The sequence below is a fragment of the Schistocerca serialis genome, chromosome 3 (genome assembly GCF_023864345.2).
Source record: "Schistocerca serialis cubense isolate TAMUIC-IGC-003099 chromosome 3, iqSchSeri2.2, whole genome shotgun sequence".
NCBI lineage: Eukaryota > Metazoa > Arthropoda > Insecta > Orthoptera > Acrididae > Schistocerca > Schistocerca serialis.
In genome coordinates this window covers 379,599,220-379,743,398 of record NC_064640.1, presented here as the reverse complement: position 1 = coordinate 379,743,398, position 144,179 = coordinate 379,599,220, and the positions used below count along the sequence as shown (strand labels likewise).

At 40.9% G+C, this 144,179-nt stretch overlaps 1 protein-coding gene and 1 pseudogene across 1 annotated transcript; one reads left to right on the top strand and one right to left on the bottom strand.

Annotated features, from left to right (window-relative positions):
- The first annotated feature begins 27,609 nt into the window (after positions 1 to 27,609).
- Positions 27,610 to 111,121, top strand: LOC126470214 (uncharacterized). The gene is made up of 4 exons (XM_050097893.1): positions 27,610 to 27,802; positions 43,923 to 44,035; positions 83,561 to 83,702; positions 110,375 to 111,121. Exons 1-4 carry the CDS (start codon positions 27,672 to 27,674, stop codon positions 110,829 to 110,831), a joined length of 843 nt encoding a protein of 280 aa, XP_049953850.1. The 5' UTR covers positions 27,610 to 27,671; the 3' UTR covers positions 110,832 to 111,121.
- Positions 51,137 to 51,254, bottom strand: LOC126472015 (5S ribosomal RNA; annotated as a pseudogene).
- Positions 111,122 to 144,179: the final 33,058 nt, after the last annotated feature.

Genomic DNA, 144,179 nt, shown 5'->3' with positions numbered 1-144,179 from the left:
TCTACGAGACATTTTCTTCTGCCACAATATCACTTTGTTACGGAGCAAACAACACTGAATAGAGACTGTAGCAACAATGCACGAAAGCAATAATGGAACTGTACACAAATAATGCTGTGGAATGAAAAACTGACAGGAGTACAAACCTAAAATTAATAGTGGCATAGCAAATGACACACCAGGTACCTCTACTCTGGGGCCGTGTGAGTAACTCATACAAAAAATTTTTTTAAAAGGTACTAAAATGCCATATTTTCACTTTATTTACACTTAACAAGTTTACTTGGAGCAAACTAAAGCAGGGTATTGACAAAAAAGTAAACGGCTCCAAGGGGTCGGTAACCCAACTATACCACGGCAGTCAATGTGTTAAAAGGTAACTATCGTCAAACAAGGAAACTAAAAAATTCCAACATAATTTTGTGATTTTACAAAGCATAATATAACTAATAATTTTCTCAAATTATTGGGGGGCTCCGCCCCCCCGCCCCCCAAACGAATATTTGAGGGGCTTCGGCCCCTCAGGCCCCATGGAGGAGTGGAAGTACTGACCATAACCGTGGAGTTGTTATGAAATGGTAATAAAACATAACGGTATCGATAAACGTTAATGAATAGACTGAGATATGAGATTTGGTTCAGTTTATGTATGAGCAAGAAACCGTAAATCGCAGAAATAAGAAGATAATGGACACACTCACCAAAGAGAGAGAGAGGGTAGTAGATTTTCAACAAGCAATAGCGGGAGACAGAGTGTAATAACTCAGAGCAAAGCAGAACGTAACAGAGAAGAACAAAGAGTCTCAAATTGACTTAAAGATTACGCCGCATCAGAGGAGAGCTGTCACGCCCTGATCCGCCAATAATTACCACCGTGACTGCCTATGCAATAACTTGCGACTTGGAGGAAAAGAGATAGGAAGTAGTTCGTGTCAGTAAAGAAATTTCACGGTTTGCGGATACCGCAAACTGTCTGTACCACTGAAGTTCATCTTCTGCTCTTCCCAGGTCTCTGGACCTCAAATCATGTGACTTTTATCTGTGGGTTTACGTAAAAGACCTTTGCCTGACACTCTTGAAAGTCCACGATATCGAATTTTTGAAGATGTGAATTCGATAACGAGAGACTATCTGCTTCGTGTGTGGCAGGAAACGAGCCACCGTTTTGAGATTTGTCGTGTAACACATGGTGCTCACATTGAATGCATAAAAATTTCAACTTCTCTCTTTCCAGGAAAGTTGGAGTTGTGTTTCTATCTTTTGTAGCTTGGAAGCAATAAATGTTTGAAATCTGTTCCTCCTTTTTGAATAGTCCTGTATATGCGTGTAGCAACTAACAGCCTAATCCAAAACGTCACCTGACGTTAAGAGGTTCTTAAGAGTGTAGTTTTACTGCTCAGTAACAAACAAAAATACTTGCAAAGGGAGTAATATTTAAAGACGCGCTTCATCTTAAATGACGTTGGTGAATTCGGCCGTGAATAAGTCAGCCTCTTAGCTCAGCAGCAGAGGGGCAAGTAGCGTGGCCACTGCGGCGTTAGAGGATGTGACAGGGATGTCTTATTGTTTTGTCTTCCAGTACTGACAACTCGTGGATGTGCCCAGCTCCTATCGATCAACTGCTATAGTATAAATTTTGACACGGAAGTAACTTGCATTCAAGAATGCGTATTGTAGAGACGGTCATCTTCAAATTCGGTACGTATTTGTAGCAACGTATAAGAAATTAAATTAAGGCCGTAGTAATACAATGCTATAAGTAGAAGAAAAATGACTTTCAAGACATTTAGCAAACGTCTGTGATCGTGTCTCATATTGTGTAATGCATTTAAATGTAAGTAATGCTACTGTTATTAACGAATAAACCGCCTGGTCACGCAGACAGCACAGCAACACTTCATCAGGCAAGTAGAATGTCACAACTTTGGAGTCGGTGAAGGTGGAAGCAAACTGAAAGAGAGAACAGTCGACACGAAGTGTTCTCAATGGTGCCGACGTATAGCGATCAGTACTCTGGGACCGGTGGCCAACTTGTCGCGCCCTTAATGCAACAAGTTCATTGATCACTCTTAGAACATTAATTTGTGTCGGTTCCCAATCAGTCACTAATAAGACCGTAACATATGCAGCCCGAAGTGCAGCCCCACAATGTCAGTATTGGCTCCTGAGCAAAAACGATTGACAACCGGGGTCTAAACGCTACGTTATGGATCGAAGAATTCCGTGAGACGTTACAAAAATTTTAGCCAGCTGTTTTGAAAATTAGATTTGTATGTGCCCACTTCAGGGAGGCGGCAGCGAAGAAAATGCGAGAAATCTTAGGCAGTGCAGGACATACGACGAAGTTATGCGTGCATTTTTGGAAGAATACTCGTGTAACGGAAAGCAAGAACAAATAAAACTAGGAATTACGATGACATAGAACTATACGATAACGAGGTAGCAGGATCTCGTGCAAATTTTTCAAAGACATGGTAGAGAGGAACCGATTTATAGACGTGCTGTATGAACCATCGGAAATAATAAAACTTTGCCTGCGAAGTTCCCACGTCAGATTCAAAGATATATAAGGATCGCAGCCAGAAATACTCAGGACGTTAAAGGACTGCAGCAGCTACTGTGTGAATTAGGATACGACAGGAGTGGAGAAGAGAGAGCACCAGTAAATTCTGTACAGACAAATTTTCCACCACTAAATAACCAGAACTGGGGAATACGCCACCCATCAAGAGGAAACAGAAATGAATGGGGTCTGCGTGGGGGAATTGCAGGACTCTCGTTGATGGGTCAGTGGTGTGCTGCACAACGGAAGCAACTACTCGAGTAGCAGAGTACGTGTGGGTTGCTCATGGAGGGTATTTTAGGCCAGGCGGCAGTTTGAGGTACTCTAATGAATACTCGGCAGACGATACGCAGGTAGCAAAATTAGACCGTCTTCAGAATAAAGACACTTAAGCTGTCAAAAGTTTATCACTAAACTGTCGAAAAACTCTTAACAAAGTTTCCGAATTCACTGTCCTCCAGGAAAGTTCTTGCGCTTAAATTATTCTTGTGACCAAGAGCTGCCAGAGAAAGTTGTGAGATATTTTGCGATTCGTGGAATTTATATCGGAAAGACGGACTGGACGTCATAGGAGGAGGAATGTTCATTACAATTGACAAAAATATGGTCTCTATTGAGACTGAAATTGAGTGTGACAGTGAAGTTATGTGGTCGACTATAACAGGCCTAGCTGAAATCAGATTAATTGTTGGATGTTTTTACCAGCCATCTGCTTCCACTGTGACAGTTTTAGAGTCATTCGAAGAAAGTTTACAGTTAGTGACGCGTTAATACTCCGATCACGCAATACTAGTAGGAGGCGACTTTAACCTACCGAATATAGACTAGGACGTCTATAAATTAATTGCAGGGGTTACAGAGAGTCCTGCGAAGTACCTCTGAACACGTTTTCCGAAAACTGTCCTGAGTAGCTAATTCGGGATCCCACACGCAATGGAAGTGTTTTAAACTTTGAATTCACAACCAGGCCTGACCTAATCGACAGCATCAGTACAGAGATGGGATTCAGTGGTCATGATGTCATCATAGCGACTATGGTTACGAAAGTTAATAAATCAGTCAAGAAGTCTAGGAGAGGGATTCTGCTAGCAAAAGCAGATAAAGTGTTGTTAATATCTCATTTAGGCAATGAATTGAAGTCATTTAAAATGTGAAATCAAAACACCCTCAGCTGTCAAAATTTAGACAGCTGAAAAGGTATTGATTTGACGTTTTATACTGAACAGCTAATGTCCCGCAACTATGCAGTATAAAGACGTACTTACAGAGATGTGACATCATTTAGTTCGACTATGATGGACGTAGAGGAATTATGAGCAAAGTTTGCACAGATTGTAAATCGTGCTGCGGGAGAAATATGTGCCCTGTAAGTGGATTAGGCACGGAAAAGAACCACCATAGTTTAACAACGAAATTCGGAAAATGCTGAGGAAGCAAAGGCTGTCTCAAAAGAGAACGTACAAACGACAGGCGAACGTTAGTAGGCATATGCACGAAGCATACGACTATAGCCTTTTCAGGATACGTTGGCCGATGTGCAGTGACCATTTTTCGTCCAAAGTGCGGGGAAAGTTCATTCATTTGTTCTGAAGGGGAGGTCGACAGTGTGTAAAACCTTTCGGCTGGTCGGCGATGACAGAATCGAGGAGCACGCCCTCCAATCTTTCTTCAACGATTTCACAGAAATTACATTACTGGCCATTAAACTTGCTACACCACGAAGATGACGTGCTACAGACGCGAAATTTAACCGACAGGAAGAAGATGCTGTGATATGCAAATGATTGGCTTTTCAGAGCATTCACACAAGGTTTGCGCTGGTGGCGACACCTACAACGTGCTGACATGAGGAAAGTTTCCAACCGATTTCTCATACACAAACAGCAGTTGACCGGCGTTGCCTGGTGAAACGTTGTTGTGATACCTCGTGTAAGGAGAAGAAATGCGTACCATTACGTTTCCGACTTTGATAAAGGTCGGATTGTAGCCTATCGTGATTGCGGTTTATCGTATCGCGACATTGCTGCTCGCGTTGGTCGAGATCCAATGACTGTTAGCAGAATATGGAATCGGTGGGTTCAGGAGGGTAATACGGAACGCCGTGCTGGATCCCAACGGCCTCGTATCACTAGCAGTTGAGATGACAGGCATCTTATCTACATGGCTGTAAGGGTTCGTGCAGCCTCGTCTCGATCCCCGAGTCAATAGATGGGGACGTTTGCAAGACAACAACCATCTGCACGAAGAGTTCGACGACGTTTGCAGCAGCATGGACTATCAGCTCGGAGACCATGGCTGCAGTTACCCTTGATGCTGCATCACAGACAGGAGCGCCTGCGATGGTGTACTCAACGACGAACCTGGGTGCAGGCAAAACGTCATTTTTTCGGATGAATCCAGGTTCTGTTTACAGCATCATGATGGTCGCATCCGTGTTTGGCGACATCTCGGTGAACGAACATTGGAAGCGTGTATTCGTCATCGCCATACTGGCGTATCACCCTGCGTGATGGTATGGGGTGCCATTGGTTACACGTCTCGGTCACCTCTTGTTCGCATTGACAGCACTTTGAACAGTGGACGTTACATTTCAGATGTGTTACGACCTGTGGCTCTACCCTTCATTCGATCCCTGCGAAACCCTACATTTCAGCAGGATAATGCACGACCGCATGTTGCATGTCCTGTATGGGCCTTTCTGGATACAGAAAATGTTCGACTGCAGCCCTGGCCAGCACATTCTTCAGATCTCTCACCAATTGAAAACGTTTGGTCAATGGTGGCCGAGCAACTGGCTCGTCACAATACGCCAGTCACTACTCTTGATGAACGGTGGTATCATGTTGAAGCTGCATGGGCAGCAGTACCTGTACACGCCATCCAAGCTCTGTTTGACTCAATACCCAGGCGTATCAAGGCCGTTATTACGGCCAGAGGTGGTTGTTATGGGTACTGATTTCTCAGGATCTATGCACCCAAATTGGGTGAAAATGTAATCACATGTCAGTTCTAGTATAATATATTTGTCCAATGAATATCCGTTTATCATCTGCATTTCTTCTTGGTGTAGCAATTTTAATGGCCAGTAGTGTATTTGGAAAAAAAAAAAAAATCATTTTTGCTCGACTTATAGATTTATATGTCAGGGTCATGATGACATGTTTATCATTTCGTTAATGGTCATAGTTATTGAGATATTTACACAGAAGTAAGATACTGCGCAAAATTCGAAAAAGTTTGCAATGAAAAGTTGAGTTCGCTGTGATTTTGTGTTTGGTGCATATTACATAATATGTTGCAGCATATGAAATTTAGCTAACATATTGAATTTTCCTCTAGAGTTGGGTGGAGGTCTCTATTTGTCACCAATCTCGAGAAAATTGATCTGATGTAACACATTCATTTGCGATCGCGACGCGCCAGCGATAAAGCCAGAGTGAAAAATCCACAACATCCTTCATATTTCATAAACGGTTTGACATATCGAAATGAGATTTTGGTAAATGATAGCACGCAAAGAGGAAATTATATTGCGATATGGTTATTATGCAAAACTTCAATATCTACCGTGTTATTTCACAAACTACAGACTTTTTCGATGATAGAATACAATTTTTAAGGGCCATCGATAGCTTGTGAAACGAAAAATGCTATGGGTTTTAGAGCAACATAAGTGAGGACATTGCACGTTTATTTTGCACCGAGAATGTGCTTCTTCACAAGCTATTGTCCTTACTTTTCCTCAGTTTCTCACTTAATAAAGTTATTAAACCACTTTTTAAGAATTCTTTTGCAACTGCAACTGCACAACATGTTAGTGAGACGAGACTGTGTAAAATCCGCTGTGTTTTGGGAAAAGAAGCAAATTTTAACATGGCAACCACGGAACTGTGTAGGTTTTACTCAAAATTCGCCACTCATAACGCTTCTCTGAAAGTTTATTTGTTAACAAACCAGGCGAAAATAAATCACTGCAATTTTGGCGAAATTCTTTTTAGATACTAACCAAATCAGAGGTGACAGTAGGCCTTTTTGAATGGCCACCATGAAAGTGTGGATGTGGATGGCTCCCATTTAATACTTACAGAAAATGTGAGCATAAGCTTCATTTTGGAACGGCACTTCCCAGCACTCACTATTCCCCCTACAACGCCTGCCCGTAACCCCCACCACTACGCTCTCCCTATGCGGGACCTGCCGTCAGCGCATCTACCGGCCACGGTATTCATTGCACATTATACCACCGTCATACCTTAGCAAAAGATCTTGCTGAGAATCCGAGAAAATTCTGACCCTATGTAAAATCGCTAAGCGGGTCTAACAAGGGGAAGGTCTCAGACACGGACAACCGATTCGGCTCAGATTTGGCAGGTCGCTTGTGTACAATCTAAAACGAAGGACTCTAAGATATTTTGGCTCAACACCCTCCTGTTTTTGAGAAAATTACCGCTAAAGGTTATGACGAGCAATCGACACAAAATTGGCGGGATCGATAGATAATTGTAAATAGATCATTTTTCATCATCAGATATGGGGTCAACAAATGCAAACTTTTCCAGAAATCGAGGAAAGCAACTTTTGCAGATGCCGCTTATGTACCCACATGGCAAACGCTTTTCGCCAAGATCACCGATAGTGTTGCCGGCACGGTAGCTCAGCGTGTTCAGTCAGAGAGAACAAGTATCATGGGACGTCCGCCCCGAACAAGTAGAACGATCTCTAAATAACAAAATGAGATTTACAAATAAATAGCGCAACGCCCATGATAACTGCCTGGGAAGGGCGGAACCCGGGTTCGAATCTCGAGGAAACCTAGCGGATGTTATTCTTCACGTTTGTATTTTTCCGTATCTCAATTGATAATAATAGTCCGCAGCTCGTGGTCGTGCGGTAGTGTTCTCGCTTCCCACGCCCGGGTTCCCGGGTTCGATTCCCGGCGGGGTCAGGGATTTTCTCTGCCTCGTGATGACTGGGTGTTGTGTGTTGTCCCTAGGTTACTTAGGTTTAAGTAGTCCTAAGTTCTAGGGGACTGAAGACCATAGATGTTAAGTCCCATAGTGCTCAGAGCCATTTGATAATAATAAAGAATGATAAAAAGATAGGCAAATAAATTTCTCAAACCTCTTGGGATAGTAAACAACTAAAATATTCAAAATGGTTCAAATGGCTCTGAGCACTATGGGACTCAACATCTTAGGTCATAAGTCCCCTAGAACTTAGAACTACTTAAACCTAACTAACCTAAGGACATCACACACACCCATGCCCGAGGCAGGATTCGAACCTGCGACCGCAGCAATCCCGCGGTTCCGGACTGCAGCGCCAGAACCGCTAGACCACCGCGGCCGGCAACTAAAATATTACTCCTGGTTACTTTACAATGGCTCTTCCAGTCACTGTCATGTGTCCACACATTTCTTCGAACAACTAGATGGATGGTACATATAAACATTCGAAACAAATATCGGCGGCACCAAGAACGTCTAATGAATGCAGTCTTTCGACAGCCACACTGTTCCTTCCGAAGAGTCGGCGGAAAACGAACTTGGTTTACATTTAAAAATGTCTTTTTCGGAAATTAATTTTGATGCTTACCACATATACGATATCATTTCCCGAAAAACCGGCGCTGAAAGTTGGTTATGAATTATGATGTGAATAGTTATTGCATCCGTGCAGTTGTGCAATTCTCGCTGGGTTTCCAGAAGCACACTGCAATTCTGAAGCCTCGAAATAAAGATTTTAACCTGTGATAGAAATAAACATAACACAGCTGGCACACGGGTGTGCAGTTTGGCGGTATTACTTTTAAAGTGGATGTCGGCTGACCCTCGTCATCTATAAACATGGTGTCACATTAGAGTATTAGTTTGTCCGCCCCAGAAATCCAATATTAGACAAATACTTCTTATCAGCAACGCGTGGTTTTAAAACATTCTGAAGAAATGTTCTGTAAATCGCATTCATAATTTCCCGGATTTGGAGCAAGTAATGCAAACATTTTCCGACGAGTCGGTTAAGCCATTGACCTCTTCTATAACCCGAGGACCAAATGTAACATTCGTTTCTTGCTAACAAAGGAAAACCTTAGGCAACACTTTTCCAGAGCCTGTGATGGCATATTGTGCCGCCTACGAATGTGTTAGGTTTTTTTTTTTTTTTTTTTTTTTTTTTTACGATAACGTGTGTCGAATGTTCAGCCGATACTCGCATCCTGTTTCGTCAGTGTTAATCACGAGTAAAACCGGCCAGAAGTGACGGCGTTTGCGTGCTGAAAAGGGCCACCACTTTCTGCGTATCTTCTATATTTTCTACTTCCTTTTGGGAGACGTATTTAGTGACGTGCCGTTCACGAATTTTACATTCCAATTTAAAATTGCTTACCCAACATAACGATGCAGCAAACGTAAAATCCTTGTTGGTCGTATATTGAAGCGCTGCACGTGCAACCCACTCCTGGAGTATTCTCGTTGTTACATTCTCGTTACGACGGCGAGATTCGACAAATCGGTCATGTCCACTTATTTTTCGCCTGGTATTTGTCGTATCTCGTCCCTCCTTTAACGATATCATTTTCCCACAATTTTCGGTCCTTCTTGCTTTTCAGGGCTGTTGTTGCCCCATTCTTTTGCAGTGTTTGTAGGTTCCAATTCAGATGATTCTTGGCTAGCGCTACCGCCTTTACTTTTACTTCAAGGGGTATAGCGTCGTAGTTCAGTCGTTTAGTAACCAGTTCATAACACTCATCGGAAACAGGTGAAGCACAGATTGCCTGCGGCGTGGACATTTCCAAACTGTTATGACCATTTTGCGATTCACTAGTTGTGATATCTTCCACTGAATCACCTTCTGCTTCGCCTTCATGATATAGATCTTCAGTATCAACAAAAGTCATTTCGTTCGTCAGCTCCAAAAATTGCTCGACGATAGCCACTCCTATCAATCTGGAACCCGAGAAACAGAACTGCCTGGTTCCAGTAGTGCATTGATAATACATGTCTTGCAACACTTTTACAAACCAAAACACAGCGTCGGTAACTTCCTGCTTGCCGTCGTCTATGACAGGCTCCCAACTACATACATGAAAAAAAGTTTTGCATCACGCCGGTTCCTAGAATTCCTGAAGATAGACGTTGACTGTGGATATTGTGTAACACAGACACAGTCCCTTTGACTGTTCAGAGATGTCACTAAACCCACCCAAAGATGTAAACAACCATGCATGAGCAGCGCCTATTAGATGGAGGTGGTCCGACAGCCGATCAGTTCCAGTCATTCCACCAGGAAGGAGGTACATGGCTCGTGTTGTCTGTAGTTCAACCATGACTGGACGGTCAATACCGCGGTTCGATCGCGTCCGCATTGTTACTTTGTGCCAGGAAGGGCTCTCAACAAGGGAAGGGTCCAGCCATGTCGGAGTGAACCAAAGCGATGTTGTCCGCACATGGAGGAGATACAGAGAGACAGGAATTGTCGATGACATGCCTCGCTCAGGCCGCCAAAGGGCTACTACCGCAGTGGATGAACGCTACCTAGGGATTATGGCTCGGAGGAACCCTGACAGCAACGCCACCATGTTGAATAACGATTTTCGTGCATCCACTGGACATCGTGTTACGACTCAAACTGTGTGCAATAGGCTGAATGATGCGCAGCTTCACTCCCGACGTCCATGGCGAGGTTCATCTTTGCAACCACGATATCATGCAGCGCGGTACAGATGGGTGCAACAACATGCCGAATGGACCGCTCAGGATTGGCATTACGCTGTTTTCATCGATGAGTGTCGCATATGCCTTCAACCAGACATTCGTCGGTGACGTGTTTGGAGGCAACCCGGTCAGGCTGAATGCTTTAGACGCACTGTCCAGCGAGTGCAACAAGGTGGAGCTTCCCTGCTGTTTGGGGGTGGCATTATGTGGGGCCGACGTACGCCGCTGGTGGTCATGGAAGGCGTCGTAGCGGCTGTATGATACGTGACTGCCATCCTCCGACCGATAATGCAACCATATCGGCAACATATTTGCGAGGCATTCGTCTTCATGGACGACAATTCGCGCCCCCATCGTGCACATCTTGTGAATGACTTCCTTCAAGATAACGACATCGCTCCACTGAAGTGGCCAGCATGTTCTCTAGACATGAACCCTATCGAACATGCCTGGGATAGATTGAAAAGGGCTGTTTACGGACGACGTGACTCACCAACCACTCTGAGGGATCTACTCCAAATCGCCATTGAGGAGTGGGACAATCTGAACCAACACTGCCTTGATGAACTAGTGGAGAGGTACCGGTGTGTACAGCAATCTGGACCACCGACTCTGACGGTCTCGCTGTATGATGGTACAACATGCAATGTGTGGTTTTCATGAGCAATAAGAAGTGCGGAAATGATGTTTATGTTGATCTCTATCCCAATTTTCTGTAGAGGTTCCGGAACTCTCGGAACCGAGATGATGCAAACCTTTCTTTGATGTGTGTATATATTTCAGCGCTGGTGGAAGGGTGCACATCTTCCATTATTCAGATTGTGCAACTGAAAGATATGACCCAACAAACAATAACTAGTTACTATGCCATAAACAGAAAAGCTAATTACTACAAACTACATACAGTACAAGTCATATGTTACTTACGGAATATCTCTGTATTCTTTTACAAAACATTTTATTCGGGGGTTTTACGATGATGAATCATTACATGTATCCTCGAGTTCCGCGGCAGCCTAATGACGGGAAACAACTCTTTCCGATAGACTTCAACAAGGTTCGTGCTGGACACCCTCACTCTTCGAGGTTCACAACTATGATATGACGAAGAGGCAGCCGGGACAACATAACTCTCCCCGCGTGCATTCTGTCCCGTGCCTCGCTATAAACAAGCGGCGCGCGGTTGACTATCTGTGGTCCCTCGTAAGGAATTCGCTGCACTCTTATTCGGAGTTGTTTTCGTGTGACAAGGCTTAAAAGTTTAAGTCTTTACTAATTCATGTCGTTTGGGAAATTAGTTTTCCTACCTTATTGCTATTATTATTATTCCGTGTTGAGTTGCGTACTTTATTAACCCTCCTATCCCTACGAATTATGATACGAAAAACTACAATTTAAGAAAATGAAAACCATACAGTTCCCTCGAGATTCCAACGTGGGTTCTCCGCTTTCCAGCCAGTTACTTTGACCGTTGCGCTCTTTTTTTTTTCATTTTGTTCGTTGTTGTTCCCGGACGCCACATGACATCCGCTGAAGTTCGTTATTGATCCCTTCGCTCAGTTTTTTATTACAGAGACCAGTCAGCTCTTTGACCGAACACGCTGAGATTACCACGAAAACCAAAGTTTTAAATTTCGCGTTCACGAAATCGTTCACACAGAAGAATCGTACAAACATACCGTCATTTGACCATTGGACAGACTCCTGTATGGACGACATAGTAATAAGCATACCCGACATAGAGAAACAACCGAAAGAGTTGAAAACAAATAAGTCGCCAGGTTCGGATGGAATCTCTGTTCGGTTTTATGAAGAGTACTCTACGGTACTGGCTGCTTACTTAGTTTGCATTTATCGCGAATCTCTTGTCCAGCGCAAAATCTCAAGCGACTGGGAAAAAGGTGCAGATGACTACTGTATATAAGAAGGGTAAAATAACGAACCTGCAAAATTAACGACCAATGTCCTTTACATCTGCTTGCGACAGAATTCTTGAACACACTTTGAGTTCGAATATATAAATTTCCATGAGACCAAAACGCTTGTGTCCATGGAGCAGCAAGGTTTTAGAAAGCATCGCTCGTGTGAAACTCAGCTTGCCTTCTCTCACATTATATACAGCGAACTATGAATGAAATGCAACAAGCAGATTCCATATTCCTAGATTTCCAAAAAGCGTTTGACACAGAGCCCCACTGCAGAGAATATGGAGTAGGTTCACAGATACGTGAGTGGCTCGAAAACTTCTTATATAATGGGACCCAGTACGTTGTCCTCGACGACGAGTGTTCATCAGTGACAAGGGCATCGTCAGGAATGCCCCAGGGAAGTGTGACGGGACCGCAATTATTTTCTATACACATAAATGATCTGACAGACAGGGTAAGCAGAAGTCTGCTGTTGTTTGCTGATGATGCTGTGGGGTACGGGAAAGTGTCGAAGTTAAGTAACTGTAGGAAGATACAAGATGACTTAAACAAAATTTCTAGTTGGTGAATGAATGGCAGCTGGCTCTAAATGTAGAAAAACGAAACTTAATGCGGATGAGTAGAAAGAACAAACCTGTAATATTGGAACACATCATTAGTAGTGTCACGCTTGCCACAGTCACATAGTTTAAATACACTGACGGAAAAAGTCACAGCACCAACAAATAATTAATGCAGAGTAATGAAATTTCGGGAATACATTTGTCTAGATAACGTATTTAAGCGATTAATATTGCAAGATAACAGATTAATGTAAGCGCAAGATAAGCCACTGCAAATGTTAGATGCTGGTACATTAATAACCGGTGTAACTGCCAGAATGTTGCATGCAAGCATGCAAACGTGTACAGGTGCCGGATGTCAGTTTGTGGGATTGAGTTTCATGCCAACTGACAGTAGTCATGTACAGCGGCTACATTCCTGCGAAGTCTTTCAACAATATCACACAAGGAACATCCAGTTTCTCGTAAGCCAATTACACGATCTCCTTCAAACTCAGTGAGGTATTGATAATGGCGTCTTTGTTGCCTTAATGTCATTCTTGTCCAACATCAACTCACCATGTCTAATCTCAAAGGTAATTAACATTTACAACCGTTACAGCGTGCATTTGAAGCAAACCTAATTTGGATCCTCATAGTGGCGTTAATAGCGCCATTCTTATGCGACTGACACGAAATTTGAATATACAGCATATTTCAGATGTAGAAACAAACCTACTGCATTTCGTTAATGTCGCACAACTCCTTCTTAGTGTTGCGATTTTTTCCCGTCAGCCTCTGTGGGTGCAAAGGAATATGAAATGAAACAAGCATGTGGTAGGGAAGGCGAATGGACGACTTCGGTTTTTTGGGAGAATTTTAGGAAAGTGTGGTTGGTCTGTAAAGGAGACCACGTACAGGACACCAATACGACTTATTCTTGAGTACAACTCCAGTGTTTGGAATCCACACCAGGTCGAACTGAAGGGGGACGTCGCAACAATTCTGAGGCGGCTGCCAGATTCTTTACTGGTAGGTTCGAACAACACAGAAGTAATACGGAGATCCTTTGGAAACTGTAATGGTAATTCCTGGACGGAAAGCAACGTTCTTTTCGAGGGATGCTGAATAGAAAATTTAGAGAACAGGCATTTCAAGGTGACTGCAGAACGATTCTATTGCCGCCACTGAGGGAACACCAAGGTAAGATAAGAGAAATTAGGGCATACAGACAGTCGTTTTTCCATCCGCCATTTGCGAGAGGGACAGGAAAGGAAAAGTCTGTCAGTGGTACAGGGTGCCCTCCACCTCGCACCTTACGGTAGCTTGCGGAGTATGTATGTATATGTAGTAGATATAGGAGAGTTCATTCTCCAATTTAGAGTGAACCAAGTATTACCAGCGAAATTCAACAGAACAGACAAGTTTTGAAGTTTTCTGTCTCGCATTAAGTCATATAAAAATATTATACGAGGTGCATTCAAGTTCTAAGGCCTCCGATTTTTTTTCTAATTAACTACTCACCCGAAATCGATGAAACTGGCGTTACTTCTCGGCGTAATCGCCCTGCAGACGTACACATTTTTCACAACGCTGACGCCATGATTCCATGGCAGCGGCGAAGGCTTCTTTAGGAGTCTGTTTTGATCAGTGGAAAATCGCTGAGGCAATAGCAGCACGGCTGGTGAATGTGCGGCCACGGAGAGTGTCTTTCATTGTTGGAAAAAGCCAAAAGTCACTAGGAGCCAGGTCAGGTGAGTAGGGAGCATGAGGAATCACTTCAAAGTTGTTGTCACGAAGAAACTGTTGCGTAACGTTACCTCGATGTGCAGGTGCGTTGTCTTGGTGAAACAGCACACGCGCAGCCCTTCCCGGACGTTTTTGTTGCAGTTCAGGAAGGAATTTGTTCTTCAAAACATTTTCGTAGGATGCACCTGTTACCGTAGTGCCCTTTGGAACGCAGTGGGTAAGGATTACGCCCTCACTGTCCCAGAACATGGACACCATCATTTTTTCAGCACTGGCGGTTACCCGAAATTTTTTTGGTGGCGGTGAATCTGTGTGCTTCCATTGAGCTGACTGGCGCTTTGTTTCTGGATTGAAAAATGGCATCCACGTCTCAACCATTGTCACAACCGACGAAAAGAAAGTCCCATTCATGCTGTCATTGCGCGTCAACATTGCTTGGCAACATGCCACACGGGCAGTCATGTGGTCGTCCGTCAGCATTCGTGGCACCCACCTGGATGACACTTTTCGCATTTTCAGGTCGTCATGCAGGATTGTGTGCACAGAACCCACAGAAATGCCAACTCTGGAGGCGATCTGTTCAACAGTCATTCAGCGATCCCCCAAAACAATTCTCTCCACTTTCTCGATCATGTCGTCAGACCAGCTTGTGCGAGCCCGAGGTTGTTTCGGTTTGTTGTCACACGGTGTTCTGCCTTCATTAAACTGTCGCACCCACGAATGCACTTTCGACAAATCCATAACTCCATCACCACATGTCTCTTTCAACTGTCGATGAATTTCAATTGGTTTGACACCACGCAAATTCAGAAAACGAATGATTGCACGCTGTTCAAGTAAGGAAAACGTCGCCATTTTAAGTATTTAAAACAGTTCTCATTCTCGCCGATGGTCGTAAAATTCCATCTGCCGTACGGTGCTGCCATCTCTGGGACGTATTGACAATGAACGTGGCCTCATTTTAAAACATTGCGCATGTTTATATCTCTTTCCAGTCCGGAGAAAAAAATCGAAGGCCTTAGAACTTGAATGCACCTCGTATTATCACTTATTATTATTTTCAAGTTCTAAAAATAAGTAATGTAGGCTCCAGCATCAGTTGAATTATCTGATAAATATGTTTCTCGTTTCAGGGAAGATAAATGGATTAGCCCACCTGTCCATTCATCATTCAGTACCTACTACACCACTGGAGGTGATAACCAACTTCGCCAAGAGACAGAAGAAATGGGACATGCCATTATAGGGAAGATGGTTATTATTTGCTGGTACCTTGGTTTTACTCTTGATTATTTTAATCCATAGTTTATTGACTTATTCATCTGCAGAACAACATACTTCATACAGATGTCGTCAATGAGTCGCACAATGCTTCTTACATTTAGTACTAAAACACTTTTAAGAAACACTAATCCTCACACTGACAAATGATTTGCCCCTTTATTCAGATGCATGGATGTCTTGTAAAGTGCTTTCTTTCCAGGTCAACTATGCTGAGAAGGGAAACATTTCAAGTGGACTGTCGCATAACATGCAGTTTATAGGCGCTAAATACTCGTGATTAATATCGACATCAATATGCTTCAGAATTTTTCTACTACAGTTCTTTCATCTCCACTAATTTTTATTGTGACAGTTCTATACTGTCACGTCGCCTAGATGCTTAGAACAGCAGCTGAACGGCCCCAGTGGGCCGCATGAGAAGTACACACGCTCGCTGGAACTGCTGAGAGGGGCACTCCAAGACCTGTTTCGATGGCGTGGCTTTCCGAGCAATCAGCAAGGAAATACCATCCGTCATCACACTGGCCGCCTGTGGGTTGTGGGCGCCAAGTGGGCTGCTCCATTTTAACTTGAACAACAGCAAACCTTGCAGTTTTGTGGGGGTTCAATTTTCTGTCATCTAAAGTAGATGTGAAGTAAATATCTTTTGAAAAATCGCAGCTGTGATAATCAACTGCCTCAGGGTTTTGATAAAGGTCAAAGTTACCATAATTTAATAAATTCACACGATTCTAAGCCTCATATCTCAGGGACTATTCAACATAACATTCTCAAATAGAATTCAAAAGGAAGGTAATATTCTATAATTTGAGGTGATGTTCATACGGTATCTCTAGAACTTAAATTTGATGTAATTTTCATCATGGTTCACACATTTTCTGACAAAAAATTTTAATTGTGTAGGGGTAATTTCACTACATAAAGGAAAACACTTGTGTGGAATTTATACTGTGAACGACCACCTTTATTGTACCGCACAAACACACTTGATACATACGTTAACGCGGGAAAACGAACACTCCTCGTCTCTTCCAAAGAACCCCGCTCGTAAAGAGAATCTCTCAGTGTCTTGTCGACTATCGACTTGTCACTCCCACACAGCCCCCCCCCCCTGAAGTGCGGAGCACCCGGTATGGTGGGGTACTTAAACTTCACCTCTCGGCCTGCCCGAGTGCGGATAGTGCGGGTGTGGGTGCTGCTTGCTGATTCTGTTGCTGCATTAGGCCCCCTGGTGTGGGGCTCATGTGGGACACAGCTGTCTGGTTCTGCGGAAGGTGTGGGTTCGTTGCAAGTTGTGTCTGAAGTCGTCTGTGAGACTGTCGTCGGTGCTGGCATTGTCCAAGCGGGTTTTACTCGCTCAATGGAAACTTTGGTCGACTTTCCCTGGAGGAGGATATCCATTGTGTGTGTGTCCCGTCCTAGCACTTGGTATGGTCCAGTGTACGGTGGCTGTAACGAATGACGTACCAGGTCTGTGCAGAGCATGATGTGGGAACAAGTATCGAGGGACTTGTGTATGAACACTGGATGCGTGCCGTGCTGAGACGTCGGGGCTGCACGTAGTGTCTCTGCCTGCTTCCTCATTTGTTGCAAGAGGTGGGGTAGTTGTGTGTCATCTGGGAGAGGAACTGATGCAAGGAATTCTGCTGGAACTCGGAGTGGTTCCCCGTATACCAACTCTGCCGAGGAACAATTGATGTCTGTTTTTAATGCGGTCCGCAACCCCAACAAAACCAATGGCAACGCTTGAGTCCATGAGTCCTCGTGGCACATCAGGGCAACCTTTAAGGTCCGGTGCCACCTTTCCACCAAACCGTTGCTGGCCGGGTGGTAGCTAGTAGTACAGTTTCATTGGAAACCGCAGAGTTTTGACAGTTGTTGGAACAGTGTTGACTCGAACTGGCGTCCTTGGTCGGTGGTAACGAAAAATGGGCACCCAAAACGAGCCATCCAAGTTTCCAAGAATGCGCGTGCAGTAGTCTCTGCAGAAATGTCCCTGATTGGTGTAGCCTCTGCCCACCGTGTGCAACGATACACTGCCGTAAACAAGTACCTGTAACCTTCTAAAGGGGGGAGGGGTCCAACCAAGTCAATGTGTACATGCCCAAAACGTGCTGTTGGGTTTGGGAATTGTCCTACTGGAGCGTGAACATGGCGTCCCACTTTGCTACATTGACACTGATAGCAGCTGCGGGCCCACTCCCATGTATCTTTCTTGATTGAAGGCCACACAAAACGGTCCGTCACTAATTTCACTGAGGCATTGGTTCCCGGATGTGCCAGGTTGTGAATGCTGTCGAATACCTTTCGTCGGAACTGGGGGGGGGTGATGTATGGGCGTGGTCTAACCGTGGAGGTGTCACACCATACCTTACATGGGCTGCAGGGGACGTCCACAAGTTGTAAATGTAGGCCAGTGGACGGGTCCGCCAACAAGGATTGCAGCTGCGCATCTGAAGCCTGAGCCCTTGCCAATTCGGAATAATCTAACATTGGATTTATCCCATTAATACGTGAGAAATAGTCTGCCACAATGTTTTCGGCACCATGGATGTGACGCACGACTGTCGAAAACTGGCATATAAACTCTATATGGCGGGCCTGGCGGGGGGAACATGAATCACTGACTTTGTAGAAAGCTGCCACGAGAGGTTTGTGGTCGGTGTATATGGTGAATTGCCTGCCCTCAACTAAGGGGCGGAAGTGCCTGACGCTTTCATACATTGCGAGGAGTTCCCTGTCATATGCACTCCAACGAGTTTGACTCATCTGTAGTTTTTGTGAGAAGAAACTTAGTGGCTGCCAATGACCCTTCAGTATCTGGTGCAGTGCTGCCCCGATTGCGAGTTGGCTTGCGTCCACTACTATGGCTAGCTGAGCTCTTGGTGCAGGGTGTGCAAGCCCCACTGCGTTGTGAAGGCTGTTTTGCAGTGCCTTGAAAGCCGAGTCCATCTCCGGTGTCCATGGGAGTGGGCGCTTGCCAATTTTGTTGCGTCCGGCCAAGGCATTGTTCAGTGGCGTCTGGATTGCTGCTGCTCTGGGGAGGTGGCGACGATAGAAATTTATCATCCCTAGGAACCGTTGGAGATCGTGGTAGGTTTGAGGCCGTGGTAGTGTACGCAACAATCCAGCTTCTCTGGAAGTGGGAAAATGCCCTGAGCTGACACTTTATAACCCAGGAAGGTTACAACGGGTTCCCCAAACACGCACTTGTCCTTGTTAAGTGTAGTTCCATGAGCACTAAGCCTGCTTTGCACCTCGCTTACGTGTTTCTGATGGTCAGAAACATTCTCCGAAAACACCAGAATATCGTCTAAATAGGCGAAACAATATGGTAGTCCTCTTAGTACGCTGTCTAGGAACCGTTGCCATGTCTGGGCCGCATTTTTCAGCCCAAATGGCATCACCAAAAATTCAAACAGCCCGAATGGGGTTGTCACTGCAGTCTTTGATATGTCCTGCTCTGCCATTGGGATCTGATTATAAGCCTTACAGCAATCCAAAACACTGAATATGGATGCCCCGGCCAGTGAATGGGTGAAATCCTGTATATGTGGCACAGGGTATCTGTCTGGAACTGTTCGGGCGTTCAAAGCTCGATAATCACCTCACGGGCGCCATGACCCATTCTTTTTACGGGCGAGATGCAGAGGAGAGGACCACGGACTGTTGGATGGCTGTATAGTTCCTTCCTGTAGCATCTCGTTGAAAATGGCCTTGGTTTCGCGCAAGCGATCAGGTGCAAGCCTGCGAACACGTGAGGAGACTGGTGGGCCTGGAGTTGTACGGATGTGGTGCACCGTCTCATGCTTCGCCCTGCTCTTTCTTGTCCCCTGTTGTGGTTTGGGTGTCGCCTTTGTGGTTGAAACAGCGGGAGCCTGTTGTTGTGTCGTTAACTGTTTTGATGTCGTTTGAGCCATGTGCTGGTCAGCTTCCTTTGTTGCTATGGTGTCCTCCCAGGTGGGTGCACTGAGGTTATCTACCCTTTGGCATGCATGAGAAGTCAGACGTCCTTGTATTCCCGGAATAACAAATCCATTGACAGAATGGACGAGTTGTGACTTGTGTAAATCCACGGACAATGCATGTTTTGCCAGGAAATCAGCACCTAGTATAGGTTGGTCGATATCGGCCATAACGAAGGTCCAGTTGCATTCTTCTGGTAGCCCAATGTCCACTGGCAGTGTTTTCTGTCCATATGTGTGGATGACTGAGTCGTTGACTGCTTTCAAAGTGGTCTCTTCAGTGCGTTTGTCTGAAGGGAAGAAATTTACAGGCAGAGTGCTGACATCTGAGCCGGTGTCGACCAAGAACATCCATCCTGTAGAGCGATCAGGAACGAAAAGTCTTTGTGAAGCAGCGTACCTTACAGCTGTGGGAGAAGTCGATCCACATAACGTAGGCTCGTGCTGAAATGGGGGGGTGTTCCCCTTCCATGCGTCTGTGAGTTTAGGCGCAGTTGCTTGTTGTCACGGTCGGCTGCGCCTAAAGCAGGTCGTGGGATGCGTTTGGGTGTGAGCACGGCGTCTTACACTTCGTAGCTTGCGCGCCGAAGCGCTGGTGGAACCAGCAATATCCAGTGCCGTTGTTTGCGTGACGCGGCGGTCGCGTCGGCTGGCGACGACGCGTGTGTGTGTCAGCCGCCGCAACGTCGCGTGGCTCTAGCCGCTGCAGCTGGGCGGTCAGCTGATCGATGGCAGCGCGGAGAGATCGGAAATCTTCGGTCGCGTCCGGCGCTCGTCGTGCGGTCGTGGCAGCACAAGCTGGAGGCGCCGCGTCGACCGGCTCCGGCCGTGCTCGGCTGGTGTCGTTGGCCGAGGTGGTTGCGGCGGCGGCCACTGTGGCGCGCGAGTCGAACAGGGAGTGCGCTCTATCGGCTACTTGCAGCAACTCGCTTAATGGCCGGCCTCGTAAGCAATTAAGGTTAAGCCCACCTGCAGAGGTAACTGCTGTTGCCATATGTGCAAAAGTAATGTGTCTGAGAGCACGGAAGGGTCCACCATAGCACGTAAATGCCGGTAAAAGTCTGAAGGTGACCTGTCACGGCGTTTCTCGTGGTACAGGAGCTGTGATATCCGCTGATCCACAGGTTTTGTACAACGCGAAATTAAAGCCGTCTTGAGAGTGGCGTAGGCTTGTTGTAGTGGGGGTTGCATAATTATATCCGATACCACTGACGACGCACGTTGGTCCAGGTTGCATATCACTAACGTGAACTGTTCAAAATCATCGACTATTTGTTGCTGCACGAAAATGTTCTCCATAATAGCGAACCAAATTTCCGGACGCTCGGGAACGAAAGGTGGGGGTCGAATTTGTAACCGCGACGCGGGTGGCCCACGATCACTGGCGAACGGAAAGTGCGAAACTCGTGGGAGCGGTACCGACGCGGGTGATGAAAACGGGAGCACTTTGGGTCTGATATCGGCGTGTCCTGCGCGCTGGTTGTGCGAGGCAATGTCCTGTGGCGGCGGCGCGGGACCCGCCGGCACACGCGGCGCGGTTGGAAACGTAACGTCGTGGGCGAAGTCGGTTTGAGATGTAGGCGTCCGTGGCACTGTGAACTGAGGGTTTTGCTGCATCGTGTCGAGCTCCTTTTTGATGTTTTGGATGACGCCGTCGATGTCGCGGAAGAGGTTCTGTGCAGACATGTCGATACGAGACGTCGCGGAAAATATCTGAAGAAACTTGCCTACTGTCACACTGCTTAGTTACGGGGTCACCACTTATGTAGGGGTAATTTCACTACATAAAGGAAAACACTTGTGTGGAATTTATACTGTGAACGACCACCTTTATTGTACCGCACAAACACACTTGATACATACGTTAACGCGGGAAAAACGAACACTCCTCGTCTCTTCCAAAGAACCCCGCTCGTAAAGAGAATCTCTCAGTGTCTTGTCGACTATCGACTTGTCACTCCCACAATTGAATAAAAAATATGCCATATCAATAAGCATTTTACTTAAAAATAGTATTGGTCAACATTTTTATTTCAGCTTCAATGGAAAATTGTAGAAAAAATAAAAAATGAATAGAAATACCTGAAAAACCTGGTGGCTGCATGAGTCACATTATGCAACACAACCTGTGAGGTCTCTTACACTGTTAAGTGGCACATGGGAGCCTATTGCAACCCAACTACAGCACAAGTGTAATCATATACTGTTTAATTTTTTTCCACATTTCATACAAGAGGCTCCATAAAACTTAAAACTGAAGTCGTGTTCAATAAAAAGAGATTGACGCCTGTAAAGATTGATCTTTATGAAAACTGTGTTTATGCTTAATATATGATATGAAGGTTTTCAAAAACAGTATCAATTATGATGATGTTATTGATAATTATTTCCATCAACAGCGGACATTCAACTTTAAAATGAATCATGTTCTTGTTGTTGTTGTGGCAGTCTTTGGTCTGAATACTAGTTTGATGCAGTTCTCCAGGCAACTCTATCCTGTGCAAGCCTCTTCGTCTCGGAATAACTACTGCAACCTACGTCTTTCTGAATTTGCTTACTATATTCATCTCTTGGTCTCACTCCACCAATTTCACCCCCCCCCCTCCCCCCACTTCCCTCAAATACTAAGTTGTTGATCCCTTGATGTCTCAGAATGTCTCCTATCAGCCGATCCCTGCTTTTGGTTAAGTTGTATCACAAATTTCTTGGCTCTCCAGTTATATTCTGTACTTTCTCATTACTTGCATGATCGACGCATCTAATCTTCTGCATTCTTCTGTAGCAACACATTTCGAAAGCTTCTATTCTCTTTTTATCTAAACTATAGGTCATCCATATTTCACTTCCAAACATGGCTACACTACAGACAAGTATTTTCAGAAAAGACTTCCTAACATTTAAATCTATATTCTATGTTAACTGATTTCTCTTCTTCAGAAATGCTTTTCTTGCCATTGCCAGTCAACAGTTTATATCCTCTCTACTTCAGCCATCATCAGTTATTTTGCTGTCTAAATACCAAAACTCATCTACTACTTTAAGTGTCTCAATTCCTAATCTAATTCCCTTAGCATCACCTGATTTAATTCGAATACATTCCATTATCCTTGTTTTGTTTTGATGTTCATCTTATATCCTCCTTTCAAAACACCGTCCATTCCGTTCAGCTGCTCTTCCAAGTCATTTGCTGTCTCTGACTGAACTACATTGTCATCGGCATTCTCCCTGAATTTTAATTCCTACTCCAAATTTTTCTGTGGTTTCCTTTAGTGCTTGTTCAATGTACAGACTGAATAATATTGGTGATAAGCTACAAACCTGCCTCACTCCGTTCTCGATCACTGCTGCCCTTTCATGTCCCTCAACTCTTATTCCTGCCATCTAGTTTCTGTACAAGTCGCTCTCTGTATTTTACTCCTGTTGTCTTCATAATTTCAAATAGAGTGCTCCAGTCAACATGTCAAAAGCTTTCTCTAAGTCTGCAAATGCTAGAATCCAAAATGACTTTCATTGAGGTATCCTTCTACTAGTTTTTCCATTCTTCTGTAAGAAATTCGTGTTAGTAACTTGCAACTGTGATTTATCGAAGTGATAATTTCACACCTGTTAGCAAATCATTTATTTGAAATTGGAATTACCACATTCTTCATCAACTCTCAGGGTATTTTGCCTGTCTCATACATCTTGCACACTAGAAGGAAGAGTTCTGTCATGGCATGCTCTGCCAAGACTATCAATAGTTGTGATGGAATGTCTTCTACTGTGGGGCCTTGTTTTGACTTAGGTGTTTCAGAGCTTTGTCAAATTCTTCTCACGGTATCATATCTCCCATTTCATCTTCATCTACATCCACTTCCCTTTTCTATAATATTGCTTTCAAGTTCATCTCCTTTGCATAGGCTAGCTGAGCACTTAATATTCATACAGCTGCTTCTCTTTCCACTAATGGCCTCTAATTTTCCTATGGATGGTACTTTTCTTCCCCATTGTGAAATATGTTTCTAAATCCTTAAATTTGTCCTATAGCCATTCCTGTTTAGCCATTTTGCACTTCTTGTCAATCTCATTTTTAGACATTTGTATTCCCTTTCACCTGCTTCTTTATTTTCAGTTTTCTCCTTTCATCAGTTAAATTCAATACCCATTCGTCCTCTACTGTATTCCTTTCCCCTGTTATAGTCAACCATTTGCTGATGCTCCCTCTGAAGCTCTCAGCAACCTCTGGTTCTTTCAACTTATCCAGGTCCAATCTCCTAGATTTCTTACCTTTTTCTAATTTATTCAGTTTTAATCTATAGTTCATAACCAATAAATTGTAGTCAGAGTCCACATCTACCCCTGGAAATGTCTTAAAATTTAAAATCTTGTTCCTAAATCACTGTCTACCCATTATAATAAAATCAATCTGAAACTTTTCGGGGTCTCCAGGTCTCTTGCAGGTATATAACCTTCTTTCATGATTCTTTAACCAAATGTCAGCGGTGATTAAATTGTACTCTGTGCAAAATTCTATCAGGCAGCTTCCTTTTTCATTCCCTTCCCCCAGTCCATATTCACATTTTTTTTTCCTTTGCTTCCTTTTCATACTATCGAATTCCAGTCCCCAATCAGAATTATATTTCCGTCTCCTTTAACTACCTGAACAATTTAATTTACCACAGCATACATTTCTTCCATCATTTCATCATCTGCAGAACCAGTTGGCATGTAACTAGTACTGCTGTGGTAGCCGTGGGCTTCGTGTCTATCTTGCCTATGATAATGTGTTCACTACTATGTTCATAATAGCTTAGCTGCATTCCTATTTTTTTTATACATTATTAAACCCATTCCAGCATTACCCCTATTTGACTTTGCATTTATAACCCTGTAGTCACCTGATCAGAAGTCCTATTCCTCCTGCCACTATATGTAACTTCAACCTACCTATCCCCCTTCTTAAAATTTCTAACCTACCTGCCTGATGAAGAGATCCAACATTCCATGCTCCAATCCATAGAATGCCAGTTTTGTTTCCTGAGTAGCCTCCACCTGGGGATCTGAATGGGAGACTATTTTATTTCTGGAATATTTTACCCAAGAGGATGCCATCATCCAGTAGAGCTGCATGTCCTTGGGAAAAATTACAGCTGTAGTTTCCCCCTACATTCAACTGTTTGCAGTACCAGTACAGCAAGACAGTTTTGGTTGATGTTACAAGGCCAGATAAGTCAGTCATCCATACTGTTGCCCCTGCAACTATTGAAAAATCAGCTCCTCCTCCTCAGGAACCATGTGCTTGTCTGGCCTCTCACCAGATACCCCTCCATTGTGGTTGTACCTATGGTGCGGCTATGAGTATCACTGAGACACACAAGCCACCCCACAGACAGCAAGGTCCATAGTTCATGATTGGAGAGGGGGGGGGTAATGAATGATAGTTCACTAAAATTTAATGTAAGGTTTTTGAGTTACATGGCACACAAACTGTCTCATTCGAAAATAATGCAAACCTTACCAATTTTCATCTGAAAACTAGTGAACATGTGAGTGCTATCTTTATGAAAGTTTTTTTACAGTACTTGAAGTGTGTAGAAGTTATTACTAATGATTTTAAAAAATATGAGATCAATTTCCTCATTTTTCAGTCGATCTGGAATGGAATAGCTCATGTGCCTTGACCTGCCATCTAGTTCCACTTACCAATGTGATTTACCACTGGCATATTACCTTGGGTTGGTGTTGGCATAGTTTGGTATGTATGAAATGGAGCTCAAGTGCATTTTATTTTTGGCTTGCTAGAAACTAATTGGGTGTCAGGAGCACTCAGTTATGGGCGTCTGATAAACTTTGCACGTGACTGGTATAAAAGTGATTGTATTGTTTATTTCTACAGACGTTGTCTCTTCGTCACTGACACAATGGCAGTTCCACATTAACTTTTGTTACCATTTGAATGGCAAAAGTTGTGGTTTTTCCTCATCTGTGATAATTTTTAGCCATCTTCATTCCTAATGTTCTGAGTATTGAGTTTTTTTGGTGGACATACTTTGATTATACTGTGTTTCTTTAAGTTTCTGGTGATCACTACTTCTTTTAAGCATTTAACTGGATTTCAAATAATAATGTGCGTTGTTTAATGGTAAATAGCGCCATATAATTGAGATTTTTTGATATTTATATGTGGAATCGACAACTGGCTACTGTGAGAATTCAATTTGATAGATTTCTATGTAAATAATTCTCTTCTATATATTTTTTCAAATGTTGAGGCCCCTATAAGTTCTGTACTGTATTGTATGGTAAACTGGGAGGTCTCTTGATTTAGATTTGTTAGTTAAGGTTTTATGAGATTAATAAAGATATTTCCCTGATTGTTGTTGTACCTCTCAACACAGGGCCACCAAACCTAACTACCACCATAGTAACAGAATTTTCAGTAGAGACAACCTGTGTTCCAGTTCCAAAAGTTCAAACAGTTTAAGACATGTCAGCTCCTCATACTTTGCAGCCCTTATGTGAATGAGCATCCTGTACTTGAACAGAACTGAAACCCCCAGAAGAAAAAAATATCTGTTCCCTTGCAATTAGTGGTAGATAATCTCAAATTTTAAAAGTTTATTTTGCTCAGTGGGTATTTCCACATGTACATGTTCGTGTATAGAGCAATCCAACAAATGCACTGCTAATCGTTTGCACGAAGTACATAGAGTCAGGCACCTAGGTCAGATATGATGTATACCACAATGTTTTGACAGTTGGGAGGAAATTATGGGAGCCATGTTCTTCTGACAGATATAGTGATGTTTCTCACCCTGATAAAATATCAACAAATCTACGTGTTTCTCATCCTCACTAGCGAAATTAGAAAAATGAAGGGATCCAATAATTTTATGTGTATTAAAAACATCATCTAACTTGCTTTCCTTGCGGCTGTAATCGTGGACTGACATCTAGGGACTCTGCTTCTCAAATTTAGGTACGTATCAAAATTTAGTGGGGAGACAGTACCATAAAAGCCATAAAATTCAAAAATATTATCACCCACATGGTATCTACTTGAACATTGTGCATCTTCCTTGTAATTTCTTTCACAAGCCAGGACTGAGCACACGTAGCGTAAATCGTCTTTAAGAATTTGGACATTAATAGTGGTCTTTTTAATGGCTATATTCTTTGGAAGAGGGATCCTGGATGACCCACATTCAGTGGGTCAAAAACATGTGAGTGGATGTGGAGGTGGCTTACACAGCAGAATGCCTTAACAGAACCTTTTTCCTCCGTTTTGGATAACTGGCCCTGTATGACACTCTAGGTGAAATCTCGGAATCATCCAGCAATTGAGGTGCCACGTGATATCACACTATTTCTCTCAGAAATATAAGCAATGGTTTTACCTTCACCATCGCCATCTTATTTTGGTGGATAAGCAGGTTTGCAGCATAAAACTGCGATGTACTTAATTTGTGATGGTTAAAAAGTATGTATGCTGGAAGCCAATAAATTAAAAAATATAAAATAAGGGCGACCTGGTTGCCACTCGTGTGGGATCGCGAAAGGTGACTGTGGAAACAGCCAGTCTTGTGGCTCCGCTCGAGTGACGCCACTTTTAGCTGTGCCACAGAAGGTACGGACAACGAGAGCCGCAACGTATATCGGTGCATCTTCAGGTTGGAAGAAATGAAAGAATTTGCTTGGAAATATGTAACTTCAGTTTCAATAATTTAAATTTTTCTGATCTTCAAGGGTACTCGGCTGCATTAAAACTAGTTTTCGCCACAGAATCTTAAACTCAAGGAGAAGAAGCGAGGGAACATCTTTCAATAGAGATCCTAACGTCCTTGGTTGATGCAGATGTACTATATTGAAGTTCTTTGCTGTGTTTATCTTTGATATGTCATTGTCGGCTTGAGATGTTGGAATTGTTATGACAGTGCAGTAGATGAAAAATGGTTCGTAAAGATTCTGCAGTTCTAGAACCTGAGCAGGCTCTCATATTTGCAAAAAAACTTTTGTGCAATAAAGTGTTTTTGGGACATTATCAAGAGAGAAGATATGTGGATTCATTAAAGTCGTACAGGTGAGAATGTATTCGAGCCGACGACTCTGTGGTATGACATTTTGCATCGCTCATACTACCGATTCAGAAACAGTTTTTTTAATTGACAATTGTCTTTAACCAACAATACACATGGGAACTACTGATACTGAAATTGTGTTGATATCAAACACAGGAGTATATGACAGTTTTCTTATCTTCCCGGAAACTGATTGTGTGTTAAGTCTCCATCGTTGTTGACTGTGATGGTCATTGTAGGTGGTATGGCAGCCAGTGGAAATATTTTAGACCTACTACAAGCAGGTCTGCTCTTATTGACGGAGAATGGTGATCATGATGTCATTATAGCGACGATATTCACAGGATATATAAAGCCGTCAAGAAGTATAGGAGAGTTTTCACGCTGGAAAGAGTAGATAAGCTGTTGTTAGCATCCTACATAGACAAGGAATGGAAATCATTTAAGTCTCGTTTTATGGTCGTAGAGGAATTGTCATACTTCAGACTAATTGTAAATGACGCTAACAATTAAATGGCTTAAAGACAGAAAAGATGCACCGCAATGTAAACCAAAATTTGCAAAATACTGAGGAAACAGAATTGTTGCACACTCGGTTCAAAAAAAGACTGCAGAAATGCTGTAAGCCAAAAATTAGTAGAAATTCTTGGGTCTATGTAAAGATTAATGCGCGAAGTCTACAACAATTTCCATCGTTATGCTTCAGCGAAAGATCTCCACGAGAAGATGCTGATCCTACGCAAAATCACCAGGCGGTTCGTAGCTCCTGTTGTCACTCACAGAACAATCTGGTGTGACAATACAAGATAGCGAAAGGAAAGTTCAAGTATTTTTTAAATGAATCATTCATGGACGATGATCGTGCAGATACACCTTTGTTTAGCTCTTTGCGTGAAGGACGTAGAAATAGGCACCGAGAAGCAACTGAAGGAGTTGAAAACAACTAAGTCACGATGTCTGGATGGAATCCTAATTTGGTTTTACAGAGAGTTCTCTTTGGCATTGGCCCCTTACTTAGCTTTCTTTTATCACAAAACTATACTAGTGCAAAGTGCCAACCAACAGGGGGGGGGGGGGGGGGGGGGAAGGCAGGTGACTCCTGTACATAAGAAGGGAAAAAAATAAATAAAAAATGGACCTGCAAAATTACAGACCTTAACATCATTTTCCTGCTGAATTTTTGAGCATATTTGAAGTTTGAACATAATAATTTTCCTTGATAGAAAAGCTTCCGTCCACAAATTAGCAAGAATTTAGAAAGCATTGCTTGTGTGAAACTCAGCATACCCTTTTGTCACACAGTATACTGTGAGCTGTGAATGAAGGACAACAGGCAGGTTCCCTGTTCCTAGATTTCTGGAAAGCGTTTGGCGTGATACCCCACTGCAGACCATTAACGAAGGTATGAGCATACAGAACAGCTTGTCAAATATGTGAATGGCTCAAAGACTTTTTTTATAAACATAGAAAAATGTAAGCTAATGAGGATGAGTAGGAAAAACTGCCCTGTAACATTCAAATACAGCATTAGTAGGATGCAGCTTAACATTGTCAATCAATTAAATTTCTAGGCATAATGTTGCAGACTGATATGAAATGGAACGAGCACGTCAGGTTGGTAGTGGGGAAGGTGAATGCTTGACTCCACTTTATTGGAAGTATTTTGGAAAAGAGTAGCTCATCCATAAAGGAGACATTGTATAGAATGTTGGTGCAACCCATTCTTGAGTACTGTCAAAATCTCAACAACTCGAAACCCAAATGCCCCATATTCACTATGTCAGTTTAAACACAACTGACCTACCACAAATATACAACACACAGAACATCACAATTGTTACTACAGAATAAAATCAGAACAAAATTACTTACCAAGAAAAGCCTCCAAATACCACCTAGGCTGGTGCCCCCCCCCCCCCCCACACACACACACACACACTTTCATAGACATATGTCTGGTCTTAGCTGCTAGAACTCTGGTCAACCTCATGCTATTGCCACAAACATGACACCTAACATATTCAGCAATGAGACCAAACATCTGCAAAAACTGTATGACAGACATCATATCATCACCCACCACAGAATGTAATGATAAATTCGTGAATTTCACTGTCATATCCATACCTAACAAATAAGAAATAAAAAAAAAAAATTTAGACTTCTTTCCACACAACAAACACCAAACTAATCAGACCTAACAAAAACGCCACCCACATAAGTAAAAAGTGAGAAACATTAATAACTCACGGAAAACAATTCCACAACCCACGTTACTGCGCCAACTTCGTAAACTCAAAACCACATTAGTACGATGACAACCAAAACTCAACTGAAGCCAATATCGCATGTTAAACTGTGCACATCCACCACAAGATCGCACCATCAAATATAAGAACATGACATCTACAAGGACAACCAACTCAAAAATTCCGCATCGTAGTAGTGTCACACACAACACCACAATTATGTCGCAGGTCAAAGCAGAAGGGTCGAACCGGATGCTTCAGTTGACTCAACATATGCAACCCACCAATGCTGTTATACATACAGGCAACATATCTATGTAGTTAATAGCATTTCTTTCCACATAGCAGTTGTTGACTCTTCACTGCTCACTAAAGAAGCAGAATACATCTCTGTTTTTACTATATCTTTGTTAACTGGAATTTCACAGTGAAGCTTATGGATGCCTGGAATTGTACTATTGAAATGTTGCTTCAGCTCGGCCATATCTTAATCATGATGGGAACCTTATGTAAAGTCAAAGGCACATGAAGGAATATTTTCTTTGCACCACTGAAACACCTACATTGGTGTCAAAATATGGTTTTCATGAGGTTGCTTGAAGTTGGCAAGTGAGGCTATTTTTTTACAGCCTCTGCAATCACACTGCAAGGTCCTTTACAATGTGCTGTGGCAAAATAATGCAGTTGAAAATCTTTCTGATGGTAGGACAGATTCATGAAATTCTTTCTGTTTTTGCATTGGGCAGAACATCCATCCAAAACATGGAAAATGTACTTTGTAATTGGAAAGTGACATTTTAAGAAATTGGTGAAATTATCCTGGAGAAAATACAGACACAGTGCATCATGCTGAAGGCAATCAGAAATTTCTGCTATGACATATGGTGTATTTCAGTAGCATTTTCATCTCTGTAATAAGCTACAAACTAGTGAATTGTAACCTGTGAATTATTCCAGAGCTATCCCTGTACTTCATCCTGAGTGTTGAAGGAACAATTCTCTACAAAATCACAAACAACAAGATATTCAAGTACTTTATGAGTTGTTCTTTGGTGCTTTTAAAGATCTGTGACTACTGCTGGATGGTACATGAGTGTGGTAGGAGCTGTTGTAAACTCAATGCAGACACCTCAATGAAATAACCATCACTTGCATGTTAATCTTGCCAGTGCAGTTCATACTGAACAGTTCAAACAGATAATCAGGTAGTCTTGTCAAACTTTTACAATAGGGGCATGCACCTAAAAAACATACTGGGAGCGCAGGACTGCATGTAACAAATGCTACACAGTTCATATATGATGGTAATGAGTGTTCTTCACACTTTGTTAGTTCTTTCAGTTTACACCATCCTACCATTAAGTTACAATTATGGTTTGAGACACACAAACAAACAGCGTGGGTACCATTGGCATAGGCAAGAACACAGTGCTTTTGGCAGCAACTCACAAAATTTTGAGAATCTAGTAGTTTCATTTGGCGTACTATTCCTTAAGATGGTGCAACCCTAGGCACTTTTGCATATCTATGCTAATTCCATTTTATTTCACAGGCACACAGTCATTTCTTCCTGGCAGCACATTATGATCACAGTAAAAATCATGCACACATTGAACTGTGTTTTCACAACATGTCTTACTTGGCTTTGGATTTTGTGTCACTAATATACCATGTTCTGCTAACTGTTTTGCTCATTGTACCATCTAATATGAAGTGGAAAATCCTTTCATGATTTTCCTTATACTCCAGCTCTTTGGAAGTGCTGTCAAAATTTGGATTTTCTCACTCATACATTCTGTGTTGTGAAATGTATCTTTCAGCTATGCTATGAGTTCTCTTTCTCAGTTTTTTTCCCACACTCTTCTTTATTCAGTTGTGCCACATAAATATGCTCCAACAGTGAGGCAACATTTTCAAAATTTTTTGCTTTGCGTACTTTTTCTTGCACTGAAGCCTTTTTTCCATGGGAGATTCACTTAAAAACTGAAGGCTGGTGTTTAAAGTATTGAATGCGATGTCTGATGCTATTTCTTCTTCACTTACTTATTCTCTGGAAGTACCTAGCACAGCTGAGGCAACACCTGCAGCGATTGACGGATTTTGTGATATTTGCTTTGTACATTTACCACAAATTTTTCCACCTAGCAACAGATTAGGATACTTGTTTATCATTCACTAGTCTTCAAATTCTTCTATACTCTTGCATGACCTCCTTTAGATGGATTACAATTTTGAATCAAAATCCATTTTTCACAAACTACTGCAGAATACTACTTCACAGCACATATACACTGCAGTTTGAGTAAACAAGCTAATGGTGATTGGTTGAAATAAAAGGCTTCCTGATTGGCTGTCCACAGCAAGAAATTTTCACCAATTTGTCAGAATAATAGTAACTGCTATTTTCTACTGTTCTGGAGAACACCCAGATACATAGCTGCTTACTGCTTTTTGTTAGCCTAGTGATGTAGGTGAAATAAATTTTTGGTCATGATGCCTTTGCTGTACAGTCCTGATATTTATCATGTCTATAGCAGCATATTTTTTATCAAGATCAAACATAAAGATCAATGATCTTGTATGTGAAAATTCTTAGCAACCCTCCATGTTGCATATTTAAGTAAAGCTCCACTCATTAGCTTTTCAGTGATACTTTGCTGTATCTGGATGACAATCAGAATTATAGTCATTTATGATGAGACAAGCACAAGTAAATGTCACAGAATTTCCAGACTTCGCAGATCTGTAACGTTCTTCACAATTGTCATAATCTCTGCAAATTGGCAGTTTTCCATCTCTTATCTGGATTGTTGAATGCACCAAATCTGAATGGGTTGTGTTGAGTGATGCATGGAATTGACATGGAATTACCCAAAGACAAAACTGTGTACAGAAGTTTCCTCCTATCACAAGAAGTATTGTGATTATATCATGTTTGAAAATGAGCTCATACATCAAGTAGTAACCACAAAACCTTGGGCTATGGATAGATGATACTCTGGAGTGGGTTATATTGGTACATAAGCAGACAGAGCAGTTTGTGCCACACTTTTAGATTCTCAATAAAGTCTGTGATACAGGAACACTAAAATGTGGGTATTCCAGTCTCGTACTTTCTCAACAGTTGCTTATTGTATTACATCTTGAGGCATCTCTCACAAAAATATGTTTATTATGCAGAAGTGAATATTTAAGATAATGAAACAAGTGTCCCTCTGTTCTACTTGCAGACACCTCTTTAAGGAACTCAATATCCTGCCAACATGCTTTAGTTATGTATGAGAGAATTCTGAAAAGTATTATCTTCGAATTTATGTGAAAACTCTTAGTTTCTTAAATGAAGCAAACATTATTAACATTCTACATATTTATATCTCAATGTATTCACCTAGGTGATGAACACATTTCTCCCAAGAGACCAGTTTGTTGATACCGTCACTGTAGAATGTTTGACTTTGACGAAGCCGCAACCCTACCTCGGCTTGCACCACTTTATCGCTATCAAAGTGAAGCCCGCGAGCCGGCCGGGGTGGCCGAGCAGCTCTAGGCGCTACAGTCTGGACCCGCGCGACTGCTGTGGTCGCAGGTTTGAATCCTGCCTTGGACATGGATGTGTGTGATGTCGTTGCGTTTAAGTAGTTCTAAGTTCTAGGGGACTGATGACCTCAGAAGTTAAGTCCCATAGTGCTCAGAGCCATTTGAACCATTTTTTTGAAGCCCTCAAAGGTGTTGTTTTAAGTTTTAGAAACAGATGAAAATTGGATGAGGCCAAGTCAGGACTGTATAGAGGATGGTCAATGATAGTAAACCCAAGATGTAAGATTGTTGCAGCACTCGTGTGTGGACCATTGTTGACATACTGAAGTAGAAGGTGCCCCATGTATGAATGTACTCTAGTAATTGTAAACTCAATTGCAGCACACTGTTTCTCGTGCACCGGCAATCTGCAGTTCAGAACCCTCTATCAGCAGAGGGCTTTAAATATGCGGACATGAAGAATAAAGATGTAGAATGTTAATAACATCTGTTTTACGTAAAGCCTCTAAGAATATTCACATAAAAAATTCAGAGGCATTACTTTTAAGCTTGCCCTTTTGTGTTATAAGAGTAAAGATGTACAATTAACAATGTGTGTCTTAGGTTGCTAACTAATTAAAAAAAGAATTTGTGTTTGTAACTAGTCCCATATCTATGTGTAACAAATCACACTATGATTTGTGGGGCCAATAAAAATCAAATAATTATTTGCAAATCTTTAACCACAACTTTTTCAAAGCAAAAAATTTCTAGTCTTCTGAGGGAGTGATATGTTCTGCAAGAATTGCCAATACTACTTTCCTAGAAAGTCACCATGCTTTCAAGGCCTTGTCAGTGGCCTTCCATATCCACAGTTCTGTCTTTTGTTAGCAAACAATCTCAATAGTAGACTGTGCATTCATATTTGCTTCATCTTCTCTAGAAATTGAATCATCCATTATGTGTACGAATCTTCCAGCATGTGTACTTTAGAATGTGACCGAATAAGCTGTCCTTTTTGCCCCCAGAACATTCTTTTTTCTCATGGCACTTAAATATTCATTGACTTAATTTTTTTCTCAGTAGAATTAGTTGCTAACAAATATTGTATGTACTGCACTCCAGTCAGTAGCCATAAAAAATTCAGTCTGTCATCCACATCTATGTGCTTCAAGTTAAGTCTCCCCAAAATATGGTGTTGCGTAATTCCTCTTATGTTTGAGTATGTGATTAACATTGCTATTGCTGATTTGCATTATGTTTAATGCAGAATTTGTTTTAAATTATTTCACTTTCTTACTTGGAGATTTCAAGGTGCAATTTTTACAACAGAAAGCAGCATGAGACTATAAAGATGGATACAGATCTGAAAGCAGGGACATAAGGACATTAAATGTGGAGTACCTCAACAATCAGGTACTTTGTCCACTGTTATTCTGTCTCCTTATAAACAATATTGAAGTCAGTGAGAAGAAACAAAAAATATCCTATGTTGATTATATAACTTTAGTCAGTTAAGAAGGTAATGTGGAAATGCCTGAAAGAACATATTTACCCCAATGAATAGTGACTCATGGAGAGTGTCTGAATTATACATCTAAATGAGATAATGTTCATGTTGTAATGTAAGAAAAGAACAATCACACAGGTGTATTTATAGGTGACCCAAGATGTGAATTACATTAGACAATAATTGACCTATGTGTTGACCATGGACTGTTTCTAAAAACACAAGATTTAAGGGGTGACCACACAAACTACTGACCAGAAAATGCCCTAACATAAAATCGAAGGGTTTCCAGATTGGTCATGTAGCCATAGGAAAAAATTACCACAGAGAAATTTAAAATATCAGAGTCCTCTGTTTTGTAGACTTTGACTCAGATCATTATGTCTTTAAAGCAAAAATTGAATTAACACCAAAAATGAAACACAGACTGTTCCAATCCAATAGGAGCAGGAATTATCACCCCAGTTACTTAATGAATAATACAGCTTATTTGGAGAGACTGAGCATACCACTATGCGACAGACTGAGAATATTGATTAATAAAGTGAAAGCAATAGTTGAAGAAACTGCTATCAGTGTAAGGAGAAAGAAACATACTGGGTGGAATTGTGACTAAAAACAAACACAAGGCATGGTTAAACAACCAACAAAAGAAAACGGGAAGATCACAAGTAGGACTAACCAATACTAGAAGACAAACGGCCAAATAAATTAGAACAATTAGCCTAAAATAAATCAGCAAAATTAACACTGAAAACCATAGATCAAGTATTCAATCAGCATAAAACTAAGGACAATTATGAAACATTTAAGCAGTGTAAATCGAAGTGAACATCGCCCATGTTGTTTGTTGTGGTCTTCAGTCCTGAGACTTGTTTGATGCAGCTCTCCATGCTACTCTATCCTGTGCAAGCTTTTTCATCTCCCAGTACCTACTGCAACCTACATCCTTCTGAATCTCCTTAGTGTATTTCATCTCTTGGTCTCCCTCTACGATTTTTACCCTCCACGCTGCCCTCCAATACTAAATTGGTGATCCCTTGATGCCTCAGAACATGTCCTACCCACCGATCCCTTCTTTTGGTCAAGTTGTGCCACAAACTTCTCTTCTCCCCAATCCTATTCAATACTTCCTCATTAGTTATGTGATCTACCCATCTAATCTTCAGCATTCTTCTGTAGCACCACATTTCGAAAGCTTCTATTCTCTTCTTGTCCAAACTATTTATCGTCCATGTTTCACTTCCATACATGGCTACACTCCATACGAATACTTTCAGAAATGACTTCCTGACACTTAAATCAATACTGGATGTTAACAAATTTCTCTTCTCCAGAAACGCTTTCCTTTCCATTGCCAGCCTACATTTTATATCTTCTCTACTTCGACCATCATCAGTTATTTTGCTCCCCAAATAGCAAAACTCCTTTACTACTTTAAGTGCCTCATTTCCTAATCTAATTCCCTCAGCATCACCCGACTTAATTAGACTACTTTCCATTATCCTTGTTTTGCTTTTGTTGATGTTCATCTTATATCCTCCTTTCAAGACACTGTCCATTCCATTCAACTGCTCTTCCAAGTCGTTTGCTGTCCCTGACAGAATTACAATGTCATCGGCGAACCTCAAAGTTTTTATTTCTTCTCCATGAATTTTAATACCTACTCTGAATTTTTCTTTTGTTTCCTTTACTGCTTGCTCAATATACAGATTGAACAACATCGGGGAGAGGCTACAACCCTGTCTTACTCCCTTCCCAACCACTGCTTCCCTTTCATGTCCCTCGACTCTTATAACTGCCATCTGGTTTCTGTACAAATTGTAAATAGCCTTTCGCTCCCTGTATTTTACCCCTGCCATCTTCAGAATTTGAAAGAGAGTATTCCAGTCAACATTGTCAAAAGATTTCTCTAAGTCTACAAATGCTAGAAACGTAGGTTTGCCTTTCCTTAATCTTTCTTCTAAGATAAGTCGTAAGGTCAGTATTGCCTCACGTGTTCCAGTGTTTCTATGGAATCCAAACTGATCTTCCCCGAGGTTGGCTTCTACTAGTTTTTCCATTCGTCTGTAAAGAATTCATGTTAGTATTTTGCAGCTGTGACTTATTAAACTGATAGTTCGGTAATTTTCACATCTGTCAACACCTGCTTTCTTTGGGATTGGAATTATTATATTCTTCTTGAAGTCTGAGGGTATTTCGCCTGTTTCATACATCTTGCTCACCAGATGGTAGAGTTTTGTCAGGACTGGCTCTCCCACGGCCGTCAGTAGTTCCAATGGAATATTGTCTACTCCGGGGGCCTTGTTTCGACTCAGGTCTTTCAGTGCTCTGTCAAACTCTTCACGCAGTATCATATCTCCCATTTCATCTTCATCTACATCCTCTTCCATTTCCCTAATATTGTCCTCAAGTACATCACCCTTGTATAGACACTCTATATACTCCTTCCACCTTTCTGCTTTCCCTTCTTTGCTTAGAACTGGGTTTCCATCTGAGCTCTTGATATTCATACAAGTCGTTCTCTTATCTCCAAAGGTCTCTTTAATTTTCCTGTAGGCGGTATCTATCTTACCCCTAGTGAGATAGGCCTCTACATCCTTACATTTGTCCTCTAGCCATCCCTTCTTAGCCATTTTGCATTTCCTGTTGATCTCATTTTTGAGACGTTTGTATTCCTTTTTGCCTGCTTCACTTACTGCATTTTTATATTTTCTCCTTTCATCAATTAAATTCAATATTTCTTCCGTCACCCAAGGATTTCTACTAGCCCTCGTATTTTTACCTACTTGATCCTCTGCTGCCTTCACTACTTCATCCCTCAAAGCTACCCATTCTTCTTCTACTGTATTTCTTTCCCCCATTTCTGTCAATTGGTCCCTTATGCTCTCCCTGAATCTCTGTACAACCTCTGGTTCTTTTAGTTTATCCAGGTCCCATCTCCTTAAATTCCCACCTTTTTGCAGTTTCTTCAGTTTTAATCTACAGGTCATAACCAATAGATTGTGGTCAGAGTCCACATCTGCCCCTGGAAATGTCTTACAATTTAAAACCTGGTTCCTAAATCTCTGTCTTACCGTTATGTAATCTATCTGATACCTTTTAGTATCTCCAGGGTTCTTCCATGTATACAACCTTCTTTCATGATTCTTAAACCAAGTGTTAGTTATGTATATGATGAAAAATAAAAATGGGAAAATAGCTCATAATAATCAAAACAATTCTGGTTGTCTACCTGTCAAAAACTGACTCAACTTTGGGGAACCAAAAGAATACCTAGAATTTAATTCTCATCCAAAAAATAAAACTCAGTGAGAGGAGATTGTACTACCAGATTACAACAAAGTGATCAGAGAAATTGGTTCTCTCAAAAACTACAAAGCAGTAGGAGAGAATCAACTGGTTGCAGAAATGTGGAAGAATGTATACGAAAAAACCCTTCGAAACTTAAATGAGCAAATTATGGAAACATGGAATATTGAGAAAATGCCTGAAGTGGTACACAGCAATAATCCATTAATTATGCAAAAAAGGTGAGTGATCAGATCCAAGTAATTATCAGGGAACACCTCTACTTTATGTCATAAGAATTTATCGTGGATTAAATATATAAAATTCAGGAACAACTTGACTGAGAACTTGGAGAATATCAGGGAGGATTTTGTCCCAGTCAGATTATCGGTCTTATGTGGATCATGAAACAGCATATGAGTTTGAAACAAGAGTTAGTCCTCACTTTTTTTTTTTTCAAAGAAATTGTATGACAGTATCCATCTCGAGTTGTTACTCAACATCCTTAAGGAATTCGAACACCAAAAACTCCTAAACCTCGTCAGAATCACCCTTAAGAATACCAGATCAAAAATTAAATTTAGAAGTAAATTATCAGAACCATTCAAAATCTGAACTCGTCTTTGATGTTGGGATGGGCTGTCACAATTACTGTTTGACTTGGCATTGGAGAAAGTTGTGCAGGAATGTAATAATAAGTGCCAACCAAACATCAAGATTGACGACTATGAGAAACTTGATTGCGTAGCATTTGCAGATGATCTTGTATTACTTGCAGATAATGTGGAAGTGACTAAACTTAAAACTAAAGTACTTGAAAAATGGTAATAAAAGTTGGATTGCAAATTTCATTTGAAAAGGCAGAAATGATGCTAACCTTCTATGTCGGAACATCAGCTGTTCAGCTGAACGATAACAAACAAATGAAGATTGTAAAGAAGCTCAAATATTTTGGTGAAATAATAACTTGTAACTCACATAAGAAAGCTTCAATATAAAGCAGAACAATTACATTGAAACAACCACAGTAAAGCACCTGGCCAACCTCCTAGAAGAAAATCTCTCAGTGATCATGAAATTCAAACATTGTCGTTCTATTGTTAAATCTGAACCAATACAGGCATGTGAAACACTATTCAAGTTGAACACCAAGTCAACAACAGAAAAAAATACTGAAGGCAGACAGAACAGTCGTCAACAAAAAAATGATAAGTAGATGGGCAATGGGAACTGCTGTATAATGAAGTGGTGTATCATGAAAGTGAGGTACTGAGCGAGGTGGCGCAGTGGTTAGTACATTGGACTCGCATTCGGGAGGGCGACGGTTCAATCCCGTGTTGAGCCATCCTGATTTAGATTTTCCGTGATTTCCCTAAATCTCTTCAGGCAAATGCTGGGATGGTTCATTTGAAAAGGGCACGGCTGACTTCCTTCCCTAATCTGATGAGACCGATGACCTCGCTGTTTGGTCTCCACCCCCAACACAACCCAATGAAAGTGAGTCAGTGAGAGATACATGCGAAAAAGGAGAGTTGCCTTTGTATACCATTTATTAGGATTTTTAGAAACCAGGCTAATGGAACAACTATTCAGTTACTTTTGGAAAAATTAAATCCACACTGACTGGATGAAAGAGGTCCAGTTCTGTTTAGAAGAGTAAAATATAACAGTTCAGCCAATTGAAAACAGAAGAAAAGAAGATTCTGAAGAACACACAAAGCGTAAGTCAAAATCATTCACACAAAAAGAAGACACCATAACTTGATAAAGAAAGAGCAACTAGGTCAGGAAGAATGAAAAATTTTTGGGAGGAGAACAGCTAGCAGTAAAACAAGTTAACCATATTGATCACAGTGTCTGTATGTGTGTACTTTTTTTATTCTTTTCTTTAATTTATTGTTGTGACATGTGTCATTAATAAGTTGCTCATTCTGTTATTGTAGATTCGAACTTATATCTTTACCCTCTAACAATATCTTAATTTCTTTTTTTAACTATTTCTTTCCCCCCTGCATTATCCCAAGCATACAGCTAAAGAATAGAGATGATAGATTCACATATAATGTTGTAAGTATAGTAGTTTAGTTTTTATCCCCGTTCCTCTATAATGTTCACAATATTTTGGAATGATTTTAGTAAGTTGATGAGTTTTCAAAAGTTATACAGTGTCAGTACATATATTTGATGTCTTAGGATACAGCCAGCTGCTGTGTCACCTTATATTAGCCCACTATGTAATTTCTTGTAACCAGCCTGTGGTATTGGTGTCTGCCCCACCACAGGCACTGTTGCCACAAGTTGACAATTTTACACATGTTGATACATTCATGTCTTCTGTTTGCATGTCCAAGAGGGTTAATAAATAGTCCTCTATGTTGCCACAACTGCACAGTTTGTGTGTTCTAATATTTCCTTATTACAACTGTGTCAATTACTGCAAGTGTAAGGTTGTAGAATGTTAAGCACATACCTGAAAAGTGCTAGAGGTAGTTTCTAAAGGCTGTCTGCAACCTTTTAGGCTAGTGAATTCCTTTTGAAGCCAGTGAGTGTGGTGGTATGTTAGTACTGTTGTACATATCAGTGATGTGATCTGCTGAATACTCCAATATATAGTATAAAGTGAGGCATATGGATATGCTCTAGGAAGTGGAATATTTATGCCTGCCAAGTGAGCTATAAATAGCAATAATAAAAACTCACAAATTGTTACTGAATGAAAATTACCTTTTGGCTTGAATCTAACACTGAAATTTGGTCAAATTTCTGCATGATGTAGTAAGAACAGTTAGATTAACAATAAATTTCACAGAGTCTTACATACTTTTCAAAAGAATGAAACATATTCTTCTAGGTAGATTCTGTGTTATAGGACAGGATTTTGTTTCTGCAAATGACTTGCATTTCACCATAATTCTGATTTGATAATTTTGTGCTAATGGTATGGGAATGTGGTGAAACAATATCTCCCTGTTTCATCAAATATGTTTACATTGGTTATCTATTTGTAAAAGGTATGAAAGAGATAATAGATTCTCTGCAAGTAATGCACCTTTGTTATCTGCACAGTTAGATTGTTTTCAAAATTTATGGATGAGTAGTGAAAAGGAAACCATTATTGTTACTCCAACAGCAACAAAAATAACTATCACATGTTATTAAAACTAAAAATAAGAAGACACCAAAATTGATAATATAGATACAGAAATCATTAAGTCCTCTTTACAAGCTTGCATCAATAGGCTGTTAAGCTTTATAAATATGTTCTGATTTCATTGTTATGATCCCAACAAATGAATTGAAGCAGTTCATTCCCAAATCACAATAAATGTGACAAAAGTCCTTTTATGACTTGTAGGAGCATAACCTTGATGAATTCATGTTGCAAATTATATGTGCTGAAATTTTATTTAAAAGACACGTCAGTTATAAAAACCATTTATAACAGAAAACCAAAGTTGATTCAGAAAGGGAAATTGATGCCCAGATTATATTTTTCAGTGCCTCAGCCGACCATACAACTACCTACTTATTGACTAGTCAGTTACTTTTTTCTTGTTCCATGGATCATATACATGATAATTGGTTACAATGTCGAATGTGTCAAGACAGTTTTTCTCTCTGTTCATTTCTTGCATTTTGTATGACCTGTGAATAACACTTTCTGTGGGTGGAGATGTAATTTTAATTTACGTCTAAGAAATCTTGTGAAATACCCACACCTTTGGACATTTAGTTCATGAGGAATATTATCACTAATTACATTAATAAAATCATTGTACAGAAGTAATAGTCTTAGTTAAAAACAAAGGGAATGTATAATCTTATAGCCAGCATAAACCAAGTAACCAGGGAAAGACCTCCCCTGTTACTGATATATAACATTGCAATGTGGCACATGAGCAATAGAAAGACCAGAGAATGAAGTCTAAGAGACTGTGTAAAAGTAAAAATGATTTACCAATGAATTATTTACCAATATATCAAGGGGGGAAACTAAAGCATTGCCATTCCTTGGTGTCAATACAATTAGAATGAGAATTGTGATAGCCGACTGTACCACTCAACTAGTTTTAGCATTTTCTGTTGAGGATTCCAAGTCAGGTAAAAAAAAATTTTAAAAATCTGTTGAGCCTTACATAAAATCCAAGGTTTTGGATAATTAATGGGAACACAGAATAATCGGGCATATGCAGTATAAATTGTACTAAGTTGTTGGCAATACCTTTTCTGCTTTACATAAGTGAAGACTGACACACAATTAAAATCATGTTACAGTATTACTGTAAACCAGGTATCCACTTCTGTGTGACACATTCAATAAAGAAGTAAGAGAGGAACACCAGTATTCAGTTGTTGCATGGAAATACAATTACAAATGCCTTTCAACACTTGTAGCATGTACTTGTATCTAATATAGTGTGGTAATACAAAGCAGCTGGGTAGTGAACACAAAAAGCTAGAGAAAAATGATTAAAGTCTAAATCATTATCTCAGTGATGCTGAGTATAGAAAAAGTGAAAAAGCAATAAACAACTCTGCATGTCATGAATAACCTATAATGCTCATATTATAATACACTTAGAAGAAAGGTTTCACAGTTTGATTTATTTGAGGTGACAGTGAAAACATTCTGACATACTCCTGTCTGATCTTTGGCGGAGAAGCTGTGTGTTAATTGCTGTATTGAAACCAACTCCCAGTACCCCACTCTGTACCATAGTAGACTTAAAATAGTGTACACTTCTCAACTGAGTTATTAGTATTCTAAATCATTATGAATGGTGAAAAAAGCCACATCCCTCTGTTAATACTGTGTCTGTGAAGCCTGAATTTAGGTCAGAAATGTATGAAGTATTCTGGACTGCAGGAACTAGCGAATCTGCATCTTGCTACTTTGTGTGCACATTTGTACATTTGTTCCAGACGCGACTGATTCTAAACATGTGTGCTCATTTTCCTATGCACAGGAATAAATGGTTTGATGTGCACATATTACTTTGGCTATGTCTCTAGCATTATTGTGTAGGTGTAGCTTATGCAATGATAGGAAAGTACTAAGTTGCAGTCAATACCTCAAAATACTACATTACGTGCTACTGCCAAAATAATGGAATTATCAAACTTTCACGTGTATAGTATTTGTGCTAATTGACACACTTTACACTGTAGACCAAGAAATAAAGTTTTGACTGTTACTATAATCAGAATGATATCTGAATTGCAAGATTTTCACACTTCAAAATAGTAGACAGCTAGTTTGGGATGGGCTAATCAAAATACTACTTGCTTTATTTTAAAATAACTGTCAGCCTTAGATGATTGGTCTTCTTGAAATGCCAGTCAATGTGGTTCTGTTCTTGTAAATGCATGTAATAATAACTGAACACTTAACTGAAATGGGATTCATGTGATCACAGTTGCTTCATGAAGAAGCAAGAGTTTGGCTTGTGAAAGTGTATTTAGCTATTTATTAACATTAATTAGTTATAGAGTAATTAATCTTCATATTTACAATGTTAATTTAACAATTTCGTTTTTCTTGTTTTGTAACTTCAGAGATGTTGTTCTTATCGACGAAGGTGAAAGTGATTTAAAGTCACAGCTGGACATTGTGAAACAACATATGGCAATATACTGTGGCCCCAGTATTTCGTGGATTGGTATAACAGGTATGCAAACAGTACTTTTCTTCCTTTTCTCTGGGAGGGGTGGGGAGGGGGGAAGGTGCAGCAGAATGGGAGTGAAATACTGACAAACAGCAAGGAAACTGAAAATCTGAATATGCATACCTACCCTGATTAAAGATACTCTTCATGTCATGATCTGTTTGTACATGGTAGAGAACAATACTTGAAGATTGACTGGTAACGTGAAGGGATGGAAGGAAACACCACATTAATCAATGGGGATATTTGCAGAATGAGCAGAAAAGCCTGCAAAGTGAATTTTTTTTGTTCAGGTTTAGACATTATGGTCTGTTGCTGATATTATTGTTATGAGGATGATTCTCAGTCTTAATTTATAATGTATTGTAGTTTTATTTTTTTCTCCTCATAGCATTCCTTATGATCTATACCCTGCTGTGCTTCCCTGATGGTACAAACAAGCAAGTCTTCATGGTCATACTGACAAGTTTGAAAATTGAGGACCCAGAGTGTGTGACTGCTCAGTATTGTCATTAGATTAATATTGTGAAATATGAGCTCTATTTAGGGATTGTCATTGATTGAAATGTTAGGACAAGACATGGAAAGAGCATTTGGTTCTTGCCTGTAATAGGTACCTGAATCAGTGGAATGGTACACCCTCAACTGCATGAATTAGTAGAATTGGGCCAATCACCACTGTAATGAGCAATTTGTGTTGTTGAGAAGAGACAATTTGCAACTGTTACCATTCACTCATACACCAGACCTGGTTGTTTACATTTTCTTATTGTCACTTTGTGCTTCTCTGTGTAGAGGTAGTTTCTGAGATTAGGGTGACACTATTGCAAAGACAGATTATCTCCAGTGGCAGTTGAGATGGCCATTTGGGCTGTACTAATAAATAGCCAGTCAACAAAACCATCATTATGACACACTCGTGATGATAGCAAGAAAGAGGGGAATGTTTGAATAAATTTGGTATATGTAGAATATACTGAGGGAACAGGCAGAACTCTGAAACCAGGTAAGCAACTTCATAGTGAAACTGTTATAGTTGAAAATTAGTATCACAGAGAGCAACAAATCCCCAGAAACTAGAGAGAACAAGTGAAGTAGTTCAGGGGTTAAAGAATTGGACTCACCTTCAGGAAAGCCGCGCTTCAAATTCCTACCCAGCCACCCTGATTTTGGTTTTTGTGGTTTACCCAAATCTTGTCAGGCAAATGTTGGCTTATCCTACAGAAAATTGATGGATGAAAAGGCTGCATTTCCATTGAATTTTTGGTTTAGTGTTTCTATTCAGTTGTATTACCAGTGGAATAGTCAATATTAAAACAATACCATACATTCCAGTGCTCTTGTAATATTTTAAATGTGAGAAGTTAAGGCATAGTAATATGGGCATAGAGCCCTTGCTACACACAGAAAATGTCATATTAGGTATGGGTGACTATGGAACAGCATATGTACTCCCACATGTTTGTTCTATTCTTTGGGCACTAGTCTGGTTTGGAATCAGGAAAAATTAAGAATTTGAAAGTGATTGTACCAAAGACATATGTTGACGTAATGACTGAAAATATAAAACATGATTCTGTGATATTTCCTAATACTATTTCTAACTGTTAGGAGGAGTCACAATCGAGCTGCAGCAGCCCATTACAAACAGTATTTTAAGGTGATTAAAATTGTTATTAGGAAGGCAAAAAGTATGTGGTATGCAAATAGAGTAGCTAATTCTCACGATAAAATCCTAACTATATGGTCAGTTGTGAAGGAGGTGTTGGTCGTCAACACCAGGTCGAGGACATAAAGTCAGTACATAGTAGGAATCTTCCAGGTATTGATAAGTTGGATATATGTACAATATTTAATAATGACTTTCTGAATATAGCAGATTAACTAAATAGAAGCTTAGTTACTACAGGGAATCTTATAACTATCATAGACTTTCGAGACTTATGTGAAATAGTCCTGCATGATACTAACAATGGGAAGATTAAGTCAAGAATTAAATCACTAAACACTAAGGACTCTCATTGTTATGATAGACAATTTTAGACTTATTTCTATGCCATCATTGTTTGATAAAGTCATTGAAAAGGCTGTATATACAAGAGTAATTGATCATTTCAATTCACATAATTTGCTGTCAAATGTAGAGTTTGGTTTAACAACTGAAAATGCTGTATTCTCTTTTCTGTCCAAGTTCATGGCTTGTAGAAAATAAACAGATGGTAAATCACAGTACTACTCAATTTTTACAGTTTCTAACATGCAATTCAACAAAAGCTAACATTCTGATGGGCATATGATTAGTGGAAAGCCCATGTTCAGGATCTCATTCAAAAACTAAACACTGCTTTATTTACCATTAGGACAGTACTTTAAAGTAAGTCATAGTACAACACAAAAAGTAGTCTACTTTGCTTATTTTCATTTGCTTATGACATATCGTCGCTAGGCAATGAAAACCTCGTAACTCAAATTGGTCAAATTTTACAGGAGAAACAAAAAACTAATTATAGAAATCACATGAGGACCTGATTAGTTAAATGTAGTGGTTTCTGCTACACCATATGGATCCGGTCATTGGTACATAAGACTTTATTATGCACTTCAATTTGTCTGCTGGTTTTTGGAGTTACGAGGTTTTCACAGTTATTTTTTTGGTAGTGATGGAGATAAGAGGCATGTAACGAGTGCACAGTTAAGAATTGAAATGACCTTTTTTTAAAAAAACTTACTTAAATTTTACATTATTTGTGTATTATGAAACGTCTGTAACGATACATTGTTACAGATATAAAGTGAAATGAATAATTTCACTTTGATCAAAATATTGGAATCTGGATGTTAATAAATTGCAGTGTTTAAAAAACATAGAAACAATGTTGGTAGCTTTAATTAACCTTTTCTTACTGTAAACATTTGTGCAGTTTATTAACATTTATTATTGTTACTATTGCTGCTACACTGACAGTCATAGGTGGCTGTAAATAAGTTTAATTTCGGCTGCATTTTTTTATGCACGGACATGTTCTCTCATTACAAATGTGAGGCAGTGTGTCATAAAATGAATGCACGTCCTTAGGAAGGACCAGCTTTAGTTGTTGCAAATGCGTAAACTTTTCTGCGCTGATCTTTAGTGGTGAACTGTAGAGAGGGGGCACTGTAAGTGAGCTGGGTATGTTTGACATCCTTCTTGGAAATGGTTCCCATGTATCGCTGAATTTCAATTTATATTCCATTTTTCCGGAGGGATCATACTTGAGACACCGGATATCAGTCACTGTTGGATCTCCAATTTTGGATCCTGGCCGAATAGATGAATACAACGAGAGTTTATCATAGGACTTGAAAAACGTGTGGTCCAAATAATTGACAACATAAGGTCTAGGACTTTGTCTTGCGGTAGCACAAACTTCTACATAGCCAGCAGGAGTATAAATGTGTCTGTTTTTTAACCTCCTTTCTATGGTGGAGTGCATAGAATCACACTCCATTTGAGTGTGACCTTTCTCCAGAAATTTTTGCACTATTGTAATGCCTTTCTGATTGGCGAGATAAGCCAGTGCATTACTCATGACTGAGTTTCGATTCTGGTACGTGCATCCGTCGCTATAGAAAATAGCTTCTGAATCATTTTGGACGTACGTTTCTATAAAATGCACGAGTATACTGGCAAATTCCGAAGCTGTTAGTCCACCTTCACTCTCGTGCCAAAGGTAACAATAACCATCATTACTTTTTAAATCATAGATGGTAAAGTTGTGGACCTTCAGTTCGCTTTTATAGTACAGTGCAGATGCTTTTAGTCTGGGAGAAAGGAGAAGTGCTTGAAGGTCCATTGTAAACACTCTAGCTGATCCTAATTTATCACTGTTTTTCGCTTCCCTTGCCTCAGTTTTTCGGGCCATATGCAAAGAGTATTCATTGTCTGAGAGATTGCCTGTCTGGTGAGAACAACAAAGATCGCATTGGTCCTTTTTAGGCGAAAATAAGTTAAGATTATTTTCATCGAATACCTCGCAGAACTGTTTGTAAGCAGCTGGGATTTGTCCTCTTTTCTTGCAAAATTGTATGTATTCCCTATGTAGTTCTGATTTACTCTGCCAGTTAGGTTCCAAGTAGAGTTTTGTGGAAGAACGACGGCAGTAATGCGATTCCAGTTTCGGCAACTCTGCAAAAAATTCTGATGCTGATTGTCGTCCACCTGAAACTTTCGTTGGTCTCTTCTGCATTTGAGGCCCTTCTGCAAGCGTTCTTCCTGATGCACTAGATGCCCATGTTCTGACACTCCATTCGCCTAAGCACAAAGTATTCAGAAACATAGTCTTGCAGACAGTTTTTCTCCGTCCTTCTACTACAAAATTGTAATATAGTGTGTTAGAACGGTGAGATTTATTAGATTCTGAATTATTTCTGCGTCTTTTAACTGGAACGTAGTAGACATGGCTTCTAACAAAAATTTTTCTTTCACCCCAAGACATATCCTGCCAGAAATGATTAAATATTCGCTGTCTCTGCTCTTCTGTAATATCCTTGCAATTCCTGTTCCGATTTAAGGAAGAATGTTTACAAGTACATCGTGGTTTCATTTCCCTCCTGCTCCTGCTCATTGTTGGTCTCTTTTTGCCAAACTCGTCTTTTTGCATTCCTAAATAATCCTGTCCCCTCATACGTTTTTCTTTCTGCAAACTTTGAAGTGATTGATTGCTTTTCCTTTTACGGCGCTGCTTAGTACTCTTCACTCCCACATCAACTTCGTCATCGTCGTCTTCCTTGCTCTTGTTACTGCTATGGTCATTTTCGTTTTTATCTGGATCGTACGCATCACTACTGCCACTGGAGATATCATCCTCGCTGCTGTGTTCGAAAAGACTTTCAAACTCAGAAGTGGAATTCGCCTCTGTATTGGCTTCTTTTTCCGCATTATCTGTAGTGTAAACCATAACGTCATCAATAACATTTAAATAATTTAATCGCCCCAACTTCCAAACAAGGATCTTACTTCCAGTTACAACAATATAAACTACGGTTTACCTTCATTTTGTAGGTCTACCCTTTCTTTTGGTGTAGGACAAGGAGGAACCTGACTAGAATCTTCTTCCGGTGATTTTATACGATATGATCCGTCGGCTTGTTTCACAAGGTGAAGAGTGAATTTACTCTTTTTACCCATAGCTGAAAACAAAGTAGTTACTGTAGAATGTATAGGATTCTGTTCAGTTCTAAAATTAGACCTCCTATGTACCGAGCGCATCCTGCTTTACGCGCGATGAAAAACTCGTAAGTCAACATTGTATTTAACGAGGTCATTATTAATTCTGTATATTAAAATACAATACATAAATACCTAGAAATACTAACACGTACCTGTAGCAATAAAGCAGTGTTGGGTCTGTCAGTCAAAAACGTTACTATCACGTCAAAAAACGTTTAAATCTCGGAGTATGTGTTCGCCCTGCACACTAACAATGGCGATTATCGGAGATATGAGGTTTACAGCACAAACTACATATCGCTGGAGATGTGAGGTTTTCATTATTGCCGCTAGATGGCAACACCGTTCAACTCGAAGATGGAAAGTTTCAACAGCCTATGTGGCATAATTTTCTACATTTGGTAATGCAGTTACGTGGATTTCATTGTCAGATGGAGTTATGAGGTTTTCATTGCCTAGCGACGATATGGTATTATTTTTAGGATGACTCTTCTGGTTCAAAAAGGGGAATTTTTGGCCCTGAAACAGGTGGTTCAAGCAATATGTGGTGTAAATTTGTAAACCTCGTGTCGACCCTTGTTCAGTGGTCTGGGAATTCCGAAATTGGTCTCTAAATACATATTCTCTTTAATGTCATTTGTTGTTAACAATATCACCTTATTCCCAAGAGTTAGCAGCTGCCATGAGCTGCCACAAGACTTCTAACACCTTAGCAGTAACCCACGCACTTTCAGGTCTAAAATGAAGTTACCTCATGGTTCAGTCTTTTTATTCTGACAAGGAACTCATGGAAGAAGTAAAAAATTAAGCTAATTCCTGTGTTACGTCATTGATTATGATGATTTAAAATTATGTCTTGTCATCTACATAGGATTCATATACATTTCATTTTATCTATTATTACTCTTCTATTATACACTGAAACACCAAAGAAACTGGTATAGGCATGCATATTCAAATACAGAGATATGTTAACAGGCGGAATACGGCCCTGCAGTCGGCAGTGCTATATAAGACAAGTGTCTGGCACAGTCGTTAGATTGGTTACTGCTGGTACAGTGGCAGGTTATCAAGATTTAAGTGAGTTTGAACGTAGTGTTACAGCCGGAGCATATCTAGGATGCCTTGCAACATGCTGTTCAGAAGAGATCTCCACCCTCTCATACTCTTACGGATTTATGGACTGCCCTGCAGGATTCATGGTGTCAGTTCCCTCCAGCACTACTTCAGACGTTAGTCGAGATCATGTCACATCTTGTTGTGCATTCTCGTGGGGCCCTACATGATATCAGGCAAGTGTATCAGTTTCTTTGGTTCTTCAGTGTAATTTCATGTACTGACTCGGTCCATTACCTTGGAGACTTGCTCCTCAATTTGATCCTATGGAACATGACATATAAAATAAAATAAAAAAATACACAGGTCATTGTCGTCAGGATTAATACTTGTCATTATGTAATATGCTTGCTAGTATCCTCGGATCAGCTGAACACTAGTACCTATCTAACAAGAATTATGACTGTAGCACTACAAACAAGTTCTTACTGTGATGTTCTAAATGCAGACCAATTCTTAACAGCCATAGCATGCAGGTTTTGAAGACAGTGTAATACTATTCAGAAGAACTAGGCAATATTGTGGTGAGAATATACGCAATTTCATAAAATTACAGCTCCATAGAGAAATTAAAGCAGCACTCCGTCTTCAGGCCACAAGTGGCCCATCGGGACCATCCGACCGCCGTGTCATCCTCAGTTGAGGATGCGGATAGGAGGGGTGTGTGGTCAGCACACCGCTCTCCCGGTCGTTACGGTGGTTTTCTTTGACCGGAGCCGCTACTATTCGGTCGAGTAGCTCCTCAATTGGCATCACGAGGCTGAGTGCACCCCGAAAAATGGCAATAGCACATGGCGGCTCGGATGGTCACCCATCCAAGTGCCGGCCACGTCCGACAGCGCTTAACTTCAGTGATCTGACGGGAACCGGTGTATCCACTACGGCAAGGCCATTGCCCCATAGAGAAATTACTAGAGATTAAATTTAAAGGAAATTATAAACAGAATGGGAGAAGAAGTTGAATAAAAATCCAGGAAAAAATGTGCATATCTAGACATTACAATACTGTCAATGTGGTTACATGAAGCATATAAAAAGAAGTCAGTTCAGGAGTCAAATGTACTACCTACACTCCTGGAAATTGAAATAAGAACACCGTGAATTCATTGTCCCAGGAAGGGGAAACTTTATTGACACATTCCTGGGGTCAGATACATCACATGATCACACTGACAGAACCACAGGCACATAGACACAGGCAACAGAGCATGCACAATGTCGGCACTAGTACAGTGTATATCCACCTTTCGCAGCAATGCAGGCTGCTATTCTCCCATGGAGACGATCGTAGAGATGCTGGATGTAGTCCTGTGGAACGGCTTGCCATGCCATTTCCACCTGGCGCCTCAGTTGGACCAGCGTTCGTGCTGGACGTGCAGACCGCGTGAGACGACGCTTCATCCAGTCCCAAACATGCTCAATGGGGGACAGATCCGGAGATCTTGCTGGCCAGGGTAGTTGACTTACACCTTCTAGAGCACGTTGGGTGGCACGGGATACATGCAGACGTGCATTGTCCTGTTGGAACAGCAAGTTCCCTTGCCGGTCTAGGAATGGTAGAACGATGGGTTCGATGACGGTTTGGATGTACCGTGCACTATTCAGTGTCCCCTCGACGATCACCAGTGGTGTACGGCCAGTGTAGGAGATCGCTCCCCACACCATGATGCCGGGTGTTGGCCCTGTGTGCCTCGGTCGTATGCAGTCCTGATTGTGGCGCTCACCTGCACGGCGCCAAACACGCATACGACCATCATTGGCACCAAGACAGAAGCGACTCTCATCGCTGAAGACGACACGTCTCCATTCGTCCCTCCATTCACACCTGTCGCGACACCACTGGAGGCGGGCTGCATGATGTTGGGGCATGAGCGGAAGACGGCCTAACGGTGTGCGGGACCATAGCCCAGCTTCATGGAGACGGTTGCGAATGGTCCTCGCCGATACCCCAGGAGCAACAGTGTCCCTAATTTGCTGGGAAGTGGCAGTGCGGTCCCCTACGGCACTGCGTAGGATCCTACGGTCTTGGCGTGCATCCGTGCGTCGCTGCAGTCCGGTCCCAGGTCGACAGGCACGTGCACCTTCCGCCGACCACTGGCGACAACATCGATGTACTGTGGAGACCTCACGCCCCACGTGTTGAGTAATTCGGCGGTACGTCCACCCGGCCTCCCGCATGCCCAATATACGCCCTCGCTCAAAGTCCGTCAACTGCACATACGGTTCACGTCCACGCTGTCGCGGCATGCTACCAGTGTTAAAGACTGCGATGGAGCTCCGTATGCCACGGCAAACTGGCTGACACTGACGGCGGCGGTGCACAAATGCTGCGCAGCTAGCGCCATTCGACGGCCAACACCGCGGTTCCTAGTGTGTCCGCTGTGCCGTGCGTGTGATCATTGCTTGTACAGCCCTCTCGCAGTGTCCGGAGCAAGTATGGTGGGTCTGACACACCGGTGTCAATGTGTTCTTTTTTCCATTTCCAGGAGTGTATTTTGATTAGCTCTATGCACTGAATATGAGCACCATGACTACTGTATCAATTTAACAGTTATTAATTATTTAATAAATGATTGTATATTATTGGAAAGCTGTAAATCAAACATATGGAGACAGTATGTATTACCAACATTAGTAGAAGTCTACAGTAAAACTGGCTAAAGTCTAGGTCAGGGCGAACAGCAGTCTCGGCAGTGCTTATCTACTGCTCATAGGTTAGCAACATGTCAGTTTTGTGTAGCCAGTATAACCAATGAGAGGCAATGTGTTTCTAGTGCTGAAACTGAAACCATTGTCTTGCTGTTTTTCAATGTATTATTGAGTTTTGAGAGAGAGATTTTGTGATTGTGCTAGTGAGTGCTATAAAGTGGACTGATTTAAGTGAATTAGTTCTGCATGGTGATGTTGCCTGTTGGTACATGTTTTATGGGTTAGTTGCAGAGACATGAAACTATATTAAATGTGGTGGTGAAATGACTCTTTAAGAGTCAAAGGTTTGTGAGCATGGAATCATCTGTAAGTGCAACAAGAGCAGCCAGTTTAAGTAAATGGGTCAATGTTTTCTTAATTCAGTCGTGGAAAAAGGAAGGTGGATGAGTTTTTATTAATAATAGAGTTGCACATTTAATACCTGCCTTTTCCCACGATTTAATTCAAAAACATTGATACATCTACCTTCTCCCATGATTTAATTAAAAACATTGATCCATTTACTCAGTGCGCTCACATAGATTGACTGCGTAACAACACAGAGCAAAGAAGTATTTCACTGTTTTTTTGAATATGCCATGGATTTTTACACTGTCCTTGGTTTGCAAATACTAGCACAGTTTTAAGTATCCTTAACTCAAACAAGGAGCAATTAAATTTAAAATCCTGGTTTACAACAATGTTTCACACTTTATTCCAAATGTATTACTTTGAAACTTCTTGGCAGATTAAAACTGTGTGCCGGACCAAGACTCGAACTCAGGACCTTTACCTTTCACAGGCAAGTGCTCTACCAACTGAGCTACCCAAGCACGACTCACGCCCCGTCCTCACAGCTTTACTTCTGCCAGTACCTCGTCTCCTACCTTCCAAACTTTACAGAAGCTCTCCTGCGAACCTTGCAGAACTAGCACTCCTGAAAGAAAGGATATTGAGGAGACATGACTTAGCCACAGCCTGGGGGATGTTTCTCATTCTGGTATTACTTTGAAGTTTGAAACACATTGTCTGCCTGCTGCTGTCTCATTGGCTGCATAACACAAACAGCTGACACACCTTCTTTTGTTCCCATCATACCTCACGGCAAGTGCTGACATTCCTGCACAAAATACGTAAGTACACCACTGGCCCTATTCTAGACTTTTACCCAATAAAATCCATGATGTACATGAAGCAAACAGTCCGCCTCAATGAAAAATTATTTTTTATTGATATATACATTCTTACTTGTGTGGACCATATGGTCATGACTGTGGTGCAGTGTGGTAACATGGGACTTGGGAAATCTAAATCAGTTTAAAATCAGGTAGTGAACCCGAAAATGTGATGGCACAGTAATACGACACACATCTGAGTTGCAGGCCAGTAGCGAATATGCAGCTTCTTCTTGAACATTCTCACAGTATTAGTGTAGTGCTGTGAGCTTGGTGTGTACTGACAGCATCTATTGTACAAAAAATTGCATATGGACATTCATTTGTGAAGGGCTACCTTCACTATCCACTGTAACTGTGTCAGATAAGGCCTCCTTCGATTATTTTGTGGATTGTACAGGCAGAAGGTGATACTATGCTGAGTGGCATGTTACACTGTGTGATAAAAGAAAGTGAAGCACACAAAAAGACATGGTCAGTTAGATGTAGACACCATCATTGGGCATGTAAGTGTTTATAGAGTTGAAATTCCATGTGATGGGTACAATGGTCACAAGAGCACAATAATTTTGTTCATGTTTAGTGTTGTTTCCAGGCCTTGTGTGTATAAGGGGCATGAACAGCATCAGATGGTGAGTGGTCACCATGAAGGACATGGAGATGCCATGGACTCATGAGACAGCATTATCAGCACCTGTGAAAGTTTGAAGGGGCCTCACTGTGGGCATCCATCTGGCCTCCTTGTCGAATCATGCAGTATCTATTTTTGTGGAGCATTCAGACATGATAGTGGTCTGCTGTTGGACTGTGTGGGAACGTGAGGGCAGGAATACTCATTGTCAAGGTAATGGTCAACCACATCTGACCACTATGCGGGAGGACCGCCATATTGTGCACCAAGCACATCATAACCCCTTCACATCTTGGTGACCCACCCGAGAACAAGTAGTGGACTCCTTGCAACATTCTGTGTCATCCTGCACCATCATTCAGAAACTAACAGCAGGTGGACTAGGGACTTATTGTCCCATGTGTAGGCTGCTGTTACCACAACAACACAGATGATTGCATCTAGAGTGGTACTGTGACTGGCAAGCATGGACTGTTGATGAATGGTGTCACATTGTGTTCAGTGATGAATTGTGGTTCTGTGCTACCCTGAGTGATCACTGTCGGCGAGTGTGACTGCAACTTGGGGAGAGGTCTCATCCTTTCAGTATTTTGGAGGGGTATGGTAGTGTTACTATTGGTATCGTGATGTTGGGAGCCAATGGGCAATGGCTGGTAGTGATTGAGGGAACTCTAATGGCTCGACGGTACATCATGGACATCCTGCGTCCTTATGTGTTACCTCTCGAAACAGCATTGTGGTGCCATTTTTCAACAGGACAAGACCCAGCAACATGACATGTCCTCTCTATGAAATGTCTGTGTGATGTTGAGGTGGTCCCATGGTCAGCAAGGTTCACAGATATGTCCCTGATAGAAAATGTGGAGGACCAGCGTAGATGTCAACTCTGTCCTGGTGCCAGTATCCAGGATATCAAAGACCAGTTACAACAGTTGCGGACCAGATTGCCTCAGGAGAGGATACAATAGCTTCCTGATGCCCTTTCCAGCCAGAGTACATGTATCCAGGCAATCGGAGGTGACGTGTCATGAGTTCTTCGAAAATTTGACTCAAATGAGTTATGACTATGATGGGAGATGTTATGGGTGATATTGGAATGGTAAATTTGAAAATTTTCCTGTTGAATTGAGTGTTTGTAGGCTATTGGGAATGTTGACTAAAACTACTTATGATACTGTAACAGTAACTCAGTAAAAGACATAGCTGCTGAATTCAAATCCTTTGGCGGTGCGGATCTTCCGCATCATTCCCTACACGCCTCGGAGTAAGGGACCTCATCATCATCTTATGTACAGTCTTAGGCACAAAACCTGGCCACCAGACACCTGGCACAGAGACTAACTCTGAATCGTTCACTTAAGACAGACAATAAAATCAACGCCCCCCCCCCAGAATTCGAAGTCCGGCTGTATGCACAATCTGGCAACACTATAGGAAGCGTAAGTATCTGAATGAAGTGTTTTCTCCTTCTCAATGTGTTGCAGTGCTGTATCAGCTCATGATCTAGTAGGAAATGTCACACACATTGTAAACACAGTCGCAAGTTTGAATCCACTCCTTCCTCAATTTTTTAAACTGCGTCTTGATCATCGCTGAAGTTGTCAGTCTGATGGAACCTCAAGGATAATTTGCTTCACTTTATAACCAATCAGTAATAGCAAAACCTTCCAGAAACATTTTCTCCCTCTACAGCAGCAAACTGCCATCTGCCACTGACCACCCAACGTCAGGTGTCATCCGACAAGGTGAACATGGTGCAGCACACTTTGGACGTGTCTTTGCTCTTGCACTGGTAAGCATAAAATCGTTTATTATTTTAGATTGATTTTCTGTCTGGATTAAGTTCAATAAACTGATCGAGCACTGAGCAGTAAAGCATAGGCAGCTATGAGTGTATTTATCGGTTCTCATTTTCGTAATTGCAGTTGCGTATTGGATTTTTCATGTTTGAAACTTATGAAAATTGTTTAAGTGTTGCAAAATAGTCACAAGGGGAAAGATGACTGACATTTGTGACATATTGTTAACTTTGAATGTAATAGAATGGTGAACACAGTGAAGAGACCACAGCTTGAAACCTTTCTATTGTGTGTGGGGCAAGTGCAAGTGCCTTTGGGCAGAGCACATCGAAAATGGATTTTCTTGTTTTGAGGAAGGTCATTCTGGCATGAGTGATTTTCCACATTCAGGAAATCTCTATAACTGTTGTGTGATGAACTGTGACATTTGTATTCAATAGGCAAGGTTCAGAAATATGGTGTAGTAGTGTTGTGTGCTCTAATTCAAAGCAACAAAAATCAAAATGGTGAGTACTAGTGCATTTTTGCTTGAACGTCATCAGTTAGCTATTAGAACATTCCTATGCAATATATATATGATCAGTTAAGATGTCTTATTTTTAACCTCTTAAGGAGAAATTACGGGTTGAATCCTAACAGAAGACATATATTCGAGGAAAGGGCAGTATGAACATAATATTTTGCACCTGGTGGCTCAAAAAGTGCTGTGAACTATGAATTTATACTCAGGGGTGTGTCCATTGCAGCGGTATTTGTTGCCAACAGCTGAGGTACTTCTTGGTCGCACTACAAGAAAAATGCTTGACGACACTGCATCACATGCTACTACTATGGGATAATGTATTCTGCTGATTTCACAAACAAAACTATCCAGGAGTTTGCTTGGGAAGTTGTCGCTTATGCAGTTATTGTACTTATGTTATACCCTCAAAACTTTCCCACTCCTTTTTGAACAACCATCAAGAAAATTCCTTTCCGGACGAAAATGCATTTCAAACCTGTTTTGACGACATCTTTAACTCAGATCCAATAGGTTTCTACATCTGTTAATGAATAATTTTTCTCTGATATTTGCTGTTGTGTTCAATAAACTAATGGATAACACACATTAAAATATGCACTGTTATAATACAAATGAAGTAACACCATGATAGCCTTGTGGTGAAAGTCTGTCGTAATAAAATGTGATGTATCTGTAACATGAGTGTGCATATATCAGCATGAGTTTGTAAGATATTACTTACTTTAGTCTTAGAAAACAGCCTGTATTCACTTGCTGTCCTGTGTCATACTCAATTAGGTTTTTTTTTTTTTTTTTTTTTTTTTTTTCATCAGTCTACTGACTGGTTTGATGCGGCCCGCCACGAATTATTCAATTAGTATAAAAGTGCAATAGCATTTTATACATGAAGTTATATTGGCAAATGCAGAAAGAGGCATTATCAGTTGTGCAGTGTCATAAGTATTTCATCTATATGCAAGGGACTTAGATGACTTTTGATATAGAAGTTTTCTTAAGATTTCCTTATTGATTTTTGAAGAGCTAGCAAAGAGCTACGGCAGTCGTTATCCCCTCATTGCCACAGTGGTGGCTATGACTGATAAATCACAACATAAAAGATGAGATTAGGTACATTTTCCTTGAAAAACAAGTTTCTTGAACTCAGAACCATAAATTGATAACCTTAGGTCACACCTTAAGTAAAAATCACTTGTATTGTACAGTGGAAATTACACAACGAATCAAGTAAATTTAACAGGGTAATTCAACATTGTTGTCAAGATTTTGTTATACTACCACCAGGAAGAATACCAGTCAATGTATTTGTTCAATGGGCTAGAAAGTGACTACAGCTTACAATTCAAAGAAGAGACTGCCAAGGGCCAGAATATCCAAAGTATGTCAGTGAATCTTATTCACATTTCTGTGACTAGTTTTAGGGATTAGAGCATTGTTACTAGTAATAATCTTATGCATCAACTGCAAACCAAACATCATAAATCAGTAAGTCACAATAATCAGTGTTTTTTTCTGTCTTAAGTATACTGAAAACTAAAAAGCTGAGGCAATTTACATTTTTGGAGCTTTTCCAGTAGTTGTACTGTGAATGTTAGAAGTAGGCAATGCATCTTTCTTTATAGTTATAGGTGTAGAAAATATTTTTCTTCACTGCCATTGGCATTATCCGCAAAAGAGATGCACACAGATGAACAGAGAACAACACAGTATTGATTGTAAAAGTGAGTATCCACAGGCAGGCTTCATAAGATACGAATAACATTAAGTTCAAAATCAAGAAAGGCTGCTGTGCAGAGAACGTAAACAATTACTGAAAAAATTCAGTTCCAGCTTCTGTTAACACAAAAGGAGTAGCAGTTGTTATCAGAACTTCAAACAAGGAACACAAAACAATGATAATAATGTGCAGAATAAGTCATGCTTAAGCAAAACTGTCATCCAGTCTATTAATACTGAAAGAATGTCAAGTATACTGTACTCGCTATGGTTGCAAGACACCCACTGTTGATGCATTGTCAGTGAAAGCAAAAGGGGCATACATTGAAGATGTTTTCAATGTGTCATACACTTAAAACAGCGAGAACCCAAAATAACAACAGGTTCCCCAAGCTGAGTGTTGTGCTGAGATTCTATGCAGCACCTGTGCAGTGTGTTGTTAATTTATGTCCTGAAATTTTCATATGAACAATGCGTCTAGGCTACCACAATGTTCATATGAAGATTATTGGATTATAATGCCATGACAGAGATGGGCATACGGCTATAGAATAACAAATTTGGTACACTTACTGCTTGCTACATGAGAATCATCCCTGTGCAGTTAGAGCCTCCTAGCTCCCATAGGAGCAGAGATATGGGTGATAAAGCATTTTTCAACCCTTGGCATGTAGGCTGCCCTGTGTGACAGGCATGTTGTGCTTGTAGTATAAGCATGTCTTGCAGGGGTATACGTGCAGATGGGCAAAGAGTGGAGGGAGGAGGTGGATAGTGAGAGAGATGGGAGGAAGAGGTGGACAGGAAAAGGGGGAGGAAGTGCTGGACAGAGAGGGAGGGAGAAGGACAGTATGGACAGCTAGAGAGCAGGGAGGATGAGAAGGACAGAGAGAGTGAGGAGAAGGAGATGAACATAGAAAGAGTGGGAGGAGGAAATGCACAGAGATAGATGGGAGAGGGAGAGTGAGAGTGGGCCTGCGAGACTAATGTGGTGGAGATGTGAAGGGGTTAGATCTTGTAGCTCCTGTAGGAATGAAGATACCAGTAAAAAGGTCACTGACATTTAGGCCACCATGCCCCACAGACATGATGTGCAGGTAGTATCAGCATGTATGGCAGGGCCTATGCAAGCGACTGGGCATGGCTGACAGAAGGGGGAGGAGAGGATGGACAGAAAGAAAGGAAGGATGACCTTGAAAGGACAGGGGGGTGGTGGTGGTGGTAGTCTGAGATGGGTGGAGGAGGAGGTGGATATAGAGAGTGGGTTGGAGGACAAGAAAAGATACATGGGGGAGCATGCAGACAGAGACAGGGTGGATGGGGAAATGGGTAGACAGATAGGGGTGGAGGAGATGGACAGACACATGCTACAAATATTAAATGTACCATGGATACATATACTGTGGCAAAAATGCACCCCAATAGTTGATACAGTGTAAGGAGATCTACTCATAATTGGAAATGCTTCATACAGCTTTCAGCTGGGAAATGCTGTTGACTGCAAAATCAAAATAATATCTGTGTCATAGCACGACCAACAATAAGGCATTTCCATAGAGATGTTCACAAATTCGTCTCACCTGATGTTGTGACGTGACAACAACTGGATAATGTCCAAGGTAATAACAAATAGATAATTGTCGCTTATTTCTTCCAACATAGCATTCCAATCCAAATATCTTTCATTCCTCACAGCTGTGTGTATGGTACACAATACTGTATGCCCAGGTATAATCATCATCATACACAAATCATTAACAATTACAGTTTGGAATAAATGTACATACCACATCTCCTAAACAAAGAGCAGGGGAGAGGAAGAGGTGGACATAAAGGAGGGCAAAGGAGGAGATGGTGCAGTATATTTGTTGAACATCTCTGTGTGTGCATGTGTGTCCAGCATCTCCTCCAGAACCACTGGATTGATTTTAGCCACATTTGGTACACATACTACTTGCTATCTGGAATCAGCACTGTGATGGATTACAAACTTCTAGCTGCCATAGGAGCAGTGACACAGGCAAAAAGAATTATTAATTGGGGCAGGAGGTGGTCTGAGATACTGAGGAGGAGGAGGTGGTCTGAGAGATTGAGAAGGAGGAGGTGATCAGAGTCAGGGGGTGGGAGGAGGGGGAGGAGGAGGAGACCAGAGAGGAGAAGGACAGAGAGAGGAGACAGGAGGAGGAAGTGGACAGATACAAGATAAGGAGGGGGAAGTGGTCAGTGAAAGGAAGGAAGTGATGGTCAGAGAAAGTGGGAAGGAGTAGGTGGACATAGGCACAGGGTAGGAGTAGATGTACAGAGACAGGGAGATGGACAGAGAGAGGTGAAAGCGGGAAATGTTTTCAGTATGTGTGTAACGAGTATGTAGGCAAAGCCACTGCCAAGAGGCTAGTGTAGACGTAAATCTGTGTTCAGTGTCGAAGCTTTGGGGATGGGGTGAGGGAGTGGGTTGAATGATGGCATGCTAGACTGTAACACTTTGTTTATTGCCACCACAATGGAATGAAAGTCTGCTGTGAAAGAAATTAAGTCATTGGCAGAAAGATTGAAGCAAAGGGCATTTTTTGCTGTGATTACTTGGAGTATAATAGGTCTGTGTTGTGTGGGGTGCAGGGGTGTTGATGTCATTCAACCATTGTTGAGGAATTGTTTCACAGGCAGAAATTAAGTCTGGGCTATGATCTAATGTAGTGGCAGTCTGACATTATGAATCAGCAGGGTATGAATAGTCTCTGCAAATTCTAGAACTGTCTGCCCATCCTTGCCATTGCATTACAACTCGAGACTTTTCTCGTGAATATTGCGGTAGCCTAGAGGCAACGGCCATATTACAACATCGGGGGTTAAATTAACAACACACTGTGCAAATGCTGCATAGAATCTCAGCACGACACTCAGTTTGGTGAACCTGTTGTCATTTTTGGTTCTCCCCGTCTTAAGCATGCTGCACATTAAAAACATCTTCAAGATAGATTAGATTAGATTCAATTTTTGTTCCATAGACCCAAAAAATGAGATGATTCTCATGGGTGTGGAACATGTCAGAAAAGTATAACATAAGAACATAAATCATTTGAATATAATACTTACTACCTTGATCATTTATCAGGAGATTGTCGAAATACGTGAATACAATACGGTAAACTGGAACGGCTAGTACTTACAGAATTAACACACAGTCAGAATGAAACATTGTTATGCACTATTAATAACTTTATCATACACAAAATACCTAATCTTGGCTGTTGTGGCCAAGTGCTGTCAAATCTGAAATATAATAGACATTTTTACTTAAGCTAGCTTAACAGTCTCTGTTAAGTATTCATCTATAGAGTAGGAGAAGTTGCCTATCAAAAAGTCTTTCAAACTCTTTAAACCATGCTTTAGCTGAAAACAAGTTTTTAATTGTTGCTGGCAATTTATTGAAAATGCCTGTTCCTCAATATTGGACCCCTTTTGGGGCAAATGTAAGTGACTTTAGGTCTTTATGCAGATTGTTCTTATTGCTAGTATTAATACTATATATCGAGCTATTGGTTGTAAATAGAGGTATCTTATTTGCAATAAATTTCATTCAGAAATAAATATACTGGGAAGCTGTGGTTAGAATACTAAGTTACTTCAACAGGTTCCTACATGATGTTCTTGAATTTGCATGCTAAATACTTTTGCTTGTTTTGATGAGTTACCCCAGAATATGATCCCGTATGACATAATAGAATGAAAGTAAGCAAAGTATCCAAGTTTTTTTTAATATATTTATATCTCCTATATCTGACATTACTCTCACTGCAAATACAGACTTGTTTATGCAATTAAGCAATTCTGTGGTATACCCTTCCCAACTGAATTTAATATTGAGTTGTAATCCCAGAAATTTAACACCGTCAACCTCTTCCACCTGCGTGTCTTCATATGTTATATGATGCTGGAAGGAAATCCCTTACAGGTTCTGAACTGCATATAGTGGGTCTTGTCAAAGTTTAATGACAGTGAATTAGCTTTAAACCATTTATTAATATCGGTGAAAATTTGATTAGGAGCTATTTCTAAATCCATACTTGACTTGCTACTTATTGCAATGTTTGTATCATCTGCAAACAAAAACAAACTTAGCATCTGGCAATGTAACAGACGAGAGGTAATTATTGTACACAAGAAGGAGCAATGGACTCAAGATGGAAGCTTAAGGAACACCACATTTAATTAATTCCCAATCAGATGAAACTGACTGCTTACTGCACAGGTATTTTGCAATGACACCCTTTGTTTCCTGTTACATAGATAAGACTCGCACCATTTCACAACATTGCCGGAGACACCATAATATTCTAATTTACTTAAGAGAATGCTGTGGTTCTCACAGTCAAATGCTTTTGACAGGTCACAGAAGATGCGAATAGCCTCTAATTTATTAGCTAATGAATTAAGTACATTCTCACAGTAAGTGTAAATAGCTTTCTCTATATCAGAACCCTTAAGAAATCCAAACTGTGACTTGGACAATATGTTATTTGCAGTTAGATGCTTTTCACTTCTCATTCTTTCAGTATTTATAGACTGGATAACAATTTTGCTTAAGGATAGCTTATTCTACACATTACTGCCATAGTTGTGAGTTCCTTGTTCAATACGCTAAAACATCTGCTTCTCCTTTTGTGTTGTAAGAAGCTACACACATTTGCTGGTTTCATTTTCTGTCATTGTGTAGGTTTTCTGCACAGTAGCCTTTCTTGATTTGAAACTTAATGTTATTTGTAGCTTATGAAGTCTGCCTGTGGATATTATCATTCTGCAATTAATGCTGTACTGTGTGCATCTCTTTTGGCACTAATACCAATTACAGTGAAGAAAAAGTTTCCTAAATTTATAACTATACAAAAGAAATGTTGCCTACTTATAATGTTTACAGCATAGTCACCGGAGATGCTCCAAAATTGTAAATCGTGTATGGTGAATGAGCTTTTTAGCTTTCACTATGCTTAAGACAGAAAAACTCAAATAATAATGACAATTATTGATTTATGATGTTTCATTTGCAGTTAGTGCATGTAAACATTATTAGTAATTATGCAATAGGCTCTAGAGCTAGTTATCTAAATGCAGATAAGACTCATTGACATATATTTTTGACATTCCAGCCCTTGGCATTCTCATCTTAGAGAATCAAGCTGTAGTCATTTCACAGCTTGCTCAAGGAACACATTGAGTGGTAGTCTTCCTGTTGGTAGTATAAGTGAATGTTAGCAACAATATAGAATTATCCTGTTAAATTCCCTTGATTTTTTTGTGTCATTTCCATTGAATAATCTGAGTGATTTTCACTTACGGTGTGATATAACATTATCAATTTATGGTCCAAGAAAATTCTTCCGCCTGGAAACTGCAACTAATCTCATCTTTTACGTTATGAATTACCTGTCCTAGCCACCACTGGGGCAATAAGGGAGATAAGACTGGCACGGTGTATTGCTGTCTGTGAGGCAGAGTGGTCGCCTGTAAAGTGAAGGCTACTTTGGCTCACGGTTCTGGTCTTTCTGAAGACTCTGTGACAGAGTTACAGGCAACCAGATCAAAAATCAGTAAGGAAATCTTAAGAATACTTCATCAAAAGTCTTCTTGCTACTTCTAGTAGCTCATAGCGTAATGGTACAAAATTACGATGTTCCACAAGTGATAATACCTCTTTCCACTTCTGCTGCCTTATTTTGTTTATGAAATGCTGTGATGCTATACTTCCGGAGTGTGCCACAGGACAGTAAGTAAACACAGACTGTTCCAGAGACCAAAGTGAATAATACCTTACTAATTCACGCTGATATAGGCACACTCTTGTTATGTTTAATTAGAATAGACTTTCTTTGTATGCTTATTGTGGTAAGTTGTATTTCATTTGTACTAGTACGTTACACCTTTTAATAGTGTCTTCGATTAGTTTATTGAACACAACAGTGAGTATCAGAGTGAAATTAATCATCAACAGTATATTGTCTTACATTTTCTAAAGCAGTCTGACAATGTGGAGACAATATGCCAATTCCACACCTGTAGAAACCTGCTAGTTTTGAGTTAAAAGATGTCATCAACACAAGCATGAAATACAATTTTGTCCTGAAAGGAATTTTCTTGATGGTTGTTTGAACAAAGTAAATATTTGAGGGTATAACATAAGAGGAATAAGTGCATGAGGGGTGAGACTTCCCAAACTAAGTCCCGGATAGTTTTATTTTTGAATTCAGCAGAGTGCACTTTCATGTAGTAGCAACCTGTGATGCAGTTTCATTGATCATTTTTATTTCACTACGACCGAAGTGTGTCACAGTTGTCGGCAACAAATACCAGCTGTGATGGAACACAATGATAGGGAGATGTTCGTAGTGCACAGCACCTTTTTTGAGGCACCAGATAGAAAATATATGTTTACACTGCCCTCTGATTCTCTCTCTCTCTCTCTCTCTCTCTCTCTCTCTCTCTCTCTCTCTCTCTCTCTTTTGTCAGGCGTTAAGTTCTTCTTTAGAAGTTATCATAAAAGCATCACAGCTGATCACCAGTAACAAAATTGCATAGGAATGCTCAGTGACCTAACTGATGATGATCAGGCAAAAATACAGTAATACTCATCCCTTCATTCCCTGCCCCCTTTTACTTTGAATTAGAGCATGTGATACTCACTACACCTAACTTCTGAACCTTGCCTATTGCATGTAAATGTCACATTATGGTTAAATGATCACAGTTTATCACGTGTATGTCAGTTACTGAGACTTCCTGAATGTGGGAAATCATTCATGCTGGAAATATCTTTCTGGAAACAAGAAAAATCCTTTTCCAATGTGTTTTCCCAAATCTCTCACCCCACCCGCAATACTGCGGTTTCAAGCTGCCTTCACTGCTTTCACCCTTCTGTTAAACCCGAACCTTACAATATGACACACATGTTATACCTATTTCCACTTGTGTCTCTATTTTACAACACTTAAACAATGTTTAAAAGTTTGAAGTATGCAAAATCCAATATAAAACTGTAAGATAAATACCAGAACTTCAAACAAGGAAGTGACAGTTGATAAATGTGCCACATTTGCTTAGTCAGACAGCATGTGATGTGTGGCATCGTCTGGCCTGTTGTCTATATCTGGTAACCAGTGGCCACAGTAGGACGAGGAAACTCTCAAACGTAAACTGTTCCAATCTCAACAAGCCCCGAGCTCTTTCGTGGACTCATTTCTGGAAGTTTGTACTATTATTGGTGGGTTACAAAGTGAAGTGAATTATCTTTGAAGTTCCATCAGACAAATTACTTGAGCACACAACCAAAATGTGGTTTAAAAAATATGGGAATTGAGGACTTGAACTCGCAACATTGTGTGACATTTACCACTAGACAATGACCTGATACAGCACTGTAGCAGCTTGAGAAGAAGGAAATATTTTGTCCAAACACTTCCTCACCTTACGATATTGCCAGATAGTTCATATGGCTGAACTTCAAATTCTGAGGGGAGGCAAGTTTTATTGGCCACCTTAAGTGAATGAATCAGACTCTGCGGCAGCAAACCAGCAGCCAGGTTTTATGTCTGAGATGGTACATACGTGGTTCTCCAACAAAGTAAGACTTGGTCACATATCATTTAGAAAATGCTAGTTTCATTTGCAACACAGCAAATTTCAATGTCCTTGTGGACCATGTTGCTGACTGACTGTGTGTGTGTGTGTGTGTGTGTGTGTGTGTGTGTGTGTTTTACATACTTACGTAGCACAACATAGTCCTACAGCAATCAGTAGTAGAGAAGTATCAGTCAATGGTGTGATTACCTGTGTCTGTACTAGAATGTTTTGAGATGAATGTACCTGAAATGGTTTAAGGTTTTTCTGTGTTATGCTAAAATCTGTACTGAACATTTTAGTTGTTTGACCAATTCTCACTCATTTTTTCTCACATTCTTATACACGTATATAGTTAATCTACAATTTTCAGCTGAATCGTTGTACAAGCTATCCCATTTAAATAAATACATATTTTTAAAAAGGTTGCCAAAATACAAAAAAAAAAAAAAAAAAAAAATTAGAAAAGAGAACCATATATTGTGCCATAGTTGTGGTGCATTATTTACATAGAAGCAGTGAATATACACTACTGGCCATTAAAATTGCTACACCATGAAGATGACATGCTACAGACGCGAAATTTAACCGACAGGAAGAAGATGCTGTGATATGCAAATGATTGGCTTTTCAGAGCATTCACACAAGGTTGACGCCGGTGGCGACACCTACAATGTGCTGACATGAGGAAAGTTTCCAACCGATTTCTCATACACAAACAGCAGTTGACCGGCGTTGCCTGGTGAAACGTTGTGATGCCTCGTGTAAGGAGGAGAAATGCGTACCATCACATTTCTGACTTTGATAAAGGTCGGATTGTAGCCTATCGCGATTGTGGTATACTATATCACGACATTGCTGTTCGCGTTGGTCGAGATCCAATGACTGTTAGCAGAATATGGAATCGGTGGGTTCAGGAGGGTAGTACGGAATGCCATGCGGGATCCCAACGGCCTCGTATCACTAGCAGTCGAGATGACAGGCACTTTATCTGCATTGCTGTAACGGATCGTGCAGCCACGTCTCGATCCCTGAGTCAACAGATGGGGACGTTTGCAAGACAACAACCATCTGCACAAACAGTTTGACGACGTTTTCAGCAGCATGGACTATCAGCTCGGAGACCGTGGCTGCGGTTACCCTTGACACTGCATCACAGACAGGAGCACCTGCGATGGTCTACTGAATGATGAGCCTGGGTGCACGAATGGCAAAGCGTCATTTTTTCGGATGAATCCAGGTTCTGTTTACAGCATCATGATGGTTGCATCCGTGTTTGGCGACATCGCGGTGAACGCACATTGGAAGCGTGTATTCGTCATCACCATACTGGCGTATCACTTGGCATGATGCTATGGGGTGCCATTGGTTACACGTATCGGTCACCTCTTGTTCGCATTGTCGGCACTTTGAACAGTGGACGTTACATTTCAAATGTGTTACGACCCATGGCTCTAACCTTCATTTGATCCCTGCGAAACCCTACATTTCAGCAGGATAATGCACGACCGCATGTTGCAGGTCCTGTACGGGCCTTTCTGGATACAGAAAATGTTCGACTGCTGCCCTGGCCAACACATTCTCCAGATCTCTCACCAATTGAAAACGTTTGGTCAATGGTGGGCGAGCAACTGGATCATCACTATACGCCAGTCACTACTCTTGATTAACTGTGGTATCATGTTGAAGCTGCATGGGCAGCTATACCTGTACACACCATCCAAGCTCTGTTTGACTCAATGCCCTGGTGTATCAAGGCCGTTATAACGGCCAGAGGTGGTTGTTCTGGGTACTGATTTCTCAGGATATATGCACCCAAATTGTGTGAAAATGTAATCACATGTCAGTTCTAGTATAATATATTTGTCCAATGAATACCTGTTTATCATCTGCATTTCTTCTTGGTGTAGCAATTTTAATGGCCAGTAGTGTATATAAATTGTTGACGATATTTAAATGTGTCGTTCAAAGAAAAATAAAAAGTTTAAAATGTAAAATATAACCAGGGCTATCTTCATTTTTTATCATTATTCAAACACCTTTGTGGCAGGTGATAATGTGATAACAACAAATGTTAAATTCACCATAAATCGAACTCCTCACAGTTATGCACAAAACTGTGCGTGTAGATTGGGTTTCAGTACTAATTTAAAGAACTGTATCTTATGTTCCCATTTACTGCCAGACAAGAGGGAGTAGCAAGATGAAGCAACTGACCACTGTAATGTGCAGTGAAGATATTTTGTGATTCAATACCATATCATACCAAGTAAGTAGCAGGAAGGTTAGTCTTCTGTTTAACCCAGCTTTTTGGTTGACAAATTTTGTGACTGTACTAGGGTCATCTGTCTGCAAATGTTACAAGCTGCAGACTAGACAGACATTTATTTGGAGTGAGCATTTTGGTATTTTGTAAACTGCTTGGTTTTATATTATACTTTGGTTTATGTTCAAGTTGTTTGTCCTCAGTAACTATTTTTCAATTATGTACTCTTTTTCTAGCGTGTATCAAAAGCACCACGTAGTTCAGGTGCTTGACTTCTGCTTCCATACACAATACTTGGTTTAACTGTAGGGAACTTGCGTTGTACTAACTGCATCCCAGACAACACCCAATTGATGAGGTGTTAGTTGTTTCAAAGTTATGGGAGATTAAAGGTCTGTCAGTGCATGGATGTGTTTTGTCCTGGTTTTTCTGAAGACGGAACTATTTTTCTCCTTTAAATTCCTTTTACAAGACTTTAATGCTGTTGAAAATGAGTGTGTCTTCATTTTGTGAATATTCTTTCCTCTCTCTGAAAAAAAAATTACTTTATTTTCTCTCTAATATTTCCATCAGCTGCACTATGAATGTGTTAAAACACCAAAATAGCATGCTTAATATGCCACTGGGACAGCTTCAGAGTACTGGACAGCAGTGATTTGTTACATACTGATGTGTACATTTTGTTGAGTGTTTCTGGAAGAATTTTTTATAATTTCCTGTACCATAAAAAAGACAGATTACAGGAACTTTTCAAAGGAAGAACAGTAAAAAATGAAGTGATACGTAAAAAGACAACATTGTCTTATTTGTATTTATTAGGGAAATTCAGTAATTAAAGAGAAAAATTTATGTAGAAATGAAACAATTTATAGAAAGAGTTTCTACTTTCATGACTTTAGGCAGGCATCACTGGTATGAGCAGAGAACAGTAGATGTATAAAAATTGTGTGTGTATATATATATATATATATATATATATATATATATATATATATATATATATATATATATATAGACACACACACACACACACACACACTCCTGGAAATGGAAAAAAGAACACATTGACACCGGTGTGTCAGACCCACCATACTTGCTCCGGACACTGCGAGAGGGCTGTACAAGCAATGATCACACGCACGGCACAGCGGACACACCAGGAACCGCGGTGTTGGCCGTCGAATGGCGCTAGCTGCGCAGCATTTGTGCACCGCCGCCGTCAGTGTCAGCCAGTTTGCCGTGGCATACGGAGCTCCATCGCAGTCTTTAACACTGGTAGCATGCCGCGACAGCGTGGACGTGAACCGTATGTGCAGTTGACGGACTTTGAGCGAGGGCGTATAGTGGGCATGCGGGAGGCCGGGTGGACGTACCGCCAAATTACTCAACACGTGAGGCGTGAGGTCTCCACAGTACATCGATGTTGTCGCCAGTGGTCGGCGGAAGGTGCACGTGCCCGTCGACCTGGGACCGGACCGCAGCGACGCACGGATGCACGCCAAGACCGTAGGATCCTACGCAGTGCCGTAGGGGACCGCACCGCCACTTCCCAGCAAATTAGGGACACTGTTGCTCCTGGGGTATCGGCGAGGACCATTCGCAACCATCTCCATGAAGCTGGGCTACGGTCCCGCACACCGTTAGGCCGTCTTCCGCTCACGTCCCAACATCGTGCAGCCCGCCTCCAGTGGTGTCGCGACAGGCGTGAATGGAGGGACGAATGGAGACGTGTCGTCTTCAGCGATGAGAGTCGCTTCTGCCTTGGTGCCAATGATGGTCGTATGCGTGTTTGGCGCCGTGCAGGTGAGCGCCACAGTCAGGACTGCATACGACCGAGGCACACAGGGCCAACACCCGGCATCATGGTGTGGGGAGCGATCTCCTACACTGGCCGTACACCACTGGTGATCATCGAGTGGACACTGAATAGTGCACGGTACATCCAAACCGTCATTGAACCCATCGTTCTACCATTCCTAGACCGGCAAGGGAACTTGCTGTTCCAACAGGACAGTGCACGTCCGCATGTATCCCGTGCCACCCAACGTGCTCTAGAAGGTGTAAGTCAACTACCCTGGCCAGCAAGATCTCCGGATCTGTCCCCCATTGAGCATGTTTGGGACTGGATGAAGCGTCGTCTCACGCGGTCTGCACTTCCAGCACGAACGCTGGTCCAACTGAGGCGCTAGGTGGAAATGGCATGGCAAGCCATTCCACAGGACTACATCCAGCATCTCTACGATCGTCTCCATGGGAGAATAGCAGCCTGCATTGCTGCGAAAGGTGGATATATATATATATATATATATATATATATATATATATATATATATATATATATATAAAAAACCTCAATATTGCATTTAATGATGGCATGTCTTTGAAGTTTTCACATTAGTTGAACAACATTCAGTGATTCATTTTCTGCTTTCTAAAGGTGAAAAACTAGCTAAAATCTTTTCTCGAATGAATTTACAGTATGGGGAAAGTTGTATGAACAATAGAAATTTTTGTAAGTGGGTAGAACAATCAAAATGGTTGAACCTCAGTGACTAGTGAGCAATGTCCTGGCCAGCCAGCTGAAGTGTCAACTCTTTCACGTAAAACTTAAATTAAGAAGAAGACTGACATATTACAGCTGGACATATAGCAAAAAAGATTGCAGTAAGTGTTGGCACAGTTCGTAACACAATCAGAGGCAAGGTCAAGTACACCGATCATTCAGAACATTATGACCGTTGATTTACTATCGATGTAAACCCATCCAGGTGAAAGCAGCATCACCTGGCAAGGAATGACTACTAGTCAGACATACGCACAGCGCACGTAGTTTCAGTGAGCATGCTGTCCATGTATAGAAGGCATGCAATCTATCTGAGTTCAACAGAGTGCTGATTGTGATGGCACAGAGGCTCAGCATTAGCACTTGTCAGATGTTTGAGGAGTGCTGTGGTGAGTGTCTTCAACACATGGCGAAACCAAGATGAAACCACATCCAGATGTTGTGTGGTTGGGGAGCCACTCCTCATTACAGATGTCGGATGTCATAGGCTGTGAAGACTGATAAAAGAGGACACGTGGTGAACTGTTGTGGAACCAACATCAGACCTTAATGCTGGGAAGCCGACAACCCATTCATGTCCCAATGGTAACACCATTACATCTGCTACTACGGCAGAAATGGGCACATGGCCATTGCATGGTCTGATGAATCCTGATACCTTCTTCATCATGCTAATGGGAAGGCGCAAATCTGTCGTCTTCCAAGGGAATAGCACCATGACATCTGTACTGTGGGGTGGAGACAAGATGGTGGTGGTTCCTTTATGCTCTGGGGAACATTCACATGAACAACCATGGGTCCAGTGGGGCTTGCATAAGGCACCATGAAGGCCCAGGTGTATCGTACACTGATTGCAGACCATGTACACCCCTCTGTGACGATCATGTTTCCCAACAGCAGTGGCATTTTTCAGCAAGATAATGTGCCATGTCACAAGGCTAGGAGTGTGAGGGAGTGGTTTGAGGAACACAGTGGTGAGTTCCAGTTGACGTGCTCTTCCCCCAACTCACCAGATCTGAACCCAATCGAACACACCCGAGATGTGATTGAATGTGGCATCAGAGCTCTTCACCGCCCTCCCCAGAATTTTCATGGATCAGGTGACGCGCGCGCGCGCGTGTGTGTGTGTGTGTGTGTGTGTGTGTGTGTGTGTGTGTGTGTGTGTGGGGGGGGGGGGGGGGCGCGCGCGCGCGCGCGCGCGCGCACGTGCGCGGAGATGTGGTGCCAACGCCCTCCAGCGACTTACCAATGCGTAATTGCTTCCATGCTATGATGCGTCACTGCTGTTATCCATGCCAGAGCTGGACAAACTGTGTACTAGGTAGGTGATCATAATGTTCTGGCTAATTAGTGTACAGAAAAAGGAATGCTAGGTGGATCGTGAAAGAGTTAATGCAACGACACAAGAAAAAAGACTCGTAGTATGTGCTGATTTGAAAGAAAGCTATGAAAGGGAAGATGACCCCTTTTCTAAACAAATTTTAACCTGTGATGAAACTTGGGTTCACCATTTTGAACCAGAGTCCAAAAGAGCAAGCATGAAATAGAAGCACACCAGCTCACCTATCTGAATGAAATTCAGAAGGGAAGCATCAACAGGAAAAATCATGTTGACCATCTTTTGGGAAGCCCAAAGTGTCATCTTTTGTGATTATTTGGATGATTAGTGTACAATAAATAGCGTGAACTAATCAGATGTGGTGATCAACAAATTAAAGCCAGCAATAAGAGAAAAATGTCACGGATCTCAAAGAAATAGCATGATACAGTTATGTGACAATGCTCTCCCTCACACCGCCCAGCTGACCCAGGAAACCATTCAAAAAGTAGGCTGGGAGATATCTTGTCCTCCATAGAGTTCAGATTCGTCTCCCTCAGATATATATATATAATTTTTTTTTCTTTTCTTTTCTTTTTTTTTTTTTTTTTTTTTTTTTTTGCACTCAAGGAGACATTATGTAGAAAAATGTTCTGCAACAAGGTGGTCAAAGAATTTGTGAGGAAGTGGCTCAAACAACAAAGCAAAGACTTCCTTGCATCATGGTTAAAGAAAACTAGTTCATTGTTGGGAAAAGTATATTAATATTGATGGGGATTATGTTTGAAGTGTAAATGACTCATTTTGTAAAAAATACACGGGTTTTTCCTAAATAAATTTGTCTCTTTAACCCTTTAACTTCTCTGGATGTGTTAACACGCGCACCTACGCATGGACATGTTCAGAGTACCAGGTAGAAGGACTGGTGGCATGCGTAAACACATTCAGAGCACACAGAGACAGGTACAAACATGCGCGTGTTAACACGTCCAGAGCAGTTAAAGGGTTAATTACTTAATGTCCCTCATACTTACTCATTTACTTGTTGCAGGAGAACAACTTACTTCAGGGCTTCTCCAACTGCACTTTCAGGTGCATGGTTAAGCTGTTTGCAACTATATTTTTTCTCTTCGACTGTGACACAGTATGAGGATGGCAGAAAGGAGGGGGCTGTATGTCTAAGTTTAGGAGAATTTGGGGGACTGCTCAGACATCCACCATACATCTAAGGAAAACCTTGGTAGAGCTGCTGGTGTTGACATCATATTTTGATGGAAAAGTAAGGTCTACCTTCAGCAGCTCATTTAATAACTCTTGTATTAACCTCAGCACCACCACAACAGCAAGCTCTGCAGCTCCACCTTGCATATTTATCACACCAGCAACATTTTCTTGTCAGTGTACTAGTGCTGACTGTTGTGGCTCCAATTTCAAATGCTTCCCACTACTGTCAGTAGCAGGATTTTTCGAGCTCTTATATGGAGAGGAGCTGTTGCCAACTCACCTCTGCCTTGTGCATGGATTATCAGTGTTTACACTGTACTGACACACTTTTGGTAGTGATTAGACATTTGGAATTGTACACTCCAACTTAGATTTTAAATTTTTGCAGATCACATCACATGGTATATAGCAACATGTTATCTGAGAGGCTGACAGAAGTGTGGCGTCATTTAAATCAATTTAGCTGCACAGTTTCTCTCTCTCTCTCTCTCTCTCTCTCTCTCTCTCTCTCTCTCTCTCTCTCTCTCTTTCTCGGTTACAGTCACAGTGGCTCTCACATCAGTGGATTCTGCCGATGACTGACATCGGCCGAAGACAGCTGATGTTTTCAAATAAGTATGCCAGTAGGTGTATCATGACAACATAGCTGATCTTGTCACCCAGACATACAGATGTCGGAGAACAATCAATGAAATTCAGATCAGTTTGTTTTGTTTAGTGGAATCGGCTGACATTCTTGTGCATGAAACATGAACCCTGAGAAACTGATAAGTTTAGTCAAAGAAAAAAAGAAAGAAAGAGTATGTGGCATGCCGAGGATGAAAAATATCATCATCGGGTTATAGGTCAGAATCTAGAGACTGAAATCACAGCTTTATTGGAAACCACAAGTAGAAAAATCTTTATCGGACATTTTAGGCACAAATTACAACCTCAAAAAATAATTCGTTCAAGTGAGAAGGGTGGCATCCCTGGGTTCTGAAACCTTTTTCAGTTCATGACAGAATATTTTCAGATTGTGAAATTCAGGCCAAAGTATCATTTTTTGGACTCTGCAAAGACAGAACATTAATTATATACTGTAATAAAACAAAACTGGCAACATTTTACATTTTATTCAGTGAGCAGTCTCAGGTAGCACATGATGAGGGTAATGAGGCATATTGTCAAAATATCATGCAAGAATGATGGTGATATATCCGGCACATTACCTGACACCACCTCAAGATCTCGGCAGATCGATGAAAAAGTCTGCTGAATGCTGTGATTAATTCTTTGATCTTCATGTTTTCTTTAAAGCCAGTGAACACGGGGATTTGGATGATTTTTTTGGTTAGAATTTGCCCCTTTCATAATGCAGTTTTCTTTTTAAATGCATCTCCACCAAATCAGAAATAAGTCGTTTCTCACTTTGTGATTTCTTACTGTGGGTAGACTGCAGTCAAATCTACTTACAGTGAGAGGTCTGCAATCCATTTTGGATGTTCCAAATTTTGTTCCTGGTTTCCTTTTGCCCTTCGGAAACACAACAATAGCAGGCCTCAAATCAGAAATGCATTCAAAGTATGTCCTCTGTCTTAACCAATATTCTTTGCAGCAGTGCATACTGTCTACATAGTCTTCGTCCAGTTCCATAAAAAACTGTTGCAACTGCCAATGTAATAATGTGTGTAACTTCAGAAAATTTACTAGTCATACCAGCATTTTTGTTATATGGTCCATGGCTACTAATTTAGCACAAAGCGCTTTTTGATGTACAGAAAAATGAATCGTGTACGAATTGTCTGTCAATTGTTCTAATTTTTGCTGTTTTGTCATCAACTAGATTCTTAAATTCTTTCTGCATGGTGTTGTAATGCCATTCCATAGCAAATTTGAGGTATCCTTTGATTATGTGACTGTGTAATCTCATCCTTCTGGCCTGTGATTCCCACTCATTTTTTAAAAGTTGGACAACAGATTACTAGATTGCCTCTTTTTTTGTGCAAACTACCACTGGAATTGTGGACTTCCCATATACGAGGGCAGTTCAATAAGTAATGCAACACATTTTTTTTCTCGGCCAATTTTGGTTGAAAAAACCGGAAATTTCTTGTGGAATATTTTCAAACATTCCCGCTTCGTCTCGTATAGTTTCATTGACTTCCGACAGGTGGCAGCGCTGTACGGAGCTGTTAAAATGGCGTCTGTAACGGATGTGCGTTGCAAACAACGGGCAGTGATCGAGTATCTTTTGGCGGAAAACCAGGGCATCTCAGATATTCATAGGCGCTTGCAGAATGTCTACGGTGATCTCGCAGTGGACAAAAGCACGGTGAGTCATTGGGCAAAGCGTGTGTCATCATCGCCGCAAGGTCAAGCAAGACTGTCTGATCTCCCGCGTGCAGGCCGGCCGTGCACAGCTGTGACTCCTGCAATGGCGGAGCGTGCGAACACACTCGTTCGAGATGATCGACGGATCACCATCAAACAACTCAGTGCTCAACTTGACATCTCTGTTGGTAGTGCTGTCACAATTGTTCACCAGTTGGGATATTCAAAGGTTTGTTCCCGCTGGGTCCCTCGTTGTCTAACCGAACACCATAAAGAGCAAAGGAGAACCATCTGTGCGGAATTGCTTGCTCGTCATGTGGCTGAGGGTGACAATTTCTTGTCAAAGATTGTTACAGGCGATGAAACATGGGTTCATCACTTCGAACCTGAAACAAAACGGCAATCAATGGAGTGGCGCCACACCCACTCCCCTACCAAGAAAAAGTTTAAAGCCATACCCTCAGCTGGTAAAGTCATGGTTACAGTCTTCTGGGATGCTGAAGGGGTTATTCTGTTCGATGTCCTTCCCCGTGGTCAAACGATCAACTCTTAAGTGTATTGTGCTACTCTTCAGAAATTGAAGAAACGACTTCAGCGTGTTCGTAGGCACAAAAATCTGAACGAACTTCTCCTTCTTCATGACAACGCAAGACCTCACACAAGTCTTCGCACCCGAGAGGAGCTCACAAAACTTCAGTGGACTGTTCTTCCTCATGCACCCTACAGCCCCGATCTCGCACCGTCGGATTTCCATATGTTTGGCCCAATGAAGGACGCAATTCGTGGGAGGCACTACGCGAATGATGAAGAAGTTATTGATGCAGTACGACGTTGGCTCCGGCATCGACCAGTGGAATGGTACCGTGCAGGCATACAGGCCCTCATTTCAAGGTGGCGTAAGGCCATAGCATTGAATGGAGATTACGTTGAAAAATAGTGTTGTGTAGCTAAAAGATTGGGGAATAACCTGGTGTATTTCAATGCTGAATAAAACAACCCCTGTTTCAGAAAAAAAATGTGTTGCATTACTTATTGAACTGCCCTCGTATCATCAATAAATAGTGAAGGATGTACAGTGTAGACACCATGAAAGTAAATGAAAGAAGTAACAATGTCGGGTCACACTGCTAAATGAAATTTTGCACTGCACCGAGTAGTTCTGAGAAGGACTGAGCAAAGCCAAGACGTGCCAAGATGGACAAGTCCTCGAGCCACACACGTTCAACACATGGTGCACATGTGAAATTTTGCACACCATGACCAACCCTGATATAGAGTGTCAGTTTTTCTTCACTCCATTTGCAAGTGGTATGAGGGAGGGAATGACTAGCAGTGGTAGAAGGTACCAACTAGCATGTACTGTATGGTGGCTTGTGGAGTGTGGGTGTGGATATAGGTGTAGGTGTAGGTGTATGTGTAGAGTAGAGGGTGTTGAATGAGGTCTTGAGTCGTACACAGTTAGTGCACAAGGTGACCCTTCCCATCTCTTGCTACCACAACTACTTACAATTTACTGATGTCAATCCTGTTTTGTCTGCTTCCCATGACTGGACATAGTGACACCCTTTATACTAGTGTGCCCAATATGAACACTGTAGCTCCAGTTTATACCACTAAAACAGCATGTTTTGACGGTTTTCACTTTTAACGGAGTTAGTTACAGATATTTATCAGTGGAAGGTGCCAACTGTACTTGCATCCACATAATGCACCATATTGAAATCCGACAAATCCCTCCATTTTCCTTTATAGCTAACTACTAGATAAATGTGTATTTAACTACTCATTCCTCAGATTTGTTTGTATACATGCTTCACTTACAAAAAGTGTGTGTGTGTGTGTGTGTGTGTGTGTGTGTGTGTGTGTGTTCGTGTGTGTGTGTGTTCTTATCATGGCGCAGAAGGAGTATAGTGACATAGCAAGAGCACACTGTGGTTAAGCTGCTGAACTTGCATTCAGCAGTCAGTCAGTCAGTCAGGCAGTAGTAGCCGACAGCAACAGACGCAGCAACAGATAAGTAAACCGCTTTTGTGGCATTTATGAGTTCCTAACCAGGAGTGAATTTCATTATATCATCTGTGTGCTTTAATAGTTTAGTTTCTTGAGTTTCTGCGTGTAAATTTAAAATCTAATAGCCACAATTCTCGTGTTTTCGTTTGAATCAGAAAGTAAACTGATTTTGTGATGTATTACAAGTTCCATATCAGGGGCAAATTATTTATTTTCACCTGAGTGCTTTGGTAGTTAGGTTCCTGAATATCTGCGTATTACTAGACACAGTTCGCACGTTTTCGCCAGGTTCTACATTAGAGTTGTGCAGAACGTGCTGATAGTCCGTTTATCTGCATAGTTTAGTTTTCCACAGTCTTTGGTGTGGACAGGGACTGTGATTGTTGTGTGCGGATGCGAGCCGAGTTGGTGACACTTCGCTCTCAGCTTCACACTGTGATGGCTGCAGTTACACAGCTTGAGTCTTCAGTGGATGGGCATCACTGTTGTGGACCGGCCGTGGGGATCCAACGGATGTCCAGCATGTCAGAGTCCTCCGATCGGTCCTCGCACTGAGGCTGACCCCTCACCTGTGGTCTAGTGCAAGGTTGCCCCGGGGCGAAGCAGGCAGCGAAAGACCTCCCAGGCGGCCGCACATAAGTCCTCCCCGGTTTGTCTGACAAACAGCTTCCAGGTGCTGTCTGTGGCTGACATGATCACTGAGCCGGATGCTGTTGCCTGTCCTGTTTCAGAGGAAAACACTCAGCCTGCAAGATCCGGGCAATCGCAGAGTGTGGGACCATAGGTAGTTGGGAGCTCCAACGTTAGGCACGTTGTGGGGCCCCTTAGGGACTTGGCTGACAAGGGGGGTAAGAAAACCAATGTGCACTCCGTGTGCATACTGGGTGGAATCATTCCAGATGTGGAAAGGGTCCTGCCAGATGCCATGAAGAGCACAGGGTGCAGCCAACTGCAGGTGGTTGCTCATGTCGGTACCAATTATGTGTGTCGCTTTGAATCAGAAGAGATTCTCTGTGGTTTTGAGCAGCCAACAGAAGTGGTAAAGGCTGCCAGTCTTGCTTGCAAGATGAAAGCAGAGCTGACCATTTGCAGCATAGTCGACAGGACTGATTGCGTGCCTCTGGTACAGAGCTGAGTGGAGGGTCTGAATCAGAGGCTCAGACGGTTCTGCGACCGTGTAGGCTGCAGATTTCTCGACTTGTGCCAAAGGGTAGTTGGGTTTCGGTTTCTGCTGAATAGGTCAGGTATCCACTATATGCAGGAGGCAGCTACACGGGTAGCAGGGGCTGTGTGGCGTGGACTGGGCAGTTTTTTAGGTTAGAGGGTCACAGGAAAACACAAGATGGGCTTCAGTCACAAAGGGTACAGGCTGAACACAGGAAGACCGTAGATACAGGAACCACTGGTATGACAGTTGTAAGTTGTCGTAGCTGTGTTGGGAAAGTACCAGAGCTCCATGCGCTAATAGAAAGCACTGATGCTCAAATCATTATAGGCACTGAAAGTAGGCTAAAGCCGGATATAAGCCCAGCTGAAATTTTTGCGGAGAACGTATCGGTGTTCCAGAAAGATAGGCTAAACACGGTTGGCGGGGACGTGTTTGTTGCTGTTAGAAGTAATTTAACTGGTCGCGAAATTGAAGTAGATACTTCCTGTGAGTTAGTATGGGCAGAAGTCATTGTTGGCAACCGGAGTAAAATAATAATAGGATCCTTTTACCGACCTTCCAGTTCAGATGATACAGTTGCTGAAAGGTTCAAAGAAAACTTGAGTTTCATTTCAAGCACATACCTGACTCATACGATAATAGTTGGTGGTGACTTTAATTTACCCTTGATATGTTGGCAAAAATACATGTTTAATTCTGGAGGTACGTATAAAATATCATCCAAAATTGTGCTAAATGCATTCTCTGAAAATTATCTCGAGCAGTTAGTTGATGAACCCACGCGAATAGTAAACAATTGTGAAAACACACTTGACCTCTTAGCAACAAATAATCCTGAGTTAATAACCAGCATCAAAACCGATATAGGGATTAGTGAACACAGGGTTGTTGTAGCAAGATTGAGTATTGTAATCCCCAAATCCTCGAAAAATAAGCGAAAAATATACCTATTCAAAAAAGCAGATAAAAATTCACTTGACACCTTCCTGAGAGACAATCTCCACTCATTCCAAATTAATAATATAAGTGTAGACCAGATGTGGCTTAAATTCAAAGATATAGTATCAGCACCAATTGAGAGGTTTATACCAAATAAACTAACAAACAATGGAGCTGATCCTCTGTTGTACACAAAATGTGTTAGAACACTGTTGCAGAAACAACGAAACAAACATGCCAAATTTCAACAGACACAAAATCCCCAAGATTGGCGATCCTTTACAGAAGCTCGAAACTTAGTACGGAGTTCAATTGCAAGATGCCTATAACAGTTTCCACAATGAAACTTTGTCTCGAAACCTGGCAGAAAATCCAAAGAGATTTTGGTCGTATGTGAAGTATGTTAGTGGCAAGAAACAATCAATGCCTTCTCTGCGCGATAACAATGGAAATACCATTGAAGACATTGCTGACAGAGCAGATTTACTAAACACAGCCTTCCGAAATGCGTTCACAAAAGAAGACGAAGTAAATATTCCAGAATTCGAATCGAGAACAGCTGCGAACATGAGTAACGTAGAATTAAATATCCTCAGAGTAGTGAAGCAACTCAATTCACTTAATAAAAGCAAGTCTTATGGTCCAGACTGTGTACCAATTAGGTTCCTTTCGGAGTATGATGATGCATTAGCTGCATACTTAACAATCATATACAACTGTTCGCTCGACGAAAGATCCGTACCCAAAGACTGGAAAGTTGCACAGGTCACACCAATATTCAAGAGAGATAGTAGGAGTAATCCACTAAATTACAGGCCCATATCATTAACGTTGATATGCAGCAGGATTTTAGAACATATATTGTGTTCGAACATTATGAATTACCTCGAAGGAAACAGTCTATTGACACACAGTCAATATGGGTTTAGAAAACATCACTCCTGTGAAACACAACTAGCTCTTTATTCACATGAAGTGCTGAGTGCTATTGAAAGGGATTTCAGATCAATTCTGTATTCCTGGATTTACGGAAGGCTTTTGATACTGTACCACACAAGTAAAATTGCGTGCATATGGAATATTGTCTCAGTTATGTGACTGGATTTGCAATTTCCTGTCAGAGAGGTCACAGTTCATAGTAATTGACGGAAAGTTGTAGAGTAAAACAGAAGTGATTTCAGGCGTTCCCCAAGGTAGTATTATAGGCCCTTTGCCGTTCCTTATCTATATAAATGATTTGGGAGACAATCTGAGCAGCCGTCTTCGGTTGTTTGCAGATGACGCTGTCATTTATCAACTAATAAAGTCATCAGAAGATCAAAACAAACTGCAAAATGATTTAGAAAAAATATCTGAATGTTGCGAAAAATGCCAGTTGACCCTAAATAACGAAAAGTGTGAGGTCATCCACATGAGTACTAAAAGGAACTCGTTAAAATTTGGTTATACGATAAATCAGTCTAATCTAAAAGCTGTAAATTCAACTAAATACCTAGTTATTACAGTTACAAACAACTTCAATTGGAAAGAATACACAGAAAATGATGTGGGGAAGGCTAACCAAAGGCTGCGTTTTATTGTCAGGACACTAAGAAAATGTAACAGACCTACTAAAGAGACTGCCTACACTACGCTTGTCCGTCCTCTTTTAGAATACTGCGGCGCGGTGTGGGATCCTTACTAGGTAGGACTGACGGAGTACATCAAAAAAGTTCAAAGAAGGGCAGCACGTTTTGTATTATTGCGAAATATGGGAGAGAGTGTCACAGAAATGATACAGGATTTGGGCTGGAAATCATTAAAAGAAAGGCATTTTTCGTTGCGACAGAATCTTCTCACGAAATTCCAATCACCAACTTTCTCCTCCAAATGAGAAAATATTTTGTTGACACTGACCTACATAGGGCAGAACGATCACCACGATAAAATAAGGGAAATGAGAGCTCGTACGGAAAGATATATGTGTTCATTCTTTCCACGAGATATACGGGATTGGAATAATAGAGAATTGTGAACGTGGTTCGATGAACCCTCTGCCAGGCACTTAAATGTGATTTGCAGAGTATTGATGTAGATTTACATGTAGAATCATTCAAAACTTCATGTGGCCATTGAGATTTAATTACTGTGGCTTTTCTAAATAAATTAATCTGAATTCCCGGTTGGTTCCCCCTGTGAAAACACACACACACACACACACACACACACACACACACACACACACACACACACACACAGCCAATTTCTTTCCACATCTTTGTCCTGTTCATACCTGTGCTCCATCGCTAGTGAGATTGTAGAATTCTCAAATGTCTGTATGGGTAATGTCATAAGTTCTCCATAATATTTCAGCAAACAGTATCTTGTCATCTGCAGGTGGTTCCTGATGACAGATTCTCAGCTCTTGTCAGTGTCCTATATATGTTGACCGTTACTCCTCCATCATTATGCTCCCATTGCAGTTCCTGCATCTGGTGTGATGGTGCTTGTGGCAGTGGTGGAAGTGGTGATGCCTGGCTGCAAACTATGGTCTCCAGTGTCTGCGCTATCATCATCTGACGCAAACGTCACTGTATGGGAACACTTTTGGTTTTCTCAGCTCAGTACAGGGTTCCGTGCCTGATTTCATTGTAGGCCACTGTCTCTGTTAATTAGACCACCTTGGACCCTAATTTTAGTGGCCCCTCTAATCATGCAATCCCAGAAAGAAGAGTATTGCCTAAATATCTTTGTTTTGTTGTAATCTATAGTATGGCCAGTTTTTATACGATGGTCATCCATGGCTGATATGGTGGTCTGCTGTAATTCAGAATGGTGCCTATGTTCACAGCACCTCTCTTCTACTGCCTGAACGGTTTCCCCAATGTACACTTTGCCACATTAGTAGGGGTTTGATAGACCCTGGTTTGTGAAGGCCTAGATTATCCTTTACTGAACCTAGTAGTAGTGTTAAGGTGGTGTGGTTTGCCAAAATATTGTGGAGAACTGACATTGTGACCTGGGCAGACACCCAAGAATTCTACAAGTTAAAAATATACCAGGAAGGCATCAGATTGTATATCTAGTGACATTGTCATCAGTGGAATAATAAACCTTAATCTTCCTTCCTCCTTTTGAAACTTACTGTTTTAATTTTTAAAGGGATTGGTCAGTGAGGGGGGGGGGGGGGCAGTTCATAGTAGAAATGTAGGTATTATGTAATATCTCAATATTTTGTATCTGTCATCGTAATATTGTTAGTTAGTGATTCTGTTTTCATTGTGTAAAGGTCCAGATGTGATTGGTGCACCAAATGGTTATGCCATGTGGGTGAAACTACATGAAATGCCATTTGGAAAGTACTGGTTCCAGATAAAGAATATCAAAATCTCCCAGAGTTGTGAAGTTGTTATTAGCTTGAAACGTGTCAGGTAAGATTGTTATTTGAACTTCTCTCATTAATTTAAGAAATACTGAAGTTTACATTTATATTTTTAATGTTAATATAATTTATCAGAGCTTAATATAAAGTATTTGACCACCACTTTCTGAATGACCCTGTAAGGTAATGAAAAAAGTCGTGTTTTTAATCTTTAAGGTTCATGCGATGTCTAAAACTGTCAGCTTAAATTGTAACAACTAACTTAGTAACTGTGGCTTGGCATCTTTTGATTTCAACATCCAGATAGGTAGAGAAATTGTTCCTTTCATTTTATACTACTACCAATGCAGTAGAAAAATTAATGGCATTTTTTGGCAGGATTCTAATTTCATTTGCTTGTACCATAATGTGAAGAAACATTTTTCTTCTTTGGCTGTAAATCCTTTATTGGATGCTTTTGACTACAAAATTCATCTCATCTAACATATTTCTGTGTCAAGGTGTTTGGCAGTCACAGTCCTCATCATTGCTTTGTTATTATGAAAACATGGCTGCTTCTGATCTCTAATACTCTGACCTTCTATTTTTATTTCTATGATCAACTGCAGTAGCCATTACTTAGAAGTTCAAATGATGTGGCCCAAGTGAACAATATTTCTTCTTTATTATGAGTAAAAATGTATGTTTTTTATTTATGTCATAATAGCTTCTCCACATGTTACTTGTTTTGTCTGTAGGGTACAAAAACATCAACAGTAGATCCACATTTTAAATACAAGCGGAAAGTTTCAATTGCTAGCCGTCTATAGGAAATAATAGTACCAACCAGATGCAGGATACATACCCACAATCCTACAACAGCTGATCCTCTCTCTTCCCAGATGGCATTTGAGAGACTACTTGGTGTACATTGACATATATATTGGGTATACCCTCCACTCTCCCTTCTAAGCAATTCTCTCATCAAGCAAACAACAGTTGGCTTGCTCAGCTGGGCTCTTGACACACTTCTGTGTACACACTCTTCACAGACCTATACCTTTCTGCAAAGGGGAGATACACCAATTTGTTGTTGTTGTTGTTTGTGGGGAGGGGGGAGGGACACATTAACTGAGTGTGTTTTATTCTTGAGCTCCTAGCTTGGCAGAGACGTTTCCTCAGTTTTAGCTTGAGGAAGTGCAGGAGGTAAGATACTGATGGTTTTTGTGTTTTCTGAACTACTCATTAAACAACAAAATGGAGACTTAGTAATTTTTCTACTGTAGCTGATGGTGTGCATTATTTTGAACTTGAGTTTGTATTTTTCTCTGTTTTTTTTTTTTTCAGTATTGGTAACTATTATATCATCCATGTTGGACTATGGTTTGGGAACTGTGACTGTTTATGACATAAAAGATAAATTGAAACAGTTTCCTTTTATGTGGAATTGTACTCATTCAGTTAATTTGTGCAAAGGTGCTGGAGCATGAAAACAAGCAGACTCTTTTCCAACTCCTGAACTTCCCCCTCCTCCCCCCTCCCATTCCTTTTCACCACTCCTCTTATTCATATTCTATCCTAATCAAAAAACAACAAAAAGCTTCAATTCCAGTGACCATTGTAGTCCATCCAGGGCTGATTGTATAGAGCAGTTGATCTTAGATTAACATAAAAAATGAACTTGAATCAAGCTGAACTCAGAAATCTGTATTTTTCAGACATTAATCTCAGGTTGTATCACTGTGAACTAGGATCACCTTTGACTTTAAAAATTTCCTGGATCACATCAGGTTCAACTGCAATCATGTGGAATGAGAATTTCACTCTGCAGTGGAGTGTACACTGATACGAAACGTCCTGGCAGGTTAAAACTGTGTGCTGAACCGAGACTTGAACTCTGGACCTTTGCCTTTCATGGGCAAGTGCTCTACCACCTGAGCTACCCAAGCACGACTCGCACCCCGTCCTCACAGCTTTACTTCCACCATACCTCATCTCCTACCTTCCAAACTTCACAGAAGGTCTCCTGCGAACCTTGCAGAACTAGCACTCCTGGAAGAAAGGATAGTGCGGAGACGTGGAGTTCGAGTCTCGATCTGGCACGTAGGTTTAATCAGCCAAGAAATTTCATATAAGTGCACACTCTGCTGTAGTGTGAAATTCTCATTCTGGATACATTCCCCAGGCTGTGGCTAAGCCATGTCTCTGATCGTTCGACATGAAAATTAGTTTCCTTTGCTTATTTTCATTCACTTATGCTGTACGGTATTATGTTTTGGAGTAACTGTTCCCATTTTAAAAGGATATTTTTGGCTTAGGTATGGGCTGCTGTTCGGGTAGTAAGTTGTGTAAGTTCGCGAACCTCTTGTTGACCCCTGTTCACTAGTCTGGGTATTCTCGACATTGCCCCCCCCCCCCCCTCTCTCTCTCTCTCTCTCTCTCTCTCTCTCTCTCTCTCTCTCTCTCTCTCTCTCTCTCTCTCTCTCTCTCTCTCTCCCCCTCCCTCCCTCCCTCCCTCCCTCCCTCCCTCCCTCCCTCCCTCCCTCCACCCCCCACCCCCCAATCACCCCCTCCCCCCTCCCCCCCTGTCAGTCTTCTGACTGGTTTGATGTGGCCTGCCACGAATTCCTCTCCTGTGCTAACCTCTTCATCTCAGAGTAGCACTTGCAAACTACAACCTACGCCCTCAATTATTTGCTGGATATATTCCAATCTCTGTCTTACTCTACAGTTTTTGCCCTCTACGGCTCCCTCTAGTACCATGGAAGTCATTCCCTCATGTCTTAACAGATGTCCTTTCGTCCTGTACCTTTTCCTTATCAGTGTTTTTCACATGTTCCTTTCCCCTCCAATTCTGCACAGAACCTTCTCATTCCTTACCTTATCAGTCCACCTAATTTTCAACATTTGTCTATAGCACCACATCTCAAATGCTTTGATTCTCTTCTGTTCCAGTTTTCCCACAGTCCATGTTTCACTACCACACCCAATAAACTCCATGCTATCAAGGAGACGACGACTGTGTGGTGGTCATGCATGCAAGCCAATCGCAGAGACTCAGTTGTCCTTTGTCGGCTCCGCATTGGCCACACCCGGCTGACGCACAGTTATTTACTGCGTCAGGAGGACCCTCCTCTATGTCGCTGCGGGGCGGCTTTGACAGTGGCCCACATTTTATTGGCCTGTCCCCTTTTAGCTGTGGTCAAGCAGATGTTTGTGCTGCCTGATACGCTCCCTGCCCTTTTAACAGATGACTCTGCCATGACAGGCTTCATTTTGCATTTTATTCGGGCAGGGGGCTTTTATCATTTAATCTAAGTGTTTGTTCTTTTTTGTGTTGAGTCTGGCATTTAGCCTACGGTTTTAGACTGAGTTTTTAATGTGTTTCTCGGTGGTTGGCTCTATGGTCGGCCAACCACCGTCACACTCTGTGTGATTTTACTTCGTTTTGTCTGGTCTTTGTCTCAGTTTCTCTTGTCCTTTGTCATCTGTCATCCTTTCCTTGTTCACTTTTATTCTCTGTGGGTGTTTTTAAGTTTTGGGAAAAGGGACCGATGACCGTAGCAGTCTGGTCCCTTTAATCCCCCAAACTAACCAACCATACAGCACTGTATTCCAGACGTACATTCTGAGAAATACTTTCCTCAGATTAAGGCTGATATTTGATATTAGTAGGCTTCTCTTGGCCAGGAATGCTCTTTTTGCCATTGCTAGTGTGCTTTTGATGTCTTAGAGTACTGTTCATCTGTATGGGACCCTTACCAGTTGGGTCTGATTCAAGAGATTGAGAAGGTCCAAAGAAGAGTGCCAAGATTCGTGACTGGTACATTTAGCCATTGTTAGAGCTCATGCTGAGGCGTTCAGACAGTCGTTTTTCCCTCGCACAATCTGCGAGTGGAACAAGGGGGGGAAATATGACTTTGGCGTGAATTGTGCCCTCCGCCACGCACCGCTTGGTGGCTAGCGGAGTATATATGTAGATGTAGATGTCCTTCTTGCTCCATCCGTCATTATTTATTTTACTGCCTAGGTAGCAGAATTCCTTAATTTCATCTACTTCGTGACCATCAAACCTGATGTTAAGTTTTTCACTGTTCTCATTTCTACTACTTCTTACTACCTTCATCTTTCTCCGATTTACTTTCACATACTCTGTACTCATTAGACTGTTCATTGCATTCAGCAGATCATGTAATTCTTCTTCAGTTTCACTCTAGATAGCAATGTCATCAGCGAATTGTATAATTGCTATCCTTTCACCTTGAATTTTAATTCCACTCCTGAACCTTTCTTTTATTTCCATCATTGCTTCCTCAATGTAGAGAAGGCTACATCCTTGTCTTGCACCCTTTTTAATACAAGCACTTCGTTATTGGTAGTTCACTCTTATTATTCCCACTTGGCTGTTGTACATATTGTATATCACCCGGCTCGCCCTATAGCTTACCCCTACTTTTTTCATAATTTTGAACATCTTTCACCATTTTACATTGTCAAATGCTTTTTCCAGGTTGACAGATCCTATGAACGTGTCTTGATTTTTCTTTAGTCTTGCTTCCATTATTATTAACTGCAACGTCAGAATTGCCTCTCTTGTGCCTTTACCTTTCCTAATGCCAAACTGATCGTCATCTAGTGCATCCTCAATTTTCTTTTCCATTCATTTGTGTATTATTCTTGTAAGCAACTTGGATGCATGAGCTGTTAAGCTGATTGTGTGATAATTCTCACACTTGTCAGCTCTTGCCGGTTTCGTAATTGTGTGGATAATGCTTTTCCGAAAGTCAGATGGTATGTTGCCAGACTCATACATTCTACACACCAGTGTGAATAGTCATTTTGTTGCCACTTCCCCCAATGATTTTAGAAATTCTGATGGAATGTTATCTAACCCTTCGTCTTATTTGATGTTAAGTCCTCCAAAGCTCTTTTAAATTCTGATTCTAATACTGGATCCTGTATCTCTTCTAAATCAACTCCTGTTTCTTCTTCGATCACATCAGATAAATTTTCCCCCTCATAGAGTCTTTCAATGTATTCTTTCCACCTATCCACTCTCTCCTCTGCATTTAACAGTGGAATTCTCATTGCACTCTTAATGTTATCGCCCTTTCTTTTAATGTCACCGAAAGTTGTTTTGACTTTCCTGTGTGCTGAGTCTGTCCTTCCGACAATCATTTCTTTTTCGATGTCTTCACATTTTTCCTGTGGCCATTTCATCTTAGCTTCCCTGCACTTCCTATTTATTTCATTCCTCAGTGACTAGTATTTCTGTATTCCTGAGTTTCCCAGAACATATTTGTACTTCCTCCTTTCATCAGCTAATTGTAGTATTTCATCAGTTACCCATGGTTTCTTCCCAGTTACCTTTTTTGTACCTATGTTTTCCTTCCCAACTTCTGTGATGGCCCTTTTTAGAAATGTCAATTCCTCTTCAACTGTACTGCCTACTGAGCTATTCCTTATTGCTGTATCTATAGCCTTAGAGAACTTCAAACGTATCTCGTCATTCCTTAGTACTTCCGTATCCCACTTCTTTGCGTATTGATTCTTCCTGACTAATGTCTTGAACTTCAGCCTACTCTTCATCACTACTATATTGTGATCTGAGTGTATATCTGCTTCTGGGTATACCTTACAATCCAGTATATGATTTCGGAATCTCTGTCTGACCATGATGTAATCTAACTGAAATATTCCCGTATCACCCAGTCTGTTCCAAGTATACCTCCTCCTCTTGTGATTCTTGAACAGAATATTCGCTATTACTAGCTGAAACTTGTTGCAGAACTCAATTAGTCTTTCTCCTTTCTCATTCCTTGTTCCAAGCCCATATTTTCGTGTAACCTTTTCTTCTACTCCTCTCCTTACAGCTGCATTCCAGTCCCCCATGACTATTAGATTTTCATTCCCCGTCACATACTGTATAACCCTTTCAATATCCTCGTACACTTTCTCTATCTCTTAATCTTCAGCTTGTGATGTCGGCATGTATACCTGAACTATCATTGTTGGTGTTGGTTTGCTGTCGACTCTGATAAGAACAACCATGTCACTGAAGTGTTCACAGTAACACACTCTCTGCTCTACCTTCCTATTCATAATGAATCCTACTCCCGTTATACCATGTTCTGCTGCTGTTGATATTACCCTATACTCATCTGACCAGAAATCCTTGTCTTCTTTCCACTTCACTTCACTGACCCTTACTATATCTAGATTGAGCCTTTGCATTTCTCTTTTCAGATTTTCTACTTTCCCTACCGTGTTCAAGCTTCTGACATTCCATGCCCCGACTCATAGAATGTTATCTTTTTGTTGATTATTCAATCTTTTTCTCATGGTGACCTCCCCCTTTGGCAGTCCCTTGCCAGAGATCCGAATTGGGGACTATTCCAGAATCTTTTTCCAATGGAGAGATCATCATGATATTTCTTCAGTTACAGGCCACATGTCCTGTGGATACACGTTAGATGTCTTTAATGCAGTGGTTTCTATTGCCTTCTGCATCCTCATGCCATTGATCATTGCTGATTCTTCCACCTTTAGGGACAGTTCCCCATCTCTAGGACAAGACAGTGCCCTGAACCTCTGTCCGCTCTTGCACCCTCTTTGACAAGGCTGTTGGCAGAATGAAGGTGACTTTTAAAGCTGGAAGTCTTTGGCTACCAGTGCTGATTATTAATCAAAATTTAAGCATTGGCGGGATTCAAACCCAGAACCAAAGATATATGATGTGACTTACCAAACGAAAGCGCTGGCAGATCGATAGACACACAAACAAACACAAACACACACACCAAATTCAAGCTTTCGCAACAAACAGTTGCCTCATCAGGAAAGAGGGAAGGAGAGGGAAAGACGAAAGGATGTGGGTTTTAAGGGAGAGGGTAAGGAGTCATTCCAATCCCGGGAGCGGAAAGACTTACCTTAGGGGGAAAAATGGACAGGTATACACTCACACACACACATATCCATCCACACATATATACATATATATGTGCGAGTGTATACCTGTCCTTTTTTCCCCCTAAGGTAAGTCTTTCCGCTCCCGGGATTGGAATGACTCCTTACCCTCTCCCTTAAAACCCACATCCTTTCGTCTTTCCCTCTCCTTCCCTCTTCCCTGATGAGGCAACAGTTTGTTGCGAAAGCTTGAATTTGGTGTGTGGGTTTGTGTTTGTTTGTGTGTCTATCGACCTGGCAGCGCTTTCGTTCGGTAAGTCACATCATCTTTGTTTTTAGATATATTTTTCCCACGTGGAATGTTTCCCTCTATTTTATATATATATATATATATATATATATATATATATATATATATATATATATATATAAAAACCAGGGCATCTCAGATATTCATAGGCGCTTGCAGAATGTCTATGGTGATCTGGCAGTGGACAAAAGCACGGTGAGTCGTTGGGCAAAGCGTGTGTCATCATCGCCGCAAGGTCAAGCAAGACTGTCTGATCTCCCGCGTGCGGGCCGGCCGTGCACAGCTGTGACTCCTGCAATGGCGGAGCGTGCGAACATATATATATATATATATATATATATATATATATATATATATATATAAATCAGTTCAATAAGTAATGCAACACATTTTTTTTCTCGGCCAATTTTGGTTGAAAAAACCGGAAATTTCTTGTGGAATATTTTCAAATATTCCTGCTTTGTCTCATATAGTTTCATTGACTTCCGATAAGTGGCAGCACTGTACGGAGCTGTTAAAATGGTGTCTGTAACGGATGTGCGTTGCAAACAACGGGCAGTGATCGAGTTTCTTTTGGCGGAAAACCAGGGCATCTCAGATATTCATAGGCGCTTGCAGAATGTCTATGGTGATCTGGCAGTGGACAAAAGCACGGTGAGTCGTTGGGCAAAGCGTGTGTCATCATCGCCGCAAGGTCAAGCAAGACTGTCTGATCTCCCGCGTGCGGGCCGGCCGTGCACAGCTGTGACTCCTGCAATGGCGGAGCGTGCGAACACACTCGTTCGAGATGATCGACGGATCACCATCAAACAACTCAGTGCTCAACTTGACATCTCTGTTGGTAGTGCTGTCACAATTGTTCACCAGTTGGGATATTCAAAGGTTTGTTCCCGCTGGGTCCCTCGTTGTCTAACCGAACACCATAAAGAGCAAAGGAGAACCATCTGTGCGGAATTGCTTGCTCGTCATGTGGCTGAGGGTGACAATTTCTTGTCAAAGATTGTTACAGGCGATGAAACATGGGTTCATCACTTCGAACCTGAAACAAAACGGCAATCAATGGAGTGGCGCCACACCCACTCCCCTACCAAGAAAAAGTTTAAAGCCATACCCTCAGCTGGTAAAGTCATGGTTACAGTCTTCTGGGACGCTGAAGGGGTTATTCTGTTCGATGTCCTTCCCCGTGGTCAAACGATCAACTCTGAAGTGTATTGTGCTACTCTTCAGAAATTGAAGAAACGACTTCAGCGTGTTCGTAGGCACAAAAATCTGAACGAACTTCTCCTTCTTCATGACAACGCAAGACCTCACACAAGTCTTCGCACCCGAGAGGAGCTCACAAAACTTCAGTGGACTGTTCTTCCTCATGCACCCTACAGCCCCGATCTCGCACCGTCGGATTTCCATATGTTTGGCCCAATGAAGGACGCAATCCATGGGAGGCACTACGCGGATGATGAAGAAGTTATTGATGCAGTATGACGTTGGCTCCGACATCGACCAGTGGAATGGTACCGTGCAGGCATACAGGCCCTCATTTCAAGGTGGTGTAAGGCCGTAGCATTGAATGGAGATTACGTTGAAAAATAGTGTTGTGTAGCTAAAAGATTGGGGAATAACCTGGTGTATTTCAATGCTGAATAAAACAACCCGTTTCAGAAAAAAAATGTGTTGCATTACTTATTGAACTGCCCTCGTATATATAGTAAGCTGCCATAAGAATTCAAAAATCTTAGCAGTGTTCCACCCACTTTCAAATTTAAACTGAAGAGTTTTCTCATAGGTCACTCCTATTCTGTTGAGGTGTTCTTTGAAAAATGAAGCTGATTCTTATGTTACATTGTTGATCCAACGTACATTTGGATCGAACTTCCTTAACTCTTGTGCAGAAAGAAACTGCTGCATCCATTTTCAATAAGCTACCACAAGAATTCAAAAATCTTAGCAGTAATCCACGCGCTTTCATATTGAAACTGTAGAGTTTCTTCATGGGCCATTCCTTCTATTCTGTTGAGTAATTCCTTGAAAAATTAAGCTGATTTTTGTTATATTGTTGATTGCATTTATTTAACCATATGGCTTGACTTTTTTTGGGTACATAAACATTTTATTTTTATCTGTTATTACTTTTTGTTGTAATTTCATGTACTGACACATTCCATGACCTTTCAAATTGCTCCTTAATTTGGTCCTACAGAACTTGACGTGTAAATAAATAAATAAATAAATAAAGTAAAGCTGTGAGGACAAGTCACAAGTCCTACTGGGGTAGCTCAGTTGGTAGCTCAGTTGCGTATGATAGGCAAAGCTCCCAGCTTCATGTCCCAGTCCCACACACAGGTTTGATCCAGGAAGTTTTGATGTGTGCTATATTTGTTTTTATTGTGTTCAGCAAACTTCTTAAACCATGATGCAAAGCAACTGCCTTTTACCATTTGTGTTTGCAGGCCAATGTCAGGTGGATGTAATTATCAGCTGCAGAATGGTGTATTTTTGATGGTGTTAATTATAAAGATAATTATGACTGCACTGTGTTTTGAAACCGCACCACCTGAATACACCATTTTTCCTAATGTTCTGGGCCATTGTGGAGAACAGCATTCTCTGTTCAAGAGCATTAAGTGCTGAAAATTATTATTATTATGTTTTGTTTAATTTACAGATGTATGGCAATTTCAATGATTTTGGTCTTAAGAAGTTTCTTGAAGCAGTTTGAGAAATTTCTTCCAATCATTTACCTTCATCTTTACAACACAAAATCATAATGAATACTGTATTTCTACAATGCATGATATACAACTGCAGTTGAAGTGTGATAATCATATTGATAGCTATTCAAGGGTGTTGCCGAGCATGTCTTGTGCTGTTTCAGGTCAGCAGTGAACTTAATTCAGTTTTTCCTAGTTCAGTGTTACACAACATAATGAATTTGTTAACTGGGTTCATGATCTGAACTGAGGTCAAAATTGATTTCCAGTGAGAGATGTTTGTACAGTTTGCTCATGGTGTAATAATTGCAACAGGTCTTGCCTGACCTCAGTCACCATAATTTCATGGCACTGTGGAACAATCAGTGAAACAACTACTTTGAATTTAGCAAAATGGTACATTTCATGGAGACTGCTTCTGCAAATAAAATTATTCATAAAGCAAGCTAGACACTGTTTAAAGAGGGAACTGGGTATACCCATTAAAAGTTGGATTTGATCACAGGAGAGTTACATCACTTACATCTGAAGATAAGCAGATACCACTTTGTTATTCTGCAACAGCAACAAACTTCTTTTAAATGTTCTGTTTTTAAATTAACAAATAACAATCCAGACAATGTGATGGAAGTTGTTTTAGGGAAGTGTTTGAATTTTACTCCTACACTGAAACACACGCCACTGACATATTGTATCAGAGAATGGAAGAATCTGTCAGAAAACTGCTGGTGATGCTGCTGAGGAAATGCCCCTTGATGCATGCCAAGCGCTTATAAGATCTCAGCCACAAAAAAGCAACATATCCTTGTCTGAGAGAGCTGCACTCTGTAATTTCTGAAATTATTCTCAGATAGTGGATCTTCCTGCAGATAAAGATAATGATATGGCTTTGGTGTTTACAAAGAGAAGGTGGACAACCTACTCGATGAGTCTACATATTGTAATATCAACAAGGACAACACTACCCATGTTCAAAGAAAAACTGCTTTGCTCCTGAACTCCAGCTTTGTACCCAAGGAGGCTACCAACAGACTGAAGGGGCACAGCTCAGTACCTCCTGGGTTATATGGCCTTCCCAAGGTCCACAAAGGTACACAGAAACAAAACACTGATTCAGAGGAAACTGGAAATCATAAACCACACTTGTAGCAGATTCTAAAAGTATTGACTTTCAGTCTGATAGTGGGTAAGACTGAAGCACCTGCTTATTGAATGACTAAATATTTAGCCCTGTTGTTGAGACCTTTTATGGGTAAATGTGATCATTGTCACCATACTCTCTCACACCTGATGGTTGATTTATTTATGGAGGATTTTGAAGAAAAAGCACTTATCTATAGTTTTTAAAAGGGCTGTGTGCCAGAATTACAGTGGTGACACATGTCCTAGTTTAGACCTCAAAATGAGGATAAATTTATGGGGACTCTTGAGTGTATTTATTCAGTTGATGAAAAATAAAGTTTACCGTGGAATGGGAGAAGAATGGCTGTCTACCATTTTTGGATGTATTAGTTTGACATGGGGAGGATCACTCACTCCATGTTCACAACATCAGAAGAATTATTGTTCTGAATCTTCACTGCGTGGCATTCGGCACCTGACACCAATTTAATAATTAATCATATAATTTGCAAGCACTGTGGATTTATTGACTAGGTGCTTACTAAACTGTATATGATGTTCCAGTGGTCTTATCTGTGACCCCTGCATAGTTTTATCTGTGACAATGTGCATTTCACTGCACAGTATACCATTGTATTGAGAGGTTCTAGCTTTTCAGCATGTAAATAGACATGCTTGAGCACTCACCTTGAAGATGGCTGTACAATTAACAACCAAAATATCAGAAGACATACTCTGTCCTGCATGCATGCCAGAAAGATGATGGAATAAAATGATATTATTGTTTGATATGCTCTGCTGGGATGTGTCACAAATTAACTTAAATGAGCATGCTGACTCCAAATCTTACAGAGATAATATGGCCTGATATGTTACCAGCCCATCCTACTCCCCTCCTCTACTGTGCATGTTGTTGCCAAACTGCTTAGGAGAAAAACAATGTACTGTTGGAAAATGAGTGGCTCGCAGTTCAAAATATGAATGTGTTGCTGCTGGCACTTAACATGCATTTATGTGATGGAAGAGAGGGAGGAGGTGGGGGTCAGAAAGACCTGGATTTTAAGGGTTTGTGAAGCTCCGCATTGGTTTAGTTATCTTAACAACACTTGAAGCAGCTATGGACCATACTAAGCCATGTCACATACATCAACTACTACAGTGCTACAAACCTCCCCCATCCCTCTGAATTACTACATCTTTCCTCTGTATGTCATTGCATCACTTGCCACTCCATCTTCAGGTGGCCAATTTTTGTCTTGTGCGTTGACTGGAACATAGTGATATTGAAACCAGATCACAGTAAAATATGATATTGTAGTACTTGTGTTATTCCAATTTATGATGCAATATCATATTTATGTGCTGACACCGGGCAAATGACTTTCAAGTAAAATGTCTCCCGTGTATGGGAATATGCGTAATGGATGTAGGAATGCAGGTTTTAAATACATTGTTGATGACATATTGAAATTTGGGTCTGGCTATGAGTCATGCTCAGATAGCCAAATGGTAAGGCGACCACTCACGATAAGTGTTAGAGTCCCAGTCCAACACAAATTTTCATTGTCGTCATTCCATTACACGGCTGATGGTTGTCCATATTCAAAACTGCAAATACATTTCATGTACACAGTAAAATATGTCATCCATGAACCAAGAAGAGTAAATGGAATTTTTTGTACCTTCTTCTAGACAAGCTGTGCCATAAATTTCTTTTCCCCCTAATTCGATCCATTACCTCCTTGTTAGTTATCTACTACATCATTCTTATCTTCTGCATTCTTCACTCGCATTCGGGAGGACGACGGTTCAATCCCGTCTCCGGCCATCCTGATTTAGGTTTTCCATGATTTCCCTAAATCGCTTCAGGCAAATGCCGGGATGGTTCCTTTGAAAGGGCACGGCCGATTTCCTTCCCCATACTTCCCTCCCCCGAGCTTGTGCTCCGTCTCTAATGACCTCGTTGTCGACGGGACGTTAAACACTAATATCCTCCTCCTTCTGCATTCTTCTGTAGCACCATATTTCCAAAGCTTCTATTCTTTTCTTGTCTGAACTGTGTATTTTCCATGTTTCACTTCCATACAAGGGATCCATAAAAATATCTTCAGTAAAGACTTCCTAGCATTTGAATTTTTACTTTGATTTTAACAAATTTCTCTTTTATAGAAACTGATTGTTTGCTGTTGCCAGTTTGCATTTTATATCCTCTCTACTTCGGCCATTGTCACTTATTTTGTTGTCTAGATAGCAAAATACATCTATTACTTTTAGTGTCTCATTTCGTAATCTAATTCCCTCAACGTAACCTGCTTTAATTTGAGTACATTCCATTACCCTTGTTATACTTTTGCTTGTGTTCTTCTTTCAACCTCTTTTTGAGGCATTGTCCATTACGTTTAGTTGATCTTCCAAGTCTTTTGTCACTACTCACTGAGTTACAGTGTAATCGGAATACCTCAGAGTTTTTATTTCTTGTCCTCCAACTTGAACCTTTCCAAATTTGTTATTGGCTTTCTTCACATCTTGCTTAAAGTACACATTGAATCACATGGGGGATAATCTTCAACCATGTCTCACTCCCTTCTCAATGACTGCTTTCCTTTCATGTCCTTCTCCAAAAGTTTTGAATTAGTATCCCAACTTTCAGCCTAAACTTGCTAAGAAATTTAATATATTAATTGAGTAGCTTAGGAAGTTATTCTTGTTTTAACTTAGACTAAAGCTAAAATTTCTTTGCCATGAGTGAGAAGTGTGTGACGTGCCATAGGATTGTTAGTTCCAGGGTGTGGTGTGAGGGTTGCAGTTTCTTTCATGTGGGTGACTGTAGCAGCGTGGGAATTGGGGAAATAAACAAGGCTCATTGGTTGTGTAGGATATGCTGTAGAGATAGGAAGATAGTGGAACAGTAGGAGAAGATTGCTGCCCTTCAGGCAGAACTAGATAAAGTGAAACTGTGGTGTCACCGCCAGACACCACACTTGCTAGGTGGTAGCCTTTAAATCGGCCGCGGTCCGTTAGTATACGTCGGACCCGCGCGTCGCTACTATCAGTGATTGCAGACTGAGCGCCGCCACATGGCAGGTCTAGTCTAGAGAGACTCCCTAGCACTCACCCCAGTTGTACAGCCGACTTTGCCAGCAATGGTTCACTGTCTACATACGCTCTCATTTGCCGAGACGATAGTTTAGCGTACCCTTGAGCTACGTCTCTTGCTACGACCCAGCAAGGCGCCATGTTCAGTTACTATTCTGAACAGATAATATTGTGAATCATGTACCATCAAGAGAGACGTTCATCATTAATGGATTAAAGTTAAGTATGAAACTAATTACGTCCACTTTCTGAATTCTAATTCCTTGTCATGTTCCAGACCTCTTGTCAGTATAGTTCTTCACTCCTCACGCCAGCCTGCGTGAGCTAAAACACGTGCATTTCGGCCTCCTCTAGTAACACGGTGTGCGCTCTTCTGCCAACACTACAGAAACAAGATCTGGAAAGGTTAAGGGGGAGAAGGGAAAAGAGACATAGGAAGTGACAAGGAATTGGACTTTCTCAGACAGTGTTGTTGTGAATGTGGAAAATGGGTTTGATCTGTTGTCACTGTTAGAAACTGTTGTGCCACCAATAGATTTAGGGGTAGACAGGACACAACAAACTTTCAAAAAGTGTTTGAAAAGTAAGAAATCAGAAAAAGTTGTGCAGAAGAAGAAGAAGAAGAAAGTAAGGTTTTGTTGTTAGGTAGTTTGTGGGCCAACTGTTGCAGGCTGATCTAGGGTCAGGTTACCAGGTCACAAGTTTTTTTAAACCTAGTGCAAGTCTGGGTCAGATGATAGAGGATGTAGGTTCACTTTGCAAAGACTTTACAAAGGAAGACAACTTGGTAATAGTGGGTGGGGCAGGCAACAGCATAGATAGGAACCCTAATTATTCAATTGAGAGTGATCTGGTAAAGATAGCTTCAGCAATGAGACATACTGGTATTGGGCTCATGTCTGTTCTGAGGCACCATGACCAGCCTCATTTAAACTCTCCTGTTAGGAGAGTTAATTTAGAGGTGGAACAGCTGCTTGGATCAGGTATGGGGTCTCATATCAGTGTGGTTCCTGTTGACTCTGTCAGCATGTGGGACTATACTGCGCATGGCCCTCACCTCAACAGGAAAGGGAAGGGAAAACTGTCACATGAGGTAAAGTACCAGTGGTTACAAATGACAGAAGGGCAGTTTTCTTAGGGTAGAGAGGACAGAAACAAACGATGTTCAGAGACAGGCTGAAAATGATATTCACATTGATAAAACAGGCAGCCAGAAAACAAATTTTAATGTATACAATTCATGCAGACAGTCCCTGATGGAAATTAGAGATACTCAAAACATGACAGGAAAATTATGTTCATCGAGTTGTAACTCAGCCAGTGCACAAAATCAGTTATCCTTATTGCATCAGAATATTCGAGGATGAAGGGTTAAGCTTAATGAGTTGCTTATATGTGTTGAAGAATTAGAGTTGAGCAAATCAGTAAATATTAATCAGCCTCTCTGAACATAATGTGACCATTGGTATAGATATGTTAAATGTTACAGGATCCAAGTTCTGTAGAGAAAATATAGAGGAAGGAGGAGTTGCCACATTTGTCAGAAACTGTTTTCATTATATTTATATTAATATATTTATATATTTTATATTAATAAATATTTATATTAATATTTATATTAATAAATTTAGCTCGGAGCGGCACTTAGAAGCTTGTGCAACAGATTTAGTATTCATAATAAGTCCTTTATAATGGTAAGTATATGCAGATCACATTCAGGACATTTTAACCTCTTCATAAAAACTCTGGAAGCCCTGTTGTCCCATCTCTCAGTAAAAAACAAGGAAATAGTTGTTGCTGGTGATTTTAATGTGGATTTATTGAAAAGCTCTATCAGTGAACAATTATTGCAGTCAGTAACACTATCATTCAATTTGCTGTGAACTTTGCAACTAGGATACATAAACGCTCTGGAGACTGCTATTGATAATATCTCTATAAACAAATCTAGGGAGAGAGGTCATATCACAAAACCAATAATAAATGAGCTATCTGAAAAAATGACATGACATATAGCATCTCATGTTATATTTTGAAACTTGTCGGGATAAAAAATCTATTAAATCTTAGTACAGCAGGGTAATAAATAAGTCAAAAATTGAAAATTTCAGGAAATTGCTCAGACATGAACTTGATAAAGATCTTCACAATACTTCTGACTCAAATGGAAAATACAAAGCATTCACTAATAAAGTTACCTCCACTTTTGAAAATTGTTTTCCGCTGTAAGTAACTCAAATCAGACAGAAGTAAAAAAATAAACCATGGATTACACAAGGAATAAAGATATCATGTGGGACAAAAAGGAGACTGTATCTACTATCTAGGAACAGCTCTGATGTTAGCATTGTAATGAATTACAAAGAATACTGGAAAATACTGAAGCAAGTAATCCAGAAATCGAAGCAGCTTGAAATGATAATTACAAAATAAAAACTGTATGAGAAACGGATAGCTCTGAAAATAAATGAGACTTTGGTAACAAGTGCATGTAGTGTTGCAAACCTCTTAAACAAGTGCTTCATTTCTGTTACTGACAGCTTGAGGTTATCAGGTTCGGTGAACAGTGGAATGGAGTAGCCGACACTAGTAAACTTCAGTAAAATGCAAATGACACTCACGTCTCCCAAAGAAGTAGCATCCATCATAAAATCCTTCAGGTCTAAGTATTCTAGTGAGTATGATAACATATCAACAAAGTTAATCAAAGAGTGCTCATGCTAGCTGAGTTCTGTCTTAAGTTATTTGTGTAATCAGTCTCTTACCAACAGAATATTTCCAGACTGGCTAAAGTATGCTGAAGTTAAGCCTCATTACAAGAGGAGAGATAAAGAGATACCATCAAACTATCGACCAATTTCACTTTTGCCGGCTTTCTCAAAAAATATTTGAAAAGGTTGTGTTCAAGCACCTCCTTAAGCATCTGACTGCAAATAATATATTGTCCAAGTCACAGTTTGGATTTCTTAAGGGTTCTGATATAGAGAAAGCTATTTACACTTACTGTGAGAATGTACTTAATTCATTAGCTGATAAATTAGAGGCTATTGGCATTTTCTGTGACCTGTCAAAAGCCTTTGACTGTGTGAACCACAGCATTCTCTGAAGTAAATTAGAATATTATGGTGTCACCGGCAATGATGCGAAATGGTTTGAGTCTTATCTATGTAACAGGAAACAAAGGGTGTCATTGTGAAATACCTGTGCAGTAAGCAGTCAGTTTCATCTGATTGGGAATTAATTAAATGTGGTGTTCCTTAAGGTTCCATCTTGAGTCCATTGCTCCTTCTTGTGTACATCAATTACCTCTCGTCTGTTACATTTCCAGATACTAAGTTTGTTTTGTTTGCAGATGATACAAACATTACAATAAGTAGCAAGTCAAGTACAGATTTAGAAATAGCTCCTAATCAAATTTTCACTGACATTAATAAATGGTTTAAAGCTAATTCACTGTCATTAAACTTTGACAAGACCCACTATATGCAGTTCAGAACCTGTAAGGGATTTCCTTCCAGCATCGTATAACATACGAAGACACGCAGATCGAAGAGGTTGACGGTGTTAAATTTCTGGGATTACACCTCAATATTAAATTCAGTTGGGAAGGGTATACCATAGAATTGCTTAATTGCATAAACAAGTTGTATTTGCAGTTAGAGTAATGTCAGATATAGGAGATATAAATATATTTAAAAAAAACTTGGATACTTTGCTTACTTTCATTCTATTATGTCATACGGGATCATATTCTGGGGTAACTCATCAAAACAAGCAAAAGTATTTAGCATGCAAATTCAAGAACATCATGTAGGAACCTGTTGAAGTAACTTAGTATTCTAACCACAGCTTCCCAGTATATTTATTTCTGAATGAAATTTATTGCAAATAAGATACCTCTATTTACAACCAATAGCTTGATATATAGTATTAATACTAGCAATAAGAACAATCTACATAAAGACCTAAAGTCACTTACATTTGCCCAAAAAGGGGTCCAATATTGAGGAACAGGCATTTTCAATAAATTGCCAGCAACAATTTAAAACTTGTTTTCAGCTAAAGCATGGTTTAAAGAGTTTGAAAGACTTTTTGATAGGCAACTTCTCCTACTCTATAGATGAATACTTAACAGAGACTGTTAAGCTAGCTTAAGTAAAAATGTCTATTATATTTCAGATTTGACAGCACTTGGCCACAACAGTCAAGATTAGGTATTTTGTGTATGATAAAGTTATTAATAGTGCATAACAATGTTTCATTCTGACTGTGTGTTAATTCTGTAAGTACTAGCCGTTCCAGTTTACCGTATTGTATTCACGTATTTCGACAATCTCCTGATAAATGATCAGGGTAGTAAGTATTATATTCAAATGATTTATGTTCTTATGTTATACTTTTCTGACATGTTCCACACCCATGAGAATCATCTCATTTTTTGGGTCTATGGAACAAAAACTGAATCTAATCTAATCTATCTTGAAGATGTTTTTAATGTGCAGCATGCTTAAGACGGGGAGAACCAAAAATGACAACAGGTTCACCAAACTGAGTGTCGTGCTGAGATTCTATGCAGCATTTGCACAGTGTGTTGTTAATTTAACCCCCAATGTTGTAATATGGCCGTTGCCTCTAGGCTACCGCAATATTCACGAGAAAAGTCTCGAGTTGGAATGCAATGGCAAGGATGGGCAGACAGTTCTAGAATTTGCAGAGACTATTCATACCCTGCTGATTCATAATGTCAGACTGCTACTACATTAGATCATAGCCCAGACTTAAATTCTGTCTGTGAAAGAATTCCTCAACAATGGTGGAATGGCATCAACACCCTTGCACCTCACACAACACAGAACCTATTATACTCCAAGTAATCACAGCAAAAAATGTTGCAGTACCTGCCTTCTTTGGAATATGAAGTATTACATTCTTCCTGAAGTCTGAGGGTATTTTGTAACTCATACATCGTGCTTACCAGATGGAATAGTTTTGTAATGGCTGGCCCTCCCAAGGACCTCAATAATTCTGAGGGATTATCATGTAGTCCAGGGGCCTTGTTCCAACTGAGGTTTTTCGGTGCTCTGTCAAATTCTTCTGACAGTATCTTACCTCCAAAGTCAACTTCAGCTACTTCCTCTTCTATTTCTGTAATGTAGTCTTCATTTTTGTCTCCCTTGTATAGATCCTCTATTATTCCTTCCACATTTCAAACTTCTCCTTCTTGTTTAGTACTGGCTTGCCTTCGAGCTCTTGATACTCACACAGTTGCTTCTCTTTCCACTAGAGGTCTCTTTAACTTTACTTTTTTCCCCAGAACATACCTTGTCTTTCATGGGCAATCCTTTAACTGACTGAGCTATCTGGGCATTACCCAAGATCTGCTCTGACAGCTTAATTACCACCAGTACATCTCTCCTACTTTCCAAACTTCATGGAAGTTCTTCTAAATACATTGCTGTAGATAGGCTTACTTCATGACCAATGGTCGCTTGGCACTGCACTTTTTCGATTTGTGCAGTGCCAAGTGACCACAGGTCGTAATAGCAGCAAAAACTCTGCCTATGTTTTGAGAAATCGAAAAAGTGCAGTGCTAAGTAACCATATGCCATAAAGTAAGCCTATTTACTTCGCCAACAGAACAGGAGAACGCACCACAACTTAAAAACTATGACAAGTTGTATATTGTGTAGCAGAATAGTTACTAAAATAAATGGACAATAACATCATGTAAGTTAAAAATAAAAATTAAGCCCACTGACGATATCACAAATGTGCTGAAACATGTATGGGTGAAACAAAACAGGAAAAAGAGGTGTCTTGCATTAGGCGGAACTTCTCATCCCATTTTCGTTACAAGCCTGGAAACAACAAGAAGAACTGCACCACAAGATGATTAAAAAGTGCAAATTTTCTGAATAGTTATTGTTCTCCTGGTTACAAATCATCTCATCCAGTATTAATTGCGAGGTTTTTTTTTTAAGAGGGATAGGATTTAAAACCTGTCCTGAATATAGTTTGATGGCATCCATTACAAAATATACACGTTTGAATTCCACAGAACGAAATTCAGTGAGATGCAATAGAAGGGGCTTGGCGCTGCTCTTTTTCACACCTAAGACAAAGTAACATGTCCTCAAACATATATGTTTTATGTATCAGACACTTCAGATAGATGTGTGCTGCAAAATGAACATATTTTTTAAAAGTCTTATCTCAAACGCTCGGGGGAGGGGGTGGGGGCACTGTGTAGTATTGCTCTGGTTCAGAAATATCGTAAATCCGGGGCTGATGTGCAGAGCAATCTGAGTTGTAGTGGGGAGGTGGGTAGTCTTTACCTGACCCATGTTTACATTAAGTAATTTTGCTGTTTCCTCTTTGTGTACTGCTCTGAAGTCAAATAAAAACAGAATGGATTTCTGTGGCCAGTAGCTATCAAGTGAATTAAAATACATTCACATAATTACTGAAGGATAATATGTGTTATTAGCATTAATCACCCCCCCCCCCCCCCCCCATGAACCATGGACCTTGCTGTTGGTGGGGAGGCTTGCGTGCCTCAGCGATACAGATAGCCGTACCGTAGGTGCAACCACAACGGAGGGGTATCTGTTGAGAGGCCAGACAAACGTGTGGTTCCTGAAGAGGGGCAGCAGCCTTTTCAGTAGTTGCAAGGGCAACAGTCTGGATGATTGACTGATCTGGCCTTGTAACATTAACCAAAACGGCCTTGCTGTGCTGGTACTGCGAACGGCTGAAAGCAAGGGGAAACTACAGCCGTAATTTTTCCCGAGGGCATGCAACTTTACTGTATGATTACATGATGATGGCGTCCTCTTGGGTAAAATATTCCGGAGGTAAAATAGTCCCCCATTCGGATCTCCGGGCGGGGACTACTCAAGAGGATGTCGTTATCAGGAGAAAGAAAACTGGCGTTCTACGGATCGGAGCGTGGAATGTCAGATCCCTTAATCGGGCAGGTAGGTTAGAAAATTTAAAAAGGGAAATGGATAGGTTGAATTTAGATATAGTGGGAATTAGTGAAGTTCGGTGGCAGGAGGAACAAGACTTCTGGTCAGGTGACTACAGGGTTATAAACACAAAATCAAATAGGGGTAATGCAGGAGTAGGTTTAATAATGAATAGGAAAATAGGAATGCGGGTAAGCTACTACAAACAGCATAGTGAACGCATTATTGTGGCCAAGATAGATACGAAGCCCACACCTACTACAGTAGTACAAGTTTATATGCCAACTAGCTCTGCAGATGACGAAGAAATTGAAGAAATGTATGATGAAATAAAAGAAATTATTCAGATTGTGAAGGGAGACGAAAATTTAATAGTCATGGGTGACTGGAATTCGAGTGTAGGAAAAGGGAGAGAAGGAAACATAGTAGGTGAATATGGATTGGGGGACAGAAATGAAAGAGGAAGCCGCCTGGTAGAATTTTGCACAGAGCACAACATAATCATAACTAACACTTGGTTTAAGAATCATGAAAGAAGGTTGTATACATGGAAGAACCCTGGAGATACTAAAAGGTATCAGATAGATTATATAATGGTAAGACAGAGATTTAGGAACCAGGTTTTAAATTGTAAGACATTTCCAGGGGCAGATGTGGACTCTGACCACAATCTATTGGTTATGACCTGTAGATTAAAACTGAAGAAACTGCAAAAAGGTGGGAATTTAAGGAGATGGGACCTGGATAAACTAAAAGAACCAGAGGTTGTACAGAGATTCAGGGAGAGCATAAGGGAGCAATTGACAGGAATGGGGGAAATAAATACAGTAGAAGAAGAATGGGTAGCTTTGAGGGATGAAGTAGTGAAGGCAGCAGTGGATCAAGTAGGTAAAAAGACGAGGGCTAGTAGAAATCCTTGGGTAACAGAAGAAATATTGAATTTAATTGATGAAAGGAGAAAATATAAAAATGCAGTAAGTGAAACAGGCAAAAAGGAATACAAATGTCTCAAAAATGAGATCGACAGGAAGTGCAAAATGGCTAAGCAGGGATGGCTAGAGGACAAATGTAAGGATGTAGAGGCCTATCTCACTAGGGGTAAGATAGATACCGCCTACAGGAAAATTAAAGAGACCTTTGGAGATAAGAGAACGACTTGTATGAATATCAAGAGCTCAGATGGAAATCCAGTTCTAAGCAAAGAAGGGAAAGCAGAAAGGTGGAAGGAGTATATAGAGGGTCTATACAAGGGCGATGTACTTGAGGACAATATTATGGAAATGGAAGAGGATGTAGATGAAGATGAAATGGGAGATATGATACTGCGTGAAGAGTTTGACAGAGCACTGAAAGACCTGAGTCGAAACAAGGCCCCCGGAGTAGACAATATTCCATTGGAACTACTGACGGCCGTGGGAGAGCCAGTCCTGACAAAACTCTACCATCTGGTGAGTAAGATGTATGAAACAGGCGAAATACCCACAGACTTCAAGAAGAATATAATAATTCCAATCCCAAAGAAAGCAGGTGTTGACAGATGTGAAAATTACTGAACTATCAGCTTAATAAGTCACAGCTGCAAAATACTAACACGAATTCTTTACAGACGAATGGAAAAACTAGTAGAAGCCAACCTCGGGGAAGATCAGTTTGGATTCCGTAGAAACACGGGAACACGTGAGGCAATACTGACCTTACGACTTATCTTAGAAGAAAGATTAAGGAAAGGCAAACCTACGTTTCTAGCATTTGTAGACTTAGAGAAAGCTTTTGACAATGTTGACTGGAATGCTCTCTTTCAAATTCTAAAGGTGGCAGGGGTAAAATACAGGGAGCGAAAGGCTATTTACAATTTGTACAGAAACCAGATGGCAGTTATAAGAGTCGAGGGACATGAAAGGGAAGCAGTGGTTGGGAAGGGAGTAAGACAGGGTTGTAGCCTCTCCCCGATGTTGTTCAATCTGTATATTGAACAAGCAGTAAAGGAAACAAAAGAAAAATTCGGAGTAGGTATTAAAATTCATGGAGTAGAAATAAAAACTTTGAGGTTCGCCGATGACATTGTAATTCTGTCAGAGACAGCAAAGGACTTGGAAGAGCAGTTGAATGGAATGGACAGTGTCTTGAAAGGAGGATATAAGATGAACATCAACAAAAGCAAAACAAGGATAATGGAATGTAGTCTAATTAAGTCAGGTGATGCTGAGGGAATTAGATTAGGAAATGAGGCACTTAAAGTAGTAAAGGAGTTCTGCTATTTGGGGAGCAAAATAACTGATGATGGTCGAAGTAGAGAGGATATAAAATGTAGGCTGGCAATGGCAAGGAAAGCGTTTCTGAAGAAGAGAAATTTGTTAACATCCAGTATTGATTTAAGTGTCAGGAAGTCATTTCTGAAAGTATTCGTATGGAGTGTAGCCATGTATGGAAGTGAAACATGGACGATAAATAGTTTGGACAAGAAGAGAATAGAAGCGTTCGAAATGTGGTGCTACAGAAGAATGCTGAAGATTAGATGGGTAGGTCACATAACTAATGATGAGGTATTGAATAGGATTGGGGAGAAGAGAAGTTTGTGGCACAACTTGACCAGAAGAAGGGATCGGTTGGTAGGACATGTTCTGAGGCATCAAGGGATCACCAATTTAGTATTGGAGGGGAGCATGGAGGGTAAAAATCGTAGAGGGAGACCAAGAGATGAATACACTAAGCAGATTCAGAAGGATGTAGGTTGCAGTAGGTACTGGGAGATGAAAAAGCTTGCACAGGATAGAGTAGCATGGAGAGCTGCATCAAACCAGTCTCAGGACTGAAGACCACAACAACAACAGCATTAATCACCTTGCTGGACAGTGAAGTTTTTTTTGTCGGTTTGCTACAGATATTTTGCTTTTATTAATCATTTCCGCTGAGGCAGTCAATTTATTTGAAATGAAGTGTTTAATTCGACACTATTGGCTAGATTCAACTGTTCACAGTATTTCAAGTGCACGTTTTCAGCTTCTAGTATGTATGGCATAATGCCATAATAAAGAACCAAACATGAGATAATACAATACCAGTGCTCCAAGAAAATTTACATCCCGGAAAGCACACTGAAAACCTGCTATATTGTCAATGCCTAATTCATTGGGAATCTGGACATACAAATGTGCACTTTAAGCCAGATCATGCATTTTAGTTTGGTTCACAAAATTCTGATGCTTTTGGAGTAGCCTCTGAGGTCTTATTTCTTTTATGACATAATCTAAGATCTTTTAATGTTTTACACATATGAACGAACATACGAGCTTCCTACATCATCGTAGCTGCGCAAGCCCAGTGATGTCTATCTGACACTCTGGCAACTGCTGGAACAAACCTGTTTCTAACAGGTCGCTGGGAAAATATTGCGAATGGCAGTTTGAAAAGCGTTACTTTCAAAGTAAATTTCCTTTTACGCAGGATGAACTATCTGCAAGAATGTATGATAAATTTCTTAAATCACAGAGCATTTGACTCTCATTTGCCGGCCAATGTGGCCGAGCGGTTCTAGGCACTCCAGTCTGGAACCGTATCCGCTATCATCGTCTGGCAAGATCACGTGAGATGAGCTATGACTGGCTTACAAAGGCACATCACAATCTGGATTTCGATGCTTCAGAAAGTAACATGCGGTGTTTAGTGGAATTCAGATTTAAATCATACGAAAATATGCAGTGTACATGTTACTGCACATCAAAGATCTTTCCAAATCGTGTTTTTTACAATGAGTTTCATTTTCTATAGTGCTGGGAAATTCTACACTGCTGCATAAAACCATAACCATTCAAAGGATTGATAAGTTTTACAGTCCTGACGGAAAGTATACTGTCACATAACACAAAAAAGTGTATTTTTACCCGGGAGGAAGTGTATCTTTAACCAGGAAAAATCTGGGATTTTTTTTTTTTTTTTTTTTTTTTTTCCTTGTTCATGTATACAGCCTGAGTTTTAATCTGGCAGGAAGTTTCAACATTTGTAGTGGTTGAGGGCACCCTAAATATTGGATCAGTTGCAGCAAAAAGAATGCAGAATGAACATTTAGACTTCACTGAGCAATGTGCATATCTCATGCTGCATTTACTGTTAGAGCACTAGGAAACAGAGAGGTCACTTAATGGTGGAAAACTTGCACATATAACACTAAGGAAAGGAGAAATGACCACCTTGTTCTGACCACCATTCAGCTGGTTACTCAGTACGTATTGACTTCTGAATATGAGACAAACTGCCTGCCCCACATCATTGACTTATCAATATTGAAGTCTTCTTTTATCACACAGTGACAACACTGCAGATTACCTAGAGCAACTCAGTGATATATGGATGTATACAGAATTGTGGAACCCAGGTTTCCTGAGCTGTGAGCTGGTCAGTGTTTCTAGTTTTCTGTTAGCATAAATTCTCTGTGCACTCCAGCAACCACAGAGATCGTAGCTTAAACACCTGAAACTCCAAATGGCAAAAATAGTTAAAAATATGTAAAACTTTTGTTATCAGTCAGCATCATGGTGAACTGCTCACCTAAATGTGTTGGGCCCATTCAGGCATGAGGGATTCTGTCTGTGTTCTGTTTCATGTATCTTGTAAAATCTGCAAGGAACGCAATGGTTGATCAAAGATAAAACGCTCCCCCAAGTCATTTCTTCACAGCAAGCTTTCTTGTAGAAGTGCTGGTCCAGCAATGTATTTAGAACTTCCATGAAGTTTGGAAACTAGGAGAGAGGTACTGTTGGAAATTAAGCTGTGAGAGCAGATTGTGGGTCATGCCCAGATAGCTCAGTCAGTAAAAGGATTGCCCGTGAAAGACTTGATTCAGGTGACAATTTTAAATTGCTCAGAAGTTTCTGGAACAATAGGCATTAGAATGTGAAACCAGCGGTGTAGCTGTGGGGTACCTGTATCAAGCCAAATAAGACGCTGTCCACAGACCATGAAATTTTACTCTGGTGAGATGACACATCAGCCTTTGGTGATTACTGTATACATGCTGCTGTGACTTTTCCTTGTCCCATAAACTTAAGAGCTGCATTTTCTTTTGGATGAAGAGTCTTTGGCCTCTTACTTTTATGTGATATGTTTCTTAAGAAGTGTGTAGACTAGCACATTTTGCAGATAATTATAAAGAAAGGGAAAGTGAGTCAAGTTCTCCCATGAAGTTTTTTTGAATGGTTAGGGCAGGATATTGTTATTCTCATTTGTTAAAAAAAAATTCATTAGAACTTATTCAACCAGAAACCCCTTTCACTCCAGTGTTAAAAATTGGACAAAATAAGACTCAACGACTGCTGTGCAGAGGTACACCCTTAGTGCAGGCTCCACAAAACAGTTTATATCAAAAATCAAATACAGAAATGGCAATAACAACTTGCATATAAACGCTGTGAAACTTGGTGAAGCATCAGTTAATTTATTGCTATCACTGTAACATCAGAATGTGATACATAGGCAAGGAAAGGGGCTTTGTGATATAGTCACTTCTTTTGCGTGGTCGACTTTTTAATATTTATCATGTATTTTCTTGGAACCAGAAAAAAGTGTATCTATCAGTATAAACTGATCTTTCAATTTCAGTGAGATATTTTAAATAAAAACTTGTTTTCTTTTACAGAAAGGACAAACATAGTGGTAATGAAACTAAAGATGAACTGGAAGAGGACAACTCATTGAGATCAGTCTCGTCAATTCTTGTTGACTTTTTCAGTTATGGAACTGCCAAAAATCTAGTAAATAGAATAACTTCAGAGTTGACGACAGAAAATGTTAGTAAAACAGTTTGTTTTATAACAGTGCTTTTAATTACTGTACTAACAGGGCTTCTGCATTTAGTGAAGCTACTGGGATTTTTTTCTTTGAAATTCCTGCATCAGCTGACAATTCTTTTGCAAGTACTGACTCCTTACTTCTTAGGAATTATGGATTTCTTAAGTAAGTGTGTTGGTGGTCTGTACATTTTGATAGCAATGATGTGGAGAGATAGGGGGGTACCTCAACATTCTCGGATACAAACATTCCCAATGCCGATTCCAAAACAGAGACGGGTAAAACCCCTCCCACTCCAGTTTTAAAAATTGGATAAAATAAGACTCAACCACTGCTGTGCAGAGGTACACCCTCAATGTGGGCTCCAAAAAAACTGATGGGGCAATGAAATTCGTACCAGTTTTAAAGTTTTTAATCAAGAGGCAAGTTCACTGTAAAATAATTTTTGTAATAAGTGTAAATATTTAATTTCTTACTCTTTTCTGCACGTGCATCACATAGTGTAATCAATGATGAAATCAAAGTTTCTGATATCTGTGATATAAAAGATTTTTTATGAAGATTTCAAAATAAAATAACTACTTGAGATATTAAACACCTCTGTTTCTTGTTACTGTTCTTTTCATCCTTGTGAACCTTATGTTTTCAGAAAGAAGATATTAATAGTTGTGTTAGTGTGCATTTATTTTAATGTTACTAAAAAGTCATTCTGTTTTTAAGATGTATTGTGTACTGAATACAATTAATTTACTCCACATGCAGGCACACATACTTTTCAACATAAAAAAAATCAAAAGGGTGTATGTCCTCTATTGTTAGATCTTATATTTTTTCAATAATGCTGTAATAATTAATTGCTTCAAATAGCTGATTAACAATACATGAAACAACAATGAAAAATTCAGTCTAGCAGCAACACTCACATGCAACACAGGCTGTGTGTGTTAGGTTTTTGTGTGTCTGTGCACTTTATATATCTGAATGACTTTTTTGTCTTGATTTTGTGCTTCTTACATAAGCAGCCATTCTGTCTGGTAATTAGAGAACAAGAAAAAGCTTCAAACCAATGGAAAACAAATGTTTTATTAGGTTTTGTGTCAGCAGTTGTGTGTCAGAAGAAAAGTAGTAGCGGTGAAGAGATAGATTTAATAGATATGTCAAGCGCGAATCAAGCTGATATTGAATTATTGAAGCTAAGAAGCACCTGTGAAAATATTGAGAGTGTTTGTTCTCCTCACAAAAGGCTCTGTTTGGTAACATTTGAAGACAAACATAGAATTTGCTGTGACCCTTTTAAGAAACATGGTAAAAAGACTGCTAAGAAATCTTTGGAACCTATTTCTTTAACCATGGCAAGGAAATATAAAACACTTGGACTCATCCTAGGTACCAAGCTGTGCATAACATGCCGTAAGGACATTTTATCTCCTATGGGGATAACCTTTCAGGGATGGATGAATGTGAAGTTAAAGATCAAGAATATACACCACATCCATCTACAGCTCTTCAAAAACTGAATGAAAGTTGTGAATTACTTGAAATTTCGCTATTTAAGGTTACCAAGAGAGCACAAGACAGATGCCCAGAATACATTCGATCCCAGTCTCGTCGCTTAGCTTTAAAATTACAGCAAACAGCATCAGAAGTGCTACATGTTCCAGTGAAAAATGTGTCTGAAGAAACTGGCAGTGCTGAATGTACAGACTGTAATATTTTAATTCAAAAACTTAAAGAGAAATTCAACAGAAGTTCTATTAAAGAAAAACTACAAATACTTACCTTAGCACCAGCTTCATGGAGTAAAGAAAAAAATCAAAATGTTTTTTAACACTACTGAATACATGGTAAAGAAATCGAGGGTATTGCTAAAATAAGATGGTATTTTGTCAAAAGGGAGTTATAAAGTGGGAAACAGAATAGGTAAGGATGTGGAAAAATGTGTCCATAATTTTTACTGTGAAGATGATATAAGTCTCATTTCTGCTAATAAAAAAGACTGTCTGTCAGTCCCTTCAGAAAATGGCAAAAGAGTGTATAAGACAAAAAGACTAATTTTACATAATCTGAAAGATGTATACTTAGCTTTCAGAGAAAAAAATATCCTGAAGATAAAATTGGGTTTACTAAATTTTGTGAACTTGGGTCAAAAGAATGTGTTACTGTAAACAGTCAGGGAATGCATAACATATGTGTATGCACGTATCACCAAAGCGTAAAACTGTTAGTGCATGCTGCACATGTGAAAGAACAGTACACTGAACTTCTACAGAAACTTGTGTGCAATCTGGAAAACGAGGAGTGCACGCTGCATCGCTGTTCTCTGTGAGCTGGCCGGAGTGGCCGTGCGGTTCTAGGTGCTACAGTCTGGAACCAAGCGACCACTACGGTCGCAGGTTCGAATCCTGCCTCGGGCATGGATGTGTGTGATGTCCTTAGGTTGGTTAGGTTTAAGTAGTTCTAAGTTCTAGGCGACTGATGACCTCAGAAGTTAAGTCACATAGTGCTCAGAGCCATTTTGTTCTCTGTGTCCTGACGAATATGAACTATGCAATTTTTTAATGGAGCTGGAGTCCCTACACGATTGTGAAAATGTTGTATTCAAACAATGGATGCAAACTGATCGACCTACACTGGAGACATTAATGAAGATGACTGATGAATTTGTTGAGTATCTCATGCAAAAACTTCCAAACTTAACACAACATCATTATGTATCAAAATCTCACAGTCACTACTTCAAATCAAGCAAAGAAACCCTCCCTGATACTACATGAATCATCATAGTGGATTTTACAGAGAACTATACCTGTTTGCTTCAGGATGCTGCACAAGGATTTCACTGGCAGAACATTCAAGTCACTCTTCATCTTTTTTTGTGGTGTACTTTAAAACAGATGATTGCATTAAGTCAATGTCTTTGTGTTGTATAAGTGACTGTTTGCAGCATGATACAAACACATTCTACGTTTTCCAGAAAACTGCTCTCACTTATGTATTGGAACAATTACCACACATCCAGCATGTTATGTACTTCAGTGATGGCAGTTCTGCACTATATAAAAAACTTTAAGAACTTTTTAAATTTGTGCCATCCCCAGCAAGATCTTGGAGTAACTGCAGAATGGAATTTTTTTGCCACTAGTCATGGCAAAAATGCATGTGATGGAGTTGGTGGTACTATTAAATGTTTAGCAACAAGAGCAAGTTTACAGTGTCCATATGACAGTTGCATTTTGAGTAAAAAAGATCTGTTTACATTTGCCAAAACTCATGTTCCAGGAATAGAAATCTTTTATGTTACAACAGAGGAGATAACAAAGTTAACAAACATGTTACAAAAACAATATGAGACTGGTTCTACCATTCCTGGGACAAGAGTGAATCATTTTGTCAAACTACAGAATGAAAACAAGTTGCTGATAAAGCGTGTTTCATCATCTACTAAATTCATTCAAGTTCCTCTTGGAATTCAAAACGCTGCCTGTAACACAATTAAAGAAGAAACATTTGTTGCAGCTATCTACGATAACCAGTGGTGGCTTGGAAAAATTCTAGAGATAAGTGAAGAACACAGAGATGCAAAAGTCAAGTTCATGAGTCCAAGTGGCCCTTCCTCGAGTTATTCATGGCCACTTCACACTGATGTTTGCTGGATACGTTATGAAAACATTTTAATGACTTTGCCTGCTCCTAGTGCAAGCACAAGTACTGGTCATTTATATACTTTTGAATCAGGCATAATATTGTCCATTGAAAACTTGTTTGAAAGAATGAATGCTTTTTAGAATTTTATGTATGTGTTTTATGAGAACTGATTATCATTTGTGACCACTAGGTAAGAGTCACAAGATGAATTGTGTATGTTATTATTTATGTTCTTTCTGTTTTAAATGATTAAACAGAACAAACACCCTTCTGATTTTTTTAATGTTGAAATGTATGACAATAGGAATTCTTTGAGACAAAATTTAAAATGGTGAAACTTGTGATTTTGACGATACGAATTCATGAAGTTTGTAAAAAAATAAAAATAAAAAATTGAAAAATGACTTTAATTACATATTTGCACATATTTGTGTGCACAGTTGCAGCATTTTTATAGTTTAGTGATATAGTTGGTCCTTTTATCTTTCTAATGACACCAAACTGAATAAAATTGATTTATAAATAAGGGAGTTATAGTAGTTAAAAACTTTCAACCTACCTTTTGTACTGATGCCAGATGGTGAAAATGCCAGACATTTCAAAGTGGCCCCCTGATTACAGTTTTGATCTAAAAAAACTGAAAAAAAAAATATTTTATCTCTTTCTATTTATGCAGTTTAATATAATAGAAGGAAACATTCCACGTGGGAAAAATTATATATAAAAACAAAGATGAGGTGACTTACCGAACAAAAGCGCTGGCAGGTCGATAGACACACAAACAAACAAACAAACACAAACATACACACAAAATTCAAGCTTTCGCAACAAACTGTTGCCTCATCAGGAAAGAGGGAAGGAGAGGGGAAGACGAAAGGAAGTGGGTTTTAAGGGAGAGGGTAAGGAGTCATTCCAATCCCGGGAGCGGAAAGACTTACCTTAGGGGGGAAAAAAGGACAGGTATACACTCGCACACACGCACATATCCATCCACACATACAGACACAAGCAGACATATTTCATCAGACATATGTCTGCTTGTGTCTGTATGTGTGGATGGATATGTGCGTGTGTGCGAGTGTATACCTGTCCTTTTTTCCCCCCTAAGGTAAGTCTTTCCGCTCCCGGGATTGGAATGACTCCTTACCCTCTCCCTTAAAACCCACTTCCTTTCGTCTTCCCCTCTCCTTCCCTCTTTCCTGATGAGGCAACAGTTTGTTGCGAAAGCTTGAATTTTGTGTGTATGTTTGTGTTTGTTTGTTTGTTTGTGTGTCTATCGACCTGCCAGCGCTTTTGTTCGGTAAGTCACCTCATCTTTGTTTTTATATATAATATTTATGCAGTTTCTTACACCAAATTTTCACAAATATCTGTGACATGATGGCAATGAGATTTCTTCATTTTGGGTGATTTTAAATGAAATCAGCCAGGTGCATCATGATTGAGAGTCCATGTTAAACTGTAGGTTCCCATATATCCGGATGGGTAAATCAGTTCAAAGACCTAGGAAGGTAAGGGCATACTACCTTCAAAAGAAACATGCCCAGTATGCCACTGTCCTTGGCAAACCAACCATCAGGTTGATGACAGCTATACCTAAACATATGTATACCTTTGCTGCTCTCTGTGTCAGTAATTTATTTAGAGCTGAATAACAAATGTTTTAAAACCTGCAAACTATTGAAACTTTCATTCTCTCAAAAAGCCACATAAATCCATGGCCAATGATCTGTAATATCTATTTTCACATTGTGCTCAGCAAACAGCTGAAAGCATGATGTGATGCATACAGTTTGTGCTCATAGTCAAATTTGCCACACCACATAATGGCTAACATCTAGTAGTCATGAATTTTCAGCTGCTGAATGTTGTATTGTCTATATGTCTGCAGTATTCATTGTAAAGATAATTATGATAACACCATGTTTTGAAACCACATCTCCTGTGAATATGGCTCTTGCTATTTTGTAGCATTATGGGCCACTGTGATAGGCAGCATTCTTTGTTATAGAGCCTTAAGTGCTGAGAATTATTCTGTGTCATTTTGTCTGCTTAACAGAGATCTAACAATTTAGATTTTTTATTGTTGCAGAGAAGTTTCTTGAAGAAGATTGAGAAGTTTCTTCAGGTTATTTTCCTCCATCATTACAGTACAAAACTTTTAACAATAAATACTATGTATGTACAATGTGTGACTAATATATGTGTTTGGAGTGTGATAATCAACACTCTGCATTCTGAGGTTTTAAATTTCCTTGCTCAGCATTCTCTCATTGCATCTGTGCCTTGAAAATGACAAGGTGTACACCCGTTGACATATTGGTGATTGACAAAGACATCACCCAGCTCCATTTGGGTAAATTATTTGAACATTTTATACTGCAGGAGAAACTAAAATTTCACATTATTGATTCAGCAGTGTTACCAAGCAAGTCTCATACTAATTTAGGTCAACAGCGAACCTCATTTACACTCATGCTCATAAATTAAGGATAACTGCAGAATGTGGTGTCACACAATGTGGCACTACACAAAGCTGGAGCTAATACCATAGGCACATAGGGAACACACACGACACAGATCTGTAAGTCCACGGCATTGGTGATAAGTTGAGAAAAACGTCCCGAAACACGTGCTACAAAACGCCACTGTTTCCTGCGCATGTACCCCGACATCAATATGGGATATGATCACCATGCACATGTACACAGGCTGCACAATGAGTTGGCGTACTCTGGATCAGGTGGTCGAGTAGCTGCTGGGGTATAGCCTCCCACTTCTTGCACCAGTGGCTGTCGGAGCTCCTGAAGTGTCGTAGGGGTTTGAAGATGTGCAGCTATACGTCGACTGAGAGCGTCCCAGACATGCTTGATGAGGTTTAGGTCTGGAGAACAGGCAGGCCACTCCATTTGCCTGATATCTTCTGTTTCAAGATACTCCTCCATGATGGCAGCTCGGTAAGGCTGTGCGTTATTATCCATCAGGAGGAAGGTGGGACCTACTGCACCCCTGAAAAGATGGACGTACTGGTGCAAACTGACATCCCGATACACCTGACCTGTTACAGTTCCTCTGTCAAAGACATGCAGGGATGTACGTGCACCAATCATAATACCCCCCCTACGCCATCAAACCACAACCTCCATACAGGTCCCTTTCAAGGACATTAAGGGGTTGGTATCTGGTTCATGCCAGATGGAAACCCAGCGAGAATCACTGTTCAGACTATACCTGGACTCATCTGTGAACATAACCTGGACCACTGTTCCAATGACCATGTACTGTGTTCTTGACACCATGCTTTACGGCTCTCCTGTGACCAGGGGTGAGTGGAATGCACCTTGCAGGTCTCCGGGCAAATAAACCATGTCTGTTCAGTCGTCTGTAGACTGTGTGTCTGGAAACAACTGTTCCAGTGGCTGCGGTAAGGTCCCGAGCACGGCTATCTGCAGGACTCCGTGGCCGTCTGCAGACACTGATGGTGAGATATCAGTCTTCTTGTGGTGTTTTACACTGTGGACATCCCATACTGTAGCACCTGGACACTTTTCGTGTCTGCTGGAATCGTTGCCATAATCTTGAGATCACACTTTGTGGCACACAGAGGGCCTGTTCTACGACCTGCTGTGTTTGACCAGCCTCCAGTTGCCCTAGTTTTCTACCCCTCATAACGTCATCAATATGTGTTCTTTGAGCCATTTTCAACACACAGTCACCAGTAGCACATCTGAAAATGTCTGCACCCTTACTCGCTGCACCGTACTATGACATGCACCAACACACCTCTGCGTATGTGGACTGCTGCCTGCGCCACCGTGCAATGACCGCAGGTCAAATGCACCGCGTGGTCATACCCCGAGGTGAGTTAAACTCGCAAACCGCCCACCAGAGCATTTTTTCACCATGTATCAGCATTATCCGTAATTTATGAGCATGAGTGTAGTTGATCAAAGTTTAGTGTCATACAACATAGTGAATTCGTGAAGTGAATTCATTTTATGAACTAAAATCAAAATTGACCTCCAGTTGGCAACATTTATACAATCGGCCGTTAAAGTAGTAGATGAGTTTTACTCTTCGAACAGTAAAATAACTGATGATGGCAGAAGTAGAGAGAAAATACAATGCAGACTGAATAGCAAGGAAAGCATATCTGAAAAAGATTATTAATGAGGAGGTACTAAATTGAATTGAGGTAAAAGAAATTTATGCCACAACTTGACAAAAGAATGGATCGGTTCATAAGGCATATCCTGAGGCTTCAAGGTATTGTCAGTTTGGTAATGTATCAAGGTATTGTCAGTTTTGTAATGGAAGTAAGCACGGAGTTTAAAAACTCTAGACGGAGGCTGAGGCTTAAGTATAATAAGCAGGTTCAAATGGATGTAGGCTATAGTTAGGCAGAGATGAAGAGGTTTGCACAGGATAGACTAGCTTGGAGAACTGCATTAAATCAATTTCCACACTGACGACTACAACAACAGAGTTTCTTTGCAGACTGCTTTTCATCTTTTCCGTGCATCTGTCTCCTCATGTTCTCTCTCATCCACAAATATGCTTCAGCACACCTTTGATTACCTCTCCACCTTCCCTTTTAAGTTTAATTTGTTATATGTGTTGCAAGAAGATTGTATTAGTTTCCTGCCTTCTGGTGCAGAATTGCATCATGTTATGTAGCTTAGATGCAGCTCAACCACATAATTTGATTTAATTAATAATCCAATTTGCATTTTTATTTTTTAAATCTGTCTTATTTATGTATTGTCCAGTCAGGGATACAAGTAATGTGTTTATTAACTAGCATTGACAGGCTTTAATTTTCAAAAATTTTATTTCAGTTGTCTTACTCATAGGTTTCATAATTTGTTGAGATGCTCTGTATATTTTAAATCATGTGTTACATTTCTTTGATTCCAAATGTTTAGCTTTTTCTCCTGACAGTGATGTGGCTTTAATTAAAATCTGTTGACCCTGTGATGTTATTGTTTCAAGGCACACTAATTTCACAACTTAAGCCAAAAGCCTAATTACTAATTTCTTCTCAGTATAAATTAGATTTCATCACTGATTATAATTTGTGCAGGGGTTTTCTAAATTTTTGATGTAGTTTCCCAGGGACATAATATGCCTTTTGTTCATGAGAATGTGACTTAGTCACACTAATAGTAACGAACCAAGTCAGCAGCAATAAAATCTGTGGCTGCTTCATTGGTCAGCATCAAATGTAGCGGAAGATGTGCATATTAAGAAGCAGGGATCTTGACCTTATCACATTGTAAATGAAGGGAAAATCCCTACATTTCAAAGTGAGGATGATGCTGTGGTTTCCTTAAATTGCTTGAGGCAAATGCTGAGATTGTCCCTTCAAAGAGAACACAGCCATTTTTCTAACCCAATCTCAACTTGTACTGTGGAGCTGATGACCTCAGTGTCAAGAGGACATTAAATCTAATCTTTAAACAAAAATACTCTGGCACTGAGCAGACACATCTTTATACGTCTACTGGTATCAAGTTTTAGGCACACAGGTGCTTCTTTATTATAGAGCTGTGGCATGTATAAAGATGATCATGGCAGTGAGAAGACATGGTGGTGTGAGGTTGTTCTTCCATAAGGCCTATCACTCATATATCTACCACCACTAACTTAGAAGCAGCTTCTGTTGTGTGATTTATTGTCATTAATGAAGAGTGTAATTTTTTATTTGTGTCACTTCATGACCATGCAGACAGTGAAATTCTCAAGAACCTCTTTCACTGAATCCCCAGATTAGTTCTCCACTTTGAATTATTTTAAAACCACATCTGAAAATGTCGTCATTGACAGAAGATTAAGCTTAAGATGAATCATGATCATCCTTCCTTTCTTACACTTTTCTTTTTTTTATGCTTCAGCATTCTGATTAAGTTATTCTCTGCCACTCACATGTTATTTTGTTCTCCCACTCAATCCATTTCACTCAATGGGAAATTGCTAAAAACTTCCACTCCAGCAAACAGTTCTCATGCTAAATTGAAGGATAAAGCAATTGTGGATATCAAAATGGGTGCTCAAAAAGTATGACTAAGTCCTACATAGTTAATTCGGTGTGTTCAGACCTGAGGACAACTTCCAAAATATGCTGGAGCACATCAATTGAAGAGTGGATAATGTCGGTCACTTGAAGGGTAGTGGCTAGAGTCGGGCACGGTGCTTGTTACATCTTGCGCAGCCCATGTGTTGTTCACTGGCCCATGTGGACCGCAGACTGGTCCACCAGGATGGTGAACTGAATGCAGCCTGCAGTGTCGCAGACAGTGGGCTAGCAGGGCACCCAGTCAACCCATCCACTGGCTCATCAGTGCTCTGCTCACAGTATCTAACATTTCAGCCAGTCTACTATTGTGCAGCATGCATTGCATTGTCTGCAACTTCCTAAAACTCGTGAGGAGAAAATAAGGCTTTGACACTGTGTATTACTTGATTCCTACTGGATGTCAGTGGAGTCTTATGTTGTGATTGTCAACGACTGCACTTAACAAGAATGCAATGCCCTTATTTCTGTCAACATATGTTCGATTTGCACTATTTGGAAATTAAGATGTATCTGGAGTAAAAATTCTTTAATTGTTTTTGTTGTCACATACACTCTTATAATCATAAAAAATATGTATGTAGGTTCCGTAACGGCGTGGAGGTAAAAAGTAGCAACTGGCACCACAATAAGGCATTAATTGAAACATTGCCAAGCTGTCCCTGTATATTTAATCAAAATAATAATAGAAGAGGGTTAAACACAGAACATTCCAGACAGAAGTAGAGTGTAATGCATCAGAGGCGACAGGCTGGCATGATAAGTGACCGACCTAGGTGGTCAGGCAAGCGAAATCTGGCAGGACGCATCAGTCTGACTGGGCTGGTCCCGCAGGCTGCACTAGACTGTGTAGCTTGATGACTGGGCCAGGCTGTCCCATGAACTGGCAAGGCCATACTGCAAGACACAGGCTGGGGAAGCTGAAACCACCACCAAACATGTCAGTCACAACTGTTTACGCAGAAAACACAGTTAATAATAACAAAGTTGAAGTATGGTGAAACTAAAGAATCAGGAGTTCATCAGTGGTGCTAGGCTTCTATAACCAATCAGTGGTGCTAGGCTTCTATAACCATAAGCTGTGGACGTGCTTCAGAAACTGCAATTTTGTGCAACAATAAAACATTATGTATTGTGTAGAGTGAGGAGCTTCACTTAACTGTCTGGGATGTAAGGATGTTGCACTCATCAATGAAGCATATCACTCCCACACCATCACTCTCACCTCCAACCTACAAACAGTTGCCATAGGTATCCAAAAGGTCACTGCATGCTCAGAGTATCACTCATGAAATGCTTCACTTGATAGAGAGTTATCTTAATGTTAACTGAGTTACCTTTAGGCAATTTCTTCTGGAGGATTTGAATGCTTACCACACTCTGTAATCTTCCATCATCTGCACAGGAGGTTTTGAGGGCAAGTGCTTCATTCTGTTGGATTACATGTGCATTTTGAACCAAGACAAAGTGATGCATTTCAGCTTAATAACAGGATCATAGATTACCACAGACATTTCCTTTTGCTTACCTTCCCTACATGAAAAGTTATTACCAGTCTCCATTCAAACAACTATTTCCCAATCTTGTTACAACTACCAGAGAGAATAGTCTCAAAATGGATGTCATCAAAATGAGTGTTCTGTGTAATGAACTGCACATTGCACAGCTAGTTACTGATATTTGGTAGTGTTCGAAAACATGTTAGTCACTTGACAAAGGTCATCCACTGCTGACGATACGTGCATCCAAAGGATTTCAGGACAACATAAGAGGAGTCTGTAAAACAATGGAATCACAAATGATAACCAGTAATCAGGTATAGGTGGACAACTAGAAGTATTCACTGTTCCTTTATTTCTGGTTTTTAGAGCAGAATCAGCAGTGGTTGGAAGTGTTCACTCAATCTGTGTGTGAGTTGCGGGTCTTACCAGAAGTTAAGAGCAAAGAACGTGGTGACATTGTAGGACTCATAGTGTCGTTGTTGTGGAATGTTGCCTTTCATTTTGTGATTTTGTCTTTGAGTAGACTGAGGGAAATACAATTTCAAAATCTAAGTATTTTTTACCTGTTTGGCCTGGTTTTGAATCAATAGTTGCTCTGAATGAGGGAAACACCATTTCTTGAAACTAATAAAGATCTGTTGAACAAACAGTATAGATTCAAGTCCAGATCATCATGTGAGAACCTAATAACTTTTTGGCTAGTGAAGGCAAAGGCTCAGTGAAAAATCAAAGAGAATAAAAATGTGATCACAAGTGTTCATCACAACATCAACACACACCACTGGAACCATATCCATCCAACTGATTGGTTGATGACTACAGCCAGTCATTAAACTATATCTACAGCAACTGAGCACCACAAAATACACAGCCAAGTGTCAGTCAGTGCTAATACAGGTGAATTACATCATTGTACAATGGACAGTGTTTTACTTTCTAGAAAATCCATACTTCACTGGGCAAAGAGTTGAGCAAAAGTTAGGGGAATATTAGCTTAGTTTTGTACTAACCAAACAATGCAGAATAGGAGAATTTCATGACTTATGCAAAGAAATGAAGGAGGAAAAGGGAAAATTTTGTGATATCTGCTCGATGATCATGGTGACATTTCAGCAAATGAAACTTCCTGGCAGGTTAAAAACGTGTGCATGATTGTAACTCTCAAATGTGAAACCATGCCTTTCGTGGGCCTTACTCGTGCCATTTTAGTCACAGCCCAGCACACAGTTTTAATCTGCTTGGAAGTTTCAAAAAAGTGCACATTTTTATGCTGAGTGCAAGATTAACTCTAGATTTTAATATATTCTCACAACTATTCAGCATACAATCCCTAACTAGGCAAGCAATATCACCCGAGGGGCCTGTTGCATCAACTTTGAGGTGGATTCCACACATGGCTGGCTACAAAATATTTAATGGACACAAAAAAGTTTGAACGATATGTAGTTTTAGAATAATATTTTGAAAGTAATGTTACGATAGCTTCATAAAAACATATAGCAATCCAGAGATTATAGACTGAATACAGAAGAAAATATTTTGTTTGAGAAGTTGTACTGCTGTTGTCTGTGAAATTTAAGACAGATCGCAATAGTCTGCATGGGGCCATTTCATTTCTATCGATGAAGTGGACATTTATCAATTTTTTAATTTATTATTTTTTAATATAATTTTGATATAGTTTTTGTGTTCTGTTTTATAAAATATACTCCTTTTCAGTGATGAGAAAGCAGATCATTCTCTTCCTGAGGATCATGGGAAGATGTAGTTCATTGATCATCAACAAGACTTTATCACAGTTTATTACTGTTGGAAAGTTTTCATTGGATAAGTGCATTAGTAAAACAAGAAAGTATGAGGCATAATGAAAACCAGAAATCACTGTATCACTTGTGGGGCGGCGGATAGTATTAATGTTGCTGTTTGAATGTTGAAACACTTCCCAGCCGATTAACCATATGTGGGGCGGCTGGTGGAATTATGTTGTTATATATAAATGTTTGGTTTGTAGAATGTAAAACCAGTTCCTATTATTTAGAATGTTATTTATGTTGTCTTTCGCCGTTCTCAACACTGGCTCTCTAACTGCAATATTGGCAACCAGAAAGTGATTAGTAAAACGTGAAGCCTGTAATTAGAATTCCTAGTGCCCACTTCATCTGAGAATACACTTATAGTTACAGCTTATAGCTCTGAGGAATTAGGAGAGTGTCCGGGATTTATAATCAAAAACGATTTTCTAAAATAGTTGAGTATATTCTGAAAGTCACAAATGAAAAACAAAAGAATCCACACAACCTAACTAACAGAGCAGTTCAGAGTCTAATGCGGTGATGCAACTATAATTGTCCAAATTGAATATTTAAATGAATGCTCGCCATAATTTGATGATTAGGTTCATCAAACACCACGCTAAATAAAAGTAGAATGTTTGTCCCGCGACGGCACGTGAAAATACGACAATACGCAAACTGAAGATCGATAATTAAAGTCAACCCAGAATTAACACTTCACTCGCAAATGATTTCATGGTTACGCGTATCTCGAGTAACTTAATACGGCACCCGAGGCTGTTTGTAGCAATGATACCGACGCGACGCGACGCGACGCGACGCGACGCGACGCGACGCGACGCGACTCCCGACACAGATGGCGTGTTATTCAGCGTCTGGAGAGAACTGGGGCCTTGCTTCCTCCTTTTTTTTTTTTTTTTTTTTTTTTTTTTTTTTAATTGTGATTTCATGCCCCTGCCCCATATGGGCAGAGGGCTGTCAGCAGCACAATCCGCCGCTCTTCAGCCGAGTGACATGACAACTAAAACAAGAATAAAATAATACATACATAAGGAGGTAAAAAAGGGGAACTTAAAACAGAGTAAGGGGAGAAAATGGAGGTAAAAATACACTGACATGTAGAAGTTCATTGGGGACAGTTAAAAAAGTCACCAGAAAGTTAAAAAACACAGTTGGCGATTCTTAAAACACAGAGAAGACACTGGATGCGCATGCACAGTTTAAAAGTTGGCCACAGTATTAAAAACACTCCGAAACAACACACTTAAAACCCACTTGGAGCACACACGACGAAGAATAAAACTACCAGGCGGACCTGCCGAGGGAAAGGTCAGAGAGGATGGAAAAGGAGGGGAGAGCATGGGGCAGCTGGGGAAGCGGCGGGATGAAGAGAGGAGGGGCAACCGTGGGTTCACGAAGAGGCAGGAGACACATGGGGTGGCAGAGGAAAAGGGAAGACAGGGCAGGAGGGAGTGCAGAGACACTGAAAGAAGGCACAAGAGATGGACGGGGAGTAGGAGGGGAAATCCGCTCAGAAGGAGGGAGGGGGGAGGAGAGGGAGCCCTGAGGAGGAGGCAGGAAGAGGGGGTTAGAGTTGGGAGGAAGGGTAGATGTCAGGGCGAAGCTCATCATCCGGGAGTGGTAGACGAAGGAAGTTATGTTGGGAAAGGAGATGGAGGGTGTGGAGATGGAGAGAGGGAGGGACACAACGGTAAAGGCGCGGCAACTGGTTGGGAGTGGAGAGGAAGGGAGACACCAGGGGGTGAGGGGGATCAAGGCGGCGGACAATATATAGTGTGCGGATGTGTTCAAGGAAAAGGAGAACTTGCTTCCTCGCGCAGCGTTCTTATATTATAAAGCCGCGGTGCGGACGGCTAAGGGAACGCCTGATCAAATCGGCTCTCCCGACTAGCCGCTGGGCTAGTAATGCACCACCTTAAGTTATTAAATAAATCATAGCTTCTTTTGCTGATGGCCGATGAAGCTCTCAATTTAAATGTGCATTCAGCACACAGGAAAGTAATCATAACAAAAGTTTGACGTGGCTAAGTTACATATTTTGGGCGAGAGAATTAATTTAATTACACTGCACGCAGTAGACAAGCTCTGAACTGGCTCTTTGGAGATACGCTATCGCTATAGTTTTATAGGTATTCAAATAAAACTTTTCACATCTTCATAGTTATAGCGGCTCTCCAACCTACATAAATATAAACATCCTAGCCTTATGTATTAGCCTACTTAATCTATCTTGCTTCCTTAAGTTTTAAGGCGAAAACCAGAAAATCATGAATTTCCACTAAAATTTTAATTTGTGAAATCCAAAGTACTGTTTTTATTAAATAATTATGAAAAATGAATCTAATTATCAATTTTTAATTCTCTAGCTCTTTTCTGTTGCGCAAATGATTTTTACAGAAAACCGTCCAAATTTCGAAATTGGTTAAAGTTGTCGAACTGATATTCAACACACATTAATTTAGTATTACTCCTGACATGCTAGAAATGTTTTAGGTTATTTGCTTGATTTTTAAAGTATTGCGCAACATTTATGACGTCAGAGCTAGTTACAACGGACGGCTGGCACATAATGGAAAGACTGATGTGAATTTACTACGTCATGAGTAGGTTGCTTCCCTACACACTGTCCTCCACAGTAGCAATGATGGGAAACAATTCCAATTTCTTTAATTTCTTTTCCTCTGTTATAAGAAATGGTTCACCGCATGTATCAGGTATACTCCCTCCCTGCCTCCCTCCCTCCCTCCCTCCCTACCCCTGCCCCCCCCCCCCCCCCCCCCCACACACACACACAAAAATTGGGGCCAACATAGTAAGTTGATAACAATTTGTTGATTGCATGTCATGAACAGATTCTTGAGATGAACCTTGAACTGAAAACAATGGGTTATCTGAAGATTTGTGTGGTATACCACATACAAAATTGCTTTCTTGTGCAGTCAGCAACGTGTGATGTTATTTTCTTGGGAGATATTCTTGACACATATCGGGTATTTCTCTGTTATGTTATGACTCTTAGAAATAGCATACTCTGGAAGTGTGACAATGAAAAAGTATGATATACAGGCAACTTGACTCCATTCTTTTTTCTGTAAAAGTGTTATATTCTTTGCAGAAATGTGTCTCATTCCATGCTATTTGATACAACATGGACTCGAATAAAAGGAAATGAAACACTGATAACTAGACACGTAATTTAAATAAATACAAATAATTCATATTCCTCAGTCATGACAACTGTAATCAGTGGCTAACAGTTGTGTCGATTCATAAACCACATCATTATTGAGGTTTTTGGGCACTGCATTTTGTGGTGTCACTGTAATTTTGTAATATTTAGATAGGACACCTGCTTCTTGTCCTCAGGGCCTCATCTTGATAGTCAACATTATCACCTGAAGATCATTAGCATTCAATGTGCTAAAATATTTCAAATTTTTAGCAGCACCATGCAAAGAAATGCTAGAGTTCTCAGTGATGTTTACCACACTGGGAAAGTCTTAAATATCACATTGTGTTATTGTTTGTTGTAGACACTTGACAAACAGGGCTTTCCATCAAACCACTGGTATTTTCCTTTAGGATATTGCACATCATTAGTTGAAACAATACAAAAATAAATTTTAAATGAGGCCACTTGGGATGTTCATAGATACTTGCCAGATCATTAAAAAAAAAGGGAAACTTATAAGTAGTGATGGGGGTGAAAAAACTTGTGTAGCATTAAGGAAGACAGAACCAACCCATTATCTGGCAAGAAATGTGCTAAAGCCTGCAAGTGATAGTCAAAGTAGGTATGTTATCCACTGGAATATAAATGGCTTAAACACTGATGCTTCTAACAATAAAAGCTCCAAAATAGATGAATTGGAAATCATTATGTCAGACTGTGCAAATATTAAAGTTGTTTGTTTAAATGAACACTGGTTTACTGAGGACACAGGCTGCTACGGTCGCAGGTTCGAATCCTGCCTTGGGCATGGATGTGTGTGATGTCCTTAGGTGAATCCCTTTGGCCTGGGCAAAAGCTCTGCAAACTTTACAAAATTCTCAAAAGTTTCTGGGGAGGATGTAGAAAATGCTATTCTAACATTAAGAAACAAAAAATCTGTAGGTTGGGATGAAATACCCACCAAAGTTATTAAAGTGGTACACAATAGAATTGCAAACCCACTAGCTCAGATAATAAATCAATGTTTTGAAGAGGGCTGTTTTCCAGAGGTACACTCTTCAAGAAGGGATCAAGAGAGATCATGGAAAATTATCATCCTGTCTCAATTCTCCCAGTCCTATTTAAAATATTTGAAAAACTTGCTGTTTCACAAATCCAATATTTGATTGCAAAATATTCTGTTCTTCTAAACAATCAATTTGGTTTTCAGCAGGGGTAAAACACCATCAATGCAGTAAACAGTTTCATTTAGAAATTAAGTACATCATTAGACAAGAGAAATAAGGTGGCAGGAATTTTCTGTGACCTCACAAAGGCGTTTGATTCCGTAAACCATGCATTGCTTGTTTACAAACTTGAAAAGTATGGCATTAGCGGCAGTGCCCTACAATGGCTTAAATCCTACTAATCCAACAGAAAGCAAAGAGTTAGCATTTCTTCAAATGGCACATATTATTTTTCTGACTGGAGAAAAATATCTCAGGGTGTTCCACAAGGCTCCATATTAGGCCCAGTCCTATTTCTCTTGTATGTTAATGACTTACCATTAAATATCAGCTCCCCATCAGTTGTGTTTGCAGATGATACTTCTGTGTTAGTCGAAGATCAGGACTCGGAAAAAATTCCCAAATCTGTGATCACTACCCTCAGTACCTTAGAAACTTGGTTTCAGCTAAATGGGTTGAATCTAGACATATCTAAGACTCACGTGATGCAGTTCAAAACCAAACAGTCAAAATGTGAGGTGATTAAGATTGTACACAACAACCAAGGTATAGAAGAAGTTGACTCAGTCAAATTCTTAGGTTTAAATGTAGATAAAAATTTGAGCTGGCAGACACACATTGAATACCTGGCAAACAAACTGAGCAGCTTTTCATTTGCAATGCAAATATTATCAACTGCAACTGACATGGACACATGAAAAGTAGCATATACAAGCTACTTCGAATCCATTATTGGGTATGGTATTGTTTTTTGGGGTAACTCGACAAACATAGTGCAGATACTAAAAATACAGAAAAAAATCATACGAAATATGTGCACTGCAAATCACAAAGAATCATGTCGACCATTATTTAGAAAACTTAAAATATTAACTCTGCTACCCTTATACATATATGAGATTATTATACTTTTGTACACCAGGCATGAATTATTTGAGGGAAACCATTTTGTCCATTCACATGATGGAAAATTTTATTCTCCCCACCCACTGCCTCAGACTGTATGCCCAGGGACGTCAATGCATGGGAATGAAAATTTGTAATAAATTAAAAGGCAACAAGTTGATGCAGATGAATTTAGGTTCACTTAAAAGAAAGGTATATGAGGTACTCACACTGAAGTGTTATTACTCAGTGGATGTATTCATGCAGGACAAACTGGAAATTTGGGCTGGGTACAATGTGTTACACAGTCCAAGAAATATCCTTATAGTGGTGTTATTTATTACAGTGCTATTATTTATTAATGTAAAAACCATTGTAATTGTTTTATGAATTTTTGACATGTCTCCTGTATGCAAACCAAGTGGATTGCAAATGTACGTCATGAGATGAATAAAACATTATTCACAATTCAGTCTGTTTCATCATTGCTCTTAAAACAGCAAGAAAACATTGTTTTGAGTGACAACTTCTACAGTTAAAGTTGAAAAATGAGGTGATGTCCATATGATAAAGGTGCAGATGTTTATACAGGGTGATGCAAAATAATGTTTACAATCTGACATGGCACATCAGGCATACAACAAGAATCAATAATCACATAAGAATCAGGCTTCACAAATACCTTGAGAAGGCACTACCATCACGAGAGGCTATTGCTGTACAAACTTGGGAAGAGCACACAGAGACCATTGCCATTCAAATTATGGTAGCTTTGGGAGTAACATGGCTAGCTGCACATACTGTGAAATGGTTGAGATGCATTTTATTTACGGAGCAGCCAACTGCAGTGTACAAGAAGCTGTGTGATTGTATTGTGAAAAGTATCCCAATAGGAAGGTGCCATGCCACACATTATTTGCCACCCTGCATCACCAATTGTGTGAAACCAGCTTGTTCCCTGTGCACAAGCCAGATGCTGATCACCATCGAAAGACATAGATAGCTCCAGCAGAAGAAAGCATTTTCAAAAGGGTGCAGTGTATGCCATCAAGGTGCCACGAGATGTAGTCTTCACCACTGATATCCCTCAACCCTCCATCTGGTGCATTGTACGTCATGGAGAATTGTATCCGTTTCATTTCCAATGTGGCCAGGCATTTCAACTGGGGGACCACAACAAGTACATTGGATTTGATTGGTAGTTTCTACAGGAATCTGCTGCAGACTGAAGCTTCACAGTGAGTGTCCTCTTCAGCGATGGGGTTGCATTCTCACTCGAGGGCGTGACGAATGTTCACAACCTGCAGTCGAGGGCAGGTGTGAACCCATATGCTACATATATGCATACCTCACAATGCAAATTTACCCTTATTGTGTGGGCTGGCATCATTGGAGACTGTTTAATTGGGCTGTACATTCTCCCAAACCAACTTTATGGTTGCATGCATCTCATATTCCTGTGAGAGGTTCTGCTTGGCATGCTGATGATGTTTGCATGCCTATTTTTTGCTGCATTTCATTTCAGCACGATGGAGCCCTCATACATTTCAGCAAACAAGTTAGGGCACATCTAAAGACAACCTTTACCGGTCACTGGCTTGGTTGCAGTGGGCCAGTTGTGTGACAACCTTGATCAAACAATCTGTCCGCAATTGATATTTTCCTGTGAGGGTATCTGAAGGGCCTTGTATATGAAACAACTGTTACGTCACTAGAGGGCCTAGTGTGGAGTATTGTTGTGGCAGCAGGATGTCTTCGAGATACACTAAGTAGCTTTGAGAGGGTGTGCCGTTCAATGCAGCATTGCATTGATGTCAAGTGTGTCTTGATGCATGTGGACAAAATGTAGAGCACCCCTGTAGTGAGGGTCCATTTGTAGCATGTGACTAAACAACTGAACTGCCATTTAGAAGCCCCGGTTGGCCTTTGCAACCCCCAGTTCCTATGCGATTTCTAATCCTTATTATATGCCCAATTTGCCATATCAGTCTGCAAATGTTTTTTTGAACACTAGTCTACCTTCCTTTTCACACGCATGTATGTGTGTATGCATGCATGCGCACACCCCTCCCCCCCCCCCCCCCCCCCCTCACACACACACACACACACACACACACACACACACACACACACCTGGCACAGTGGCGGCTTTGCTTGGGTGATTGGTTGTTTTGTGTGGAGCAGAGGAGATGGAGTGATCATCAAAGATGTGCTGAGATGGAAAGAGTGAAGGGAAGAGAGGTGCAAGGTTGAAAGAAGAACACATTGAAGGAAAAAGAGACAAATATGAGTTTAGCTCAGGTGAATGTTTTCTGCAACATGGTCATTACAGTGATTCTTTAGAACTGTGTAACATTTGGATAGGACTTATTAAATAGCATACATGAATATTTTTCAGTCATCTGACATTACCCATGCACCATTCAGCTTGCAGATGTGTAGCAGTATAGGTCAGATATCTCAACAAAATTATGTCCCAAGCAACACAGGTGAGTAAGTGAGTAACTAATCACGCCTCGACGAAGCATGTATCCTGCATATATGTTCAGTATAGGTATCCCAACATAACTTGACGTATTGTGCAAATGCAATGAAAAGTTCATAAAACACTGCCAGCAAAGGTGTAGTTTTTGGTTTGAGTCTCAGCCTAGTAGCTTTATCCTGTTGATGGGATTCATTTTATTGCTGACTTCATTGCAAGGGGAGAAATTGTGCTACGTGTAATAGGCTGCAGGCAGTCATATTTCAGTGTGTCATTTCTCTCAAATATTGTACTGCTAGCAGCATAAGAAGAGTGAGGGAGTGACATATTGAAGCTTTACGTCCACTTATGAGGTACAACGAGATAACTCAGCAGTTAGAATACTACTTGCAATAGCAGCAGATAGCTGCTGTATGGAACATATGGTTCTTGGCTCTGCTGTCAAATCATGTTGTTTACATTCCAGAATGTTTGACTGAAACCACTGCTCAACATCTTCAGGTGGTTACTGTTGTTAAGAAGCAACTTCTATTGACACTGTGGTGATCTTCTTATGGAATTACACCTAGTCTGTGCATCTGGTTAAATCAAGTCAATGTTTCTGACTAGAGAACTCCAACTGGTTGTCCCTGTAGTACTGCAGGAGGCAATGAGTTGGAGCAAATGGAGGAGACAGCCAGTAAATGTGGAATTACTGATTAGCATGTTCCAAACAGATAGTTCCTGTTCTGTCATAGGAGTGTATGGGAAAGTGGAGGAGATGCTCATTTGATAAAGAGGGCAAATGGACTGTCACACTGTATTGTGGTATAGTTTGTTTGCCACATAGATTAGCATTTTCTCTTAGAATGGAGTCCACATTTAGAAGTTATGCATGATTGAGTTACTTCCAGATAGATAATGGCATCATGTCATGAGCCACTTGAGAAACTGAGATGTGGCCTTCTGCACATAAGAGGAGTGACTAATGCTGCTGTGTGTTGCTGTGGCTGGAAGCTAAACCAAAATCTTTTTCTATATCAGTCTACCACTATGCTGTGGCAGGTCTATTGTCAGGAATTCCTGTCTTGCTCTTTGCAGTCTGATGGAAGAAAGCACAATTTTCAAGCTGTACAGAGTTGGAATTCTGAATCCTTACTCATAAGTTTGTCTGTTATACAAATACATATCACGTTCTGTACAATGAAGTCCCAGAACGATGACACTGCAGATAAATTGTCTTCTTGACTATCATGGAGTGTGGTGTGCTACTGCAGATTTATCAGGTTTATGTAAGTGTTTACAACAATGTTATTCATCATAGTGGTTCTGCACCATATCTCATGTTTGGTCAATATATGACATTCCATATTGATGCAGGATTTCATACTCTGCTCAAAAGAATTAGGGGAACATGTGTATTAATGTCCGGTATGTTAAATCTGTTGTCGTACACATGGTATCTGTTGTCTTGATGCATTGCTTGAGATCTTCAGTTTCAATGTATGCTACAACTAAAGTCATTTGGCATCTGTCAGCAGCGTTATGCATTACAGCATCAGCTGACCCTCAGATGGAAGGGATTACTTGGGTTCCAAAGTTCACTAGTGAGGTACACGGATGACAGTTGTCGTTGTCGTATGGGGAAGTTCTATTCAACCAAGTACATGCAATGCAACATTTTAGTGCAGTGCAAATGGCAAGAGCAGTCTGATTCAAAAAGGATGGACTTTCCATCATGTTGCTGCAGATGCCAATGTCTCTCCATCTGTCAATGATAAGTTGTGGATGTGCTACAGGGAGACAGGTCAGTACACAAGGACAAGTTGGACAAGGTCACTACAAATTACAGTCCCATGTGAAGATAGGTATCTGGTCATTTATGCATTGTGGCATTGTACGGCTACCACCAGAGCACTACAGGACGATATCGGAAGGGCAACTGGAGCCGTTGCATCCAATTAGACTGGAAGAAGCATGATACAGGAGAGGACTTTATGGCTCAGACATACTGTTCAAGTACCCTGCTTGATATGACATCATCTCACAGTTTGCCTTGACTTCTGCCATTCCTATGTCAAGTGGCAGCTTTGTCACTGGCAAAACATGTTACTCACAGATGACTCCAGATTCTCTCTGATACAAGGTGATAGCTGTGTTCGGGTGTGCAGATGCCAAATATTTCCCAGGAAATTGACAGATTCAGCCAATATTCTGTGAAGGTGTAGGGAGGCATCAGTGTTGACAGCCGAAGGGCTCTAGTCATTGTCCAAGGTCGCCTTACTGCCATGCAGTACAATGAACAGATCCTGTTGGACCTTGTGGTGATTGCTGCATCCAGTGGAGGCCCCGAATTCCTTCTCTTGCATGATCATATCAGGGCCCATGTGGCTGGTGACACTAGGGATGTCTTGTGACACCAGGACATTGAAGTAATGAAATGAGCAGCTCTAAGCTACACCATACTGAGTGTGTGTGGAACATGCTTGATGGATGTGTTCATAGGCGTCCTGTTTCACTACACTTCCCAAGAACCCTGCTACACTTCCTTTGAAGAATGGGAACAGATACCACAGCCTGACTCCCACAGACTTACGTGGTGCTTTCCACGTAGGTGTCAGGTGGTAACAGATGCTTACCAAGGGTGAACACATTACTGAACCTCTCAAAATCCAATGAAAAGCACCCAGAATGACAGGCTGAATTATTGATCCACTTTGTTTTCACAGCCTGTCATACGTTTCAGCTCTTCTTATGTAAATGAATGAGGATGTAATGATGTTTTGTTGTGTACTAAATTTGTGACAGATAAAGGTATAATTTGGTAACATACCCCATCCTCAATTATTGCTCATTGGAGTACAGACATGCGTATTTTGTAAGCCCCTGCCACGTAAGCTCCCCTGCAAAGCAAGTCGATAAGGTGGGCTGATACTATCCCCTCCCAAAATGCCTGTTGTGCAGGACAGCTTTATAAGCAGCAGCTGAGAAAACCATTTTTTGTCCATACCTGTACTCCTGTTGGAGCTAAACATATAATTTGGTAATATACCCCATCCTCAATCATTGGTCACTGAAGTACAGACATGCATGTTTTGTAAGCCCCTGCCACATAAGCTCCCCTGCAAAGCAGGTCGATAAGGTGGGCTAATACTATTCCCTCACAAAACACCTGTTGTGCAGGACAGCTTTATAAGCAGCAACTGTTTTTTGTCCATACCTATACTCCTGTTGGAACTATGAGGCTATAAACCCCAGTGCTGGTATTCATTAAATTTGCTGTCTGTGTGCCAAATTTGGTTGGGCCATAGGTTTGGGAGGAAATCCCAGAGATTTCTACTAACATAGATACATGCTGCTCTATTTATATATTTGCCTTTTCCCTGTGGCTTCACATGTGAATGCATTCAACACATATTCTGCACCCATCTCCCCCTCCCCCCTCACTGTGCCCACCTCTTTCTACCCTGACTCCCAGTGCACATCATCATCCTCCCACCTCTGTCTGTCCATCTCCTCCGCCTGACTCCCTCTGTCTTTTCATGCCCTCCTCCCACCTTTTTTGTCCTTCTCCTCCACCTACTCCCCGTGGCCACATCTCTCCCTGTCCATGTCATCCTAACTCATTACCTGTTCATCTCCTTCCCACTCCTCTCTATAACCATTTCGTCCCCCCTCTGTCTGTTCATCCCCTTGTCTCCCTTCTCTCTCTGTCCATCTCCTGTTGTCCCCTCTGGGTTCCTCCCCTCCTTCCACCTTCTCTCTTTATCCATCCCTTCCTGCCCCTCTTCTGTCCATCTCGCAGAGCGGTCTAAGGCACTGCAGTCATGGACTGTGCGGCTGGTCCCACCATAGGTTCAAGTCCTTCCTTGGGCGTGGGTGTGTGTGTTTGTCCTTAGGATAATTTAGGTTAAGTAGTGTGTAAGCTTAGGGACTGATGACCTTAGCAGTTAAGTCCCATAAGATTTCACACACATTTGAACTTTTTTTTTTCTGTCCATCTCAATCTTCCTCCTGTGTAGCTCTGCAAAACAGGTCAGTAAAGTAGGCCAGTACTGCTACTACTACTACTACTACTACTACTACTACTACTACTCACACAACACTCCAGTTGTGCTGAGCAGCCTACATATCAGGGCCTTAAAAATAATTTGTTTTGGGAGCAAAGCAGGTCATAAGTCAGGCTTGTATTACATACAACTCCAACACAACACACCTGTTGTGGAGAGCAGCCTATATTTTGGGGGCTGAAAAAATTATTAGTTGCAGCTTGTCTCCTATTGGAGTGAGGAAGTTATAAACGTCACAGTGGTGATTCTGGTTAAGTATACTGTTTTTGTGCCAAATTTAGTTCAACTTGATTGTGGGGCTTAGGAGGAGATCCAACACACACACACACACACACACACACACAGATATATATATGGCCCTTCCCCCCTCCCCTTTCTCTCCATTTGCTCTCCTCTGTCCATCTCAGCCTCCCCCAGGCATACACACATGTAGTCCCTGCAAAAGAGGATGATAAAGCAGTCTGGGTACTACCCTTTTTTTCCCATGACATGTAGAATGTCCTGCAAAGCAGGTCAATAAGGTAGGTCAATTCTATTCCCAAACAACACACCTATCATGCAAGACAGTCTACATTGCAGGGGCTTACACACATGCATGTCGGTATCCCTTAAATATTAGACTAGAGAATTATAAACCCCCTGTGTTGGTCCTCTCAGGGCAAGGAGTTTGTGTGTCATATTTGGACCACTTCAGTCCTGGGGCCTGGAAGGAGCTCTTACACAGGGCAGCCTACACTAAAGTGGCTTAAAAACATGTATGTCGGAATCTCTGTAAATATTAGAGCTGGAGCATTATAAACCCCCTTGTGTCAGTCCTCTTGGGGCACAGAACTGTATGTCAAATTTGGGACACTTCGATCCAGGTGCATAGAAGGAGTTTTTCCTCATACATATGAGAGTGAATCACATATAAACAGGATTTTTGTTCCTCAGCATCAACAGATGGTAGAACCAGACCCATGCTTCTAGTGTTGTTGGGTGGGACCATTAGGAATGGGGAGAGCTGGCCGTTACATACTTCCACAAGTGTTGTCAGTAATGCTAACAATGTCAGAGCAATAGGTGCACCCTTCCACAGCACAGTGCATAATTGTAAAATGTCTTGCTCGTGAAGGACTTCAAGAGACAGAAATTTTCTGGAGACTGACTGCACAGTTCGATCAAACATTGTCAACAACGCACATATTTGCCTGGCATAAGGATTTCAAGGAATGATGAGAACATGTGGAAAATCAGCAACACAATCACCCCATCCTCAGACCAGCATTACAGATGAAAACATTTGTGTGGCTTGAGACTTTCTTGAAGGCAATTGCTGGGCAAGAGTATTATAAATTACAGAACAGGACGGAATAAGTTATGGGAGCTATCAAGCGATCATCACAGATGGTATACAGTTCCGTAAATTGCAGTAGCAGCTGCTATGTAAGAGCATATGAACACCCTAATTTTTTATTGGTTATTTTTATTTGAATGCTGTTATATGTAACATAGATCTGAAAGAAACTGCACTTAAATCTATGCACTACTGCTCCTCTAGACTTTGTGAAACTTAGCATCATTGTTGCAAGCACATCTTCAGTTGTGCACGTTTTAAGGAACTTTTGCCACATGACTTAATTGCCTTATGGGCCAAATACATACTGATCTGATAAACAATACGCATGTCTCATGATTTGCACAGCTAGCCCTTCCTACTTAACTGGAAGTTTACATCAGTGCCACCAGGTGGTAGCACACTACGGCAGACTTTATCTCCATTTGCTTGGCATAAATCCTGCTAGATGATAACACACTCATCAGATATGCTAATTCACTCACTAAATATTGTAGTAAAATTAGATTGGATGTCAGTATATGTTAAAGTTGTTCTGACAGTAAACCAATTTTGTGGGTTTCTGAATGAGTTATAGTATATTAAGTTGTGAATTTTATCATACAGTAATCCATTTGAGGTGCTAAGACTCATAAGGCCTAAAGCACATAACTGTTGATTGTGAGATTGTAGCATTTATTCATGCTTCTGAAATCTGTTGACCGTATGGAGAGTCAGGTTTATCTGTGTTATAGGCCCATATTGTACGCATGAAAATCCACAAAAAGCTGTATCAATGGTTACTCTGATAATCACTTATATGTGGGTTTGGCAGGAGTGTGCTTTATGCACTTACAGATCTCAGTGCCTCATTTGTATTCTAGTCAAGTGACCATGTTGGTAGACACTACTGCTGAGTTTAATCATTTCCACATATGGCACTTTATGTTTGGAGTTGTTTACTGTGTGGGAATCGGCTTTCATGTGCACTGTAAACACGTAATATGTTGAATATGTTTTAAATGCTAACAGAAAAGTAAAGCTGTGAGGACAGGTCATGAGTCATGCTTGGGTAGCTCAGTAAGTAGAGCACATGGCTGTGAAAGGCAAAGGTCCTGAGTTTGAGTCTCAATCTGGCACACAGCTTTAATCTGCTAGGAAGTTTCATATCAGCACACACTCTGCTGCATAGTGAAAATCTCATTCTGGGAACAGAAAAGTAAATTACTAGGAGAAGTTAGCCACAAAGGATCTATGGCCTTTGAGAACAGATCCTTTGATTGAGAGACTGACAATTTGTGCGGTAGCAGCATAAGACTATCTGATTTTCAGCCTGGAAATGTATTCACGAACTAATACATATGTTTGGGATCTTGTACATTTGTCTGAAAAAATGGAAAAGCATGAAAACTCCCAATTACACAAAAGTTCAAAATGGAGAGTTGCGAAAGCTTACACACTATTTTGTTATTGCCCTAAACTGTATTTAACTATGTACAAAACAACAAAATTCTATAAAAACAATTCTTTCTTTTGTCAGATAAATTATGCATATTATTATTATTATTATTATTATTATTATTATTATTATTATTACTGTTGTTGTTATTATCGGTAGTGGTTGTAGTTGTATAAACTTGTTGATAAGCATAGCTGTTATACAGTAGATGCTATTAATTTCACACTCTTGGATTTACCTGAATCTAAAAATGTGTGAACCCCCAGAATGTATACTCACAAGCTGCCACTGGTAAAGTGTGTTCCAGATAGAGCCCACACTTTTTGACTGAAAATCGGAGTTGAGATGTTTGAGGTGTGTCAGAGGCTCACAGCAAGGTTTGCGAAAAAGGTGATACAGTTTCAAGTAGGATTGTCACCTGCAACGAAATGTGAGTCCACCACTACAATCCCAAATTAAAAAATACTTTAAGGAATGGCAGCGAAAAGGGTTGGGAGCCCCAGTGAAAGCCAAGACTCAACTGTTGCTGGTAAGGTTCTGTCAACCATTTTTTTTTTTTTTTGTCTGTCAAGGCATTTTGCTCATCCATTTTTTGCATGAGCAATGCCCAATCACACACACACACACACACACACACACACACACACACACACACACACACACACCAGCTTCGCTCATGTATTTATTACTTCCTCTTCCACATGCATCCTCACAACCTGTCCTCCTTCACCCTGGCTTGCCACAACCTGTCCGCCTTCCCCTTGCCTCCCCACACACTCTTTGTCTTCTACCTCACACCTTCTTTCTATCCCTTCCTCTCCCCCCCCCCCCCCATTTCCCCTGCCACGAATGCCCCAGCTGCACTTGTATGATGGTACTCTGCCCCGACCATCCTCATATCCCAACCACCACTAACCACTATAAATCGATATAGGTATGAAATGAAGGCACAACACATGGTGCATAAGGACAGATTTATTCGTGATAGTAAAGTCTTATATAAAATATTACATATGCTATTCCCAGGTGCCATGATGTAAATTGCTGGATGAGCTAACCGTGCTACATGTCACATTCAGCTGGCCATGCGAGAAACATACGTTATAAGGTGAAACAGACGTCATATGGTGATGCTGCATATTTCCGTGGTTTGCTTCTGTGCTTTATGTACCGTTTTGTGTGAGTCTAGTATAAAAATGAACATATGCATGTATATGTGTGGAAGAACTACTCCTAGGCCACTGCACCAAAGTGGACCAATCTGGCACACAAAGACCTTGCTCTAAGAGGACCAACCTAGTGGGCAGGGGTTTATAATGCCCTAGCCCTAATATTTACGGAGATACAGTCATGTTTTTAAACCTTTGACACAGGCTATCCTGCATAAGAGGTGTCTTTCGTGTGAATAGTGTTGTGACTCACCGATCTTTCAAAGTGCCGCCACGCAGTTACGAGCGTCCTCTACATGCGGCGCTGTCTGCCAGCCATCCAGCAGCAGCGCCACCTAAGCGACCAGCCAGCCAGCGGCCGCTAGACTTGGACTCAGTTATAATTTGACAGTTAAAGTGTACATACGTCTTACTCTGTTTACTTGATCTGTGACTTTCATGTATTGCGTCTTCTTTGGAATATATTTGTTCAACTTGAAGTTATAACAATTGTCGACAAGGTAGTGATTTTTCTTTTCCATCGTTGACCCACATGTTTCCATGGCTACTTTAGAGCAACTATTGCAAGGTCTCATAGAACAGCAAACGCTTCTCACAAATGCGATTCGTGATTTCGCCGAGGCATCAAATGCGGGGCGTCTCTTGTTGTCTCTACCTACTTTTCCTCCTTACGACGAGACGGCGGAAGACTGGTCTGATTACGAAAAACGTCTTCGACAGCACTTCTTGGCATTTCATCTCGCGGACGAACAAACATGTAAGTCTCTGTTCCTTTCATGGATTTCACCTCAAATGTATCGGTTGTTGTCGCAATTGGCTCCATTGAAAGATCCTGCGTCTTTGTCCTTTGCTGAAATGTGCTCACTTCTGTCCGTCTATTTTTAAAAGCAAACGCATGTGGTAGCCTCTCGTGTTGCCTTTTATCGTAGGTCAAAAACAACCGAATCAATCGTATCGCGCTTGCGCTGCTGAACTTCACGGCCTCAGTAGAAAGTGTCAATTTGTTACTGAAGTTCACAAGGAATTCTATGCCGATTCAAAAGAAAGTGTCAATTTGTTACTGAAGTTCACAAAGAATCCTATGCCGATTCCATGGTACGTGATGCTATTATCCGATCGGCGCCCGACAAAGAAATTCGGCAACGTGCCCTTCAGTTGGCAAATCCGACTCTAGATGAAGTCCTATCTATCGCTCAGTTTTTCGAAATTTCTCGCGCCGCTGGAGCGCAAATAGAAGCATGGGGCGACGTCGGGGAAATACAACCTCTGTGCGATGTTGACGAAGCGTGTGGCGTGTCCCCGCTGGCGGACGTGGCCGCAGTACGCTCCCAAGCGCAGCCTCGGCCTAACCGTAAACAAACCTCTAAGAAACTGCAGCAAAACCCACTGCAACTTCCTTCATGTCCGCGGTGTTTTACGAAACATTCACGAGAAGATTGTCCACAATGTTGGGCCGTGTGTCACAAACGCAAAAAAAAGGGTAATGTGTCATCCTTTTTCAAATCCGACCGCATACATGATGTTCATGAACATGACGCTGATTCTGATTCTGTGTTGTCTGTCAATTGTACTTCTTCCCTTTCAAGGAAGTTATTCCTCACTGCCAAAATACTTGGTCGAGATGTTTGCATGTAGGTGGATACTGGTTCTGCTGCCACTATCATCAATTCTCAGACGTATCTTCAGTTGGGTTCTCCAATCGTGTCACCTGTCACTAGGCAATTACGGACTTACAACAAACAGAAGATTTCTCTCTTCGGACAATTTGATGCTGAGGTATCTTACAAATTGTCGTTCACACTGTTCCCATATTTGTGGTCGACCATAGTAACGTGGAGAATCTTTTTGGTTTCGATGCCTTTTGCGTTTTTGGGTTCTCCATAGATGACTGTCAATATCGTCTCTGATGCTATTCCTTATGCTCAATTGGATTCCGTGTCGACGACATTTTCGTCCCATTTTTCTCCTGGGTTAGGCAGTGCAAACGACTTTGAAGCTCATATCACGCTCCAGCCCACTGCTCGGCCTAAGTTTTTTCGGGCTCGGCCCATTCCTGTGGCCCTTCGTGATCAGGTCAAACGGGAGCTCGATCGTCTCACTGCTTCAGGGGTCTTGCTTCCTGTCACTTCCAGTGAGTAGTCCTCTCCTGTAGTTGTCGTTGCTAAGCCAAATGGTGATATTCATCTCTGTGGCGATTTCAAAGCCACTGTAAATGCTCAATGCCTTATCGACCCTTACCTTATGCCTCGACCTGAAGAATTGTTCACTAAACTTGCTGGAGGCCAGTATTTTTCTAAACTTGACCTGTCAGAAGCTTATCAACTTCCTCTCGACACTGCTTCCCGGCAGTTTCTAGTCCTTAACACGCCTTTCGGCCTCTATCAATACCAACCATTGCCATTCGAGGTTGCCAGCGCCCCTGCTCTCTTTCAGCGATTCTTGGACCAATTATTGCTCACTGTCCCTGGGTGTATAAATTACCAGGACGACATTGTTGTCACTGGCTCCACCACTGACGAACATCTTCAAAATCTCCGCACGCTTTTTCATGTCTTACAAACTGCCGGTCTTAAGTGTAATCTTCAGAAATCAAAATTTTTTCAGGCATCTATCACGTACTTAGTTTCAACTCTCTTGGGTTGGTATTCGTCTGCTTCAGCAAACTGTCGCTGCGATCGGTGCCCTTCCTCGCTCTACATATGTTAAGGAACTGCAGGCCTTCTTGGGGAAAATAGCATACTATCACAGGTGTTTACCATCTGCTGCTTCGGTGGCTCAGCCGTTGCATCGCCTGTTGCATAAAAACGTGCCTTTTCACTGGTCCGCATCATGCGATGCGGCTTTCCAGAAATTGAAGACTATGCTGAAACAGGGCCCATGCCTGGCTACTTATCGACCTGGCCAACATCTTGTTCTTGCCATGGACGACTTTCAATATGGGGTCGGTGCAGTCCTTGCGCACCATTTTTTTGACGGTTCTGGACAACCCATTGCTTATGCCTCCAAAACGCTCATGGATACCCAACAAATGTATTCTCAAATTGAAAAAGAAGCTTTGGCCATTATTTATGCTGTTCATAAGTTTGGTGGTTTTTCTCTATGGATCCAAATTTCATCTTCTTACGGATCACAAACCACTTGTTTCCTTGTTTCATCCATCAACGTCACTTCCCGACAAGGCTGCACACCGCCTCCAGCGTTGGGCTCTTTACTTGTCTCGTTTCAATTATGAGATTCATTTCCGGCTGACGGCTCAACATGCGAATGCTGATGCACTGTCTCGCCTTCGCATGGGTCCTGATCTGGCATTCATTAGGGACAAACTTTTGTGTTTCCACATGGATGCTGCCGAGCAGCGGGTTGTGGACGGGTTCCCCATCACCGGGGACCGGCTGGTGGCTGCTACGGATTCTGACCCTACCCTCTCCCGGGTTTTACACTGTATTCAGAAGGGTTGGCCAGATCGTCTGTCCGCTAAGACTTCTGATCCATTGTGGAACTACTACGCTTTGCATTACCGCCTTCACGGCTAGGGATGGTGTTATCCTCCTTTACACCGAAAATGCTTCGCCGCGTGTAGTGGTACCTGCGTCTTTGCATGCTTTGGTCTTGCGGCTCCTTCACCAAGGGCACTGGGGTGTGTCTCGCACAAAATCTCTGGCACACTGTCAAGTGTACTGACCCGGCATCGACTCTGAAACCTCACACTTGGTCGCTGCCTGCGACCCTTGTGCATAACAGGCCGCTGCCCCGAAGTCATCTTTGCCACTATGGCCTTCGCCTGAGAAGCCCTGGGAGCGTATTCATGCTGACTTCGCAGGACCTTTTTTAGGTACTTATTGGCTTCTCGTTATCGACGCCTACTCTAACTTTCCTTTCATATTCCGTTGCACGTCGCCTACCACCGTGGCAACCACCAATGCTCTAGCTCCCATTTTCTCTTTGCAAGGCCTTCTCTCTACTCTTGTTACTGATAATGGTCTGCAATTTGTCTCTTCAGATTTTGCGGCTTTTTGTGCCCGTCACGGCGTCATGCATGTCATGGCCCCTCCGTTCTGTCCACAGTCAAACGGTGAGGCTGAACAACTGGTCCATACATTTAAGGCTCAGATGAGGAAACTCCTGACTTCTTCTTATGCTGATGATGCGCTTCTCCAGTTTCTGGCTTCTTACCGTTTCACCCCCATGGGCGACCTGGCTGAGCTCTTACATGGCCGACAGCCCCACACGCTACTTCATCTTCTGCGGCCTTCCACCACACGGCGGGCGCCTTCACTTGGCTGGTTCACCACCGACGACCTTGTATGGGTGCGGGGATATGGCAGGTGACCAAAATGGAGTCCTGGCCGCATCTTACGACACTGTGCCCGACACGTGTATGAAATCCAGACGTACAAGGGTGTTGCAGTGCGCCATTTGGACCAGCTCAGCCTCGTGTGCCAGCAACACCTGTTTCGGATGCCGCTACGCCACCTTTGGCTCTACCTGACGCACGGGGTACTGGAATCTCTCATTACTCACAACGCAGTCCTCTCACCATCATATCGGTGCCAGCACAAGAACTGATGCCACCACTCCTGGCAGGAACCAGATGTCCATCTGTCGGAGCAACTCTACTCGCCTCCTTCTCCTACGGACGCAGACACATCGCCCATGTCTCCTGTTATAACAACCGGACTTGCCGCAACAGGCAGATTGGTGCACGGGGCCCCAGCAGATTCGACCCCCACGCCTCCTGTCATCTCGACCCGTTATCATCAGGGACACTTCCATCCGTACGGGAAGCCTCCTCCTCGAGACTTTACGGACAGTCAAACAACACCTATGGATGTTAGCAATCTACAGGCCACCTCCATCAAGAG

What these genes read in the sequence shown, in the direction of transcription:
- LOC126470214 (XM_050097893.1), top strand. Translation starts at nt 27,672, where the DNA reads ATGGTTCGTAAAGATTCTGCAGTTCTAGAACCTGAGCAGGCTCTCATA. An exon ending in GATTCATTAAAGTCGTACAG is followed by an intron (nt 27,803 to 43,922) that starts GTGAGAATGTAT and finishes TTGTAACTTCAG; the next exon opens with AGATGTTGTTCTTATCGACG. An exon ending in TTCGTGGATTGGTATAACAG is followed by an intron (nt 44,036 to 83,560) that starts GTATGCAAACAG and finishes CATTGTGTAAAG; the next exon opens with GTCCAGATGTGATTGGTGCA.